Below are 121,896 nucleotides of genomic sequence, written 5' to 3'. Positions count from 1 at the left end.
AAAGGCGCACCTGTTATAGCGCCCCTCGTGGCAAAATAGGGAACTACTTCTTGGGATCGACAATTTCCGTAAAATGTGAAGAATGAGAAACCGATTCATACGCGGTACATGAATAAATAAGTACAATCGACAGTTGAATGAAAAACATTCTGTTTGTTTAATTGAATAAAAGATTGTCTTATTTGACGAAAAACAAACATATATAAGGGAATTCCACAATGACGTCATCTCCGACAAATATTATATGGCGGCGCGAATTCTGCCTGAGTCACGTGACCCCTCTTCTTTCTGTGAGCGCATTTCCAGGTAGAGTTCCTCTGTATTCAAATAAGCTGCAATTGGTAAACAAGACATCTTGATGCATGTTTATGGGTTTTCACGAAACCTCATTACGCAAAGATTACGCCTCGGTTATTTGTTGGGAGATATGTGTTCAATGTTTGAGGTTGTGCGTGATTGAAATTTGTGTAAAAATCCAGCATGGCGTCACATGGTGGCACGCATCACTGTTGTTGTCTGACGACGGACATTTATACATTGAAGGACGTTTGGATGGACTGTAAGTCCATAATTATGGACCTTTCCATTGTAACTTTTTAAATTGTACAATTTACTTGGGGTCCTCCTCATCAATGGCAGTTGTCGCACAGTGTTTTGAAGGAACTATTTTCTGCTGACGGTAGCTCAATCCATGGAGGAAATGTCAAAATCCATGTTCGATTGAATTTCACAGAATATGTTTTTGTGTATCAGACGAAATGATTGATGATCATATTTACTGTACGTAATTACTAGGTATCAAAGTTAGTCGATGTGCTGCAATATGGATGCTGCTTAGATGGGATTTCCCCGAAATATCAATGTGCACGTGGAGTACATCACATTGAATCTCTGCTCGTCAGCTGATACACAAAAATCGAAAAGTGTATGCGAGTTTCTCAACCATTCCCCCACCTGACCTGCCTACGATTGAGGTCGATGGGAGAGTGAAAATGGTTTATGGATCACTCTGATGTTACTAGGATGTTCTGTTGATCTAGTTTGAAGTAATATCGTTTGGAATCTACACTTGTCTAGTCTACAAGGAAGCAGATATGAAAGAAAGTGTTTTGTCATCTTTGTGATTTCCATTTTCTGTTTACAGTGGCCAGTAGTGATGTAAGAAGATATATAATCTGTGAATTGTTTCATTACTCTTGACCTTGTGTCAGTATTCAGCTTGATTGCTCTTTCAAGACATTGTTCTAGTGGCAGCGCCATACTTTAAGCAGAATTATGTCACACAAATTGAAAGCATTTCAAACATGTTTAATTGCATTACTATATCTGATATGTTCATTTTCATTATATTGCCATTATCACGTTATGTGGTAATATTTTAGTACCATTGGGTAAATAATACCTAGTGTGCACAAATCTACGACATGATAGAAGTGTTGCCCAGTAAGCCAGTGTATGTCAGTAAAAAATATAAAGTTTTCAATGCCAATTAGATAGTGAGAAGCCCACAATTTGGAATGTTGCATTGTTTTTTTTAACCTTATGGGGATTCCAGGACTGCATTTCCAACAGCAATCTGTTTGTGAAAGGCCACTGAAATGGATAATATGGTGTTGCTCAGTTATTTGGCTTATTACTTGTGATTCCCTGACAGTGTAGGCGAGTTGCATGGAATATGGCATGTTGGGTCGTGATATAGTTAGAATATTGATGACTTTATCGTCAACCCCCTCGTTCACCATGTTCTATAAAATTTTTTGTTATACTGAATTGATTCTGTAGCTGAACAAAGTTGATCCCAAGCATTTGTCAAAGGTGCATGGACGTACATTGACACAACTACTTCATACCATGTAAACATTTGTTTTCCTAAAAAGTTGGCCGGGTCACAGTTGAATCTGCAAGTTTGTGTTCCTTTGTGGGTGTCTGTCCTGATATGTAATATCAGGTTACTATTCAAATCCATACTCCATATTTATTGATCCCTTTTATGTAGTGTTCATAAGAATAATAAGAGATTGTGCACATTATCTGCACTTGGGTTTTATCTCCAAAGTAGGCTTATGGTGTAAGCAGATTTGTAATTAAATATAGTTTCAGCTTATTTGTTTTAAAAAAAACCCACCAAACTATGCAGTTTCCCAATTTCTGTTAATATGATGATCATTATTACTAACATGGTAGCTTAACAAGGCGACTTATTTACTAATGATAACCAGTCAAGAAGAAAAGACCTTAATCCTTGGTTTCACATGATTACATGGTCTACAATGTTAGCATTCCCGTGATAATGTGGAAGGAAGAACTATAAACAAAATACCCAGTCCAGGGCTCCAGATAATTTTTCATGATCAGGAGTACGTATTCCTTATTTGTTCAGTACTTTAGAGTACTGAATGGAATTTAATGGAGTATCAGTAATCCTGTGTTTCGTTTCATATATGCACCACAACATTGCTACTCTTGTGTAAACAGGGCCCCGTTTCACGAAGCTCTCGTAAGCCTAAGTTCTCGTAACTTTTCTCGTAGCGTCGTACCTCCTATGTTACAGTATAGGAGGTACGAATGCTACGAGGAAAGTTACGAGATCTTAGGCTTGCGAGAGCTTTGTGAAACGGGGTCCAGGTCAATGAACAATAAAACAATATTTTTTCGGATAAATACGTCTGTAAATGATTCTAAGACTGTTCACCATTGCTGTGCTGGGTATTTGCTACGTTTTCTAAATTATTTCCTACAGTATCATACTTATTTTATACCCGTGCATACGCCGATACGGCCCTTATCTGGAGCCCTACCAGTCTGAGTTGAACCCATTTTGCTTCTTTGAGTATTTTGTTAAAACAATGTTTACCTGAAAACTCTTTTTGGCCCCGTTTTCAGCACACTGAAATTAACTTAAGCTTATCCTACCGATTCAGAATTATTTTTTTAGTCTTGGGCTTTAACGCCACAGGAAAATGAACTTTTTTGGCTATTTTGTTCATAGCATAACGTTAGTAGCAGTTATACAGGATTTTTTATAATGGTTTCTTACAATAGTATGTATTATTACAATAAACAGTATAAATCTTCTGTTTGTGCATTAGAAAGGGCAGCCTAAATTACATTGATGTGTACTTATATCCGTTTAAAGGTCAGAGCACTGCTGATTCAGCTTTTAACTTGTGGTTTGGAGTCAAAGCGTACTGTTATCATTTCTAAAAATAGTGATAGGATTATTTAGTAGATGTAGTAACTATATACTGAAATATTTTCCAAATAGAAAGTCTGTGTATGAAAAATTGTTTCCTAGTGGTCTCACTACGGACTTCGAGCAGCAAGTAACTTTGAGAAAACCCATCAGTAGTAACTAGTTGTTCAGGATTATAGCTGAGTTGCATAGTAATCATTCCATGTATTATAGCCTATAACCTGGCTCTTTTTCTTTCAGATTCCTCTTGTACATAAACATTGTACATACTGTATATGATGAGTGCAGCAGTGAGCACCTCGCGTGCCACCAGTAGGACTAGTAAGGACAAATCTAAAGCCACAGCACACCAGACACAGACCAAATCAGATGGACCACCCTCCAAAGTACAGGTAAGATTTGGTCATGACTTGGCTTTGTATATCACAGAAATGTGGGTCCTGTACCCACTAATGTATAGAATGGATGCTGAAAGTACTGTATATGACCTAAATAAGCAGATCTAGATAACCCGGGATCCTAACTTGACCCATAAAATCAGTATCAAAATGGTATGTTGCGTACATAAGCTGAACCACCAACCAGTACATAAGCTGAACCGCCAACCATCGTTCATCTTCTTGTCGTGATCAGGCTACAGAAATAGTGTCAACAAATCCATGTTGAATTTCGGAAGTAAATTTTGTAGTTTACACCATCTTGTAATCACATATTCTTTGCGTATCTCGACTTTTGTTTGTATCTAGTTTATTAATTTCAATCAAAATGTCATTCAATAATGTTTATGTTAATTGTTGTGAAATCTTTGTCCCTTCAGTATATATTATTCAAAGCAAACACATAGTGCATCCACTCACACCTCAGGAAGAAAAGGTATAGTTGACAGAAAATGGCTATGTATATGGAATTTGTTTGATATACTGAGGGAAAAAAATAAGGGATCACATGAAAGCACAAGTGTTTCCTTATTTTTTTGTCCAGGTTTCTTCACTAGCTATGTGATACAAAGCTTGTGAAGACACCTGGAAAAAAAATAAAGGAACACTTGTCCTTTCATGTGATCCCTTATTTGTTTCCCTCAGTATATCACATTTATTCGAAACTTATTGTAGCTGGACAATTTCATGTAAACAAATTAGTGGTGGTCCAATTAATTGAAATAATCGAAGATCGGTCGCAGTGGCTAAACGACCAAGCAATTAATCATCTTTTCTCATTATCGAACACAAACAATTTTGAACACTTGTTTGCATTAACAATATTTCTCACAAGGTTGGTTTTGTCTGTGTCATTAAATTTACATTTCATAAGCTCTACAAGCTTGTTCCAAGTCACGATTGAATTATCTTGAAGACTCCAGGAAATTAATGTTCCTAACGTACTAGTAATCCTTGAAAGATGTGAAATTTGAAAATGCATTTTGTGCAATTTGCAAAAAAAACAGCAAAACATTTTGTCCATTAACAAACATAACAGGAAATTTTGATAAATGATGCTAACCAATTATTTCGATGATTGGTCGGTTGTATTGAACCAATCATATATTATGACATTTTAACCAATTCCCAACACTGAAACAAACTGTTTTGGAGCGATTATAATAAACATTCCCTACCTTATTTTGTAACTATTTTAACATTTTTACCAATAATCCTTTCCTCTAATACTCAAACACATGTATTCTATGCCAATACCTTTAGAAATCGCAGCTGTTAGGGTTAGGTTAGGGTGGCGAACATATCCTATAGCGGCTCCACTGTTTTCACGATGGAAATAGCGAGATCATACGAACCATACATAAACCAGAGCTACAGATAACATGATACATGATTAAGCTGTTGGATGCAATTGTTTATAGTGAATGAAAATAAGGAATGATTTTATCCAATGTCCACTAAAAACGTAAAGAGACTGGTGTTTTGCAATGTTCAGGGTTTACTTGACTTGTTGTACCTACTGTATTTGATGCAGTAATGTTCTGAAATGCAACAAGCAAAAGTGTTTGATAAATATACTGAAAGCCATTAAAAATGCAATTTGACATTCATACTTTCTTTACCCACACTAATTTCAACATATATAAACCTAACTGGCAGATATGTTTTAAGTGAACATCTGTGAATAATTTCATCTGAAAATGTCCAGTCAACAACATCAGTGACGCAACAACGACATCACACAGGAGGTGTCACTTGCAGTCAATATCGTGTGTGTCCACTGTGCGCTGCAAGACATGCTCGCAGTCTTTGGGGTATTGAAAGACACACATTTCTCAGGAACAGCTGTTGGATGGTCTGCAGCCTCTGATGGTCTGTGGTCTGATCATGACACCACCCCCTCCAAAACGATCATGTTCAAGGACACAGTTTGGCGCAAGTCTTTCTCCTTTACGCCGATAAATCTGTTGACGCCCATCTGCAAAGGATAAGTTAAACCTGGATTCATCTGAAAAATGACATCTGGCCATGTCCTGTTGCCAAGATTGGCCCCATTTGCTGCCCATCGCTGTCTGGCAAGTCTGTGGCGATGCAATAAGGTTGGACCACGGTACGGGTGACGCGACACCGGATGTTGAAGGCAGCAAGGCGCCCTTGCACCTTTTGGGCTGAAATGACGTTGACTTGTCCCAATTGTCCTCCTTGCCTAATCATCAGCTGTTTGGAACCGATTTCGCAAGTGTGAAACTCGGATATTGCGGTTTTGTCGAGCTGCTATCACAGGTGGTGCACCAGGTCGCGGACGATCAGCAACACTTCCGGTAGCCCGAAAACGTTGTCTGAGAGTCGACTTACAGTGGATGGATGCACATTAAAGTGCCTGGCAATCATCACATCTGAAGCACCGTGGCTGACCATACCGATACAGTGTTTCCGGTGAGTTTCGAATTTACCAGTCCATGGGACTGGTAAGCCTCAAATATACCAGTCCCTTATTATTTTCACCAGTCCACTTCTTTTCCATGTTAAATAAAGATAACAACAAGAATGTGTGTGTGTGTTTGTGTTTCATTTTTAACTCTTTCAACACCAGTCAACCAGAGGCATTTACTGCCGTGACACCGAGTTCCCAGAGACCCTGAGGTCATAGATGAAGCCTATGTTTATGAAGGAAATTATAAGCTTGTAAAACGTTATTGCTACTACATCCCATACACCATTTAAAAGATCTAATCCTACTGTTGATAAATATGAAGTTTATTTTTATAATATTATTCAAATAATACAACTACAACTTAAATAAATGTATTTTTGAATGAAAATGCAAGCTTACATTTATAACGCCCAGATAAACCACCTAAAAAGCAAAAAACTATGGCGATTTTTTTTCCATTTGTGACATGTGATAACATGTCCGTGCCTTTTTTCTTTTATATTTTCATTTTTACGCCATCAGAAAATGATTATAAAAAGATTTCTTAAATAATATGTATGGTCGCCTCATTTCTCGATATCTGTGGCTTTCCGCCGGTAACATGACATAACAACGGAAAATACCTCCTGGCTTCAGATGCATATAACATGCGGCGTGAATCGCTTGATGTCGGGCATCGCTCGAAAGCTCTCATGGCTCTGAACATCAACAATATCACTGTACCCTTGCCAAGAGTATTTTCACAGTTGTAAGAAGCGCATTTTATTGGATAAAGATAAAGGTTTCTAATGACGCTTTTCGCCACAGTCTGCTATAAGGGTCGTGGTTGGTCAAAATCGGACAAGTGACCTAAGGCAGCCAATCATATTACAGTAATGGATACCGTCCCTCAGAAACGAAAACCTTCTGATTTAGACAAAAGTTTTGGGTAAAATAATGCTATTCTGAACATATTAAGCAAGAAATCGCTACCTGTACGTAAATTATGGAACTTATTGGACGTGTCGTGCTAGGTTATGACCTGTGACAAAAATGCTTCATGTATATATTTTCGCATTAAACATCGTGGTCCGAAATGAAGATTGAGGCGGCGAGAGCCGAGATGTCACTCGTCAGTGACTTGACTTACATTACATGATCGCACAAAAAGATGGAAATAGTAATTTTATATGTACGTTTGACAACTTTTATGAATGTTGTTGTTGATTTTATTCATTAGTTTATTCAATTTATTTAATGAATTCCTCGAAACATCGTTACTTTGCTCTTTGACAATGTTATTGTAGACCCGCTGTCGAAGCATGTGTCCGAGAATCGTTGTTTTCAAGAACATTGCGAAAAATAGTTTATAATTTTAATTCTGATGATAATATATGATAAATTGAAATTTAATAAAAGTGTTTTCAGACATTGTGAAATGTGATAGATTTGATATATGAATCAAAAGTCAGGTAGGTTCCTAAAATTATGTCTCATTTTGACGCTTGTGGCCGATTATTCGCCTGCGGTGTTGAATGGGTTAATATGTCCATTCCCCATCGTAAAGTTGTCTTACTATTGGCCCCGATAGAGTATTGAAATCTGATGCATTATAACCTCATCGCCAAAATGCCTCTCATCTGGATCGAGGCTAAGCGAGACGCCCAGCCAATGACAATAATCGCTTTGGGACTGTTACTAAAAATAGACACGAATTCCTTACACGTATCGCATATGGTGCAGATCGAATTTACATGGAAGTTTCCTTTATCTAACAGTTGCTGGTAATTTGTATTGCCAATTTGGAGGAAATGATTTAACCGGGTGTATTTATTGCCGGTCCCCAGGACTTGTTTGCCATAAATATGCCGGTCCTTTGATTTTTTTACCGGTAAAATACCGGCATATGCCGGTAAACGGAAACACTGCCGATAACCTGATTCCTTTTGTCTTGTGTCAAGTGTGGCATTTTCTCAAAGTGATTGAGTTCCACAATTCCTTGTGCTTTTACAGGACCTGGGTGCAGGTAATGCATGTGCACAACGTGTTTCATGAATGTGGTTGTGTTTCCGAGAAATGTCACAGGTTCAGTTTTAAGTATCAAAGTTCATGTGAGAGGAATGCTCCGGGACTCGGAACTCTAAATGGGCCAGAATAACAGCCTTTTATCCCTACATCCTCTGTATTGCAGGAACAAATCTTCAATAGAACTTTTGTAAGTTGCAGGACAACAAATACCAATTGCGTTTTTAATGGCTTAAGTATATATTTACAGTGGAAATTTTGATTCAGACAAACCATTTACAATGTTTTGTTCATTCAATACTGACTTTTATAGCTCTTTAAAATTGAACAAATCAATAGGCTTCCTTTAGATATAAGCTAAGATTGACATTTTTATAAGGCTATACATAACCCTGATACATTTTCATTCAAATCTGCTAACTCTCTCAGAGCTACAGATAACTTTTTGGGTCATTGAGTTATGTACTCACTTGTGTTCATCTCAGTTGGGTATCCTAATTTTCCTTTGAGTAACCAAGTAAATTGTTTTCCTTTGAGTAACCAAGTAAATTGTACTCATCCCACTCAAACTCAGGTGGGTATTTTGCCATTTTCCATTACTTTTAAAAACACAATAAAGTTTAAATGTTAGTGTTTGTTATATATATTTGATCTGTAATATGAGAAACGATAAGAAAGACTGCAAGTTGCCAAGTTCATGTCCGTAAATAGAATCTCTCAATATACCCGTTATTTATCCACCGGTACGTAAGCTAAGATTTGACATTTTTGTGTGTACGCATGTAAGATCACATTTATTGACAAACATTCAAGCCTACTCGTACGCAATAGCCTTTATAGGAATTGAGTTTTCACATAAATATTTGCGTAATTTACGCAGATACGCAGCTTATCTGTACCTCTGCTCTCTAAACCCAGACCTTAACCTGTCTTTGCTTACAATTTTGATAATCTTTCACTAAATATTTATATGTTTGTGCAGCCATGTATTTTTATCTTATTAGAGAAGGGATGTTGACACTTTTGTCTGTAGGTGTTAATTGTCTATAGGCGTTGGCATGAAATAAATATATATATATTTGTCACTTCATGTTCACAGATAGGATATTGTTTGAAATCTCAAATAGCCAGTGTGAACCATCTTTAAATCATGTCATGGTATTTCTTAACAGAATCAATGTCGGATAATTCAACATGTAATGTACATATGAAGTAGTATTAATAATTAAAACTTTCCTTTTTGCTTCACTCATAATAATTTGCATCCATTCTCAAGTTTCATGCCTGTAGTATGCACATTTTTGTGTGGCATTTACGGCTCTGTTACCATGGTAATATGAATCTGGGCTCTTTCCTTGTCTCCAGGTGAAGTAATTGTAATGACTTTTTACCTTGACCTAAAACTAAGGGTCCAGGGATTCTCAATAAATAATTTCTAGACTCCTGACAACAAACATGAGTCCTTTTAAGTAGTCAAATGATGTGGTTTAGTGTACTGTAAGATTTGATAATAAGTTGTATATGCAATGATTATAACTGCATCTATCAGGATGAAATACCTGGGTTTTTTCTGCATACAATCAATCATTTTTGCAAACTGGTAAAACCCTGAATATTTATTTGATTATATTTATGTAATGAATGATAGAAACACAACATTGAAAATATCAGTGTTATGATCAAATCTTTATTTTAAATACTTGAATTATCAACCTGTGAAATTGTTGCAGCCCACTGAGGAGCAAATGAGAATAGCACAGATCACTTCTGGACAGGATGATGCAGACTTGGCCGCCATAAGCCAGGTATGTTTTCTGTTCTTGACAGTTTGTCATTTGAGAAATACGAACCATGGTAAGTCATTATTCAAATTCTTTTTATAATGGACGAAGTAAAAGCGAATTTTGAAGAATCTTGTTGAAACTTGACTTTTGGTTGTAAGAAAGTGTTGCCAAACAATCAAATTTATAACATATATTATATTTGGGATTACACTTTCTTAGTAAAGTACAGATGCTAGTACTTTTGTTGGGTTGGGTCTAGTACTTTCTAAATGGCATTGTGTATTTCATTACTTTTACATAATTCTGTCATACTTCCCTTCATATTTCCCTACTGAGGTATAACTTATAAATATTGTTGGGTTGAGTCCCATCCGGGATTCGAACCCACACTCTCAGAGTAAGGCACCTAATCAGCCGCCTAACCTGCTCAGCCATGGCGACTTCCACCGACTTAGTTGAAGTTGTGGTGGCTGAGCGGGTTAGGCTGCCGACTTTGTGTGCTGGCGATTAGACTCTGAGGGTGTGGGTTCAAAACCCGGATGGGACTCAACCCGAAAAGTACCAGAATCTGTACTCTACTAAGAAAGTGTAATCCCAAATATAACATGTTACATTTGACCACTTTCTAAATGGCATTGTGTAACTTATGAAGTGTTATTACACTTTTGTGCAATGGTAAAAGCTGTCAGTGTGTAGTTTTTAATCATATGTTCAAAACGTTATGAAATTTAGTAGATGTGTAGTTTAGTAGTGGGTCTCAGCATTTATTTCATTTTGGAATATTTTGTTTTTGACCTTGATTTGACAATTTTTGACTTGACCATTGTGCTACATTGCTGCTTGTTTTTCACCTTTTTCCATTCCAAGAGGTTTGAAGATGAATTTGGATATTGCCCACCTGTACATCCCATTCCCTATGTGTATACATTGTAAATAAGTAATTATCCCCAGCCCAACTGAGGGATGTAGAAACTGAGTCCATCTGTCCATCATTTTCGTTTCCAGACCAAATCTTCTAAATTGAAATACCATATATGACCGTCTATAAGCCGAATTTTGAGGACCAAAAAAAGCAGTCTGTAGAAAGGGGTCGTCTTATCCATGGGTTACGCTTTCGTCAAACTTTTTTCCAGGGGTAAGAAAACATCACTTCGCGTGAACAAACAACAGAAGACGACTTTGTCCGTAGAGACGTCAAATTTGAAATTAAACATCACTAGACAAGATTATTTACCTTATCTTTTTTACCAAACTTGGCATTTGGATAGGTCTAGTGGTGAACTAGTATGCAATACCCTTGATCTCTGTTGATCAAAGCTATGTTGTAGCACATTTTCATGGCTCACAAGAGTTTCACTATCAGGTGGTGAAAGCAGTTAATATTAACAATGTCTCATTTATTTGCATGCCATTCTTTTCAGTAGCAGGCAATAGGTGTGGATATAAATGACTTTGTTCACTTAAAGTTGGTTTGTTGTGGAAATTACTGTTTTTCCTTTTGACAGTTGTTTTTTTAACTTGGTGAAGATGTGATTTAATTATGTTTCACCATAGTATTTATGCAAAAGTGGCTTCCTGTTGACATTTTAAACTGTGGTTACAAATCAGATGAGGTACAGTGCATTTTTCCTCACACTTTGAACTTAAAAGCTTAGATATTTTGGAGCATTGTGTTATTTCAACAGTTTCATTAGTAATATGTAATTTTGAAGCTTAAACATTGTCGAGGCAATCAATTCTGTTTTATTTCTTCAGTTGATGGAGATGACTGGTAAGTCTGAGGACACAGTGGCCGTGGCCCTTCATGACTGCGAGAATGATCTTGAAAGAGCTGCTCTCATGCTGCTGGAAGAACAGGATGATGAGCCTCAGGTAGGAGGGAACCTGTTCTCTTCAGATTTACTATGAAACTAAGACCAGGAAACCTTTTGAATGACAAGGAAAAAATTGTTATGTTATTTTGCCAAGTACTGACGAGGACTCGTCAGTCTGTAACTTGTGCCACTAATTGCCAGAGTATACTATAGTTGTTTGGTAGTGTTCTTATAACTAAGGAACAGTGTAAGAAACCTTTCAAAATTTCCCACTAGATGACAGGACCAGTGAGTGGACAATAATGAGTGGTACTGTCTGTATTTTACTGGTCCAAAATAACATTCATAGATTTACTTAACTATCAATACTATTATATTCATTTGAACGTTTAACATCTTTTAAATTTGTAAAAAATTCACTGGCCACCAGGACCACTGCAAACTTATCATTTAGTGGTCCTGATGAATGTTTACCAGTTAGGGACCACAGGACCAGTGTAAATTTCACAGAAGTAAGTTAGTGCCAATAGATTTCGAACAATTAGACCCCAGAAGATTGACTGATTGTTGACTGATATCTTTGTGTTGTGTCAGGACAGAACTTACTTGACATTGATAATGATAATAGCGATGCAGACCCAGTTCAACTAAATCATAGCAACCTATCTTTGTGCTTGCATTATGGTTCATTTGTGTATAGAATGCATGTTTTAGTGATTGGTATATTGTCATTGGTCTGGCAAGGTCCATGTTTATGATGGTTGTAACTTTACAGGCAGCATGTATGATGCAGCTGGAATATTGCTCAGTATGGCATAAATACAAGTTATACAGAGATTAGTAGTAATTACTAATTATATGACATTTCTTGATTTATAATTGTTATTTTTCTATTAAAATTATGGTCCCTTTTGCGAAGCTGCTGGATGAAAGCGCCATAAACCCATGTTTAACCCGTCAACACTTTTTTGTAGGGAGAATGGAAAGTTGAGCAAAGCAAAAAGAAGAAACGAACAAATAATGCATCAGTTCCCATTCCGAAAACAGAACCAGTAGCAAATCATGTGTCAGACAAATCGGACAGCAAAAGAGATCGTAGTCGTGATGATGACCGACCGGACAACAGACATGATGGCCCTCCTAGACGTGGACGTCGCAATGGAGGACCACCTCCACGTCTGGCTCGTGGTCGTGGGAGAGACAGGAACAATCAGTACGGTGAAAGAAACGCAGAGGGCGATAATGAAGGATTTAGGCACAGAGATGGATTTGGTGACCGTGGTGGAAAGGGCAACTACCAAGATGGTGATGGGTTTAAAGATCATGATGGGTACCGGGATCAGGATGGTTTCCGGGACAAGGAAAATGGTTTTGGTGGATTTGGGCGTGAGCGAAGTGGAGACAGAGGACGAGGCAGGGGTAGAGGTAAAACTTCCTGCTCTTTCTGCAAGAAAAATTGTTCTTAAATTTTGTTAGCAACATCTGTAGATTATTCTCGGAGTGCGATGATGGGCAAGTTTTGAATATATTTTCTGGCTCGAAACCCATGCTCTACAGGTTCAGCCAAGTAGATATTAATTAAGTACATGCAATAAATCCAACTTGTGGTTAATACCTACTTGGGCTGACAGTCCAGATTTGAAGAGGTCATGTTAGAAGATTCTGTATTGGTCATAGCTAAATATGACTAAATATAGGGAGGATCTTCCATATTGTATTCCTTGTGATGAAAGAGTCTGTCAGCCATATCCTGCTTGACTGTTGCTTTTTCCATCACAAGGGATCTATGAAGGATTTAATGGTAGTAGTTTTCATTTGATTGTTGTACCCCCACGTCATGCGGAACGGAAGACTATGTATTCAGCAGCGTACGCACGTCCCGATTCTTATTAACGCGATATCTCATGAACTGTTGTACCCAATGTCTTCAGATTTGGTGACATCGTACATTGGGGGATTATGCAGACACCAGTTGATTTGTGTGACCTTGACCTTATCTTCAAGGTCACCACGACTCTTTGACCATTTTGTCGAAACACGATATCTCATAAAACATTGCACTCAATGTCTTCAATTATGTCGACAGCCTACATTAAGTGATTATGCAGACACCAGTCATTTCTGGCATCTTGTATGTGACCAAAAAGTAAAAAAGTAGTAAATATGTTATAAATATTTCATTCCTCTTTAGCGGCTGGGGAGATAGCCATGTTAGTGGCAAACACCTGTTGGCTTTATAGTGAAGTGACTCAAGTGACTCATTGGCAAGTAGGGTGGCGCAACAGAGATAAAAATTGCCAGTCTTTCTATATGCGAGCGAAAAAAGGTTGGCAACATACTTCCCTTGCTTCGGTTAAAAAAATAATTTGAATAACAAAATAAAATATCGCCACCATCAAAGGCAGACACCCATTTCCTCATAGGGTTGGGCTCTCAGATTTCCAACCTCATATTTATTAATTGCTCACGTACAATATATTTTATTCAACATTTTAAGCGCCACCTGTGGCATGTCAAATCGTTCTTCGCCTCCATTACCTCTGCCAGCTTTCGGTTCAAAGGAGTGAAGGAACAAGAATAAGCAGAAATTAAAAAGAAATATCATATTGCCTTATTTTACCATTAACTGTTGGAGATTGTTTTTCTTATTTGTCATCGTTATTGTTAGGATGTCTGTAACATTTATTCTGCAAAAAAAAATACTTCTGGTGTATTGTGTGAATCAAGGCAAGGGAGGTAACTCTGCAAGTATTCCATATCGGCGGACATGTTATTCAACAAGTATATTTAGATTTAACTACCCTGTTCCTTTATACTCCGTTGAACCGGAAGCTGGCAGGGGTGATGGAGGCGAAGAACGATTTGACATGCCTGGGGTGGTGCTTGAAATGTTGAATTAAGTATATTGTACGCGAGTAATTATTAAATATGAGATTTAAAATCAGAGAGCACAACCCTGTGAGGAAATGGGTGTCTACCATTGGTGGAGGCAATATTTTTATTTAATATTAAAAGTGTTTTTCAAATCAAAGGGAGGGAATTATGTTGCCAACCATTGCTCGCTTCGCTCACCCGCATATAGGAAGACTAGTCATTTTCTCTTTGTTGTGCAACCCTATTTACACTACAGTTTGCCTGTGCTTTACTTGATGGATAAATTTGGATGTACAGGGCATGTTATTTCATATGATTATTAACTAAAATTGTTCATGGCAGTGCCCTCAACTAGGATTGAAGTACAATATGATTATTGTCCCCCCCCCTGAGGGTATATATAAGACCATGTCATTCAAACTATTTTTATATCTACCAGTGTTTAAATCAAAGAATATATGTTATAATTCATGGCTAAATTTGTCGAAAATTGCTATCACCTGAATTCATTGTGGAAATCCAGCTAGATCACATGCAGGTAGCAAAAGTATTGAAAGGCTCCATTGTCCCATGTATGGTGATCTAGCGATCTGTAGGCTGTTTTATATTGTATAATGTAATTTGTGAAATGTTGTTGCAAGATACATCGTAACAATAACCTGTAGCACCAGAAGAACAATTATTTTCTAGCATAGTTTGTTTCAATTCTTGGATCTAAAGGAATTTAATTGACGTTGATGGCTATGTACAGTTAACTATGTTTACAACAAACATACTCATAACAATCCAATTCTTTTGAATTCACGCGACTTGCTGTACATTTTGTCAAATGTGTTTAATGAATTACGGGTTCAAAAGACTAAAATCAATAGTCCCTTTGAGGTTATTATAGCTGTACTTTGCATAATTATTTTCAGTAAATTCAGTAATGTGTTGCATACTTGTCTAGGCACATATTAGATTCACAAGACTGTCCTTTTCACTGTACCTAAGGTGATGCTGGTAACGCACGTTACCAGCATCCCAACATGGCGGCAGGTAAGATCGCTTGGCGATTATTCCCCTCGAATTAGCAGTCTTCCACGTGTTTACAATCAACATTATTTAGCACACTGATTAACTTTGATGGTGGAAATACATTGAATGCATTGAATTTGCTTATTAATGTCTATGTGTTGAAGAATAAGGATTTTTAAAATCGTGCGAGGATGTCGGTAACTCAAAGTCTGGATGTCGGTAGCGTGCAATGAATGATGCTGGTAACGCATACTGTCCTGCTTTAGACGGTAAACAGAAACTGTCGAGTTATGTTTAAACACAAAGGAGATAAAAAATATCAGTTCTTATGTTTTACACAGATGTGTACTGCTGCTACATTTAACAGTATGAGCGACTTTTTCTGTGCGCCAGAGAGTTGTTGCTTGTCTTGAAGCAGGGTGTGTTTAATCACACTATTTATGTGGCGTTTTGTTGAACTTGAACGGATTTAGATGTGTGTGCCCATTGTCCATTACGCTGCTAGCTTTTTCTCTGTCCCTCCTCAATTCGGACATTTGACATGTTGATGTAGATGTTCAAAGTACATTTTACATCGTGCATTTATTGGGTAGGGCTGAATTTCTAAAGCTACATAGTCTGTCAACTTAACTCTTTCAACACCAGTCAACCAGAGGCATTAACTGCCATGACAGAGTTCACAGAGACTCTGACGTCATAGATGAAGCCTATGTTTATGAAGGAAATTATAAGCTTGTAAAACGTTATTGCTACTTCATCCCATACACCATTTAAAAGATCTAATCCTACTGTTGATAAACATGAAGTTTATTTTTATAATATTATTCAAATAATACAACTACAACTTAAATAAAAAAAATTTGAATGAAAATGCAAGCTTACATTTATAACGTCGAGATAAACCACGAAAGAAGAAAAAAACTATGGCGATTTTTTTCCATTTGTGACATGACATAACATGCCCGTGCCTTTTTCTTTTATATTTTCATTTTTACGTAATCAAAAAATTATTATAAAAAGATTTCTTAAATAATATGTATGGTCGCTTATTTCCCGATATCAGTGGCTTTCCGCTCGGTAACATGACACAAAAGCGGAAAATGCCTCAGTTTTCGGAGCTTCGTATGAATAACATGTGAGGCGAATCGTTTGATGTCGGGTATCGTTCGAAAGCTCTGAACATCAACATCACTGAACCCTTGCCGAGAGTATTTTCACAGTTGTAAGAAGCGAATTTATTGGTTTCTAATGACGCTTTTTCGCTACAGTCTGCTATAAGGGTCGTGATTGGTCAAAATGAGACACCTGACCTAAGGCAGCCAATCATATTACGGCAATGGATACCGTCCTCGTAAACAAAAACTTTTAGATTTAGACGAAAGTTTTGGGTAAAATAATGCTATTTTGAACATATTAAGCAAGAAATCGCTACCTATACGTAAATTATGGAACTTATTGGACGTATCGTGCTAGGTTATGACCTGTGACAAAAATGCTTCATGCATATATTTTCTCATTAAACATCGTGTCCGAGCGTGAAAATTGAGGCGGCGAGAGCCGAGATGTCACTTGTCAATGACTTGACTTACATTACATGATCGCACAAAAAGATGGAAATAGTAATTTTATGTGTACGTTTGACAACTTTTATTAATGTTGTTGTTGATTTTATTCATTAGTTTATTCAATTTATTTAATGAATTCCTCGAAACATCGTTATTTTTCCTTATCCTGACTCATGCTCTTTGCTTGTCTTCTTCTTCTTGCTAACATAGTGGAACACTTGTATCTCCTTATTTGAAGCCCCTTCAAAATAAAATCACTAATTGGTACTCACCACGAAGTTGCTCCCCTTTGTTTCCCCTGGCGGAAAGGTGTCGCCACCCTCTGGCCATGTGCTCCACTCTCCTTCTTCTTCCAGTGAGCAGGATGTGAGAGCCTCGTGTCTCCTTACACACCATATCCTTTGATAATCTCTTAGTTTTACCTCTCATAGGTTACTATAGAGGTATAGCTAGTATCCTTTACTATTTGTATTGATTAATTATCGTGATTTCTACTGTTTATTCACGCAGTATTCGCGATTGTTCAGCTAGCTTTACGCTGATGAAAATCTGTACGATTTGTAGATTACGCTTTTCTGCCTCCCATCCACATGTAATATGCCCTAGTTGTTCTACTGCGCGCGCTTAATTCACGCTGCAGTTACTGCATTAATTTATCTCATTCTGCATTTAATAAATATCATCTTTATGCCTTAAGACGCATGCAGATAGATCACGCAAACAAGGGCAAAACATGGCAGAGAGTCCAGATATTCCATCCAGTCAGCTGCTAGCGATCGACCTCTCCCGCCTGGTGTTCTGCTAGAGACCCCTTCGTAGAGGAACGGGACGCAGTCCGCTACTCTCGAAGAAACGACCGCCTCCCCAGACATCCCGCCATTGCAGACCAAGTCTAAGAGGGCTCTCATCGCCGCCTCAACGCAGATTGAGGACACCCCAGGGCAGCGCAGACTTCCAAAGGGAAATCTACGAAGACAGCAAGAACTTTCAGCCGAGATCGCTCCAGCAGCAGAATTGGGCCTCTACGATGATCAGCCGATAATCATCCCCGACTTACGCAGAAGAAGCGACCGTGTCAGCGACTGTGACTTCTGCAGAGATCACCATGCAGCCTGATGCTCTCTACACCGACGCCAGACGCCATTGATGTGAACCCCATCGCAGAAAAGACGCCGACGACTTCGCCACAGATCATCCCAGAAGACATGATGCGCAGATTATGAACATCATGGAGGACCACTACAAACTGCGCAGCAGGGTCCGAAGCCTTCGCTAAGGCTCCAACGTAGACAGCACCCCAGAGGCACCCCCGCCAACGAGCAGCCAAGACGATGTCACCTTCGCTGGGAAGTCCCGCACCACCTTGACGGCGACCTAGATGTACAGCTCTTCGCTAAGGCCTTCGCTAAGGCGGAGAGAGATCATCACCATCTTCGATTTCATCTCTAGATATGGACTCAGACCATCAGACATCACGGAGGCCTTCGCTAAGGTCATATCATCGATCCCCGACCGACGCAAATGAAGCTTCGCTAAGGCATTCGCTGGCGACATATGATTCCAGATCCTCATCATCTAGAAGAACATCGAGGGACTGCCGGAAGAGCTTCGCTGGCTATCAACATTCACCTCACAAGTCTCCGAAGATCATCCCATAGACGACATCTCCACTTCGCTCATCACCAGGTCGACACCCGCCAGATCTCCACATAGAGCGCGCGACAAGTCAACTAGATCGCCACAAACCTCATCAGATATACAGACAGCTACACGCAGTCCCGGCGAGCATCTACAATTTGTTAATGATGATGGTTTTGAGGATGATGGAGGAATCATATTTTCTGATGCAGAGATACGGTATTGATGGTCAATAACCTAGATCTCACATCACCATCTAAAAGTGGCAATACAGCTTAGACGATTTGATGAAGGAAGATGATCCAGATGCAATCACTCTACCCCGATCGAATCTCGATTATGCAGTGCCACAGAATCTAGATGCAGCTTTCCAGAAAGCTACTTAAAGTTCAGATACCACATCTGCCCAACTTTCAAGCCAAGAAGTTCTCCACGATAACATGGACTCCTTCTACAAGGCCCAGGACATCGATGAGAACTATAAGATCATCAGCTTATGTAAAGAACAAGATTTACAAGATGGATGATCGCAAGTTGGCTCATATAGAAACCATGACGAGACGATGTTCTTTGGGTTAAATAGATCTAGGACGATCAATGAGACTCTTATTACTAGATTCCGGATTCCACGACGGAAGATGATAGAATGATTTATTCTGCCTTACTTATGCAAAAGAAAGATCAGCAGTTTTAACGGATCATCTTACATCTGTTTCAGCAGCACTGACCTTAGCTCGTCGCCAAGGCCTCCTCGCCTCTGTAATTGGGGAGAACTTTACAGCCCCACTTTATACAGCCCCGCGGTCGACAACATCCATCTTTGACGGAGAAATCGACAAAGTCGCCAAGGAAGTCTCTAAGGATTCCAGGGAAGTCCTTATGATTAGATCGATGGACACACTAGCCAGCCATTCGGCCAGACTTCACAAAGATACTCAGGCAGATCTAAGTTCACGGGCCTACAAAGAGCAAGAGACAGGAAGATAGCCAGCTCTAGAGGTAAGATTCTTTCACGCCCATATGGCAACTATAGAGGAGGATCAGGAAGAGGCAGGACACCCAGAGGTTCCCGCAATTATAGACGCTGAAACACAGGTTCGAACGACTGGAGTCTTCCACCCCAGCCGCTCCAGTACAGCCAGCTCAAGTGGGTGGACGCCTCCAACTACACTGGGAAAACTGGGGAATATTGCAAGACCCTTACGCCTCCAACATTCTTCAACACGGATTTCAGATCCCTCTACAGGCTAAGCCTCCGCTGACAATCAAACCCCCAAGTTCGATTTACAAGCTTTAAACAACTACCAAAGATAAGAGAGGCTGTTTCATCACTCCTATCCAAACAGGCCATAGAAGTAATAGATCAAGCAAACGCCGAACCAGGTTTCTACTCCCCAGTTTTCCTAGTTCCCAAGAAAACTCCACGGAGAAATACAGACTCATCTACAACATGAGCTTTTTCAACAAGAACTATCTACGCAAACCAATCGGGTTTCTCGCGATGATACATTTACCTCAGTTACGCCAGATGATTCGGCCCTATGGACTACATGGGCAGCATAGATCTACAGGATGCCTACCTGCACATCCCCATTCATCCCGATTCCAGGAAATACCTACGATTTACTCTAGAAGGGCTACATTACCAGTGGAAAGTACTCCCATTCGAATATCATCAGCCCCTGGCTATTCACGAGGATAACGAAACCGATTATCAAATTTCTACATCGCCAAGGGCTACGAGTGCGCTTTTTACCTCGACGACGGGATACAAGTAGATCAAGATCCACTGCGCCTCAAACTACAGTTAAATTACATCATAAAGCTACTAACACAACTAGGTTGGTTAGTAAACTTACGCAAGTCGGACCTAGTACCATCGCAAGACCTGCAGTTCCTAGGTATTCGATTCATCACAAATCGCAAACCGTATTATGGTACCAGAAGACCGCTGGCTCAAGATACAGCAGACCATTCCACCAGCTCTACTCTCTCCGCTACCACTCGCGACAATGGCAGAGCCTACTAGGTCTTCACATCAGCCCAAGACATGACTGTCACAGGCAGATTACAGTTACGCCCCCTACAGGTCTCATCAACGACATCTCAACGATGTACAACCATTCAGTCTACCAAAACATCTCAGACCGCATCTACTATGGTGGACCAAGAAATCGAATGTCTGCGAAGGGATTTGTTTAGCAGAGCAGGAATACAAAACCCATCTGTATGTAGACGCTGTTACCCAAGGTTGGGGAGCTCATCTCACCAACCACACGATATCAGGGTTATGGAATCAGCAAGAATGCAAACTCCATATAAACAGTCTAGAAATGAAAGCTGTAATCAACGCCATTCTACATTGGAGCACATTTCTACAAAATGCTACTAATGATCCATACAGACAATTCGACAGTGGCGCTTTACATAAACAAGCAAGGCTCAACGAGATCGATGAACCTTTTGAACCTAAGCTTTCAACTGTTCGATTTAATACAAGATCTAAATCTACATGTCAGAGCAGTGCACATTCCCGAGCCAGAAATATACTAGCAGACGCCTCTCGCCTCATCTACCATCACCGACAGAGTGGATGATCAACAGGGAAATTTTGCACAGATAATCAAGCAATTAGGAGCCGCTAAATAGACCTATTCGCCACGCCGATTCAACAATCAGCTACCGACATTCGTGGTCACCAGTCCCAGACCCCCAAGCTTGGGCAACGGACGCCTAAGTCTATCATGGAAGGCCTCAATGCGCACGCTGCTTCACCAGCCAGCAATAATACCTCAAGTATTACAGAAAATCAGACAAACACAGAGCCTACAACTCACTTTGGTCGCTACTCTACTGGTCGGCCAGAACGTGGTTTCCCATACTAATTCAAGAAATCGGTCAACCAACACTGGAGCTACCCAAGCGCCAAAAACCTGTTAATTCATCCTCACACCAAACAAGTGCACGGAAACCCAGCAATGTTCCAACTACACGTATGGACTGTATACAAATGTGTTTAAACAAGAGAGGATATTCTGCCAGGGCTGCAAAAGCAGTCACGCTTTGCCTTTACGCTATTCAACTCGTGAACTTGTACGACGACAAGTGGCACAGTTTCAAAAATTATGCAACAAAGAAAGGGTTTACAGCAAGAGAGGCTTCACAACCTCAAGTGGCAGACTATTTGTGTTACCTACGCCAAAACAAACATTTAAAAGGTTCAACGATATCAACATATCTTGCCGCTTTTAGTTCTGTAATCACCATGAGAACGGGTGTCAAATTGACAAGATCTCCAGAGTTACTGGCCTTACTACGAAGCCCGATTGAGGACCAAAAGCGAAGTTCCACTTCCAGCTTGGGATCTGAATGTAGTGTTACAACACCTCACGAAAGTGAGGTCTATGAACCTTTGGAATCGACAAACTTTGAATTTCTCTCACAGAAAACACTGTTTCTGCTATCGCTAGCCACAGCAGCAAGAATGTCTGAAATTCACGCCTGGATTACGAGAGGATACAGTTTGATGACAATCATAACACAGCACTCCTCGGATTAAGATGGGATTTCATCGCGAAAAATCAACTGCCAGGTCAACCAGACAGATTATTCCACATCCCGGCGCTTATCCTCTATTCTCGATCACAAGATACACAAGACCTATCACTGTGTCCGTAAGAGCTTCAAAGTTTATTTACTTACGATGATCCAAAACAAGGAGAAGATTTCTCAAACGCTTATTCATCCCCTTATCGCCACTTAATCAAACAGAAGTGTCACGGACCACAATATCTATTTGATAAGGACTGTCATTCTCCTGCGTGCCTACAAGGCAGCAGGTTTGACCCACCAACAGCATCAAATCCACATGAGATCAGGGCACTGGCCTCTACCCTCGCCTCTACACGTAACTGTTCCTTGAACACGATTATGGAAGGATGCTATTGGAAATCTAACATGGTATTTGCTAATCACTACCTGAGAGACATCACTACAGAAGATGTCTCTGGCATTCACCATTTCGACCACTGGTCCTCGCCAGCAACTGACAGTCCCTCAGAGGGCTTAAAATATTATCCTCACAAGATTAATATGTATTTTATACATACTCATCTAGCTTATAACTCTACGGAGTTTTAGGGCTATGTATATATGTTCAGCTTAAGTATTCAACCTTAAGCATATACTTTGGTATAGTCAATTTCAGTGCCTCTATCAGAGTCACCTATATATATATATATAATTTATATGTATTGTTCAATATATTCATAATGTAATTCCCTTTAATGGCTTTATATAACCTATGGTTTTCTTTATACAGGAAACATCCTAAATCTAAGCCTTCATGAAGTTCCCCGAGGGGATATTACAGTATATCTATACAAAATCACTAATTATAAATCCAAAGTATTCTGTTACCCACCTCCTCTCAGTAGGGATGCTACAAGCAAAGAGCATGAGTCAGGATAAGGAAAAATATGTAATTTTTAGAGTAAAATTGATATTTTATACTTATCCTGACTCATGAGGTTAGCCCTCCCATCCTCCCCACATAACACTTTGGATTTCCTGTAAATTCAAGTGTTGGGCTCGCTAAATCAGGAGAGAGTGGAGCACATGGCCAGAGGGTGGCTTACACCTTTCCCGCCAGGGGAAACAAAGGGGAGCAACTCGTGGTGAGTACCAATTAGTGATTTTATTTTGAAGGAGCTTCAAATAAGGAGATACAAGTGTTCCACTATGTTCGCAAGAAGAAGAAGACAAGCAAAAGAGCATGAGTCAGGATAAGTATAAAATATCAATTTTACTCTAAAAATTACATTTTATCATGTAATGCAAGTCAAGTCACTGACAAGTGATACCTCGGCTCTTGCCACCTCAATCTTCACACTCGGACACGATGTTTAATGCGAAAATATATGCATGAAGCATTTTTGTCACAGGTCATAACCTAGCACGATACGTACAATTAGTCCCATAATTTAGGTATAGGTAGCAATTTCTTGCTTAATATGTTCAAAATAGCATTATTTTACCCAAAACTTTCGTCTAAATCTAAAAGTTTTTGTTTACGAGGACGGTATCCATTGCCGTAATATGATTGGCTGCCTGAGGTCAGGTGTCTCATTTTGACCAATCACGACCCTTATAGCAGACTGTGGCAAAAAAGCGTCATTAGAAACCAATCTTTATCCAATAAAAACGCTTCTTACAACTGTGAAAATACTCTCGGCAAGGGTTCAGTGATGATGTTGATGTTCAGAGCTTTCGAACGATACCCGACATCAAACGATTCGCCTCACATGTTATTCATACGGAGCTTCGAAAACTGAGGCATTTTCCGCTTTTGTGTCATGTTACCGAGCGGAAAGCCACTGATATCGGGAAATAAGCGACCATACATATTATTTAAGAAATCTTTTTATAATAATTTTTTGATTACGTAAAAATGAAAATATAAAAGAAAAAGGTACGGGCATGTTATGTCATGTCACAAATGGAAAAAAATCGCCATAGTTTTTGCTTCTTTCGTGGTTTATCTGGACATTATAAACGTAAACTTGCATTTTTCATTACAAAATAAATTTATTTAAGTTGTAGTTGTATTATTTGAATTATATTATGAAAATAAACTTCATGTTTATCAACAGTAGGATTAGATCTTTTAAATGGTGTATGACATGTAGTAGCAATAACGTTTTACAAGCTTATAATTTCCTTCATAAACATAGGCTTTATCTATGACCTTAGAGTCTCTGTGAACTCGGTGTCATGGCAGTAAGTGCCTCTGGTTGACTGGTGTTGAAAGAGTTAATAAGCAAATTCAGTGCATTCAATGTATTTCCACCATCAAAGTTTATCAGTGTGCTGAATAATGTTGACTGTATACACGTGGAAGACTGCTAATTCGAGGGGAATAATCGCCAAGCGATCTTACCTGCCACCATGTTGGCATGCTGGTAACGTGCGTTACCAGCATCACCTTAGGTACAGTGCTTTTTGTAGTCACTTAGGCATTACTTTGTATATGGGAACAAAGTTTAACAGTGTTGCTGTGGCCTGGTCAGTTAACTTGTCAGGGCTAGCACTCCTGTGGGTTCAAGTTTTCAAAGTACTGTCCAATCTCGATGAGTCGAATCGCTGGAGACCAAGTAATACATTCGACTTATCGATGTATTCGAGACATAGGTATGTCTATGAGGGTAGAACAAAAGATGATCCAGTCCTAATTCCTCCACCTAAGCATTTGTTTACCTAATGATTTCCCTATCACTAATAGGAGCACCTTATCAGTTCCAGTCTGATTAGCACAGACAGTGATTTCCGTAAAATCACTAATCTGCCTTTTGAACTCACCTGGCGGAAAGGTGTGAGCAGTGCTGGTTTGTTAATTGGATTAGTTTGCTACACCAATCAACTTCTCATTGACTGACTTCGGCTTATGTATACAAGATTGCTGTTGTTTAAATCTCGTGGGACCAAATTTCCTTCTCGAGTCATCGTGTGTATTTATGAGACGAATTCGTGTAACCGGTATTCAAATGATGACAACTATAACAGGGAATGGTCGGGACCGACAGGTACTTCGAGTTATGCATAATATTCGAGACACTGGCATTCGACTCATCGGGATTTGACTGTAACTGGTTTCTTGTCTTGTCCAAGTTTATAGATGTTTTTTGCAAGGAGGTTCCTTCTTACTTTTCATTTGATTTGTGTACAAGTATGATTTAGATACTTAAAACGGTCTTTTATTCTTTATACATGAGCAAAGTTAACCTTGTCATTAGTACATGGGGAAAATCTCATAGATATTTGTTCAGTGAAGACAAGCAAAACAATAATACCATTACATACTTCACTAGAAATTGCCGATTCCCCACATGGGTACTATTGTGTGAAGCCCATTTCTGGTGTCCCCTGCTGTGATATTGCCAAAACGTCACTATTTTTTAGGTTTTGTACTCGTATGGTATGAAGAAATTTATAAAAAAGTTATAAATGACATTTTAAGGATTTTGTTGTCATATTTTTATTACATTATCCTCCATAGGTAACAGCAGATTTGCAGGAAGAGGAGGTCGTGGAAGGTGAGCATTTGATTACTTACACTGCATCATCTCAGTTGTTCAGTTATAACTATTTATACACTATTTTCATACATGTTAGCATTGTATTGTCTTAAAGGTCACATGCAACGTAAAACACAACTTTGCAGATTCTGATACCTTTCGGTATGGGCTTACCGAAAAAAAGCGTCAAAAATGCAAATTCAACTTATAAAGTTGAAAAATAACGCGTTGAAAAAAACCGCGCGAAATCGGAGTTCAAACGTTTCACTAATTTTCCCCAGACTTTTCTGGGGAATACGGGTTTCAACAGCTGGCTGCGCTCATAGCACGTGCGCAGTGAAATAGGTTCGCACAACTTGGAAGCGGGCTGTCTGGTGAATACTCGGTAAAGGCTTTGGTGTGAGCTAGTTTCATAATGTTTTGTTGATATCTCACAGGCGCGAGCTTTTTGTATGTTATGACAGTAAATACACTGTTTATATAATTTCATTTATCTATTTCACCACACGTTCTTCTTACCGAGTCACTTTCTCAGTTCGATACTTAAAAGCAATGTCATTGACACGATTTCTAACTGTGATATAGATATGTTGCTGTCACAGACAAAACTCAATGTCTTGTTTTATTGACACCAGTGTGTCTGCCTGCCTGTCTGCTAATGACAATATTCAATACACAACTGCGATCACTGACCACATGCAATTTGAACTTAACACCAATCAGGCTATACACCATAAACAAAACGCATTGATTTATGGCCCGAGTTCGGTCTCTGTCACATTATGTAATTACACAGACAGGCAGGTGTGATACTTGAACACATGACATGTTATGATGTCTGTTGATTGCAAAATGTTATACACAAAAAATGAGCATGTATTTGCAAAACCCAACTTTCTATATATACACACACAATGACCCGTGAAGGCGGCATCTGCTAATGAACCAGCCGTTACACTTGAGTGCACACCCACCCGCTCTGACTGGGTTCGGTATCCCGGCTGCTTCGTTTCGAGGGAGGTAAACCCAAGTACAAAATATTGCACTTTTGATTTGCGATTATACGCTTATAATTTTGTTTATTTGTTTTTTCATAATCAGCAATGCATATTATATGTCATGAAGAAGTGATAATTGTGTTTTAATTATGTTTTATTTTTTGGTTGCATGTGACCTTTAAGATCAGCAGATCTAGTTGTATATAAGATAGTTTATAAGGTTTTTCAAATGACTAATTTGTTCTGTTTATCATTCATAGATATGATATGCCTCATACTATTAGTCAAGGAGTAATGATGAGGAAGACGGTTCAACTTCGCGTGTTCATATATGCTGTTATTTTTTGGTATCTAAGTGATTAGAATTAACATTGCAGGGGAGGAGGTGGTGGTGGAGGATTTAAGTCAGAAGGTCGTCCCCAGAGATTTGATAAAGGGCCCCAGATTGATACATGGACTAACGAAACTGCGGAGAATGCTGACAAGGAACCAGCAGGTTTGTTTAGAATTGTTTATAGCTAGAAAAGTTGGGATGCAAAAATGGATGTTCATATTGAACTTAAATGTGATATTTGATGACAGTAAGCAGATAGAGGTTGCCAGTGTGACACAGTTTTCTATCATATAGTTTCTGAACAGGTGCCAGACTACTCCAGCAGTTTCAATGAAGCAGTAATTGTGTCACTGCAAAACTCTTATGTAGACATTATTCAATTTGGAAATACTCTGGCACCTGAAGTTGCCAGTCTTCTGCCATGATTTTTGGTCTCAATCTGCAGTTCTCTCAAGAGAGAGACAAGGACTCAATGAATCCACTATGAAGTGAATATGATACAATACAGGGTGACAAATATGAATATTGGTTAACAAATTCAACAAAAAGTCAACAGTGGATGTATTATTTAGTATATTCAGTGAAATAATACCAAATTAGTTTGACATGTTTGAACTATGTTGACAGCATTAATTTATCGCGACAGCGACTGCATTACTGTCAAAAGAATTATATAGTGTTGACTGTTATCCTGACAGACTACATATATATTCCATTTAGCATATCTCATTTAAATCAAAAACTCAAATTCAAGTACAAACACTCCTTTTGAAAAACAACCATGAATATTCTATTCTAGTGATTGTGACAGACACATTGAAGTCACGAAGGGATATGGTTCATTTCACCGAATGCGTGAGTGAATAGTAACGTCCCTAGTGAAGTTAAGAGTACTGTTACAATAGCTGTGGGCAAACATCTGAAGGTGGTTCCAAATGTGTTCTTTTACCTAGCACTTCAGAACTATTCACTGTGTAAGCTAACAATATAATTGGTGACTGAGATGTGTCAATTGCCAACAGTTTGCTGGATCAGTTGAATCAGCAAAAGTGTTGCTGGGAAAGCGAAGTGTTATCATTTTCATTGAATGTGTTTTTTTACTGAATTGACAAGCTCTCAAGTAGCCAGCTACTCTGTGCAAATCTGAATTTTTCCCAATATGGTAATCAATAGAGCAGAACGCCCTTCAGTAGTGGAGAAAATCTTTCAAAATGTTTCTCTTTCTATCTGACTCGAACTTGATCCAGTTACATTAGTTTAAAAACATTTTCAAGGCTGACATTTATGTTTTGAACGTTTGTGATGGTTATTTGGCCTGATATTTCTATTGAAATTTATTACAGTAATACTTCATGTATTATGGTAGGTGTCAGCATGTATTGGGATGTTTACTTTCTATGTAATTTATGAATCTGAATAAAGTACAAACACATTTTTCATTGGTATTTTCTACACCTATTGGAACACATAGGTATTGGTATTTCAATTCTTAGAGTATTGGTAATATAACAGACCTTCTGTGTAAGTCATTTTAGAACCTGGCATTTGTTTTCTCTCCTCTACCTGTAAAAGTATAATGCTAATTTGTATTGTTGATTGCATTGATATTTGATTAAATATTCATTACATTTATTTAACCCTTGGTTTGTTTAGGATGGGGAGAAACTTGGGAGTCAGCCCCTGCATCTGAAGATTGGAATGATGATACTTGGCAGGGATCGGTAAGTGGGAAAATCAGATGTCACCAGATTTTGTTTTTATACAATTACTATGTTTACTATTACCATTAGTTTCCTCTCTTCTTGAAGACAGCAAATTATTTGATTGACAAGCCTTTGTTCTGAATTATATCATCTTGTGCACTCGGTACCAAGTTAAAAATTGATGTGCTGTCTTTCTCACAGCTGACAGAGTCAAAGGTGTTCACAGCATCAACAGTGAAGGAGGAACCGATGGCACCTTCTCCACTGAATGATATCACCAGCTCTATGGGTCAGTCGAATTCTCTTGGACAATCTGGTCCAATGCCAAGCTCAATGGGACAGCCAGGCCCACTTCGACAGCCTGGATCAATTGTGACTTCAAACTCACTTGGACAGCCTAGTACACTGGGACAGAGGTAAGGGTATTTGTTTTCAAATTGCCCTCATAATTCAATATATTTTCATAAAAAATGTACATGTAGAACCAAATAAGAAACTATTTTCATTTCAATTCTCGCATATATTCAAAATTGTAATGCAATTACAGCAGTGATTTAAAGATTTGTAGAGCTTGTTTGTGTTTATGTCTGTAAATAAAAATGTTCAACCATGCAGGTTTTCAGGATGGGGTATATCTGGCAGTGTTACTTCATATAATGGGGTATATCTGGCAGTATTGATTCATAATCTCACTACACTTTATAAACGGGAAACATAAACTGAAATGAGCTTACAAATGTTTATGGGAATGCAAGTTCATACATGATAATGATATGTTATTACAGTTAAGAAAATTAAAGTTGTAAAATGCTGAAAAATCACATTTAATATATCTGCAACGAATCCATTTTGAGGCTAATATGATACATGTCTCGAATATTGGGTAACGATTACGAATATTTGATAATGAATACAACAATAAGGCAACTGGTGATTTCTTATCAAATATATAGTGTGATATAATGGCAAACTAGTTGACATGGTTTGGTCATGTGGACTGTTAGTTTATTACAACAATGGCAACTGAAATATGTGGGTGCTGTCACTGGCAATAGTCCTTTGTGCATGTTTTGTTTTGATGAATAGCACCCAAATTCAAGTAAAACACTCAATTTTCAAAAAGTAAAACATGAATATTTGATACCAGTGATCAGACATAATGAATTGAATTCATGAAGGGTACCATTTGATTCACAACACTAATAATTAATAACTGATTTTTTCACAGATTGGACCTTGGGACCTTGTTAAAGACTGCAGAACAGCAACAACAGCAAGCAAATGATAACTTGATAGCCCAATATAACCAGCAGGCCACAGAGTCTATCAAGAACACTATTGGGGTGTGTATATATCTTCTGTTAACCACTGTGTGATTCTGAGTTCATTGTCTGAAAACACTGTCTTTTCTTTTGCGACCTACGCGTTCAAACAATATGCTGGCAGCAATGTTTGTTTAATGACACGTTAATGCTTCATTCAAGTTTGATACAACAGGGTCCAGAGCTTTAGAGAATCCACATATTAATTCTACTGGTCTCAAATACTTTTCGTATTTTGTTTGTATTCACGAGAAATGTTCTTGTAATTTGCAGATTGGGTCCTCTTCAAGGTCGAACCTTTCGAATCTCCAACCACAGGCTGCACCTAGTGGGTTGAGCTCATATTCTCAAAACTTGCAGCAGGGAAGCAGTATATCTGCACAGTCTCTGGCAGCACAACAAATGTCATCGCAGCCTCCTCATGTACAGCAGGCACTGCAGCAGCGGCCTAAACCGCAGAGAAGCAAGCTGCCTCCCCCATCAAAGGTATTGTTTCCATTTACATGTAATTGGCATATTTCGGGAACAGATATTTTCTCATGTCTTATCTGTTATGTCCTTGTGTATGAATCGAGAATAATATTTACAGTTGTAATGTTTCTTGATTCTGTGAAACATGATCATCTAGTACTGAGGTGTCGACATACTTGTCTTCAATTGCAAAAATATAATCAGCTCTATTTGCCTCAAGGACATCTTACAGTTTAGTCAAATTTGATAAGGTATACCTTATGAGTGTGCCCAGTCCAGCTGACAGGAGTGTATAGTTTACTTTCTTCTTGTTCCCCGCCGCAATGCGGAACGGGGGACTATGTATTCAGTGGTGTCTGTACGTCCCGATTCTTGTTAACGCGATATCTCATGAACTGTTGTACCCAATGTCTTCAAATTTGGTGACAGCCTACATTAGGGGATTACGCAGACACCAGTTTATTTGGGTGACCTTGACCTTATCTTCAAGGTCACCATGACACTTTGACCACTTTTAACTCTTGCGTTAAAGGTTACATGCAACCAAAAAATAAAACATAATTAAAACACAATTATCACTTATTCATGACATATAATATACATTGCTGATCATGAAAAAACATATAAACAAAATTATAAGCATACAATCGCAAATGAAAAGTGCAATATTTTGTACTTGGGTTTACTTCCCAAGAACGAAGCAGCCGGGATACCGAACCCAGTCAGAGCGGGTGGGTGTGCACTCAAGTGTAACGGCTGGTTCATTAGCAGATGCAGCCCGCACGGCTCGTTGTGTGTGTATATATATATAGAGAGAGATGTTGGGTTTTGTAAGTACATGCTCATTTTTGTGTATAACATTTAGGAGATAAACATCATGTGTTGGCCAATTTCCGGGTGTTATTGAGTATTTGAAGCACGGGAATTCATTTGGAACCGACGGCGTCAGCCGGAGGTTTCAAATGGAATATTCCTGTGCTTCAAATACTCAATAACACCCGGATATTGGCCAACACATGATGTTTATCGACATTGTAAACACAAAAGTAAACCAAAAAGACCACACACGTTTTTCTGTCTGCACTCATTGACATCGAGTACTGGTACAGCAGTGAAATGTCATCAGCCAGCCGTTTCGTCTGTCTTCCATGGTGGCATTTGGAACTGCTCATTTGTGACGTCATTCAGACTTTACGTCACAATATGATTTTAATGACGTCATCACAACTGACGACGTAACAATACAATGGTGTGAGCGATGTTTGTATGTATTAATACGCAGCAAATTTCCGAGAATCGAATACCAATTGATCACGTTTTTCAACCAATCAGATAAAGAACACAGTGACTTTTGGTTTACAATTTGCAATCAACAGACATCATAACATGTCGTGTACAAGTATCACACCTGCCTGTCTGTGTAATTACATAATGTGACAGAGACCGAACTCGGGCCATAAATCAATGCGTTTTGTTTATGGTGTATAGCCTGATTGGTGTTAAGTTCAAATTGCATGTGGTCAGTGATCGAAGTTGTGTATTGAATATTGTCATTAGTAGACAGGCAGGCAGACACATGGGTGTCAATAAAACAGACATTGAGTTTTGTCTGTGACAACGACATATCTCTATCATAGTTAGAAATTCTGTCAACGCTAAATAATGACATTGCTTTTAAGTATCGAACTGAGAAGTGACTCGATAAGAACGTGTGGTGAAATAGACAAATGAAATTATATAAACAGTTAAATCGGTAATCTACTGTCATAACATATAAAAAGCTCGCGCCTGTCAAATATCAACAAAACATTAGAAAAATAGCTCACACCAAAGCCTTCACCGAGTATTCACCGGACAACCCGCTTTCAAGCTGAGCGAACCAATTTCACTGCGCATGTGCTATGAGCGCAGCCCAGCGCAGCGCAGCCCAGCTGTTGAAATCACTTTTCCCCCAAGCGCTGGGGGAAAATTAGTGAATCGTTTGAACTTGAATAGGTTGTATTTGCATTTTTGATGATTTGTTTTGGTAAGTCCATACCGAAAGGTATCAGAATCTGCAAAGCTGTGTTTTACGTTGCGTAAAAGGTCACATGCAACGTAAAACACAACTTTGCATGTGACCTTTGACGCAAGATCTCATGGACTGTTGTACCCAATGTAAACTGTCACCAAATTTGAAGACATTGGGTACAACAGTCCATGAGATATCGTGTTAACGCAAGAGTATTACACAGACACCAGTTTATTTGGGTGACCTTGACCGCTTTTTTATAGGCGATATCTCATAAAACATTGCACCCAATGTTTTCAAGTATTTTGACAGCCTACATTGGGTGATTATGCAGACACCAGTCATTTCAGGCATCTTGTATGTGACCCCAAAATAAAAAGTAGTAAATATAGATATATTCCATTTTTTAGCGGCTATAAAACTATAAAAAATTACCAGTTCGGATACAAACTTGCCTGTCCGGTTTTCAACAATTAAAACACTGTCATTTCCAACTCGTGCAAGCTCCATTCACTGTTTGTAGGCATCGTAATGAACTACATAGCACTAACAGGCAATGCACCGAGTTTAGGTAAACTGAAAGTACATGATTGGGATTAGTTATCGTAACATGAACTGCCCAATCGTAAGTAGTTTAACATAATTATCATAATACCTTAAACACCTCAAACTGACGACAAGAGAACTTGTCTGATATTATGAAATATTTACTCTTAGGGGTAAAAATATCTACCAGACCACCGGACTGGCTACTTTTGAAATTTGACCGTCCGAGATGAAAAAGACCGTTCCGGACTGTCAGGCAGACGGGAATTTTAAACGCTGCTTTAATACACACCGTCTTGAGTACCAAATAACCAATGGCAGCAATTTCCATAAAGTAAGCTAGCAATAGCAATGAGGTATACTCAGGTATTCTCAGAAGTTCTTAGTTTAATTACAATAGTCGTAACTGAGGAATGATTATGGCCTGCAAGAAAATGCTCTACTGGAGTACGTACGGGAGATGTTATGGACAGATATTTACAAGTCCAATGAGTACTCACTGTACCATATGCAAGACCCTCAAAGCATCATAGCATAATAAACAAAATAGCAATGGTCAGTGTGACACAGCACATACATTAACATATCTCTACTTACAAGATGTTACTGTAACAAGTTCAAAGGAATTCTTTTGGTACTCCCCATGTCCTTGCACAACCAGCCAGGAGTATGTTACAAAACAGGCAAGAGAGAGAACATGTTTTAGTTTGTTTTCAATTTGTTTTTTTCCATACTACAATTGCACAACCATGTATTTTTCATATGTAAACACCTTTTAAACAATATCCAGAACACCATATTGGTGCAATGTCTCTGCCATGGCCAATGGCACAAATTGATATATAATCAGTATAGATTCTTTGACATGCAATTTCTGGATTTACATTCATGATAATGTGCTTGCGCTGATAAAAGGAATCGAAACTTAGGCTGTGTTATCATGCTTATATATATATATTGGGGGATAGAATTGATCACTATGTATAAGATGATATTGTAAGTTTAAAAAATATTACAACCCTCAATTTTAAGAAATGACACCCTACTCTACCACTCTGAGACAAAAGGTTAGAGCGTTAAAATTTGGAGCTTGATTTGTTTCAGATTCCAGCATCAGCAGTAGAAATGCCAGGCCATGTGATGCCACAACTGGATGTTCAGTTTGGAGTAGACTTTGGAGCTGATTCCTCATCTCCATTCAGTTTTGGGTCCTCAGACTCTGCTGTTACTGCAAGCAGTTACACAACAACTACCCAGAATAGGTGAAACCTGCATTTGACTACTTGAGTTTCTGTTTCATGTAACCTTATTAAGCTAGAGAGCTGATATTTAAGTCACCTTTAAAGACTCATGGGTCATTTGTGCTTCACGGGTGCTAATCAAGTCCAAAATTCAATGTCCAAAAAGGTTGGTTTATACCCTCAACAGAACACCATCTGCTATGTGTAAATATAAATATCACATATCTTCATATTTGAAAATAACCTATCAACAATACAAGTCACAATTGTCTTATGAAAATTGTTGTCTTCTTTATATTTTGTTATACCCATATGTCTTTATCATGTTTATGGTTCAAACAAAAATTCCTTGTTTATATTCCAGTGCTGTTTCGATGAATAACCATTTATCTCAATCGAGCAAATCCTCTGAATCTGTGATGTCTGCGACAATGATGTCGTCCCCTGGCAAACAGCCACCTGCAATGAGTGGTCTTGATCACTCCTCGCCCAGAACGAGTGTGTTCCAAAACACAGCTTACAATACAACACCACCAAAGAAAGATGCTCCTTCACCACTCAGTCAGCCTACAAAGGTATGGCGATCTATCATGATTGGAAAATAATCTCAAGAGTGAGACATTTCTGAAACTTATGAAACAGAGCTCCAGATAAGATTTAGCTCATGTTGGTACTGTACCCACTGTATTTTTTTGGAGTGGGTATTATGAATGTCGAGTGGGTATTTCATTTCCCGTTACCCAAAGCTTTCAAATATGTGCGTATTTCAGTCATTTTACTCAGCAGGTATGTTCTGCCTTATGTCATACCTAATCAAAACCAACTTAAATATAATGGAAATGATTTCATAAAAAATCCCTCATCCTATACTGACAGTACAACACTAGTCCTATACTAACAGTACAACTTGATAGCAATCGATGTCTTTTTCATTACGCGACCCGTGAAGCCGGGGTAGATTTTATAAACCCATATTGCCACAAAAGGCTTACTGTGCGCGTGAAGAGGCTTATTTGTTTTAAATGTTTTTCCCACTGCGATTGATCTAACTGGATTTTAAATTTTACAGACCGCCATATAGCTTGAATATGGCTGAGTGCGGCGAAAACTAAACTCAAAAATATTTTTCAATGCGTGGTGGAAATTTTCTATGCACTTACTGCGAATTGGAAATTTTCTATGCGTAATTTACCCGGAGACGCAGCTTATCTGGGCCTCTGTGAAATACAATATTACTAGGTTGGCTCCAATGCAGGGTATCAGAATATTGTCATATAGATGTATTTAATTAAATAATTCAGTGTACACAGCAGTATGTTCATGTGTTAGCCTTATTATCTAATTTTTTGAAATGATCTTTTGTCAGATGACGCCCCCAGAGCCTATACCATTCCCTCCTTCCCAGTCTGATATGAAATCCAGTCCCTTGATGGGAGGACAGAGACAGGGGCAGACAGCAGCTTCACTGGCTCAGGGTAATTACAATTTACATTTACAATTTACGATTTCTCTATAATTAAGCTCAGACTTTTAACTGAAATTTGAAAATATGCTGACAGCATAACTAGTCGATGTATTCTAGATAACTTTATTTATGACTTTCTTTCAGTTAGACAGTTTATCTAAAAAACAGTTTTATCTTTAAATCATGCTGCTCATTTTACTATCTATGTCAGTCTGAGTACTGCATTGATGGCCAAAAAATACACTGATAACTGGTTATTTTGTTTTTTCTAGGTTCACTTTCCACTGTGAAATCGGATTCATCAAGTTTGGGTTCTTTTGTGCAGTCATCAGGAACATACCAGTCGTCAAGCTATCAGGGACATAAGTCTTCTGGACTGTCCAATACACAGGCATATACGACAAGTACACAAGGTAGCTCCTTTCCATCACAGTACCAGCCTAGTCAGAATCAGTATCAGACTGGACAGAACCAGTATTCATCTGGATCCAACCAGTACCAATCTGGGTCAAACCAGTATCCAAGCTACCAGGCGGGTGCGGCATCATTCCAGAGTCAAACGAACTACTCGTCAAGCCAAGCTACCCAGAACTCTCTTTATCCTTCGTCAGCACAAACAAATTCATATCAAGGGCAGCAGACTGGTTCATCGTACCAGTTGAGAGACTCGCAACCGTCCTCTGCACGGCAGTCGAGCACAAACTCATCCAATGCGTATCAGAACCAGGCCTCAAGCCTATCTTCCCCTCCTTCACAGACTCAGTCGGCATCAGTGTCTGGCTACAACTCAAAGTCCTACACCTCATCTGGACACCAGTCCAATCTGCAAACCTCGCCGCTCACTGCAAACAAACTTGGGGACACTCTGTCTAATATGTCAATTAAAGACTCAATGGCTGACACTCACCAGAGCGCCCAGGTAAGTTTAAGGATGTAACAGTGTTGTGCGTGACCTGCTCGGTGAATGTCTTGTGAGTCATTGTGTCCCTCATAATGTGTTGGTGAGAAAGGAGCATCATTCATGTGTCCCAGTGCCCTATATATTCAATGTGCGACACGTATGGTGAATGGTGTTACATGTGTACCCATAAGATAATGGAATTCCTGGAGTTCACCTTGCATTCTGGATACCTGTCTACACAGTCATTTGAAGTGAGCCAGTTGGATATGCATGTGTATGTATAAAACGTCAAACAACTTGTTAAAGAAATGCTGCTTCAGAAGAATTCCCACTAGTCTGCTGACAGAGAGATCTTGCCTGTTTATATAACAATTACCTTTCAGTTTACCAGAAGGTATTCTGGGCAGAATAGGTCTCCAGTATCCCATTGTTAAGGGAAACAAATGATGATTTTAGAATTTGACCTGGCTGATAGTAGTGTCATCACACCATAACAGTGTGTATTTTTGCATATGCTTTTAACCAATGGTTTGCCTGATCCAGAATCAATAATTCATATGGTTCTTTCATGTGGGTTGGAAAACACTATTTCAGACAAAAACATAAACTTGACATTACAGCTTTTTATGTGCCCAGAGAGTAATGCATTTCTGGAGGAAATGAATCAGTGCTTTATGGTTATGACATTGGCTTTAATTTCTATAAATAATGGAGCCCAATTTGAGCATACTATGTGATAGTTAGCACCATGATTGATACTGACATGGGGAAGGGACATTATGATCTTTCACTGAAAATGTCTTTCCTTGATTTGTCTAATGTGAAGGATATCTCTCTAAGTGTATTTTAGAAGAGGGATGTGTAGCCTAAGGCACAGCAATTCACTTTGTGCAGTCAAGTCCCTTAGGAGTACAGAACAACAGATTATGGGTACAAATCCTTGTTGGTCCTGACTGTGTTTCCTGCTTGGTCAGCACCATACCCATCCTTGTGGGTTTCACCCTGACATGAAGCTGACACACCATGATGTACAGTACATGGTGGCCTTTTTCCAATTTTTCTCTCTTGTTTTTGAACCACAGCTTTCTTCATTCCTTTGGTTATGAAGTTTGACCAACAGGTATTTACACGGTTAGTGGGTATGTTGTCATGTTTGTGTAAACTGCAGAAAGTGAGTTTGCAACAGTTTGTTGGAAAAGTGGGACATGAGTGGCATTTATCCTTGTCTTCTACCCAAAGGTAGGTACATGCTTGAAACGTGACTTGACGAAAAATTTGCTCCTTCAGTTTGATCACACAACAACATCAACAACTGCTGCCAGCCATCCGACAACGACTTCCGCCACCTCACTTGCAAACGTTACGTCAACGATAGCTGCAACAACTATCTCCTCAGTTGTGTCAGGCTCAACACGCACATCGTTGCCGTCAAGTAGTAAGTTTTCTTTAGTAAACAGTCTGTATGTAGGGGGAAAAAATTGGATAAACCCAAGTAGTGAATACATGTTTGGTTCCGAGTTAAATGCTGAACCAAGAGGGTTTGAAAAGAGATACCGGCCACCATGTTGATTTAACATATGACCTAATAGTGACCTTTGTTTCATTCGTTTCTTATAAATCCTCCATAAATAGAATTTAGCCAAGCTTGAGTTTTGTCACACAAGAGCAGTATTTTCTTCTGTAACATATATCAAAGTCATCAAATCTTTACTAAATTTTGTGCATGTATCAGTATTGCCATGAATTTTGCTCTTCAGTCAGAATTTGGGAACAAATTCTTGTCAATGAGCTGTTGATGAACAATATGTATTTCCTTAATTGTCAAACAAGTTATCAATTACTTCTGTGACTGTTTTGGACATTTTAGCTCGCTTGACAAAGTTTTTAACTTTTTCATTTTCAACATACCTTAAACAATGCTGAAACATTTTATGATACCATATATGGTGTCAGTAGAATTACAGAGCAATTTCAGAATAACATAATATGCTTTCGGCTAGATTTGTGTTCATTATCAAGGAACGACATTGTGACCATATACCCGTGAATGTCCGGGTTAGAATGAACCTTCAGTAACCCATGCTTGTCGTAAGAGGCGACTAACGGGATTGGCTGGTCAGGCTCGCTGACTTGGTTGACACATGTCATCGGTTCCCAATTGCACAGATCGATGCACATGCAGTTGATCAGTGGATTGTCTGGTCCAGTTTCGATTATTTACAGACCGCCGCCATATAGCTGGGAGATTGCTGAGTGCGGCGTGAAACTAAACTCACTCGTTATGACCATATTGAGGGTTTGGATAGTCCAAGATAGGATAAACATAGCCAGTCAAATTAGTCAATTGTAATGCTGAAGTCATTCATCATTGAAAAACCTCCTGTATCAAACTTGCCTGATCAACTACAGCGAGACCTTACCTTACCTGCTATCATTGTCTTGCAGCGAAAGCCCCTCCCAATCTTCCACCTGGTGTTCCACTCCTAGGTCATCAGTACATAGTTGGACAGAGTGCTATTCCTCCCTTCTATGTCAGCAACCCAAGTGTAAGTATAAAACCTGATCTTGTTTATACTGTGTGTGAGTAACCTATAATGCTAGCCTTAAACTGCATCTTTTTGCCAGTAATCAGTTTGGTACTCAGATATTTGAAAATGATATTTTGGTAATTATGGCATAGGGAATGAGCATCTTTGATGATGAGTTTTTTTCTGTTGACATGGTTAGTATCTTTGACTTTGTGTATTAGTACCAGTACTGGTAAATTGTTTTCCTGAATTGAAATGGATGGGTAGCTTAAAAATGAGTGGTGCACATTCATGGCAGTGCTTGATTGAGCATGTTGAGATTCAGGTAGAAATTCAGTTTCTATCAATCCATTTTGATCATTTCTGGTGTTGGCAACACAGCTGTAACGTGGTTAAGTGAACATGAACAATTGTCAACATATTCAGAATTTTCCTTGTAACCATAGTAATATTCTGCTGGTAGCTTTTTGCCACCAGGTTTCTGATATATATACAGCCAGGGAGTATTAGAAGTATTTGATAAGGTTGTTTATGTGTGTTTACAGCAGAGTATGCAGCAGCCACTGTACCCAGGGTACGAGGATGTCCAGCTCCTGCAGCAGCGACTTCCACTGGTCAGTCACAGTCACACAATGCATACTAATTATCCCTAACAAATGTCCATTGCTTGAAATTAAGATGGATCGTATGGTCTTTGAAGGGATGTTTATTTTTTTACCATAGGTTATGACCAAGCAGTCTTACATGACAACCTTCAATAGGACCTTAACATTTTCACATTTTTAAAAAAATTTAATTTCATTTGTATGATTTATTTTAAGCTATATTCAAAAGAACTGAGGAGAAGAAAGTTTACATTATACAAAACATGAAAGAGTAGATCATATCTTGTTTTGGTAATTTTGCATTTGTCTACTGGGAAAAATGAAAGGGGAGCTTTTTTCATTTGCTGCTCCTATGAAACATATTAAAGCTTCAAATGTAAAATAATTTGAAAAAACTGCTGTATTCAAATGATAAAATCAAGATGCCGTATAATTATATGATATTCACTCATCATTTATGTTTGTCAATGAGTTGAAATAAGGTTTAGAAGTGAAAAGTTATCTTCAGACTAACGTAGGACCTACTGTTGCATATGCAAAGTTGGGAATTTTCCGCGGATTTTATTTCAAATTGATCAATACACACACGCATGCACGCACACACACACACACACACGATATCAGTGAGTAACAGCTATTAATGATCTTTCAGGCTGCGAACAGCTACTATGACATGAGTGGGTTCCCTGTGCCTTCAACAATAGGAGGACAGGAACGTGCAACACTTGGGAGTGTACCATACTCAGGTTAGTAGCAGTGGATGTCATACAGAAAGGTCATATCAGAGTGCCCATGTGAGGTTGTGACATGATGCATTGTCTCTTGTCTCGTGTTAACACCCAATTACCTACCGGAAATGACAGAATATGATCGAACATATTAATTGATGGCCACGTAATTGAATTCAGTCCAAAATATGTTTGAGAATCTTCTCAAACCACAAGACCCAGGGAGATGAAACCATTATGATGCATACAACTTCCAGCATTCTGACCTTCAGAGAATCTCACCTTTGTGTCTTTTGATAAAATAGCAAATAAAGTTCGGGAAAGTCATGGATAAGTATGGATATGTTTGGATTATCAAAAGTTGCGAGAGTAAGATTTGCTACATGTCAGGTTGCAATTTAGAAATTTTATGCATTGAAAAAGTTATAGTATTCAAACAAATGTATTAGTGAAGATCTGAAGACAATTGATATTAATTGGTTGAATGTCGTCTGCTTGTTAAAAAGGAAGGTGTTCAAAGAAATATAAATGGAAAAAGAATGATTTCAGAAATCATTTGCATGACCAGGTACAGTAGGATATGGTATGATTCTGTTTATCGTCCAAAATAAAATGATTCTTCCACTTTGTTAGGCCACATAATAATAATTTCTTGTTTCTCATTACCTCCCCACCATTATTTTTATTTCATTTTTTGCAATTGCGTGGGCAATTTCTGTGTTGTATATCCTTTGACATATCAGTTGGTCTCACCCAATTAATATTCTCCTCTTTAAATCTTCTTTTGGAGGATAAATTTGCATATATGCAACTAGTAAGCAACAATGATATTTAATAAATTGTTATTTTTATTTTGAAAGTAGCAGGAACAACAGACAGCAGCAAGTTGAACCGGGTAGATGCTCAATCCCCAAACCCCACGTCTCAGCAGCAATCCACCCAGTCTGCTCACCATCCATTCATCAACTTGCAGTACGGATACTACTACCCTTCGATGCTCCCTGGAACAGGATTCCAGTACCCTACTGTGTTTCCAGTGAGTAAATTCAAGGCAGAAAACTTCATGAGCATCCCATGCTTGTTGTAAAAAAATAATAGCTTGAGATGGTCACAGTGGGTACTGAGAGTAAATAGAAATTGGATTTTAGGGATTGACCAACTCTCAGCTTTGATTAGACTTGGGTTGATTAGTGGTCAAAGTTTTCATAGTTATTCCCCTTTGCTCTGTTCTAGTCTATTATGTGATGTATTCCTACATGCTCTTCAATACTCAATTGCAGACTGTTTCATGAATGCATATGTTAACATGTCAAGCACTTGAATCTGTGGGACATTTTTTTGCATATCCTCAAAATTTTGTCAAGCTCTGTTCTTACCTATTCCCTATGACAGTATAAGATCATGCCATTCAACATAGCTTTTAATGTTTTTATGGTTTTAATGGCATATCTTACTCTTAGGGTAAAGTTTCTGACAATGGGCAGAAGCTAGATGTATAGTGTAAGCCATGTTGGGGCAGATGTTTTAATTTGAACTACTTTCATGGCCATCTGTGAGGTACACCACTAGGTATTATAATGCTTCACAATGATGTTAATTGTATAATTTGTTCCTGTCAGAGTATTGCAAGTGTGACTTGATGTTTTAACTTGCACGCTCTAGTCTGTTGACATCAGTATATAGATAAGTGAGTAGCAAATGTTCATGTTGTCAAAATGAATGTTGTATTCCAGATGCCTCCTGTGACCAACACCGCTCATGCTGGAACCACGGCAACCAACCAATTCCAAAAGTCGTTTGGTTATAACACAGCTAAAGGTAAGTGTTTTAATTTACAGTCAGTGACTTTAGCTACAAGTTAAAAGACTTAAAGTACTGTCGGAAATAGAAAAAAACTGTTTTTAGGCTGTTACTCTGTATCCTAAAATTTACACAACTGCAAATTGCATATGTCGAAATAACCCACTTTGGCCTAACTTGGCATTCAGTGGGATGCGTAATAGGATATCCAGAAAAGCATGTTTACTCGTAAAATCGGGCAAAACTTAGAAAAAATACGAATAGCTGCTGAAAACAATAGATCAGACTATAGATGGCAATTATGTCGCTCAGCCAGGTATGACGACGGACCGACGACTCACCTGGCATGAAATGCATGTGCTGCCTACAGGTACAAGGGGGCATCTCAAAGATATTTTGTGCTTTTTCATGTGTGCTGACTATATCTCATCTACTGATTTACATCTTACGTGTCTTTCTTTCATAAAGTTTATGTTGAGATATGTAAAAGAGTATGATACCTGATAACCATAGAAACGCATCGTGTTACATGTCTCAAAATATATAGGCGGCATGACCACCCAATCGCGAAGATCGACAGGACTGGATATTATTTGTAAATTGTTATGACATGCCGTGTACTTCCCAGTATAATTGCCCTAAAGGATTATCTTATCTTCGCTGATATCTCTATCACCCAGCCCGACCCCAACGATCGTCTGCGGCACCCCTCCAGGTTTTGCTTTTGAGACGAACCCTCCTATCTGTTTCTTTTTATGGTGACAGTGAGACTCCATGGTAGCTTCATCCTTAATAGTTTCAGCATGAAAGTTATTACTTTTTATGCCAGCTATCGTTTATAATGAAGCTGCGTCTAATTTCAAATTGGGCATTTAAAAAGTGTCCTTTGTAATACAATATCGTCGCACACTAATTTGCATAAAGCCATGGTCTGTTCCAAATAAATCGTTTTGGACTTAGAAAAAAGACGCATTGCTCATTTCTGCACTAATCTCTCCTCAGTAAAGTCCTTTTTCTACGTTTCCTATGCCCCTACCAATGAGACTGTAGTTAGGCCGAACTTAGTTTAACAGATATTTCACACTTGCACATATCAACTACATAAATTGTAGAGATAAATGAGAAAATACAGGGTTTTTTCTATTTCCGACAGTACTTTAGTAAAAGTAAGATCATCTAGTGCTCACATACAATCAGTCAGAAGGTTAGGAAAGACTTCAGTTTTTAGCACTAGTTGGGTCCAGTTACCAGCTTTTGGCTCTTCACTTCACTGATCTTAAGTGTATCTTCAATCCGTCCAGTTAATTGTGTTAGGGTAGATTACATCCAAATCCCCTTTATGATCCTTTTCTAAGGCCCTTCTCGTGAAGAGTTGAGAATTCTGCAAGCAATTTTTGCAATTTCTTCTACCAAGTTTTGATAATTCTGCACAGAGTTCTGCAAACTTTAAAGCTTAATATTCATGAATATCCTAAATTTGCGTCAGTTTAACTTATGGCTGGCTTTTTTCTGACTGTCCACAGTTGGAATAGCTTATGAAGTGAATCTGACAATTACTTCTGTAATCATAGAGATATTAGTAAGCAATAATACAAAAGGCAACTTCAAAATGATATCAGGATATTGATTTCATTTAGCATTTCTCAAAAATTAAAATGTTAAACAAATTGTCAGCAATTTGTTTTAATTCCTTTCCTCGTAATACAAACACCTCAGATATATATTTGGAATGATTTGATGAATATAATGCCCAATTCAAATGACGATTGCCCGTTAAAGTAAAATCTGTGCAACTCTTAACTGTTTAAACTTGCCTGCACCATATGAATTTCTGCAGCTGAAAAATGCATAATTCTGCATGAGTTCAAAAGTGTTTTCTGCAAGTTAGTTACATTTCTGCACTGACTCGGCAGTTTTGGAAAATATACCAACCCTTCGGAATATAGCTGGTCTTATTTGTTGCGATTTTGAGAGTAGGTTAAGTATCCGACCTGTTTTGCAAACCAATTTGATTTCAGGGAAATTTGTACAATTGTTACTAAATTTTAGTTTCATGGAAGTAATGGCAGCTGTGCAGACATGCCATGTGTATCAGGGCATCGTGTTAGTATTCAGAATTCTTGTGCTTGTAGAATTCTAGCAAATGTAATTGATGAATAACAGCTTTGTTTGAATACTTTCAGGTTATGATGATCTGACTCAAGCACAGGACTTCACAAAGACAGGCTATGGAGCTACACAGACGCAGGCAAAGGGAGCAGCAGGCACAAGTGGGCATTTCTTTTGCTTTGGATAAAAAAAAAATTCAATGCATGGTCAAGGTTTAAAATCAAGTTGATGAAGTTAAGGCTGTGCAAGAATGAAAGAATTGAATGAAATGAAATCTTGTGCAATCACATGATCCTTGTACAAAGTTAAATCCTGAGGACATAGTATTATGCATGTATGGAATACAACTTTTTTTTGTTTATAACAGTATTTTTCTTACAAAAACTGTTGTTGTTTTTTAAACTATTGCACTTTTCCTGATAGATAACTTACTTTGATTTTTGTATCTCTACAGGGTCAGCAACAGGGGCAGACCTTGCTTCTTCTGCCTACAACAAAACTCACACACAGGTTAGTTTGTGGAATTTGGATGTGCTACAAAATAGTAAAGGTTACCTCCCCTTAGTGGTCATAGTTTGAGGAAATATTGTCATCTCCGTACCCCTCGAAATGTTTATATCATTGAACAATAACATGTTTCATTAAGGAGCGTGTTAAATTGACTTTGTTGTCCCCCGCCGCAACGCGGAATGGGGGACTATGTAATCAGCGGCGTCTGTCCTTACGTGCATCCCGATTCTTGTTAACGAGATTTCCTTATGAACTGTTGTACTCAATGTCTGCAAATTTGGTGACAGCCTGCATTGGGGGAGTACGCAGACACCAGTCGATTTGGGTGACCTTGACCTTGTTTTGCTTTTCAAACTTATTTAAACGTGATATCTCATAAAACATTGCACCCAATGTTTTCAATTATGTTGACAGCCAACATTGGGTGATTAGGCAGACACCAGTCATTTCAGGCATCTTGTATGTGACCCAAAAATAAAAAGTAGTAATTATAGATATTCCATTCTTCAGCGGCGGGGGACATTGCCATATCAGTGGCAGACACTTGTTTGGTGGTGTTGTCATAATTTTTCCTTCACAAGAACCTAGGGGCGGTGGGGTAGCCTAGTGGTTAAAGCGTTGGCTCGTCACGCCGAAGGCCCGGGTTCCATTCCCCACATGGGCACAATGTGTTAAGCTCATTTCTGGTGTCCCCCGCCGTGATATTGCTGGAATATTGCTAAAAGCGGCGTAAAACTAAACTCAGTCAGTCAGTCAGTCACAAGAACCTAAATCAGTTTTATCTATTTTAGGGTTTTGATAAGCAAGCGTTCCATGCTGGTACTCCGCCACCGTTTAACTTGCCAATGGCAACCCAGGCTGGAGCCATGGGTGCCCCAACAACGCCATATGGAGCGGCTCCATTTGTCCCCATGATGCCGCATCAGCCGCACTCTCAGATGCTGCACCATCCTCTGCAGCAGGTAAGCAGGCTACCTTCTGACTTGTGAAACTACTAAAGAAAAAACTTTTCTTACATTGGCAGCCTTTGTAATGTACATTGAATTGGATACATTGAAATATATTCCCATTCCCATCGAAGCGGTTATTCAGATCTTTTTAGCTAATCACCTTGGACAAATGTAAGAACGTACAGATTAATTGTTTTTGTATGTTAATTCACTAATCAGACTTGAAAATGTAATAGTAAGTGACTTGATGATTTATAGGTTTGTAACAAATCACATCAGGTGGAGGTATAGCAAGTTATTCATGAAACTTACTTCTGCTTTCTGTTGTGACTTTTGACAGCCTAGTGCATGAGTAACTAATGCTGGCATTATGTCTGCTCGCTAGGACTCCACTGGTGGGTCAGCCAGAGCGCAGCAAGCTACATCCCAGGCTAAAGGGGGCACCAAGCCATACACAACATACTGGGGGTCAAACTGAGAGGAACAGTCAACCCTGGATAATGAGGATCTGTCTGGTTCCTGTTTCAATTTATTTCTCTTGAGCTGTGGAAAAGTTTGTACCAAAATACGTCATGTAATATCCTGAGGACTGCTGTGAGTCATATCTGAATAGCGCTGTTGTAGCAATACTTTCTTGTAGGCACAAGCATTCATAAACTACTTCGTATGTACAGTCATTTTTGCTTCTTTTTTTTCCAAGTTTATGCATATTTTTTATGTGGTGATTCTGACTTTATTTGTTTCATGGAAATGTCACTACAGCATGAGGAATTCTGAAGATTGTAGATTTTGTGCGATGGTGCCTTACATTGTCGTCAAGAATCGCATTTAATGGATCTGGACTGAGAACCATGAACTGTGTGTGTAGCCACGTTGAAAGTGGCCTAATCAATGTTGAGTTTGATAACCTATTCATTAATAAATTTTGTAAAAATGATGTAATTATTAATAATATACATGCTTTGCTCCTAATTTCCTCCTGTTTCATGGTGCAGCCCAGTTCCTTAAATCATATACTTAAAAGGGTCACGTCTCGATGAAGAGCTCACTGTGTATAAAAACATTGGCATCTCTGGTGTGCATGTGTCTGTACGTTAGCCAAGTTTTGAACATAGAAATTTTAGCACTAGCCCTGAGTCATCCCACTATGTGTATCTGTCTTATATCATTTGTTGAATGGTTTGCTTTTTAAAAAAGAGAGCTACAGTATAAATATTTCAAAATGTGTCAGTAATAAAATATGAAATGTGTGTACAAATCTGTGTCTTGTGTTGTCTTCTTGGCCTTCATTGGAGGTCCTCTGTGCTCATCATAAATAGTTCCATGGAAACTGAACTGAATATATTTGTTTGATTAGCACTTTGGAAGTTTGTACAAGACAGGCGAGATACTTTTGAATACGTCTTCTTTATTATGTTATGATGCAACGTTTTGGTATAGTCCATTGTCACACAGGAATCAAGTACAGGAATCTGCCAAAGCATCGCTTTGTACTATTTAACAAAGAAGCTGTTATCCATAAAGTATCTTGTCTATCTTGAATGTATTAATATCATTACTACCTGCAGAAAAAAAAAGAATTTTTTTGTAAAAGCAGGAAAGACAATAAATGGGAAAGGTTGTGAACAGAAAACACCCAGTAGCATCTTGATTTGGCTGGCAATAGGTGACTACTGGAACCTAGCCTTTGTATCTGCATGTTTATGTGGGATCTGTTCTAGTCTGATGGTCTTGCCTTCAGTTATTTCACACTTACTCAAACTGTACAAGATGTGTCTGTACATGTATAGAAATTATTTCAGAATTGATATTTGAACATTATTCATGTGACCTGCTTGTATGTTTAAGTGTACATTCTAAAGGGTCAAACTGCTGCCGCAGTTGTCACATGATGAGGAAGTGTACTATCTGTCCATTGAGCTTGACCTTGGAAGCATTTTCAGGTCTAGCTCTTTTTTCAGTTTGAAGTTGGGCAGGGTAGGGCAAGTGTTTGCAGAGTCTTGACAGCAGTGATCTGGAGTATTGTGTCATGAGGAGAGACACTTCTTATTGGTACAATTTCAACCTTGTAATCTTACTATGGATGTAAAATATTTTGATTTGTAAACCTCTGGAAAGTGTCGCAAACAACGTCAGCATATTTCTGATCATTTTGACTGCCCAGTTGCTTATGTTAACAATATGTTAGTGGTCTTCACATGGTTGTGGTTCAAACTTGACCCCAAGCAACCTATGCTGGACGTGAGGGGGCACCTAAACTCTGTCCGTTAAGACTTGGTGAGGGTCATCAACCCTGTTACATTAGCTGGCTGGTTGGTTATACTCCAGATAAGATATGTAACCCTATACGAGTGGTTGCATTGTGTAAACAAGTACCCAAGTAGAAGTTATGCGGTCTAGATACGGGTCCCGTAGTAAGTATCCGCACTTGAGGTGTTATTTCAACAGATAACCTAAATAGCTTCATTCCTTGCAGCCTGTGCTGTTGTAGTTTTGCAGGGAAGTTGTCGAGCTGCAGCACAAAGTGAGCGGTAAGTTGACTGTTATAACATGTGGCAGTGTCACTTTGTCAATTGTTTGCAAAAGATAATCTTTTGTCGACACAAGTGTATGTATGTAAACATGACCAAGTGAATGACAATTAAGATACTGGTTACTGTCGCGTTAGACATCCGCTCTCTTCATAGAAACTACATAAGTGCTATGTCATAGGAGTGGAAATTTAAATATTCTAATAGCTAAGTGGAAAAGTAGAGCCTTCATTAAATGTAGAAATCACCATATAAACTGGCTAGAGCTAGTTTATGAAAGGATTTACAGTGATATCAACCAGCACTTCATGGAAGGAATAGTCTCACCTTTGACATTTTTCACGTTGGGAAAGAAACATGGCAGCAGTGACAGCACAAAAACGCGAAAGTAATAGTGAACGAGGCAGTCCAGATTCGTTTAGTATATGGTGCTTTAGTGAACAGTCTCCTAATGATGCCTCTATAGTATGCTATAACCTTATGCTAGCAGTTCATTGTACCTGAAAGGTCGACACCCATTTCTATAAGAGAAAACAAACATTGTCTCCAATAAAGCGAAGCTCCAGTTCCTGTGGGTTGACTGACACCTCAAGCAAAATACTTTTCTGTGTGCAGAATAAAATAACTGTTCTGTCTCTCTTACTTTCTGTTGTGACGCCATTTTCTGATATGTGAATGAATACACACTTGGTTCAAAATACCCAAAACTGGCGAGGCTGAGGCGTTTCAATTAGTTGTGAAGACCCATAAACGTGCAAGCAATTTTACATGCATTATAATATCCCCTTGCATTCCGGTAGAGGGAGCTATCCCTATGTCAAAATTAACAGGAATGAGGTACAACATTTACATGAGATGATTAGGTTTCTTAGGTCTGTGACGCCAATTGGCAAGGTTCTGTTAATCTCGTCTTTATGACTCTCTCAATTTTTGGCATGTCAACTCCCTCGCCTCCACGTATTTGTTCAGCACACATTGTATTTCGAGGTGAGGTTGTCTTATCCTGTCACTGTGTGACGGATAGGTGTTTTGTCGATGCCCTATTCCAAGGTATATGACTGAAGTATCCTTATCCTGGGTCACGTTACATGGCGGTACATCAGCTACATAGTGTAGGTCTGTGAAAAGTCTTGTTTGTAACTTTAAGCGAAACACTGCACTTGCTTCATGTAACGTTAAGTGAAATTTATGTGTCAATATAAAAATCCGTTACACAGGTCTGAACACATCGTCTAAATACATTTGTTGTTACAATCCGAAGTATTGTCAGTATTCATCATTGTCAGTAAGCACTAGTTTCTGGCACAACTCTGCACATTGGATTTCGGTTACCTAGAGGGGTAGCCAAGTGATGGCGTTCACTCGTCACCCCGACAATCATGGTTCGATTCCCCCACATGGGCACAATGTGTGAAGCCCATTTCTGGTGTACCCCGCAGTGAAATTGTTTTAACATTGCTAAAAAGCGGCGCAAAAGCATACTCACTCACTCACTCACTCGGTTATCTAGATATATTGTTTTCCGCAGAATAAAATGAATGACCCCCCACTTAAAATCATCATCACCCCCCTAGCCATAAATTATTAACGGTCCCTTATTTGTAGAATACACACTGGAAATGGCCACCATGGAGAAGCCTGGAGCCACAAATGACAAGGTGTCACCGCTGAGTGTAAAGATGGATGAACTAATTGGCGAGTTGGGAAAAACAGGAAGATTCCAAATACTTGTCTTCATCCTGCTCTGTTTCAACTACTGCCCGCTGGTGTTTAACCACGTCATCATGGCGTTCTTTGGCGCTCGGATTACACACACCTGTCACGCCGTCGGAAATATCTCTTTCTTTTTTCATAATTCTATCAATAAGACAGTTATTGGTCAAGAATATGGAGAGTGTGACACAAGACTCTTCCTGGAAGATGGTGTCAACCTCACCCTGGACTGTAAGCCAGGCCAATGGACGTATGACACGGATGGAAGGGAGACAACTATTGGGACGGAGGTACAGGATAATAACACCACATGAGGCTCTTAAAGTAACTGTCCTTAACAAAACCAAAAACTTTTTACAATGTACACAATACATGGTGATAATTTAATGCATGGTTGCATACAAAGAGCTGTGTTAGACTTCCTCGTTAAAACGGGGAAGTAAGACATAATTTAACTGAACATAAATATAACAGTTTGTTAAGTGTTGGGCGCATATAGGCCTTTTGAGGCCCAAGGTCGCCCTAAAAACATTACCTACCTACCTACCTACCCACCTGCCTACCTGATAGTAACGCACTCATCGTCCCACTCCTCGTGCGTAAAAACCCTTGCTAATCGTGAAAAAATATAGCTAAATATTTTATTTTTTCACTTCAGATATTTTGTTGCACATGAGAATGATGCACATTACGCATTTCTGAAGATAAAGAATAATAATTCCTCCGACAACATGATGTTTTAGACCCATGGGAATCTTAACTCTGCCTACCATTGATGTGATGCCGGTCAACAGTCGCTAGTTCCCCCTCCACACAATATTTACGTGTATTAGATAGTGTTGGTAACACACTATCCAAAATATTAAATCAATTTTGCAGTTATTGAAAATACAATATGTCAACGCGCACGTTGATATACTTTCAACGCTAGTACAGATGACATTTCGTTTTTCTAATTGGAATGGACCAACTTTTGTTTGTAACTCATTCTAATTAAAATCTGTGGAACTGTCAGTACATCTATCATCCAAAACTGTGTTCCACAGGAGATATTGCTTGTGTGAGATCAAACGATATCTCCTAGGAAATATCGTTTTGACAGTAGATTTTGTACAATGCCCTGACAATGCTATTACGTCATGAACTTGATGACGTCACAATGCTTTGACATCGCTGTACTGCAAGTCTAATGACAGTACCGTGTTCAGATATGTACATTTTTCATTGAAAACTAATGAAGAGTGATTCTGGATGAGAAATAGAATCTCACCCTCGTGTCTTCTGATATCAAATATATCAACACTCGTTGATAAATGTTAAAATATCCTCGGTAAGCCTCGGATATTTGTAACTTGATCAACTCGTGTTGATATAATTGATATCAGAAGATACTTGGGAGAGATTCCCTATTTATCACAATAAGACTTGCTATAAAAGATTAGGCAACTATGGAATTAAAAGTTTTCAATGATTTTTGTTATTGTTAATGTAGAATTAACCCACTATATTGACAGTGGGACTTGGTATGCGATGACGACAGCCTGCGAAGCCTGGCCACGACCATCTATTTCTGTGGAGTGATGGTAGGAGGACTGCTGTTTGGGTATCTGTCCGATAGGTTTGGCCGCAGACCCATAATGCTCGCCACTCTGTATGCTCCCGTGGCCATCGGCCTTGGAATACACTTTGTGCCGTCCTACACCTGGTTTGTTTGTCTCCGATTTGTGGAAGGCATCTTTCTACAGGTACACGAAAATACATTCAAATACATGTTTGGTAAATATTCACTCATATTGTTTTTGCGATATTCATTTGAACGCGACCTCCACACTTGACATTAACATGTTGATAGAGGGGTAACTGAACAGTTTCTGACTGTGATCGTGTACATCGATGGTGTTGCCTGCTAACTATTTGTCGACATAGTCCCATCTAAGTCACATATTTCTGACAAAAGCTTCCTCTTGGTGTCCTCCACTACGGAAGAGGCTTTACTATCATTTCCATATTGCTTGCCAGACAGTTCTTTCTTCGAGTTTAGGAAGAGATGGCCATCTGACCGTGAAAAATTTGGTGAACACTTCAATGACCTTTTCCACGGCGTAAAGCCTTGATATTCTCTCTCCAGTTGCCAAATATTTGGTCTTTAATGGTCTTTCATTGGTGTTTATGTGTCTTAGCAGCTCATTGTGTAAGCTTTAACATGAAACTTTAATAGTCAGCACAAATTGATTACTTCTTCTTGCACATACCTAATTATTTGCAAGTTTCTGATTTGGTTCTAACCAAGAACAGTTTACTATGCTGAGGGTTAAAATACAATGACCGCTCTTACAGATTCCAATCGGAGATAAACACTACATATTTTAAAAATTTACTTATGCACACCGATTCATATACAGAGACAAAGTATAGCAAGCTTTATATTCAATGTAAGCAAAATGTTTCATCTCATTTTAAAGAAATACTTAGACGACAGTTGACTGATTGTTGGATCTACATACATTTAGTTTTATTATCATGTTGAAAGACTATAATATTTCCGCAGTGATGGCATCCACGGTCATAATATCGTATGCTTGTCGTACTTTAATACATCCGATATTCATTGTCATTGGTGAAATCTCTTGCAGGGTCTTCAGATAAGTACTTACGTCCTTGTAGCTGAGATGTTTGTCCCGGGCTATAGGTCTTTGGCTGGTGCCATTCTGGAATGCTTTTGGGGAGGAAGTGTCATTGCAGTTGCGGCCCTAGCATATCTCATCCGGGACTGGCGCTACATACAGCTGGCAATCAGTATACCAAGCGGTCTGGCGCTGTTTTACATATGGTAGGTGACTGAAGACGGTTACCCTCATCCATGACATCACTTGACTGAAAGCTGACGTTTAACCTTGATAGAACCTTTACAATAGAAAGAACTGGAGAAAAGGAGATTGAAAATAGCGCTACCGTATCCGTACACAATCCTGCCAGCACTAATTACTGCATACATTACGAACACTGACAAGAAGATAAGTAGTAGGGAGGAGTAAGACCCTTTCACTCTCAAACCGCTGTTATTTTTAATATGATAATGATGAACTTTTCTGAATATCATCTTAAACGGATTACCACATGTTATTGGCACCCCTCAGCGTCATACCGGAATCCTTACGCTGGATGATCATGCACGGACGACTGGACGACGCGGAGAAGTACGTCACCAAGGTAACCACCTTCAACAGGAAGGTCTTCCCCAAAGAGTCCTGGGCATCGGTGCGTTCTATGACAGAAGACAAAGAAGCGTCTTCTCAACAGCAATACACCTTCACAGATCTGTTCAAGACCCCTCAGATAAGGAAGCGAAGTATTCTCCTCTTCTACATATGGTGATTAAAATTATCTTTCGAACCTGTTTGTCTCCGAACAAGATGAAATATTAGAATGATGTGTCTGAATGAAAAGTTTACCACCTTTCACGATAAGTTGTTTACTCTTCTACATATGATGATCATAATTCTCTATTTAACCATTTTTGTCCCCGAACAAGATGAAATATTACAATGAAGTGTCTGAATAAGCTGTCGCGATAAGCTGAAATCAAAATACCATTCCACAAATACAGGTCTCTAATATGAAACCACGAATCACTCATTCAGAAATAGATTCATATTTAACATCTTCCTGTCGCAAGATTGATGAGGTTCGTTGACATTTCTTATCGCACGGAATATTTAATCATTCATTAATCTAATCGTTAATACCAATGCTGTTTATATGGATCTAGGTTTGCAGTTGCAGTTGGTTACTATGGATTAACTTTCAAGATCACATCACTGGCTGGCAACAAGTACCTCAATTTCTTCATTGGTGCCTGTGTCGAAATGCTTGCCTACCTCATGGACATTTATATCATGGTGAAGTAAGTCAAAACATCATTGTATGCCACATGGGCAATTCATGTATGTCATGATGAGTGAGTGAGTAAGTGCGCGCGTGAGGGAGTGAGGTTTTACGCCGCTTTTAGCATTATTCCAGCAATATCACTGGGACACCAGAAATGGGCTTCACACATACCGGGAATCGAACCCATGTCTTCAGCGGGACGAGCGGACGCTTTAACCATTAGGCTACCCCACCGCTCCTGTCATGATGCAACTACAGTACCGGGCAAAAGATGTATTTCATGATGAAGTAAATCACCAAGTCATGATATGCGACTCCTCTATTTATCACAACAGCTCCACTACAACGCCAAGGTCAACGCAAACATTACGGCGATTCGACTGAAGATTAGCCGCGTCTATTTGTGACCACCGATTGCTAATTTTATTTTAATGGTAACCAGTTGTCGTTTCCAAGCGTTGTGTTGCATTAAAGGTAATAACTCTTAACGTCTATGAGATTCAGTGTTTTCTCTATTCATATTTTAATTGTATTCACACCATTTTCCCTCAAATTTAATCATGGAAACTAAATGAATTAGTTTATCTGATTTAGGAATGGCAGTTATGTCATTATACAGAATATTTATTACGCAGTTGAATGTAATAGACCCGTGAAGATCCGGGTTAGAATATTGGCATTCAGTAACCCACGCTTGTCGTAAGAGGCGACTAACGGGGTCGGGTGGTCAGGCTCACTGGCTTGGTTGACACATGTGATCGGTTCCCAATTGCGCAGATCGATGCTCATGCTGTTGATCACTGGAATGTCTGGTCCAGACTCGATTATTTACAGACCGTCGACATATAGCTGGAAGATTGCTAGTGCGGCGTAAAACTGAACTAACTCACTCACTTGAAGGTTATACATCGTTACATCTTTTCTTTATGCTTACAGAAAGAATAAATATGTGTCTTAGTTTATGTGTTACATATACGACCTTCGAAACGTCATTAACCGGCCAGCGCATTCATTGAACAATAGGAATGAAATGGCCGTCAGCAAAGAAGAATACGTTTTGATATTTATCATAAAAAGCTGACCGCTTATCATTCTTTTCGTAAATTGAATGCAGTGCCAACATGCTGGTACCATAAGCGTCACTGGTGTGTAAAGTTAAGCCGGGTTTCTTGCTATCCATTATATTTTATGAATATTTTTTATGAACAGTATTTATTCGCCAATCCGCACCATCTCCAATCAGTCAAAACTCGGTGGCGTTGTCTGTACCGTCTGTGCACAGGTATCCCGATTGAAAGCAAAACACATTTGTTTAAACGATTACCTAGCCTTTATTTGTGCATAATTAAGTCGCTTAACCTCATTACTGATATATATATCCCGATAGGTCTTCCTTACGTCCTTTACTGGGATATCAGTGAAGTCAGTATACACCCCGATAGGTCTTCCTTACGTCCTTCACTAGGATATCAGTGAAGTCAGTATACACCCCGATAGATCTTCCTTACATCCTTCACTAGGATATAAGTGAAGTCAGTATACACCCCGATAGGTCTTCCTTACGTCCTTCACTAGGATATCAGTGAAGTCAGTATACACCCCGATAGGTCTTCCTTACATCCTTCACTGGGATATCATAGAAGTCAGTATACACCCCGATAGGTCTTCCTTAAATCCTTCACTAGGATATCAGTGAAGTCAGTATACACCCCGATATGTCTTCCTTACGTCCTTCGGGGGCGGTGGGGTAGAGTAGTGGTTAAAACGTTGGCTCGTCACGCCGAAGACCCGGGTTCGAATCCCCACATGGGTACAATGTGTGAAGCCCATTTCTGGTGTCCCCCGCCGTGATGTTGCTGGAATATTGCTAAAAGCATCGTAAAACCAAACGCAGTCAGTCAGTCAGTCCTTACATCCTTCACTGGGATATCAGTGAAGTCAGTATACACCCGATAGGTCTTCCTTACGTCCTTCACTGGGATATCAGTGAAGTCAGTATACACCCGATAGGTCTTCCTTACGTCCTTCACTGGGATATCAATGAAGTCAGTATACACCCGATAGGTCTTCCTTACATCCTTCACTGGGATATCAGTGAAGTCAGTATACACCCCGATAGGTCTTCCTTACGTCCTTCACTGGGATATCAGTGAAGTCAGTATACACCCGATAGGTCTTCCTTACATCCTTCACTGGGATATCAGTGAAGTCAGTATACACCCCGATATGTCTTCCTTACGTCCTTCACTGGGATATCAGTGAAGTCAGTATACACCCGATAGGTCTTCCTTACATCCTTCACTGGGATATCAGTGAAGTCAGTATACACCCCGATAGGTCTTCCTTACGTCCTTCACTAGGATATCAGTGAAGTCAGTATACACCCGATAGGTCTTCCTTACATCCTTCACTGGGATATCAGTGAAGTCAGTATACACCCCGATAGGTCTTCCTTACGTCCTTCACTAGGATATCAGTGAAGTCAGTATACACCCCGATAGGTCTTCCTTACATCCTTCACTGGGATATCATAGAAGTCAGTATACACCCCGATAGGTCTTCCTTAAATCCTTCACTAGGATATCAGTGAAGTCAGTATACACCCCGATATGTCTTCCTTACGTCCTTCGGGGGCGGTGGGGTAGAGTAGTGGTTAAAACGTTGGCTCGTCACGCCGAAGACCCGGGTTCGAATCCCCACATGGGTACAATGTGTGAAGCCCATTTCTGGTGTCCCCCGCCGTGATGTTGCTGGAATATTGCTAAAAGCATCGTAAAACCAAACGCAGTCAGTCAGTCAGTCCTTACATCCTTCACTGGGATATCAGTGAAGTCAGTATACACCCGATAGGTCTTCCTTACGTCCTTCACTGGGATATCAGTGAAGTCAGTATACACCCGATAGGTCTTCCTTACGTCCTTCACTGGGATATCAATGAAGTCAGTATACACCCGATAGGTCTTCCTTACATCCTTCACTGGGATATCAGTGAAGTCAGTATACACCCCGATAGGTCTTCCTTACGTCCTTCACTGGGATATCAGTGAAGTCAGTATACACCCGATAGGTCTTCCTTACATCCTTCACTGGGATATCAGTGAAGTCAGTATACACCCGATAGGTCTTCTTTACATCCTTCACTAGGATATCAGTGAAGTCAGTATACACCCGATAGGTCTTCCTTACGTCCTTCACTGGGATATCAATGAAGTCAGTATACAAAAGATAGGTCTTCCTTACATCCTTCACTGGGATATCAGTGAAGCCAGTATACACCCCGATAGGTCTTCCTTACGTCCTTCACTAGGATATCAGTGAAGTCAGTATACACCCGATAGGTCTTCCTTACATCCTTCACTGGGATATCAGTGATGTCAGTATACACCCCGATAGGTCTTCCTTACGTCCTTCACTAGGATATCAGTGAAGTCAGTATACACCCGATAGGTCTTCCTTACATCCTTCACTGGGATATCAGTGAAGTCAGTATACACCCCGATAGGTCTTCCTTACGTCCTTCACTAGGATATCAGTGAAGTCAGTATACACCCCGATAGGTCTTCCTTACATTCTTCACTAGGATATCCGTGGGGGCGGTGGGGTAGCCTAGTGGTTAAAGCGTTGGCTCGTCACGCCGAAGACCCGGGTTCGATTCCCCACATGGGCACAATGTGTTAAGCCCATTTCTGGTATCCCCCGCCGTGATGTTGCTGGAATATTGCTAAAAGCGGCGTAAAACCATACTCAGGCAGGTCAGGCAGGGATATCCGTGAAGTCAGTATACACCCCTATTTCTTGGCCTTTTTTGTGGATTGAATATGTTGTACATTACAGGGTTAAGCGAAGAGTTGCGATCATTTCCTTTGCCTTGCTGGCTGCTGTGACGTGCATCATAGCAGGGGCGTTGCCACCAGGAGAGACGGGTAATACTGGCACCTTGCGTCCCCGTTCTACACCCAGCAACATCACTTTATATCACCCACATTGTTGTCACATATATTTTCGGCATACAAACTTGATGCAAAACAATTAGTTTTGTGTGCAAAAACATACATTATGTTGAAAAATCAATGATAAAGTGATAGATGACAAAGATCTACGCCTAGAATTATAACATAAAGACAGTTAAAACACAAAACACAAACTTTTTCTCGGTCTCTCTTACCTACCTTTATTTTAGTACTCGTTGTACCCATTCGTTAGAAGGTTAGAGTCGCCAAGCTAGTGCAAAACTGACCATTGGAGAGCAAGAGGAATGATCGAGACTTGAAATAACCAACCCATCTTTCCATATCCCATTATGTAGAAATTAGGTAAAATCTCTAGTTTGTTCATTGTAAAGCAGCGGCAATCCATTTGCCTTCTTTTTCAGTCACGTGTAATCTTTATACCTGAATTAAAATCAATGAAATATACCACGGCTGCACAAAACGTATGTTTGTTTTTTAGATTCCGGTGTTGACATGACTCTCGTATCAACTGGTTTCGCCATAGTTGGACGATTCGCTGTGGGTGGACTGTTCAGTTTGATATTCATGTATACGTCTGAAGTGTACCCAACTGTCATCAGGTGAGACGGTCTCTTTAGTCGTATATAAACTGTGACAAACATAGGGGATTGCGTAAATCATCAAGACATATCTTGGACATGATATGATTATATCCGCTGGGAAGTAGGCGATCAGATTTAAAGGGTTCCATTGGCTGGTGTGATGAGATGGTGGCGCAATGGGTCGTTAAAGAGGGTTGTCATATTCAGAATTTGCATTTTGCAACCAGCGTCACTAACATCGGGTAATATCACTTCCCTTGGCCAGACAATGTCGTCTTGATCCATGTTGTTCCACTCATCGGTAAGAGCAGAGCCGAGTTCTTTCAGTTCGCACTCAGTGGTGGAATAACTTTGAAGTTGTCATGTACGCTGCCAAAGATGTCCCAGACCAATTCACTGAGGGAAAAAGGACAAGGTTGACACGGATAGTTTGCTGTTGGAGAAATTGGGACACAAATCCGATTAACACGAGAAGTAACGTAGTGAAAGTTGAAACGCTGCGCAAATGGCAACATGAATGATGCAATGATACTGTCGCAATAGCGCTGGGCCCCGCCCCCAAACAACCCGTCATGCTGTATGACTTTAATGTCCATGAAGACTCGTAGGCTGGGCCCCGCCCCCCAACAACCCATCATGCTGTATGACTTTAATGTCCATGAAGACTCGTAGGCTGGGCCCCGCCCCCCAACAACCCATCATGCTGTATGACTTTAATGTCCATGAAGACTCGTAGGCTGGGCCCCGCCCCCCAACAACCCATCATGCTGTATGACTTTAATGTCCATGAAGACTCGTAGGCTGGGCCCCGCCCCCCAACAACCCATTATGCTGTATGACTTTAATGTCCATGAAGACTCGTAGGCACCATGTTCGTTTCTTTCCGTCATTGAAGTCGACAATGAACCTCAATTCATCAGAAAACATCATCGATTATATCAGGGTTGACGTTTCCTTCACCACTGACACCTCTGATGCAAGTGACGTACAGGACGTTGTGGGATGACAGGTGGATGTCGTGCACTCAGATGCAATCCGTGCAGACAACTTTGCTGTGTGCACCCTGTCCCGATTTCCTAATTGTTTCTTCATTGTTCCGACATCTGGCTGGAGTGGTTGCCCTTGAGCCTATTGAGCGGCTCATCAGGTGATATGATGTATTTAGTTGTATACATCTGCATCAGGTGATATGATGTATTTAGTTGTATACATCTGCATCAGGTGAAATGATGTATTTAGTTGTATACATCTGCATCAGGTGAAATGATGTATTTAGTTGTATACATCTGCATCAGGTGATATGATGTATTTAGTTGTATACATCTGCATCAGGTGAAATGATGTATTTAGTTGTATACATCTGCATCAGGTGATATGATGTATTTAGTTGTATACATCTGCATCAGGTGATATGATGTATTTAGTTGTATACATCTGCATCAGGTGAAATGATGTATTTAGTTGTATACATCTGCGTACAACTAAATACATCATTTCACCTGATGCAGATATATACAACTAAATACATCATTTCACTTGATGAGCCGCTCAGGACGCTGAAGCGTACAGGACAGACAGTGATCACATTAGTGAGGCTGACAGAAAACAAGATGGCGAGTAGAGAGGAACATCATATAAAATGTAACACTAAAAGAACACCCAATATTATACATTTTATATAAGGTTATAACCTTTTGTCTCACTAGTCGTAAATAAATGATGACTTGTTGCCTATGTTATCTAACACTGCTTCTCACTGAATGTTAATTACGCGTTAATGTATGAAATAATTATTACTGACAAAATGTTTGTGTCGTTGTAGAAATATTGGTATGGGCACGTGCGCATTTTGGACTCGTGTGGGTGGAGTTGTTGCACCACAGATAAACAGATTGGTACGTGCAGAGTTTAAATACAATCATATAGTTCTCTCACTTTACATTTACGTCTTCGTGAGCAAGAATACCACGTTTGGCGTAGGCACAGCAAAACTTAATATGTGTGTTCACATAACCTCCAAGTTGTTATAACCAGTTCGTTGTTAGCGGGGTGGTGGGGTAGCGTAGTGGTTAAAGCGTTCGCTCGTCACGCTGAAGACCATGGTTCGATTCCCCACATGGGTACAATGTGTGAAGCCCATTTCTGGTGTCCCCCATCGTGATATTGCTGGAATATTGCTAAAGGCCGCGTAAAAATAGACTCACTCACTGTAAGCGGTTTTCCTGATTGTCAGGATTTCCTGATTCCACGAGTGAAGTGTGTAAAGAATGACGAAAATTCACTTCAGATATTCCAAATGTTTGCTACATGCACGTCATGAAAAATAGCAAAACCCTTATAGGGAAAGAGTTCCTTCCGTTCCCCCACTTCTTTCTTCCTCAGATTAACGCAGATAGGTAACACAACCTGGTTCGACCCTACATGTTGTTATTAATTTTGGGGCTTTTAGTTATTTTTGTGAGTTCTCTAGTAATTGTTGTGTTAGGTTTTGTTAATAATTTTAGTATATATTAATTTATAAATATTATTTGGGATTGGGGAACGGGAGGAACTCTTACCCCTTATAGTTTGTTGTGAAGGTGTATGAATTAGTCACACCATCTATCTACAGGGTCAGCACACGTCCGAGGCTGCCCCCATCATTGTGTTCGGCGTCATGACCGTCATTGTCGCAGTCGCCACATTCTTCCTACCAGAGACCCACCAGAGGAAACTTCCAAATACCATCCAAGAAGTGGAAGATCCAGCCGAAATCACCCCAACTCCTGTCTTTGTTGAAACAAGGATGTGACAGTATGATTAGTTTATATGTTGACCTCTTTGAAGAGACATTCATAACAGTTTGAGTTGATATTCATTCAAAGGAATCTGTACGGGGTTGTTGCCTTTTCTAACAAAATGACTTCATGATAAAATGGCATTTTCTTAGTCAGTGTTATTTCTTCGTGGAATACTTAATTTGAGTTGCTGTGGTGGCGGTGGTGTTCTGTGTAATCAGTCACAAAGACTAATTTACTCTTCGACTGAAGGCTTGAAACGGGTTAAGCGTGACGTCTACAAGCTTATCAGGGATTTAAAACGTTATATTTAGTCAGTTTAGTGTCAACTACAAAATATACATTAATCGCATCCAGTAATCTATAGAAATTATAGCACAACCGTCTCGGTAATGAAGTTTCCCCCAACCATTCCTGTTTACATTAACTCTTGTTGCCCTCTTGTTGACTGTGTTGTGCTGGATAAAGAATAACTGACCCCACTTGGACGTGTGCGTGCTGTGTATACCGATTGCTGAATACCCGACGTTTGAGACAAAATTTCCGCTTGTGATCTGTTTGTGTATTGTGTTTGCGATTTGTGATAATTAAATGTGGTGAACTTCAAACCTTCTTTGAGTACAGGTTTTAGCTGCTTCATCTTATCACAGCGGCTGTGATGAGGATGGAATTCTGTTACATCCAACACAGCCTCTGGCCCTGGCAACACAAACAATGGTGTCCAGGCATTGTCATGGATTATTGACAACGTCATTGATTGCTGATAATTCCCTCTCCCCTCTATCACTATACGATTGATTGCTGGAGTATAATGCCAATTCTACAAACCTTGCGTAATGGATTCGTCAAGCTCGACTAGCCTCTTCAATATGCAGCCGATGATAAGCTGTCTGTGGAGACAGAACGTAGGTGCCAGGAATGCTCCAGTGGAAGTAATGTCTAAACATTGGCACACTATCTCGCTAATTATTCTTCAGTAGCATAAAACTCAATCCCGGACTAAGAGTAAGGTTATGTTATATTGCGGTGATACCCACATTGTGGTTGCCGTATGTACACGAAACAGGGGTTTCCAGAAATATATGATCCTCTACATGAAAATTAAGGTTGTGTATATGATCCTCTTCATGAAGGTTGTGTATATGATCTTCTACATGAAGGTTGTGTATATGATCTTCAACGTGAAGGTTGTGTATATGATCCTCTTCATGAAGGGTGTGTATATGATCCTTTTCATGAAGGCTGTGTATATGATCCTCTACATGAAGGTGTGTAAATGATCCTCTTCATGAAGGTTGTGTATATGATCCTCTTCATGAAGGGTGTGTATATGATCTTCAACGTGAAGGTTGTGTATATATGATCCTCTTCATGAAGGTTGTGTATATGATCTTCAACGAGAGGGTTGTGTATATGATCCTCTTCATGAAGGTTGTGTATATGATCTTCAACGTGAAGGTTGTGTATATGATCTTCAACGAGAGGGTTGTGTATATGATCCTCTTCATGAAGGTTGTGTATATGATCCTCTTCATGAAGGTTGTGTATATGATCTTCAACGTGAAGGTTGTGTATATGATCCTCTTCATGAAGGTTGTGTATATGATCCTCTACATGAAGGTTGTGTATATGATCCTCTACATGAAGGGTGTGTATATGATGACTCTGTGTATATGAAGGTGTATATATGATCTTCAACGTGAAGGTTGTGTGTATATGATCCTGTATATGATGAAGGGCCGTGGTCAACGTGAAGGTTGTATAAGGTGATACCTCTACATGAAGGGTGTGTAAATGATACTCTACATGAAGGTTGTGTATATGATCCTCTCAACATGAAGGTTGTGATACTCTTGAAGGGTGTGTATGAAGGTTGTGTAAATGATCCTCTTCATGAAGGTTGTGTAAATGATACTCTTCATGAAGGTTGTGTAAATGATACTCTTCATGAAGGTTGTGTAAATGATACTCTTCATGAAGGTTGTGTAAATGATACTCTTCATGAAGGTTGTGTAAATGATACTCTACATGAAGGGTGTGTATATGAACTTCAACGTGAAGGTTGTGTAAATGATACTCTACATGAAGGGTGTGTATATGAACTTCAACGTGAAGGTTGTGTATATGATCCTCTACATGAAGGTTGTGTATATGATCCTCTACACGAGGGTGCCGTATATACAGTACAACCAGAAACTATTGAGAATTTAAAGATTGTAATTTTCTTCTTTTTTTTCACTCATTACTCACGTATTAAATGTGAATATAAGCCGAACATAACTCCAGATTCAAAGACAGGTGAACAGTTAGTAGTTTGTCAAGTCACCATAGGCAGCAATGCAAGCTTCAATGCGGCGGGGCATACTACTGATCAAAGAAGTTAGAAAGTCGTGGTCCATGCTGTCCCAATATCGGACCACCTCTTTTTTCATTTCAGCAATATTTGTCAGATTTTTCTTATTGACACTTTCCTTCATAAGTCCCCAAACATTTTCTATTGGATTTAGTTCAGGGCTATAGCTTGGCCAATCTAATAATGTCATATTTTGGGTCCGAAACCAGGCCTGTCAATGCTTTGAACGATGCTTTGGGTCGTTGTCCTGCTGGAAAATCCAAAAATTTCCATAAAACACGTGAGCAGATGGAAGTAAATGTCCCTCGAGAATATCTGTGTACCGCTCACTGTTCATATTCCCTTCAAGTACACAGAGGGGCGTTGACCCTAACACAGATATGCCACCCCACACGTTAAATTCGGACTGTACTTTGGACGCTGATACAAAGGTATTTCAGTTTGTTTGGTCCAGAATTTCAGTGTATTAGAAAACAGCCACACATAACTTTCATCTGTCCCAGTTAAAATTTCTATGCTGTAAGCACCAGTTCAACCTTCGGTCCTTTTGTTCAGGTTTCGTGATCGGTGATGGAATTCCGCGACTTTTGTGCCAACCCATTGCATGCAGCTCAGTTCTAATTGTCTCCTTACAAACAGCCACAGTTCCTCTATCAATCATATCCAGCCTTAAGTTTTCTAAACTCCTTCGGTTGTTTTTAGAAACAACAATACCAAGCCGCCCCGTCACCGACAGTTAATTTTCTGGGCCTACTTGCGCCTCCCTGGTGCTCAATGCCATATCCATTTGCAATATTTTTCAAAACACGATAAACAGTGGACAAGGGGATGCCTGTTCTACTTGAAATCACTTTAGCTGATCTGATGTACTTGTTACAATACTCTAAAATCAACTTCCTCTTCTCTAAATCATCCATACTGAGGATCACTGAAAATGTCGTCTGCTAGCAAGTAAACAGAGGAGGATAACTCTTCACAAACTAACGAAAAAGGATTAACGGAGTTGTCTCTCTTGAATGAAACCAATCACTTGATAGCTGGTCAAGGTTGTTTATACTAGAAATCCAATTAAACATATTCCTAAAATTCGCAATAATTTCTGGTCATACTATAATCCTCTTCATGAAGATTGTGTATATGATCTTCAACGTGAAGGTTGTGTAGATGATCCTCTACACGAAGGTTGTGTTGATGATCCTCTACATGAAGGTTGTGTAGATGATCCTCTACATGAAGGTCGTATATATGATTCTCTTCATGAAGGTTGTGTATATGATCCCGTACATGAAGGTCGTATTTTTATGATCTTTAACGTGAATGTTGTATATATGATCCTCTACACATGGGTGCCGTATATAATCCCCTTCATGAAGGTGGTGTACACCTGGGTAGTCTATGCAATCGTCTTTACCTGGGCGATGTATTATTTATTCTCCGTATCATGATTGTGTATATGATCCTCTATATCAGGGTGGTGTATATGATCCTCTATATCAGGGTGGTGTATATGATCCTCTATATCAGGATGGTGTATGTGTTCCTCTATATCAGTGTGGTGTATATGGTCCTCTATATCAGGGTGGTGTATGTGATCCTCTATATCAGGGTGGTGTATGTGATCCTCTATATCAGGGTAGTGTATGTGATCCTCTATATCAGGGTGGTGTATATGGTCCTCTATATCAGGGTGGTGTATGTGATACTCTATATCAGGGTGGTGTATGTGATCCTCTATATCAGGGTGGTGTATGTAATCCTTTATATCAGGGTGGTGTATGTAATCCTCTATATCAGGGTGGTGTATGTAATCCTCTATATCAGGGTGGTGTAGGTAATCCTCTATATCAGGGTGGTGTATATGGTCCTCTATATCAGGGTGGTGTATGTAATCCTCTATATCAGGGTGGTGTTTGTGATCCTCTATATCAGGGTGGTGTATGTGATCCTCTATATCAGGGTGGTGTATGTAATCCTCTATATCAGGGTGGTGTATGTAATCCTCTATATCAGGGTGGTGTATATGGTCCTCTATATCAGGGTGGTGTATGGTCCTCTATATCAGGGTGGTGTATGTAATCCTCTATATCAGGGTGGTGTTTGTGATCCTCTATATCAGGGTGGTGTATGTGATCCTCTATATCAGGGTGGTGTATGTAATCCTCTATATCAGGGTGGTGTATGTAATCCTCTATATCAGGGTGGTGTATATGGTCCTCTATATCAGGGTGGTGTATGTAATCCTCTATATCAGGGTGGTGTTTGTGATCCTCTATATCAGGGTGGTGTATGTGATCCTCTATATCAGGGTGGTGTATGTAATCCTCTATATCAGGGTGGTGTATGTAATACTCTATATCAGGGTGGTGTATGTAATCCTCTATATCAGGGTGGTGTATGTAATCCTCTATATCAGGGTGGTGTATATGATCCTCTATATCAGGGTGGTGTATGTAATCCTCCACATGATGGTGGTGTATATGGTCCTCTACATCTGGGTATTGTATATGATCCTCTACACCTGGGCGATGTATTATTCTCTGTATCGGGATGATGTACACGACTCTATGTCGGGGTGGCGCATGTGAAAATATACATCTGGGTATGATGCTCTATATCAGAGTGGAATACATTTGGATGGTACATGTGACCATATTGAGCAGTGGGTTATTTATGGCCCTCTGTGTTATGGTTGTGTAACCTGATGGTCTTCACTAGGGGTACTATATGTGATGCACGATACCAGGGTTGAATAAATGATTCTCCATATCCGGAGGTTTTCAAATATGTTTTTCAGTAATTTTGCATCGGTGATGAACACTTGTTCAAGTATAGAGACACGTTTGGGGATTTTAGGATCTGAGGATAAGTACGAATTGATCGTTCATTTGTATTGAAAATGATAAACTTTGTAACAAATTGTAACTGAGGGAAATGATTGCCATTGCGAGAGAAAAACTAATTGAACCTAAAAGTGACGTCAGATGATAAAGCCTCGTCAAAAACTGTCCAAAATATATACCTCACCGTACATAATCGATTTACGTGATACGTGATTTATTCAGAACCACATGAGCACCAGTCTCGTCCAAATCTCGCTAGTCTTCAAATGTCATTGATATTCATGTCACATCCGGACTCTAACTGTTCATAGATCCGGGTATTCAGCGATGTCCCTTGTTGTATATATTGATTTTCCTTCAGCACATGTTGTCATAGCGACACATAACTGTCTTTGAATTATTCAAGGCTTTTCCAGTTCAAGGCAATTACAAATTACGTACCTAAGGTAAGCGCGTCCTGAAGCATTGCCCGGTCCGCATATACCAGCCTTTCTGTTGGAACTAAACACCAAAAATCAATATGCTTTTGTATGTATATTGAACTTTTGTATTTGTAAAGGACGGTGTGTAGGTGCTCTCATGTTTAATGCATCTCTTTTGAAAAGCCACGTCGAACATGGTTTTTTATTTTACCTGAACCTCATGGAAGACGTTTAGCATTTTATCGATGAGCTATTAATGTAAATATTTATAATAGCGATATTTAAACATGGGTCGACCAAGTCTGACTTATTAGGACGATTTATTGATTCGAAAAACGATTTGGATTAACTTCCTAGTTAATTGCCTTAAATCTGATTTTCGTTTATTGAAATTGTCCAACGTTTAGAAAACTCTCATATAATTTCAATTTTACATATCCGTCAATTCATATGTACATAAAGCGGGGCGATAATGAGTTGCTGATGTAAACACAATCGCAAAATGTTCATGGTCAATATTTTATATACTGCTTTGGTACATTTACCAAACAGAGATGACATTTGTCTCTCTGTACTGAAACTGAAACACCTTAGATTGTGAGCAGCATACAATAAACCGTCCTCCAGATCGTGTGTCACTCACCCTTGTGTTCCACACCAGATCGTGTGTCACTTACCCTTGTATTCCACACCAGATCGTTTGTCACTTACCCTTTCTCCGTCATCCAGATCGTGTGTCACTCACCCTTGTGTTCCACACCAGAACGTTTGTCACTTAACCTTTCTCCGTCCACACCAGATCGTTTGTCACTTACCCTTTCTCCGTCCACACCAGATCTTTTGTCACTTACCCTTGTGTTCCACACCAGATCGTTTGTCACTTAACCTTTCTCCATCCACACCAGATCGTTTGTCACTTACCCTTTCTCCGTCCACACCAGATCGTTTGTCACTTACCCTTTCTCCGTCCACACCAGATCGTTTGTCACTTACCCTTTCTCCGTCCACACCAGATCGTTGGTCACTTAACCTTTCTCCGTCCACACCAGATCCTTTGTCACTTACCCTTTCGCCGTCCACACCAGATCCTTTGTCGCTTAACATTTCGCCGTCAACACCAGATCCTTTGTCTCTTAACATTTCGCCGCCAACACCAGATCCTTTGTCTCTTCACATTTCGCCGTCCACACCAGATCCTTTGTCTCTTAACATATCGCCGTCCATACCAGATCCTTTCTCTCTTAACATTTTGCCGTCAACACCAGATCCTTTGTTTCTTAACATTTTGCCGTTCACACCAGATCCTTTGTCGCTTAACATTTCGCCGTCAACATCAGATCCTTTGTCCCTTAACATTTCGCCGTCAACACCAGATCCTTTCTCTCTTAGCATTTCGCCGTCCACACCAGATCCTTTGTCTCTTAACATTTCGCCATCCATACCAGATCCTTTGTCCCTTAACATTTTGCTGTCCACGCCAGATCCTTTGTCTCTTAACATTTCGCCGTCCATACCAGATCCTTTCTCTCTTAACATTTCGCCGTCAACACCAAATCCTTTGTCTCTTAGCATTTCGCCATCAATACCAGATCCTTTGTCCCTTAACATTTTGCTGTCCACGCCAGATCCTTTGTCTCTTAACATTTCGCCATCCATACCAGATCCTTTGTCCCTTAACATTTTGCTGTCCACGCCAGATCCTTTGTCTCTTACCATTTCGCCGTCCATACCAGATCCTTTCTCTGTTAACATTTCGCCGTCCACACCAGATCCTTTGTCCCTTAACATTTCGCCGTCCAACACAAGATCCTCTGTGTCTTAACATTTCGCCGTCCATACCAGATCCTTTGTCTCTTAACATTTCGCCGTCCACGGCAGATCATTTGTAACTTACCCGTTTGTTCCACGCCAGATCCTTTGTCTCTTAACATTTTGCCGTCCACACCAGATCCTTTGTTTCTTAACATTTCGCCGTCCACACCAGATCCTTTGTCTCTTAACATTTCGCCGTCAACACCAGATCCTTTGTCCCTTAACATTTCGTCGTCAACACCAGATCCTTTGTCGCTTAACATTTCGCCGTCAACACCAGATCCTTTGTCTCTTAACATTTCGCCATCCATACCAGATCCTTTGTCCCTTTACATTTTGCTATCCACGCCAGATCCTTTGTCCCTTAACATTTCGCCGTCAACACCAGATCCTTTCTCTCTTAACATTTTGCTGTCCACACCAGATCCTTTGTCTCTTAACATTTCGCCATCCATACCAGATCCTTTGTCCCTGAACATTTTGCTGTCCACGCCAGATCCTTTGTCTCTTTCCGTTTTGCCGTCCACACAAGATGCTTTGTCTATTAACATTCCGCCGTCCACACCAGATCGCTTGTCTCTTAACATTTCGCCATCAACACCAGATCCTTTGTCTCTTAACGTTTCACCGTCAACACCAGATCCTTTGTCTCTTAACTTTTCGCCGTCCACACCAGATCCTTTGTCTCTTTACGTTTTGCTGTCCACACCAGATGCTTTGTCTATTTACATTTCGCCGTCCACACCAGATCCTTTTCCTCTTAACATTTTGCTGTCCACGCCAGATCCTTTGTCTCTTAACATTTCGCCGTCCATACCAGATCCTTTCTCTCTTAACATTTCGCCGTCCACACCAGATCCTTTGTCTCTTAGCATTTCGCCATCAATACCAGATCCTTTGTCCCTTAACATTTTGCTGTCCATGCCAGATCCTTTGTCTCTTAACATTTCGCCATCCATACCAGATCCTTTGTCCCTTAACATTTTGCTGTCCACGCCAGATCCTTTGTCTCTTAAAATTTCGCCGTCCATACCAGATCCTTTCTCTCTTAACATTTTGCTATCCGCGCCAGATCCTTTGTCCCTTAACATTTCGCCGTCAACACCAGATCCTTTCTCTCTTAACATTTTGCTGTCCACACCAGATCCTTTGTCTCTTAACATTTCGCCATCCATACCAGATCCTTTGTCCCTTAACATTTTGCTGTCCACGCCAGATCCTTTGTCTCTTTCCGTTTTGCCGTCCACACAAGATGCTTTGTCTATTAACATTCCGCCGTCCACACCAGATCGTTTGTCTCTTAACATTTCGCCATCAACACCAGATCCTTTGTCTCTTAACGTTTCGCCGTCAACACCAGATCCTTTGTCTCTTAACTTTTCGCCGTCCACACCAGATCCTTTGTCTCTTTCCGTTTTGCTGTCCACACCAGATGCTTTGTCTATTTACATTTCGCCGTCCACACCAGATCCTTTGCCTCTTAACATTTCGCCATCAACACCAGATCCTTTGTCTCTTAACATTTTGCCGTCCACACCTGATCCTTTGTTTCTTAACATTTTGCCGTCCACACCTGATGCTTTGTTTCTTAACATTTTGCCGTCCACACCAGATCCTTTGTCGCTTAACATTTCGCCGTCAACACCAGATCCTTTGTCCCTTAACATTTCGCCATCAACACCAGATCCTTTGTCGCTTAACATTTCGCCGTCAACACCAGATCCTTTGTCCCTTAACATTTCGCCGTCAACACCAGATCCTTTGTCTCTTAACATTTCACCATCCATACCAGATCCTTTGTCCCTTTACATTTTGCTATCCACGCCAGATCCTTTGTCTCTTAACATTTCGCCGTCAACACCAGATCCTTTGTCCCTTAACATTTCGCCGTCAATACCAGATCCTTTGTCTCTTAACATTTCGCCGTCCACGCCAGATCATTTGTAACTTACCCCTTTGTTCCTCACCAGATCTTTTATCTCTTACCCTTTTGTTCCACACAAGATCCTTTGTCTCTTAACGTTTTGCTGTCCACACCAGATGCTTTGTAACTTACCCCTTTGTTCCACACCAGATCGTTTGTCTCTTAACATTTCGCCGTCCACACCAGATCTTTTTCTCTTAACATTTGCCGTCCACACCAGATCCTTTGCCACTTACCCTTTTGTTCCGCACCAGATCCTTTGTCTCTTAACGTTTCGCCGCCCACACCAGATCCTTTGTCTCTGAACGTTCTGCCGTCCACACCAGATCCTTTGTCTCTTTCCGTTTTGCCGTCCACACCAGATCCTTTGTCTCTTAACATTTCGCCCTCAACACCAGATCCTTTGTCTCTTAACGTTTTGCCGTCCACACCAGATGCTTTGTCTATTAACATTCCGCCGTCCACACCAGATCGTTTGTCTCTTAACATTTCGCCATCAACACCAGATGCATTGTCCCTTAACATTTCGCCGTCAACACCAGATCCTTTGTCGCTTAACACTTCGCCGTCCACACCAGATCCTTTGTCCCTTAACATTTCGCCGTCAACACCAGATCCTTTGTCTCTTAACATTTCTCCTTTGTCTCTTAACATTTCGCCGTCCACATTTCGCCGTCAATGCCAGATCCTTTGTCCCTTAAACATTTCGCCGATCAAACATTTCCAGATCCTTTGTCTCATTTCGCCGTCAACACCAGATCCTTTGTCGCTTACATTTCGCCGTCAACACCAGATCCATTTCGCCATCCATACCAGATCCTTTGTCCCTTTACATTTTGCTATCCACGCCAGATCCTTTGTCTCTTAACATTTCGCCGTCAACACCAGATCCTTTGTCCCTTAACATTTCGCCGTCAACACCAGATCCTCTGTGTCTTAACATTTCGCCGTCAATACCAGATCCTTTGTCTCTTAACATTTCGCCGTCCACGCCAGATCATTTGTAACTTACCCCTTTGTTCCACACCAGATCTTTTATCTCTTACCCTTTTGTTCCACACAAGATCCTTTGTCTCTTAACGTTTTGCTGTCCACACCAGATGCTTTGTAACTTACCCCTTTGTTACACACCAGATCGTTTGTCTCTTAACATTTCGCCGTCCACACCAGATCGTTTTCTCTTAACATTTCGCCGTCCACACCAGATCCTTTGCCACTTACCCTTTTGTTCCGCACCAGATCCTTTGTCTCTTAACGTTTCGCCGTCAACACCAGATCCTTTGTCTCTTAACGTTTCGCCGTCAACACCAGATCCTTTGTCACTTAACGTTCTGCCGTCCACACCAGATCCTTTGTCTCTTTCCGTTTTGCCGTCCACACCAGATGCTTTGTCTCTTAACATTTCGCTGTCAACACCAGATCCTTTGTCTCTTAACATTTCGCCATCAACACCAGATCCTTTGTCTCTTAACGTTTTGCCGTCCACACCAGATCCTTTGTCTCTTTCCGTTTTGCCGTCCACACCAGATGCTTTGTCTCTTAACATTCCGCCGTCAACACCAGATCGTTTGTCTCTTAACATTTTGCCATCAACACCAGATCCTTTGTCTCTTAACGTTTCGCCGTCAACACCAGATCCTTTGTCTCTTAACTTTTTGCCGTCCACACCAGATCCTTTGTCTCTTTCCGTTTTGCCGTCCACACCAGATCCTTTGTCTATTTACATTTCGCCGTCCACACCAGATGCTTTGCCTCTTAACATTTCGCCATCAACACCAGATTCTTTGTCTATTAACATTTCGCCGTCCATACCAGATCCTTTGTCTCTTACCCTTTGGTTCCACATCAGATTCTTTGTCTCTTAACATTTCGCCGTCCACACCAATCCTTTGTCTCTTACCCTTTTGTTCCACATCAGATCGTTTGTCTCTTAACGTTTCGCCGTCAACACCAATCCTTTGTCTCTTACCCTTTTGTTCCACATCAGATCGTTTGTCTCTTAACGTTTCGCCGTCAACACCAATCCTTTGTCTTTTACCCTTTTGTTCCACATCAGATCGTTTGTCTCTTAACGTTTCGCCGTCAACACCAATCCTTTGTCTCTGACCCTTTTGTTCCACATCAGATCGTTTGTCTCTTAACGTTTCGCCGTCAACACCAGGTCCTTTGTCACCTGACCTTGTACCATGTATACCAGATCCCTCGTCACTTAACCTTCGGGCCGTCCACACAGGATTGGCATCTCCGTCAAGTATAAACGATGGAAAGAGTCGCCTTAATGTAGTGATAATTAAGATCTTTTTATAAAGTTAGCACTGAAAAAAGAGCTTGTATTTGTTTGTACGATATTTTACCAATGTTAAGCTGCCAGATATCCAACAGAACGTATGGGACATATCTCGTGTTTTCCCTTCCCCAAAATACCCATGTGCCAGTAGATGATAGTGGAAATGGTTACCACCAACATTCATTCCGCTCACCAGTTACCTGGGACCTAGGATTGTTACCAAGGTTCCTGTTTTCCCGGCATGGTTGAGACAGAAGGCTGTCAGGGAAGACAACTCTTTGCCACAGTAAGCGGACTCAAAGGCGTGGCATCAAAAACAGCTTGACGTGACATGAAATGTTATATGAACTTTATTGTAACATTTGTACACACGTATCACAGACAGAAGAGGTTTGCGGAAAAGGCATAAAACCAGCATGGTTTGAGTCTCACAGATGCAACACCCACGGAGGCAAATACTGATCACACTGAAACAATCTAAACGAGGAATAAGTTATTATTATAAGTACAAAGCTTTTCTAAAACCGACGGTTTATGTAATTTATATCACGCCTTAACGGAATTTACTTTATGAATAATATAACGTCTTACCGACGATCCCGTTTTAAAATTCCATGTTCTCTTGTTAATGAGATCAGTATTACCTTTACACTCTATAAACCTTGTTTGGGTAACTACGTGTGGAAATAACAATGTCAGGGTGAAAAACAACTTATCTTTATGGGTTAGTCATCAACCCACTGTCAAAAACACAATTCTATTGTTAAATAACTAAGTAGAAGATGGACGTCATATACAATACCACACTGTGAGTGTAACGCATTAACGATTAACAGTAAAATCAGCAGTCTGCGACCCGGTATCATTATGATGTGTTGTTCAATAAGCAGTGAAAATATAAAAGAATACAGCCATCGTGGACACATTTACAGGGTACATGATCACTTTGTACAAGACTACTTACAGTACAGTCCAAAACATGTATTGAATAAAAATCAGATAAGTTAAACTGATTACAAACTTGTAACATATAAAACTAAATTCCCACTTTATCAGCATCATTTTGTTACTTGTTTGTCTTTTTCATGTGCCATGGGATATTTTTAACAATAACAATAATACCGTTATCTCCATGGTAACGTGATTATAAAACATTTACGTCAGATGTCATAATGAGCTTTCAGCACGATATACCACAAAATGATAGCAGTTATCTCCCTTTCCAGCAGTTTCAAAACGAGGCAAGCCTTCAAAATTGCATGACACGTGCATAGGAACGTACGAAGCAGTGAAGATAAAAGAAAAACGTTTCAATATGGACGGTTTTCTAAATATATGAAGAATTTGCAATTAAAAAATAGAGATCTCTTCTTTTAAAGTCTGTATTTTAAGGAATTCAAACAATGTATTACTTATGTACAGAGGCAAATATATATTATGCCACAATCTCATACAGTAGTTTGAAGATATACCTCTCTTACGATGTAAATAATATGTACATAAAACAGCCTAAGGAGTGGAATGTTTATCAGATAGCAAGCACGTGTTCTGTTATACCAGTAGAACAATCGGAGTCTTCCACTGACAGAGCATAATCACACCGCATTAATCACTTGTCCTTAAAGTATTGAAACAATACAATAATATATGAACACACGTTTCACCTGTAGTGTAGCTAGCTATTCAACAAGATAACAATTTATCTTAAAATGTAATGGAATATATCTTATGCACGTTTCTCGCAATGTAAAAAATACATAGAGCGTAACGAGCATAGTTAGTTCGAGGCACGGTCGGTTCAGAATACCATGACGTATTGCAAAGTTGTTACCATCATGGATATGTATTATTCGAAATCCAATATTTAATGCATAATTATGCCCGTATCCTCATACAAGACGTAATGTCAAGTACAAAGTTGAAATCTTAATCAAAGTTGATACTCTTATGTACTTAAGGACAAAACACATTTTCGATGTGACGAAACTAAGTTGGTCGTAACAAAACTGTGAACATTTCAAGTGTTTCTCGTAGCTACTTTATGTTCATCTCTTGATGCTGGCTTTTCTCGAGATCCGCTAGTATATATGCCTGAGCATCATTCGCTTGATGTTACTTGTGCATTACGAAACTGAGTATAACCGTTTCCACCACAATAAACAGCTGCCCTGAAGCCAAAGTGATATCAGAAACGGCGTCTTAGGTTATAAGGTTATTGTTTGGTGTTTTTCTCACCATTGCTTACTGTAGTATTCACTTACCTTTCACACAAAATTAAAAAAGTAATCAATATCGCATTAGGCATATCCCGTGAATGGACACACAACTAATAATGAAATGAAATCAATACAACATATTTACGAAAGGATGAACCCATGCCCTGCTCCTTCCCTCACTACACCTTGTAAGGTGTTTAATAAGTTCACACACTTTCCATTACAAATCTAAAATGCCTAAAAGATCTAACAAATATTTAATGAAAGAGGTTTTTTTATCGGTATACAAAACAGAGACGTACCGGGATGATTGTGGGAATAGGCTTACAGATCATAGATGATTATCAGCGGGAAACGTGACGTTCTCGTACTTTCCATTAAGTGCGACGTAATGAGTTGCATAGGAAAGAGCAGGGTATGGGGATTGACCCGAGACAGCTCACGTAAATTATAATTCCTTCCATCTGGTTTTATACACATTATGGACGGATAAGGGGCTTTGGGCGAACTCCAGTACATATCTCTGGATTTCTATTTCACAGATCTTCAATCACAAAAATGCTTTTCTGTCCAATCACTTAGACCACAGTTTCAGGCACATCGGACATTGTGCGGGTACTCGTTATCCTGCGCTTCTTGTCCAGTCAAAGAGATTCCCTTTGAGCCTCACAATGATTGTAAGGACAATAACGACCATCAAGCTGCTGTCCCGAGTACCGCTTTCAATGTAAAAAAGTTCTGAGATTTTGTCGAGAGCTGATGTATACAGCTACAGAAGAGTTTTCAGAGAAGGAAAGAGAGTATTAGTCTTCGTTCTTGTCCAGGATGCCAAGCTTCTCACCCACCCACTTGCATTTAGCAATGATCTCGTCTTGCATGAGCGAGAAACACATGGACAAGATGGCCATCCCGAACAGGACATAGATAGCGCCGAGAATTAGTTGCGCCTGTGCTTGTGGGTTCTCGAAGTCAGTTCCAGGAACGACGTCGCCAAAGCCGATGGTGCTGAGAGTGATGAAGCAGAAATAGGCAGACTGAAGCCAGTCCCAGCTTTCCCACAGGCCGAAGAGCACTGCCCCTCCGAAAATGTAGCCTCCGATGACGATCATTGTGATGGTGAGTGGGACAGTGATCTTCTTCTCATCCAAGTCATCGTCATCGTCGTCGCTGTCGTCGTCCAAGACTACGGGGTCATTCTTCATTGGCGGTGGGCGGTTCATGTGTTTAAGGTCGAGAGGAACAATCTTTACAGCCTTGCCCCCGGGACTTGGAACCCGTGACCCCGGTCGGCTGGTTTTGGACGGAGGCCTGCTCTTGTCATTGCCATTTGTGTCCGTACTGCCTGTCGGAGACTTGGTTGGGAGGCGAGAGAATTCATTAGATTTGTCCGTCTTCCATGCTGGGTCCTGATCTCCTCGCTGCATCGGTTTGATCTGGACGACTTTTGTCCTGGGATTCTTCTTGCGACGGCAGCATCCGCAGCAACAAATCTTTGCGTAGATGAAGCGGAAGATGTCGGCAAGGACGTCTCCGATGTTGGCGAGACACAGCAACATGAGTGGGATTCCAAGAACGGCATAGGCGATGCATACCAATCGGCCCCACACCGTCTTTGGAGCGATGTGACCATACCCTGAGCAGAAGAAAATTATAAATATTGCAGGCTCGCATGATAAATGTATTCCGTCTTAACGCTTTACATTCAAAACGTTATTCCGAGAATGAAAAATACGACATTGAAACTATATTGTAAAATATTTTACCATAAGCAAATATTTATGGGTATCTAGCTATTGACAACCATTCAAAACCACCACTTTAAAGTATATTTTGTTTAAATGACTAGTGTAAGTGATACTTTTAGCGAAATCATTGTATAAAAGTTAGCTAAGGTGCATAATATCGTTGTCTTATTAGTGGGTATATTAGCAGAGCGGTTTAGTGAGGACGGTAGGGATATATTTCTGTCCTTGTGCCTGTAGATCTCTGGAGCTTTCCCCGAATTTAAATATAATGGGCTTGCTCAAAATTCGACCTAAAATATTCCTATTCCATTTTAATCCAGTGTGCCTTTATGCCGGTTTCCTTTATGCCGGAGAAGCTATTCATGGACGGAGTTACTTTTGTACTTTAAACACCAGCATGAAAACCTAGGAGTAAGCTATTTTTTCCGACACAGTAATTAATGTACTCTCTAAAACCAAATTTCAGTTCGACATGGATTACCTGTCTGACTTAATATATTCTAGATTCCAGGGAAACTTAAGGAATAGAACTAATTATGGAATACACTGTTTATTTCCAGTACATGGCATTTACCATCCCAAAACCCACTCGCGTGATTAGCAGTATTTATCATTGATTTTGATTGCTAATTGTTACATAGTAACTTGTGTTATCCGAACGTTTACATCCATACTGGCTGAGAAAATGATGCATCTTTAACGTACATAAATATTTGGCCACTAAAATGAAACTCCGACTCACCAATGGTTGATATGACAGTAACAGAGAACATGAGAGCTCCGGGCCAGGACCATTGGTATGTCGGGCCATCAGGGAGGCCATAGTCTGAGCAGACTCGCCCGTCGTAGCCGATGGCGAGAGTGTTGTCCCGGAACGTCTCCAGCACACTGCGGATCTGGACCTCCATCAGGAGTCGATTGTTGTCGTTGGGAAAGCCGTAGTCGGAGAAGATCTTGAGGACGGAGTCGATAGTTTTATTTTCCATCGGTGTGTACTCGTTTCTTGATTCATAGCAGATTTGCTGCTCGTTGTTCTTCTCCAGATGCTCGAAGATAAAGCCTCCCGCCACACAGTACAATATCACCATGGCACATAACCCCACATGGGAGAACAGGAATTTCATGAACTTCTTGCAACATCCGTCCCTCTTTTTGGTACCCATCTTCACTGAGTTGTGGTGACCTTTATGTGAGACACAGCACGGGACAGCTCCCGGACACAGCCAATTTAACTACGTAATCCAACCGCTGAAAATACTTTACAGATAGTCAGTCCTTCATACTGTAACCCGCTACATCCAGACTTGAAAATTCCGATCAGACCTGAAGAAGAGAATACATTTGGTGACCTGTACAGCTAAACATCTTACGCTAAAGGAAATGTCCTGAATAATTTAAAATGCTGTACGCAGAAACAAGAGAATATCGATTCCGTTCCCTTGGAACCGTTTGTTCAGTTCCAATTTATCAAAGGATAAATATTTATTGTGAACCATCTTTCCATCAAGGCAAGCGAGACTTATATTGTTTAGGCCCGTGGCACGGGATAATGCAATCAATAGATGAGATCGAACGACGATATCTCACCATGGCAATAACAACACTAGAGGCCAAATGGCGACAATCAGAGTGGCAGCACACCACGAATACCGCCGAAGGTGGCCGAAGTTATACTTAGAGCGTTTCCGTTCTCCTTGTGTGTGAACCTGTGTAGGATTCAATAATGTCTTCATTAGGGGTGCGCGTGAATACACACGCTTATATTGTTTGTTGTAAATGTAGGATACGAACTAAGGGTTTAATACAGCTATAGGTCAAACAAAGAATCAAACACGTTCGCCATTCGTGTTGTTCTGGTAACAAATCCTTGACCTTCCGTTCGCTTTGTTCATGTCAGTGATTTTTACTTCTAGGAAGATGCAGAGGTGAGATAACGTGAAGAAAGTGTGTTTAGTATAGTTTGTCTTTTTATTCTTCTTCAGGTCTATTATGCAGTACGGTCGCCCCTGAAGTACATAGTATGTTGAGATAATATTTATGTCTGCCAACACTTGTATCATAACATATGTTTTATAATAAAAATGTACCTATTTATTTTGATTATATCATGATCAAATTAAATGAATGAAATAAATATGAATACACAATTCCATAAATGCATTGTACTAAACACTCTCAGGACTACTGGTAATTAAACGAACCACAATAGACCATGCATGTATTATGTCACAGTGATGATTGTGTCACAGGAGTAGGATTCAACCAAACAACAAACCATAGCAATCTGATCACTTTTTTCACATTGTTTGTGTCAATACATAGCAGAAGTCCAGTCTGATTATATTTGGGTATGACAAAAACTTCGGAAAACCGAAAACAATATAAATACATGGTCTCTTGGTCAACATAAATAAAGGTCTCTTTATTTGTTTAACATAGAAAGACATAGATACAGGATTTCGAATAAAAGATAAAAAATGCAGGATTACTTGGACTATCTATTTCTGTAAGTACACTGTATGTATTTCATACTGGTAGAGACAGGTCAGTATTTAAAATTTCTTGTTCAGATTTGCTGGTAAAAGTACACACATTCTGGTAGTGGATACACATGACATCACGTTTGTGTTTGTAATCTATAGGTAGAAACAGCCGGGCAGACAAGATGAAGTAATGTCGTGTCTAATGTTTCTCTTTACACGTAATGTGTGTGTATGGGAAGCTCATAACTTGGACACAAAGTCGCTGTCTGTTTTAACATTTGAATCAGTAGTTCATAAACGTAATTATAGATAATCTAGATGTAGATTTTGTCAGTATAAAATATTCTATTATATGGGACCGTTCATCAGATATGGCTGGAGTGTGGTAATGATGATTTTATGGGGGTGGGGTGGGTGGGACATCAATCTCTTACACATGTACGAGGGGGGTAATCAATTTTGCACACATGTACTGGTGGTGGAGGAGGTGGTGGTGGTGGTGGTGTGTGTATGTGTGTGTGTGTGTGTGTGTGTGTTGGGGGGTTTCAGCAATCTTGTAATTTAAAATTATGCTTAAAATTATGGGAGGTAGGTGGTAACATAACATGAAGGTGTGGGGGTGGAGGTGTCACTTACTTTGTACATAAATTTTAGGGGGGTCATTCACATTGTACATGCTTCTCCATAAAAAAGCATCACCCCCTAGCCATAAATTATGAACAGTCCCTGAACATGTATCTCACAGAAGGTAACCCCATAGAAAAGCCTGATACTAAAAAGATATGTAATATATTTTCTATATTCGCCAAGAAAATATCGAACTTTGACCGCAACCCGACATTGCAAGTCAAAACCGGACCCGCTTATGTTATATTTTAAAATTTAAAGGCAGGGATACTCTCTGACATGCATTACCCTGTGCTGAAAGATATGGGTGGACCAGTGTATATAAGAAGGGCTCCACATTGCAGCACAGTACAGTACATGTAAAAGGAACAGGCAGACAAGGAGATTGGCAATGTGTACTAGAAAGGGGCGGCAGTGTTTGTGGGGCTCACAGGTTTACTCCCATAATGCTACATCCCATTTGAACTACATCCCAAATGAGTTTTTATGTTAAAATAGTATTGTTGTAGACTGCAACCCAGGACCTCGATGCAGTTGGCTACTTATTGAAGCTGGCCTAAACTAGTTCGACATGGATTAGACTGAACACTGAGGATGAAAGTGACACTAAACTATCACACTAAATATTTAAGCCTATCTATAGATGAACTATCTCTACATCTACATAAAACTCCACACTTTATCTGCACAAGATCTTTCGCCGGGCAACGGTTCTTCAGGTGTACTATGAAAAGTAAGTCATAGGCGACGCATAACGGTAGTATCTATGTCATCATCATGCTATAACGTTAGTGACAATATGTAATATGTAATAGATATATAAGAAATATCTTCTTAGGGAGTTGAAAATGTTGTTCATAAAGCAGTAAAAGTCACAAGAGAGACACTTAAACCAAAAGAAACAAACACAGAGATGGACATTCTTCCATTTGTTCGTACCTACAATCCTAATAACTACACAGTTATGCCCATTATAAAAGCAAATCTGCCAATTTTGTATAAAAGTGATACTATGAAAAAAGGTTTATCAGTCAGTGTAACAAAATGTTAAACATTTCGATGCAGAACTTGTTCAATCATAACTGAAGACTGCAAATTTACATTTTGTGAAGGCAAACTATTTACTGTCAAAACCAACATGAACTGCCGCAGCAAAATATGTTATATATGTTTTATTTGTTTTGTGTTGGGCAAATCCATTAAGCAGACGCAGGTGACAGCATGTAGTGAATCTGTGCACTGGACCATAACATGTGTTGTTTTAAGCTGTAGTTCTTATGGGAGGACACCGGCTCACCAGACGTGAAAGCAAAAATGTGTGATTTTAAAGAAATCTGCTTTAAATCAACGCGAAAGCCTATTATTTCTTTACAAAAAGGAGAACATAGGCTTTTGGATATACTTCCAACTATACCCTAGCCGTTTGATTAATCACATATAAACTGGTAGCAAAATAAGACAATTGACTTCAAGAAACAACATGAAATCGGATCACTGGTTGTCTTGGAAACGTTGACGTCGATATTTCAAAGGAATTTGAGATGGATGAAAAATTTATACAGATTAAAATTTGAAGCGAGAGAAGGGCATGCTGCTTGTTTAACATTAACTGACTGACTGACTGACGCCCAACAACCTCTGTATAAGTAGTAGAAGGAAACATCATTTATCCCACGTCCCCATATTAGATCAGGTGATTTTGTAGTGTCGTGTAACACTTCTACGTGTGTCCAGGTTGAATACTTGCAGCGAGAAATATTTGTCATCGGTTTTGTTGAAAAGAGGATTATTCTGCAGTTTTAGAACAGAGCTCGTAATATGACAAAACATAATATGACGCAAACCAAGTTTAAAAAACGTCATCGCAGTTGTACATTTGTCCTAAGGATGGTATTAATAAAGTGTTGAACCATTTAGATATCGATTGCTACTGAACAAGTGTGAAACTGTAGTGTCTCTGTGACTATTACTGAAACAAAATACAATAGGCTTGATGAGTGCAAGTGCATGTTATTAGGCAACATAAACGAGTAGAAAAAACATAAAACTCCCTCTCCCCAACTCTCTCTGTGTGTAAAAACTCCCTGATCCTACGCGCATTCTCTCTCTATCCCTCTCTCCCCCTGCGCCCCCTCCCTGCGGCCCCTCTCTCCCTCTCCCTCTGTCTCCCTCCTCCCTCCCCTCTCCTCTCTCTCTCTCTCTCTCTCTCTCTCTCTGTGCTATGGGTATTAAACGCTGACGCACTTCTCCCTCTCTCTCCCTCTCTCTCTGAACCGGGGTAATGTATTCTTACTGGCAAAAGAAATGTATCAATTGAAAGTGAAGCTAAACAACTTAAATAACCAACGTCAAACACATCTTAACGATATGATGATGTTTACTTTCTTCTGTCCTTGGAAACATGCCGTCTTGTTTTCCAGGTCTGGTCTACCTGACATTGATAGATGCTATGTAGTGTTCGTTGGCAGGACGTTGCTGCCTTTAAGTCGTCTTTACAAAAATGATTTAAACGTCGATGGTACTCACACATCTTTCTTAGGGCATGTCTCTTGATCGGTGTACATCGTCCATGTTGAAACACAGTAAGCTTACAAGTATAGAAGGACATTTACTACCATCAGCTAGGCAATGGTATGTCACCGTGGGCCTAAACATAGCAACAGAACGCAACATAAAATACAGTCTGTCGCGGACCGGGCTTGTAATCCATAATTAATATTCATATCACATCCTTGCTGTACAGATATGTGGGATTCAGTATTGACGTTTTGGTTTTACTCACAGAAAGAAGATGGAGACCATGGATGATGCTGATGTAGGATTAGCTTCAAATGAATTCTTATTCTGATTTGTTTTCAGGTGGCACGATGGCTATTTTGTTTGTTATTTTCAGATGCCATATTTTATGATACAATGGTATGTAAATTAACTAAACTATACGAATTATAGTCATTGTCGAATACTTGTCATGTCACTTGTCACCTTACTGTAGCTGTAAAGGACGGAGAATATGTCAGAAACACACTTGTTCTTTGTAAAGCTGCTTGTTAAGCGATACCAACACTCAAAACGAGTTCGTTTTGGAACGTTCAATTTTGTCTGGAAAGATACTACTTTTTTAAACTGGAAGTTTTATCTAATCTTAACATGGTTGTATCTCTTGGCAAGCTAACATGTTTTTGTCGATACGTTAATTTACATTACTTCGCACTGGTCATTTTTGTCCTTTTCCCTTTTGACTTCACACAAAACTGAGCGTTGTTTTCAAGTACTACACACGTTACCGTTCAGTCTCGACTGACGTAGCCTTGCTCCAAGGCTGTACTCATTGCTAAGCCCATGGATGTATAGTATTTCTAGCGTTTAAAGGGGCAAGTCTAGATAGGCGGACCAGTCTGTTATTTATATATTTTTAAAATAAATTGTCATTTAAACTATTAATTATTACCTTAGAGACCTGTGCACGTCTAGGACTGACTTTACAGTGGTGTATCTGGCTCCTAATTTAAACATTTTTTAAATGATACTCCTTTAGACTACAGTTCTTTTGTGGTTCTTTGTCAGTAAAGGCACAATGTGTTATGAATGTATCTGGCTTTTAAGTAGAATCGGTATAAGGCGACGGATATAAAGTATTCAACGTCCAATGTCTCTGTGAAACTACCAATGGGTGTACCAGACGGAGTTCGTCACTGATCGGTAACACAAGACGCTTTTGAAGGTCATATCTTAACGTTTAGTAAATACGAGACTTTAAAACCTCCACATTGCTCTTTGACATTTTAACTTTCAATTTGTTACCTTGACGACGTCATTAAATATGAATAACAGCTGAAATGCCGACTGGGACTTTGCTGCTATGGAACAACGGAAATACGAAGACTTGGCCTACTTGTTCAATTAATTGTTTACTGTTGTTTCAACATCTCACTCATAATGACGTCATTTTGACACTCGGTTTAACAGCGCTTTGTACCAATATTCCAGCAACATCACGTCGGGGACACCAGAAATGGGTTTCACACATTGTACCCGTGTAGGGAATCGAAGCCGGACCATGACAATACTGGTAATGATTATGGAAAAGGAAGTTTCGCTTTACACTGCAGAGTCGCCATAGATCCGTGTTTGATGGTGGGAATAGGTATTACTGGCGATATTACATGCATGAACTCACAACAAGTGACGTGCAGTGAACGTGGGGGTCGCAGTCTCACAGCAAATATTAATGACAGGAGTAAAGCGTGTATTTTCAAATTGTCTGACCTGAACTGGTAAACAGACGCCAGACATTTGCAAAAGCGATTTTAACCACCGCGAGCACCAATGCACTTGTCGTTTAATCAATGCCGTCATTCTTTTGATGACGTCATTGAAATTCCGGTGCCACTCGTACCTCAGTTCTGTTTCAAGCTGCTGTCATTTCTGTTGTGGATGTTGACGTCATCTGATCGGACGAGCAACCCTTGCAGTCGCGCTCTAAGAGAATTCAACGTTGCTGTTGGCGGAGGAATGGTACAACCAGGGATTGAATAACGTCAGCCTGTAAACTGGTCTTTCAGTTTGCCACGGATGATGACACATTTTGGTCATTGTATGCCATAAATTCCTCGCCCAACGGGCACCCCACCGCCTATGTATTGATGCACTTTCAGTTTGCCACGGATGATGACACATTTTGGTCATTGGTTGCCATAAATTCCTCGCCCAACGGTTACCCCACCGCCTATGTATTGATGCACTTTCAGTTTGCCACGGATGATGACACATTTTGGTCATTGGTTGCCATAAATTCCTCGCCCAACGGTTACCCCACCGCCTATGTATTGATGCACTTTCAGTTTGCCACGGATGATGACACATTTTGGTCATTGGTTGATATAAATTGCTCGCCAAACGGTTACCCCACCGCCTATGTATTGATGTACTTTCAGTTTGCCACGGATGATGACACATTTTGGTCATGGGTTGCTATAAATTCCTCGCCCAACGGGTACCCCACCGCCTATGTACTGATGCACTTTCAGTTTGCCACGGATGATGACACATTTTGGTCATTGGTTGCCATGAATTCCTCGTCGAACGGTTACCCCCACCGCTTATATATTGATACACTTGCTGACTATAGCTTGGCACCAGCCTTAACCTATCAACACCACCAAAACCACTTTCTAACAGTCACTGATATACCAGACTTGCTTTACCCATGCCTGGTCGGAACCGTACACAGACACCAGACATTTGCAACAGCGATTATGACCTTATGATCGCCTTATGACTCCTTGAACGTTACAGACATTCGCCGTATAGCCTAGGACCGATTGTGGATAAAAGAAATGCAAGAGGCATTTTTTAGTAGTATTCGGCCAGTCTATCTGTAACGTTCAAGGATTCCGTCGACGTTGTCCTGTACAGTTGTCTTACTATCTGTTTGTAGTTGAACGCCCTTTCCCATATTCGTTCGGCCCTTTTCTGTCTCTTTGTTGTGCAGTTAAACGTGGCCACTTTAATATTACATTGAGGAGTGTAGATTGACTCGCACTTTGGAAAGATTGTAGTCACGATGTAACATAATATATGGTAAGAGTTACAAAGAGCTGACTGATTGTCTTTTCTCAATACCATGGATAACTAGATACTACAATCTGATCGGCAATATTTAATGCTGCTCAATATTCATTCAACAGGAAGTTCATATAAATCGTGGGAAGTTGTCAATGCAACTTTGTCACTGTTTGACGGTACCATGTCGTCGTCAGTATTCAGGAGATACCGCGGTGGTACAGGAGATTCAGACCGTCACAGAATACATTATAACCCGATTTCCATCTCATAATCCAATCAAACGGATTTAATATTCAACGGATATTCTTTTATGGCTTATATCCGAACGACCGTTCCATATATCTCAGACATACATTCAGGTAATTACTGCAAAAGTTTCATAAGAAAACACGGACAAACTACACTATATTATAAGGAGCTCCCGTTCAATAAAAACAGTTTCACATTGTCATGATCTTTACAGACTCGAAGAGAAAAGAAAACAATAAAATATTGATGGTTGACTTGACAACCAGTAAACAGTGTCACAGTGGAGAGAGAAGAGACATACTGCATAGCGATTCAGTGGAACTGAAAGAATAGGTTTGGTGTTTTTCTGCGAGGAAATAACGTTTTATTGTTATGCACGTCACTGGAGAATTTGTCTGGTGATACACTCCAAGAAACAACGCTTTAAGTATTAATATTAACGTCATATTGCTTAAATGTAGACACGTGTTTTGCGTGTATCTAAGATGATGAAATCTGAAACCTCGATAATTCCTACCAGCGGACATTCCCCCGTCAGTTAAAGTTAACGGGTTTTATCATCCTCATGGTTATGCAAAGTATGAATCAGACTCCGATATTGGTGTAACATTATAGCATGTCGAACTCGAAGGGATGCTAATATAATAACTGTTGATATAACCGGAAATTCGAATAAAGAGATGTAACCAAGTATCTACTAGTTTATGCGTACAGTTATTTGTCTACTGGATCGACACATGCCTGTCATCATGGCTTGATACACTAACATCAAGCTTCACATTAACAATGCAGGTGAACCGTGAAGATCCGAGTTAGAATTGATCTTCAGTAACCCATGTTTGTCGTAAGAGGCGAATAACGGGATCGGGTGGTCAGGCTCGCTGACTTGGTTGACACATGTCATCGTATCCTAATTGCGTAGATCGATGTTCATGATGTTGATCAGTGGATTGCCTGTTCCAGACTCGATTATTTACAGACCACCGCCATATGGCTGGAAGATTGCTGAGTGCTGCGTAAAACTAAACTCACTCACTCACTACAATGCAGGTGTTCATTCATTCCAGGTGACCCGGACACCATCCCTGCTGGTATTTTCCACTCATCTACCCCTACATCATGCGGTTACATATCTTCGACACATATTGTGTATACGTTGTCGTGTCTGATGCGCTACAACTACACATGAAAGGCTCCACAGGACATAAAGTACCCAAACATTGCCGTATAATTCATGATATGCAACAAATTTGTTAATCAGACGCTTTTGTACCTGTGTATTTCCTGGCTGAATCAGCAGCGTGACGTGGGCCTAGGTTTTGTGACAAGAGGCTTGGATACGCATTTTGTAGGACCTTTTGTCAAACTGATAATAGAATTCCAGTTTTATTTGTTCACCTAGCTAGAAATTAACAGTGTAACAAATGCTAGAGGCTTGCCGTTCACGTTCCCCTGGTAAATTATTTCTATGAAATACACATCACAACACGCATCCACCAATTATCGGCGAGAACTGGACATCAAGAATAAATTGAATCATTAAAAACAGGTGACAATATGACAAAAGGTTCGAAGTATCTAATCAAGGTAAAAGCATCGTTAGGCTGAGTAAAACATTGATTTATTGTTGCAGTATTTCAGGTTAGGAAGGTTTATATAATCACGGTTTTAAACATTTGTGAACTTTTCAAAGATATATTTTCCTTTCCTTTTTGTGTGTCATATTGGTCTTTATTTGCCACTTGTTTTCGAACCATAATTTACCCTAAAGTAGAACCGTTGGTGGTTTATGGGAGCAAATGACTTGCAAGTTTCTTTTGGAAATCACGTGGATATTATTTATGTTTATGACAGGTCTGTCATGTACAAGACAACACCTACTGACCTACTTAACTAAGTGCAATAAAAGATCATGGACATTATAGTTTTTTGCTCTCATGATTACTTCTCAGGCGCGCCAGACATCTTCTTTATTGGTGTGCTAAAACCATTTCCGTCCACTTCATTTGGCACTTACGCGCTATAGCCGAGCTGCAAGGATAGAACTGCCCCATTATAACATTGCTACCTTTACTTTGTAAGAAAACTGTATATTAAATAACTTGTGCAAATAAGGTTTGAATTCCATAATATCAACTGAGTTGTTCATATTCCAAACATATCATTTTACAAGTGTGTGAAATATAACTGTGATCTACAACATCAAACTCCGCCGACGTCAGATTATAACCAGTCGCAATTATCCCAACCCGAAACTGCTTTTTATCGAAAGTCGAAGTAGCAGTGAAAGTCATACGAATGGATCACTGAACCTCAGGTTTTCGCGAAATGGTGATCATGTCCTGCCCTACCGGAATCAGGCGCCACTCACGCAACCCGCTCCCAGCCCCACCTCTTCCTCCGCCTAAGTGTATGTAGCAATAAACATCAATAGCATAAAAGAGTAAAGCAGCAGGTGAGATAGTACAGTAATAAACAACACTCCCAATGTGGTGAAAATTGCTGAATCGAGACGTTACACATTGAACTATGTGTTCGCTAATAAAATGCGGTGTAATGCGATGTGGCTTTCCCCTCTTCTACATCACAAGGTAGGACAGTAACACTGTTCGTGGATACAAGTCAGGGATCCTTATTATCAAGGATCATACGCGAAGGAATCTAGGATTCGAACCCACGATCAGGGGTCTTGATGTGTCTTAGGCTTCTGCAAACCCGTTTCTAAGACCAACTGGGTCAACTACCAAACGCCACACCCAACACTTTGCCACACACCCACCCCACACCCCCAACACAGATCATACACACCCTCCCCACTCCCTAAAAACACAAACACACGCTCCCCACCCCACTCCCCTAACATGACCCACCCGTCCACCTCCTAGGAATAGTTTCACTCGTAATATACGGCAATTTGTTTGATTGACGGCTTTATTTAATCTTTTAATAATTTGATTGAACGTTTGGTGTATTTAAAATAATCTGTTTAAGTCTTTATCATCAATATAATTTCAGTTATGAATGATTTGTCCTCTTACACGGTGGCGAAGGTGAAAGATATCCATCTTATGTATGAGGACATTTCTACAGTCTTATTGTGATATAATTCACAGACAACAAGTTACAGGGCAATTACTGGCAATCAATACCCCACTTTAATATTTTTCGTGCAGGGAGGTCTCGGGCTAGCTACATGCACAATCGATCATTAGAACATCCGGTTGATTGAATGTGGGATTGATTAATGTCAGATCATTAGGTTGTTTGGATTAGTCTTTTGGAATGATGTATATTAACAGTGCTGAGATAGGCTGTGAACTGCGGGGCAGCAACATAAACTGTTATAGAGGAAGTAAGGCCTGCAGCTCAAGTAGGCCTTGCTTCAGGCTGGACGTGGTAAATACACATTTTGTTAGTGAAGTAACACAGGTGATACCCCGGTTGACTACTTCTCAAGGAGCAGAAGCTAGTCTAAGGAGCTGACGGGGCATCGAGCAGTTCGTGCTGGTTGGCTGGCTGTTGGTTAGCGCCGCACTCAGCAGTATTCCAGCTATATGGCGGCGATCTATAAATAATCGAGTCTGGACCAGACAATCTAGTGATCAACAGCATGGGATACCATAGCATGTGTCAACCAGGTCAGCAAGCCTGACCGCCCGATCACGGTATTTGCCTCTTACGACAAGCATGGGTTACTAAAGACCAATTCTCATACCCCCCTTCACACTTGAGCCGGAATGCTGTCGGAATGAAACTTCCTGGAGATTCCTGGAAATTCGAACTGCATTCTAAAACTTCTTACTGCATTCCAAATGCATTCCAGCTATTCGGGTCAATTCTTGTAACATGCCAGAATGTTTTGAACATGTTCAAAACTTTCGAGGCACATTCGAAGTGGAAAGATTTCGAACGGCATTTGAAGTGCATTCTCACTGCATTCTAAGTATTCTTACTGCATTTTAACTGCATTCTACGTATTCTTACTGCATTCTATGTATTCTGAACGTATTCGAGGGAGAATGGAAAAGGCAAGCCACTTCAAATCCTGTCAGAATGTCCTCGAATGCACCTCGAATGTATCTCGATTGCTGCTGGAATTCAGGTGGAATATTCTTCAAATGTATCGGAATATTTCGATTGCAGTTGGAATACAGCTCGAATGTACCTCGAATACACCTCGAATACAGTCAGAACGCCCCGAATGCTCTTCAAATGAGCCATGACGTCATCAGAGCACCGCCGAATCGCATAAAAACGTGGCCACCTGTCACTGAAACGTCAGATAGCATTTAGGAGGTGCAATCTGACAATCTTGCAAAAATTGTTTATTTTGACATTCTGTCCTGAATGCCGTTCGAATTTTGGAAATATGTTTTTTTCTGGCTGATTCTCCTTGAATCCTGTCAATTCGAAATAAGTGTGAAGGAGCCTTTACCCGGATCTTTACGGGTAGTTCGTGCTGATTGTTTGTTGAGCGACCATCCATACTTCAAATCTCTTGTTCGTCTACTGGTCCCAGATAGTATTTACATTCACCGCATCTATATCCTACTCTAACTACTGCAGCTTAACCCCCATACTTTCACCTCTATCACAGCTACACCTATATCCCAGCACCAATGCAATATCTGCATATGCACACTACCTCTCCTCTACAACTACTGCAGCTGCACCTATACACGACATCATCCATGACCACTACAGCTGCACCTACACACTGCATCACCGCAACAGCTACACCTACACACTACATCACCGCAACAGCTACACCTACACACTACATCACCACAACAGCTACACCTAAACACTGTATCACCGCAACAGCTACACCTACACACTACATCACCACAACAGCTATACATACACCACAACAGCTTCACATATACACTACATCACCGCAACAGCTACACCTACATACTACATCACCGCAACAGCTTCACATATACACTACATCATCCGCAACAGCTACACCTACATACTACATCACTGCAACAGCTACACCTACATACTACATCACCGCAACAGCTACACATATACACTGCATCACCACAACAGCTACACCTACACACTACATCACCGCAACAGCTACACCTACATACTACATCACCGCAACAGCTACACATACACACTACATCACCGCAACAGCTACACCTACACACTGCATCACCACAACAGCTACACCTACATACTACATCACCACAACAGCTACACCTACATACTACATCACCACAACAGGAACACCTACACACTTCATCACCGCAACAGCTTCACATATACACTGCATCACCGCAACAGCTACACCTACATTCTACATCACCACAACAGATACACACTACATCACCGCAACAGCTACACCTACACACTACATCACCGCAACAGCTACACCTACATACTACATCACTGCAACAGCTACACCTACATACTACATCACCGCAACAGCTACACATATGGACTACATCACCTCAACAGCTACACATACACACTACATCACTGCAACAGCTTCACATATACACTACATCACCGCAACAGCTACACCTACATACTACATCAATGCAACAGCTACACATACACACTGCAACACCGCAACAGCTACACATATACACTACATCATCACAACAGCTACCCCTACATACTACATCACTGCAACAGCTACACCTACATACTACATCACCGCACGCTACACATATGGACTACATCACCACAACAGCTACACACTGCATCACCGCAACAGCTACACCTACATACTACATCACCGCAACAACTACACATATGGACTACATCACCGCAACAGCTACACATATACACTACATCACCACAACAGCTACACATATACACTACATCACTGCAACAGCTACACCTACATCCTACAGCTACACTACCATCCCCACGTTTAGATACACATACACTCTACCGTTACCGCTCCAGTGGAGCTGCTGTACAGTGATGTCACCTTCCTCGCAAAAGTGGCGCCACCCATAGCGAACTTGAGGCGCCAACATTGTACAACATCACGTCAGTGTAGGCACAGTGTGCACATTTTGAAGTGTATGTTGTACTCATGTGACAAATGTTCCATATGACTGCCCCTAGCACATTGACAAAGAAGCAATGTAGTTCAAAAGTTCTATGTTACGATGAACATATCGAATATTACAACTATAACACTTTATGTCCTCGTATCCAAAACAATTCTTTTGTCACAATTGTTACATCTGGTGGTTTCAGATACCCCGCAATCAGCTGAAAGCACCACTTCTAACGCCAACAATGCATAACATCACCATGTCTTAAAGTCATCTATGCGTTTTCTGAAAATAGTTAATGTTTCCTTGTAATAGGGTTACGAGATACATTTATGTACAGTAGGGATTGAGCCATATACTAGAATTGATTGAAGAAATAAAGATCAATACAAAATTTCTGTCCAAGCAAAAAATAAACAATAGACTTAAGTTTTTATCCACTGAACAATTCTCTATTCAAATCCTATTGGAGTGTTTTCGAAGTAGTAGTGCGAAGTTCACGACAAGGTATAAATATAAATGTAAAGTTTTCACAATATACCAATACATCTGTTCTCTGCGAAGTATGACGTCATATTTTAAACAGGTATGATTGGTGGTCTCCATCCAGGACAAGATGAGAATGAGACATCCTCAAAGGGATACATGGCAAGAACATCTAATGTATTCAAGATGGATTCTAACACAACCAAACCTTTCTGCTGACATTTTACAGAAGCTGCCAATGTATACTATATATTTAGTAAGAAACGTCCACAGGTATGGGTAAAAAGATGCTGGAACTACATATCATATACAGGTGGAATTTAGTTCGTATCATGACTATTGTCACTGACACAAAATTTTCTATGACGTATCATAATTTTCTTAAAAAACAAAAACAATTCAAAAATATTTTGTGGGGAAAAATTCAAGTATTTGATACTTTCAGTACTTTTAGCGAATCACAGAAACGGTTAACCAGAACGAACCTATTGGTTATCGTATGAAAATGCGCCATTACAATGAGTCTACCCGTAATCTAAAAGTACATGACCAATATATATATACATGAATATATTCCTTTGATTATACTTACCAAATGTTCTACAACGAAGTCCTTCCCCAAATTTTATAAAATCACAGGGTTGTTGCTGGTTCCCCTGCGAAAGTCCACCCTCTCTAATACTGTGTTACCGGGGTAGCTGGCATGCGCCTTCCTCGATGTTGCTGCCGCCGACAAGCGAGCTCGACTCGGTCGCCTTGGTGCCGACGACGTCACCAGATGTATCGATTCCAAAGACCGGTTCCCACAATTGACAAACAATCATCAAGGCTCTCATCTACCCAAAACTAATGTCCCAGGGGAAAGTTTGCATTAAAAGCAGGCATTTAAGAGAAAGTGTGTTTCTCAGGGTAGGGTTGAAATAACCTGTAGCTTGGACACCTGAAGATTTGTTGGTTGCATTTTATCATTTAATCGATTTTTTGGAATTGTCAGCCATTTTCATCTTGCATAGACGTGGCAGGTATAGAGAGTGTTTCCAGTGTACCAGCACTGCTGCTATCTACGGCAGAAGCTGAATACTTTGTATCGATGATCATGGGACATTCTGTTACAGGAGTCATGTAATCTGCGTCACTTATAGATGGTGTAGTATTAACAGACACACAATAGTTGTAACACGTAAACCCCAGATATTAGACTACCGAGATCTACGTAACCTACCTATATATTACTTAACATGGACTTACACTGTGAGCTGTTATGAAAAATACTTAAAAAACAGTAAAAACATAATACATGTCAAAAGGTGTTGTCGTTATATGTCTGCTTCAAAAACAAATCGAGTGTTTGGGTGTGGTTATTGTCTCTAGGTACGAGAAGGTTGGATGTAATTCATGGCAAAGGAAGGGGATCGGTGGCATGCCTTTGATGCACCGGGAAGAGAATGATGTGTTTCATGCCTCAGGTTAGAAGGTTTGGATGTGCTTGATTGAGGGTGAAGAAGAAAGTTGGGATGTGTTTGACTGAGCGTAGAGAAAAAGGTTGGGATGTGCTTCATTGAGAGTAAAGAAAAAGGTTGGGATGTTTTTGATGCCTCGGGGGAGGAGAAATTTGGGATGTGCTTGATTCCTCACGGTAGGAGCAGACTGGAATGTGTTTGATGTCTCAGGGTAGGAGAAGAGTGGCATTTGTTTGATTGATACTGGAGGAGAAGGTTGAGATGTATTTGATGTCTCAGTGGACGAGAATGTTGAGATGTGTTTGATGCCTCAGTGGATGATAAGGATTGGCATCTGTTTGATGCCTCAGTGGAGAAGAAGGTTGAGATGTGTTGGATGCCTCAATGGAGGAGAAGGTTGAACTGTGTTGGATGCCTCAGTGGAGGAGAAGGTTGAACTGTGTTGGATGCCTCACTGGAGGAGAAGGTTGAACTGTGTTGGATGCCTCACTGGAGGAGAAGGTTGGGATGTGTTTGATGCCTCAGTGGAGGATAAGGTTGGGATGTGTTGGATGCCTCAGTGGAGGATAAGGGTGGGATGTGTTGGATGCCTCAGTGGAGGATACGGGTGGGATGTGTTGGATGCCTCAGTGGAGGATAAGGGTGGGATGTGTTGGATGCCTCAGTGGAGGATAAGGGTGGGATGTGTTGATGCCTCAGTGGAGGATAAGGGTGGGATGTGTTGGATGCCTCAGTGGAGGATAAGGGTGGGATGTGTTGGATGCCTCAGTGGAGGATAAGGGTGGGATGTGTTGATGCCTCAGTGGAGGATAAGGTTGAAATGTGTTGGATGCCTTAGTGGAGGATAAGGTTGAAATGTGTTGGATGCCTCAGTGGAGGAGGTTGAGATGTGTTGGATGCCCCAGTGGAGGATAAGGTTGGGATGTGTTTGACGCCTCAGTGGAGGATAAGGTTGAGATGTGTTGGATGCCTCAGTGGAGGATAAGGTTGAGATGTGTTTGATGTCTCATGGTAGGATAAGGTTGAGATCTGTTGGATGCCTCAGTGGAGGAGAAGGTTGAGATGTTTTGGATGTGTCAGTGGAGGAAGAGGTTGAGATGTGTTGGATGCCTCAGTGGAGGATTAAGGTGGGGATGTGTTGGATGCCTCAGTGGAGGATAAGGTTGAGATGTGTTGATGCCTCAGTGCTGGAGAAGGTTGAGATGTGTTGGATGCCTCAGTGGATGTTAAGGTTGGGATGTGTTGCATGCCTCATTGAGGATAAGGTTGGGATGTGTTGCATGCCTCACTGGAGGATAAGGTTGAGATGTGTTGGATGCCTCTGTGGAGGAGAAGGTTGAAATGTGTTGGATGCCTCAGTGGAGGAGAAGGTTGAGATGTGTTGGATGCTTACTGGAGGAGAAGGTTGAGATGTGTTGGATGCCTCAGTGGATGATAAGGTTGGGATGTGTTAAATGCCTCAGTGGGGGTAAAGTTTGAGATGTGTTTGATGTCTCAGTATAGGAGAAGTTTGAGATGTGTTGGATGCCTCAGTTGAGGATGTGTCTTGCTTCTTTAGAGAAGAGTGGGATGTGTTTGATGCCTAAGGGTAAGGAGAATGTTGTGTTGTGTTTGATGTCTCAGTGGAGGATAAGGTTGAGATGTGTTTGATGTCTCAGTGGAGGATAAGGTTGAGATGTGTTTGATGTCTCAGTGGAGGATAAGGTTGAGATGTGTTTGATGTCTCAAGGTAGCATAAGGTTGAGATGGGTTGGGTGCCTCAGTGTAGGAGAAGGTTGAGATGTGTTGAATGTGTCAGTGGAGGAGAAGGTTGAGATGCGTTTGATGTCTCGTTCGAGGAAAAAGTTGAGATGTGTTGGATGTCTCAGGGGAGAAGAAGGGTTGGATGTACTTAGTTTAGAGTGGAGGAAAAGGTTGGAATGTGTTTGATGCCTCAGTGGAGGAGACGGTTGGGATACTTTTGATGACTCAGTGGAGAAGGGTGGAATGTGGTGGTTTCCTCAATGGAGAGGACTCTGACAAGACACTTATAAAAACATAGTCCTGAAGAGAAGATGATAATGGGGAACGTCTTTCTGTTTGGGTAAGTTAGTAAGTAATTTTATCATTTGTAGAATGGGCAAACTTGAAGAAACCTGAACCAGACTGCATCCACTGTGTCCCTGCTATCTCTCATCCAAAGTCTGGCTGCTATACACGAACAGTTTTTAGTTTTTCCAACTGACAGGGTCATCAGTTTATATACATATCCACATTATATACTTGAGGGTAAGCGTCATTAAATGATTCCCCGGGGCAAATTCCAATAGACGTGATGATCATATATAGAGTAACGTCTCGATATTTAAGAGCTCTTGACAATTTGTCAATTTATAATGTAATGTTTATAGTAGAACACCCTATAACTATTCTATCGACAAAATATATACCCTTGTTCGATCATTACTCTCTTGCTCAAGTAGTGAGCTACAAGAAACCTTCAACTGTGTGAGGGAGACGACACGAGAGAACAGGCGATATAAACATGTGTTGATTATACTCTGCTTGACAATCTGAAAACCGGACGCAAAATAAAACGAATTTTCCAGGTTACAGTGTAGCATTCTGGTAACAATGTACGACTCTGTATGAATAGAATCCCCCCATTATTGCACGTCCTGGGTCATTGTCTTCGTATAGAACACTATGTGTACACCGGTTGCCTGGTCACTAATACACATCCCACGTGCTGGTCTGCCGTCTTGTGTTCTGTGAAAAAGTCGATCGCTTGACTATAGGTTTGAGATGTTAATTACTGAAGAAATATATTCTATCAGTAGGGTCGATGTGCTTACACATTTATATTTCTGTAGCGAAAACAGGTCGGACTAATAGAGTCCAATAAGTTGATTCTTAATCACGATCAATGTTCACGTCTTCTGTAATAGAACTATACATACTGTACCTAAACTACGTATCGATTTAAATAGTTTAATTGTGATTCCTCCAGTAAACCGTTTAAATATTAACATAGGATTACTGAACGTCATTTTTGTCTAGAATGTTATATTACGTACAGACACGGCGACAGTGTAACTCTGTGTGTTAGTGAATCTTTGCAACGCTTTTCCTCATTTTCAAAGTTAAAAACAAATATATATACCCACATATTTCAGTACAAGTCCCCAAAACATATCCTTAAACACCGTCATTAACAACACTGATATAGCAATGAGACCCATAGTTATGTATATTATACATACAAAATGAGTCAACAGAATGTACAATTGTATATCCGTGAATTGTCAACAAGAAGAACATGGTTCATTATTATGTAGTGGTAAGACAAAGGCATGACGTCAGTGGAGAGCATGTGTTCATGCCCCAGAAGTGTTGTGGTACATGAGGACAAGTTCATTTCATGTTGACATCAAACAACATCACATCTTGCTCAACCTGAAGTCACCAATTACGACAGTGGGACTCATTTTGCATGTATAATGTACAGATATGTGTGACCCATTATGTGTGTTTAATGTACAGAATTGTGTGATCCATTATGTGTGTTTAATGTACAGAATTGTCAGATTCATTATGTGTGTTTAATGTACAGAATTGTCTGATCCATTTTGTTTCTATGATATACAGAACTGTGTGACTCATTATATATGTAAAATATGCAACAAAGTGCAACTCATTTTGCATGTATAATGTACAGAATTGTGTGATCCATTATGTGTTTGATGTACAGAATTGTGTGATCCATTATATGTGTTTAATGTACAGAATTGTGTGATCCATTGTATGTGTTTAATGTACAGAATTGTGTGATCAACTATATGTGTGTTTAATGTACACAGAATTGTGTGATCATTATATGTGTTTAATGTACAGAATTGTGTGATCCATTATGTGTGTTTAATGTACAGAATTGTGTGATCCATTATATGTGTTTAATGTACAGAATTGTGTGATCCATTATATGTGTTTAATGTACAGAATTGTGTGATCCACTATATGTGTGTTTAATGTACACAATTGTGTGATCCATTATATGTGTTTAATGTACAGAATTGTGTTATCCATTATGTGTGTTTCATGTACACAATTGTGTGATCCATTGTATGTGTTTGATGTACAGAATTGTGATCCATTATATGTGTTTGATGTACAGAATTGTGTGATCCATTATGTGTGTTTAATGTACAGAATTGTGTGATCCATTGTATGTGTTTAATGTACAGAATTGTGTTATCCATTATATGTGTTTAATGTACAGAATTGTGTGATCCATTATATGTGTTTAATGTACAGAATTGTGATCCATTATATGTGTTTGATGTACAGAATTGTGTGATCCATTAGATGTGTTTAATGTACAGAATTGTGTGATCCATTGTATGTGTTTAATGTACAGAATTGTGTGATCCATTATATGTGTTTAATGTACAGAATTGTGATCCATTATATGTGTTTGATGTACAGAATTGTGTGATCCATTAGATGTGTTTAATGTACAGAATTGTGTGATCCATTATATGTGTTTAATGTACAGAATTGTGTGATCCATTGTATGTGTTTAATGTTCAGAATTGTGTGATCATTATATGTGTTTAATGTACACAATTGTGTGATCATTATATGTGTTTAATGTACAGAATTGTGTGATCCATTGTGCATGTATAATGTACAGATTTGTCTGATTCATTATGTGTGTTTAATGTACAGAATTGTGTGATCCATTATGTGTGTTTAATGTACAGAATTGTGTGATCCATTATGTATATATAATGTACAGAATTGTGTGGCCCATTTTGTATGTATAATGTACAGAATTGTGGGACCCATTATGTGTGTATATTGTACAGAATTGTACAACTAATTTTGTATGTAGAATGTACAGCATTGTGGGACCCATTTTGTATGCATAATATATACACGTCATAATCATTCCAGCTGCTGCGAAATGCATCTGCTCCTCACGTTGGAATTATTAGATGAACACGAGTAATAGTGTGTCTTCTTGCTTCTTGCTCTTTTGTTGTCTAGTCTGGTATTCACATTTCCGACCACTTGCCTCCCTCCAGAACCTTTTTCTATAGGAAAACAGAGCCGGGATACACTGTTAGATATGAAGAGAGGGGATATGAACTGCCATGTTGCTGAAATGGACGAAAGAGAGCCGATGGGCTCTCGGTTGAATAGATATACAGAAATATTCGTTTAACTGTTGTTGATGTGAATTCAGTTACTACAGGTGGAACTATGTTTAAAGTCTCTGTCTCAATAGCGCCTGTTTTCTCATTCTCAGTATAAACTTTAACCGGTAACACTATTCCACTTGCATGCAATAAAACACTCAAACAACAGTCACAAGACAGCAATGAGTACATTCTTTATTTCAAATCGATAACAGTTGATATTTTCATATTGCAATATACTGATCGATGTGTTGATACAAACATGGACAGGTCCTGCTGGGAGTTGTATACAGTGAATGTTACACCATGACAGTCCGTGTATCGCTGGCTGCATGTAAACAGAGTGATAGTGGTGGATGAGACCATCATCCATACAAGGCATTGATCTGCTGTGTGATAAAACAGGTCGAAGTTACCTGATGATGTAATCAAGGCACCTGACATTCTGCTCGATGACATCACCGGGTCAGAGTTACCTGATGATTTAATGAAGGTATCTGCCATTCTGCCGGATGACATCACCGGGTCAAAGTTACCTGATGATTTAATGAAGGCACCTGACATTCTGCCGAATGACATCACCGGGTCATAGTTACCTGATGATTTAATGAAGGCACCTGACATTCTGCCGGATGACATCACCGGGTCAAAGTTACCTGAATGATTTAATGAAGGCACCTGACATTCTGCCGAATGACATCACCGGGTCATAGTTACCTGATGATTTAATGAAGGCACCTGACATTCTGCCGGATGACATCACCGGGTCAGAGTTACCTGATGATTTAATGAAGGCACCTGACATTCTGCATTCTGGATGACATCACCGGGTCAAAGTTACCTGAATCACCTGACATTCTGCCGAATGACATCACCGGGTCATAGTTACCTGATGATTTAATGAAGGTACCTGACATTCTGCCGGATGACATCACCGGGTCAGAGTTACCTGATGATTTAATGAAGGTACCTGACATTCTGCCGGATGACATCACCGGGTCAGAGTTACCTGATGATTTAATGAAGGTACCTGCCATTCTGTCGGATGACATCACCGGGTCAGAGTTACCTGAATGATTTAATGAAGGTACCTGCCATTCTGCCGGATGACATCACCGGGTCATAGTTACCTGATGATTTAATGAAGGTACCTGCCATTCTGCCGGATGACATCACCGGGTCAAAGTTACCTGAATGATTTAATGAAGGTACCTGACATTCTGCCGGATGACATCACCGGGTCAGAGTTACCTGATGATTTAAAGAAGGTACCTGCTATTCTGCCGGATGACATCACCGGGTCAAAGTTACCTGAATGTTTTAATGAAGGTACCTGACATTCTGCCGGATGACATCACCGGGTCAGAGTTACCTGATGATGTAATGAAGGTACCTGACATTCTGCTGGATGACATCACCGGGTCATGAGTTACCTGATGTTGTAATGAAGGTACCTGACATTCTGCTGGATGACTTCACCGGGTTATGGTTACCTGATGTTGTAATGAAGGTACCTGCCATTCTGCTGGATGGCATCCCCCGGTCTGAGTTACCTGATGATGTAATGAAGGTACCTGCGATTCTGCTGGATGACATCACCGGGTCATAGTTACCTGATGATTTAATGAAGGTACCTGACATTCTGATGGATGAGATGACCAAGATGGGTGACATATACGTAGTGTGATTATTTATCTGCCAACCGTTTGAAGTACGCCAAATGTTGATTTTGATGACATAAAAAAGATGAACCTTCATGAGCATCGAGAATGATACTGCGCACACAGGCCGTTGTAAATAGTCCAATTATCGACTGATCCTGTTGGCTGGTCAATCCTTTTAAATGTGACATATGTTTGACAAGCAATTGATGTTAAACAACACTAGCGATTTATTGTTTTCCTGTGGACCTAAATATGATTAAGAAACACGATATATCTATAGGTGAAAGATCGATAGCAGGTCGCTTCGGTACCGTGTCATTTCGGACTTTCATCATGTTGCTATTGATTCAAAGTACGTCAATGCTACGGCAGCCACGTTCCCGCAGGGGACATGTAGAGACGTTGACAATATCATAAAGCATCTATCACAGCTGGTATGGAATATGTAGACTGATGGATTCGAACATACTGTGCGGAGGATTGCAGAAGAATCATACAATATGCCAAGGTGTTGGACCAACAACATCATTGAAAACTGAACACCTTTCGTGACATAAATTGATTTGTCTAATTTGATCCAACAGCCCATGCGCGTATGGTTGTGTGTGTGCACTGATAAATGTATACGTGTAGATATGTGCACAAACATGTTGGTAGATGTGTATACACGAATGTTGGCAGGTGTGTATACAAGAATGTTGGCAGTGTGTATATAAGAATGTTGGTAGGTGACTGCAGAAGAATGTTGGCAGATGTGTATACAAGAATGTTGGCAGTTGTGTATACAAGAATGTTGGTAGGTGACTGCAGAAGAATGTTGGCAGATGTGTATACAAGAATGTTGGCAGGTGTGTGCAGACCAATGTTGTCAGATATGTGCAGACTAATGTTGGCAGGTGTGTATACAAGAATGCTGGCAGTTGTGTATACAAGAATGTTGGTAGATGTGTATACAAGAATGCTGGCAGATGCGTGCAAAAGAATGTTGGCAGGTGTGTGCAGACCAATGTTGGCAGGTGTGTTTACAAGAATGTTGGCAGGTGTGTATAGAAGAATGCTGGCAGTTGTGTGTATAGAATGTTGGCAGATGTGTATACAAGAATGCTGGTAGATGGCAGAGGTGTGTGTTGGTATGACAAAGAATGTTGGCAGGTGTGTATACAAGAATGTTGGTAGATGACTGCAGAAGAATGTTGGCAGGTGTGTATACAAGAATGTTGGAAGATGACTGCAGAAGAATGTTGGCAGGTGTGTATACAAGAATGTTGGAAGATGACTACAGAAGAATGTTGGCAGGTGTGTATACAAGAATATTGGCAGGTGTGTATACAAGAATGTTGTTAGATGATGAATGCTGCAGAAGAATGTTGGCAGGTGTGTATGACAAGAAGAATGTGTGGCAGATACAACACTGTTGATGAATGTTGGCAGAAGAATGTGTGTATACAAGAATGTTGGTAGATGACTGCAGAAGACTGTTGATGTGTAAGAATGTTGGTAGATGACTGCAGAAGAATGTTGACAGGTGTGTATATACAAGAATGTTGGTAGATGACTGCAGAAGACTGTTGTATGTGTATAAGAATGTTGGTAGATGACTGCAGAAGACTGTTGACAGGTGTGTATACAGGAATGTTGGTAGATGACTGCAGAAGACTGTTGACAGGTGTGTATACAAGAATGTTGGTAGATGACTGCAGAAGACTGTTGACAGGTGTGTATACAAGAATGTTGGTAGATGACTGCAGAAGACTGTTGACAGGTGTGTATACAGGAGTGTTGGTAGATGACTGCAGAAGACTGTTGACAGGTGTGTATACAGGAGTGTTGGTAGATGACTGCAGAAGACTGTTGACAGGTGTTGGTGTTGGTAGATGACTGCAGAAGACTGTTGACAGGTGTGTATACAGGAGTGTTGGTAGATGACTGCAGAAGACTGTTGACAGGTGTGTATACAAGTGTTGGTATGACTGCAGAAGACTGTTGACAGGTGTGTATACAGAATGTTGGTAGATGACTGCAGAAGACTGTTGACAGGTGTGTATACAGGAGTGTTGGTAGATGACTGAATGTTGACAGGTGTGTATACAAGAATGTTGGTATATGACTGCAGAAGACTGTTGACAGGTGTGTATACAAGAATGTGTTGGTAGATGACTGCAGAAGACTGTTGACAGGTGTGTATACAAGAATGTTGGTATATGACTGCAGAAGAATGTTGGCAGGTGTGTATACAAGAATGTTGACAGGTATGTATACAAGAATGTTGGTAGATGACTGCAGAAGAATGTTGGCAGGTGTGTATACAAGAATGTTGACAGGTATGTATACAAGAATGTTGGTATATGACTGCAGAAGAATGTTGGCAGGTGTGTACACAAGAATGTTGACAGGTATGTATACAAGAATGTTGGTAGATGACTGCAGAAGAATGTTGGCAGGTGTGTATACAAGAATGTTGGTATATGACTGCAGAAGAATGTTGGCAGGTGTGTATACAAGAATGTGTATACAAAAATGTTGGTATATGACTGCAGAAGAATGTTGGCAGGTGTGTACACAAGAATGTTGACAGGTATGTATACAAGAAATAATGTTGGTAGATGACTGCAGAAGAATGTTGGCAGGTGTGTACACAAGAATGTTGACAGGTATGTATACAAGAAATAATGTTGGTAGATGACTGCAGAAGACTGTTGACAGGTGTGTATACAAGAATGTTGGTATGACACAAGAATGTTGACAGGTGTGTATACAAGAATGTTGGTAGATGACTGCAGAAGACTGTTGACAGGTGTGTATACAGGAGTGTTGGTAGATGACTGCAGAAGACTGTTGACAGGTGTGTATACAAGAATGTTGGTAGATGACTGCAGAAGACTGTTGACAGGTGTGTATACAAGAATGTTGGCAGATGACTGCAGACAAGAATGTTGACAGGTGTGTATACAAGAATGTTGGTAGATGACTGCAGAAGACTGTTGACAGGTGTGTATACAGGAGTGTTGGTAGATGACTGCAGAAGACTGTTGACAGGTGTGTATACAAGAATGTTGGTATATGACTGCAGAAGCGCAAACAAACAAACAAACAAAACACACAAACGCACACACAAACAAACACACACAAACAAACACACACACAAAAACAACAACAACAACCAACCAACAAACAAACACACACACACACACACAAACAAACACACACACACACACACACACACACATTGTTTCGATGAATGTAGTCTGAATGAATCAATGATAGCGGGTGCAAGGAAGGTATGTCCATGAACGATATATGGAATTTCATAAAGGACTGTTTAGTGTGCATTCTTTATCACGCAATATGAAAACAACTTGATTGATACTCTGTGCTCGCTGGTAAACAAAAACACTCGTGCCGCAAGCCATGAAAGGGGTATCAAGATCGATAAGCAACTTAATGGATTACCGGTGTAAGCGTTTCGCTGCATGCAAGAGTTAATCAGTTCAGGTTTAATGCACTGCGTAGGAAATAAATTTTCTAGTATGAATGCTACTATGTTTCTAATGCTACTTTCTTTCAAAATCTCTCCATGACTTAGTACTAGTTTGTACATCGGTAGTAAAGCATTGAAAACTACACAGTCGTTGGGCCACCTGATGTGTGTAACCACGTGTAACAGCCATGGTGCAGGCAAGCGGAATGAAGAGTTTCGATGCATGTTGTTATAAATCCATCCATCTATCCTCAATCTATCTATTCATCAATCTATCCATCTGTATGAATGCACATATTTTTCATTTTCATTTCTTAACCCGCCTTTGAATACGCCTCTGTATGCATTATTTTATTTTATTTTATCCAGCTATCTATATGTCTGTCTTCCACCCACCTCCTGTATATCTAACATTTCTCCCCTTAACTATATATCTGTCTTTCCACCCTTCTCCTATATATCTAACATTTCTCCCCTTAACTATATATCTGTCTTTTCTCTGTCCTTAACTATATCTGTCTTTCCACCCCTCCCTATATATCTAACATTTCTCCCATTTTAACTATACATCTGTCTTTCACCCTCCTCCTATATATCTAACATTTCTCCCCTTAACTATATATCTGTCTTTCCACCCTACTAACATTTCTCCCTAATCTACATCTCTCACCATATATATATCTAACTTTCCACCCCTTAACTATACATCTGTTTATTTCTCCACCCTCACCTCCTATATATCTTCCACATTTCTCCTGTCTTCTAACATTTCTCCCCTTAACTATCTCTGTCTTTCCACCCTCCTCCTATATATCTAACATTTCTCACCCTTAACTATACATCTGTCTTTCCACCCTCCTATATATCTAACATTTCTCACCCTTAACTATACATCTGTCTTTCCACCCTCCTCCTATATATCTAACATTTCTCCCTTTTAACTATACATCTGTCTTTCCACCCTCTCCTATATATCTAACATTTCTCACCCTTAACTATACATCTGTCTTTCCACCCTCCTCCTATATCTAACATTTCTCCCCTTTAACTATACATCTGTCTTCCACCCTCTCCTATATATCTAACATTTCTCAAATTCTGTCTATACATCTGTCTTTCCACCTGTCTCCTCTATCCACCTCCTATATGCTATCTGTCTTTCTCTCACCCTATATCTATTTCTCACATCATATATCTGTCTTTCCACCCTCCTCCTATATATCTAACATTTCTCCCCTTAACTATACATCTGTCTTTCCACCCTCCTCCTATATATCTAACATTTCTCACCCTTAACTATACATCTGTCTTTCCACCCTCCTCCTATATATCTAACATTTCTCACCCTTAACTATACATCTGTCTTTCCACCTCCTCCTGTATGTCTGTCTTTTCCATTCCTTTAACTATACATCTGTCTTTCCACCTATGTATCCTATCTATCTTTCATTTCTCCCCTTAACTATTCTGTCTGTCTTTCCACCCTTTCTCTGTATATTCTATCATGTCTCACTTTGTGTACATCTGTCTTTTCCTGTCTTTCCATATCTGTCTTCTTTTCTCATATCTGTCTGTCTTTCCCTGTCTTCTCTGTCTTTCTCCTGTGTCTGTGTTCTTCTCTGTGTTTCCTGTCTGTTTATCTGTCTGTCTTTCACCTCCTTATCTGTCTGTCTTGTCTGTGTCTGTCCTGTCTTTGTCTCTCCTGTTGTCTCTGTCTTCCTGTTTCTTTCTGTCTCCTTCCTCTGTCTGTCTGTCTCTTTTTCTTGTCCCCTTCTGTCCTCTGTCTTTTTCACCTCCTCTGTCTTTGTTCTTGTTCTATGTCTGTCTTTCCTCCCTGTCTCTATTCCTAATATGTGTCTGTCTTTTCTCTATATTATCTGTTCTTTCATCCTTGTCTATATGTCTGTCTTTCTCCCTCTCCTGTCTCTGTCTTTCCACCTCCTGTCTGTCTATTCCTGTCTTTCTCCCCTTTTCTGTCTTTTCCTCTGTCTTTCCACCCTTCTCCTATATCTCTAACATCTTTCTCCTTCTCTAATCTATTCTCTGTCTTTCCACCCTCCTGTCTGTACTCTCATCTTTCTGTCTTTCTCCTCATCTGTCTCTTTCCACCCTCTGTCTTTCCACCTCCCTGTCTTCTCCTTCTCTGTCTACTTGTCTTTCCTTCTCTGTTTCCATTCTCCTATATATCTTGTCATTTCTGTCTTTTCCTCCATGTCTGTCTTTTCTCCTCTCCTTCTCCATGTGTTTCATTTCTCATTTCCTCCTTAACTATATGTCTGTCTTTCCTCCCTGTTCTTCTCCTATGTCTTCCTCCATGTGTCTGTTCTCCCCTTAACTATACATCTGTCTTTCCACCTCCTGTATATCTTTCTTCTCCTGTCTCTGTTTCCACCCTGTGTCTGTCTTTAACTCATCTGTCTGTCTGTGTCTATCATTCCCTTCTGTGTCTTCTCCAATGTCTGTCTTTCTCCATGTCTAACTATACATCTTTCTTTCCACCTCCTATCTTCTAACATTCTCATCTGTCTGTCTTTCCACCTCTCCTATATATCTAACATTTCTCACCCTCAACTATACATCTGTCTTTCCCTCTTCTCCTATATATCTAACATTTCTCTCCCTTAACTATATCTGTCTTTCCACCCTCCCTCCCTATATATCTAACATTTCTCCCCTTAACTATATATCTGTCTTTCCACCCTCTTCTCCTATATATCCCCTAACATTTCTCCCTCTTAACTATATATCTGTCTTTCCACCCCTTCTCCTATATATCTAACATTTCTCCCCTTAACTATATATCTGTCTTTCCACCCTTCTCCTATATATCTAACATTTCTCCCCTTAACTATATATCTGTCTTTCCACCCTTCTCCTATATATCTAACATTTCTCCCCTTAACTATATATCTGTCTTTCCACCCTTCTCCTATATATCTAACATTTCTCCCCTTTAACTATATATCTGTCTTTCCACCCTCTCCTATATATCTAACATTTCTCCCCTTAACTATACATCTGTCTTTCCACCCTCCTCCTATATATCTAACATTTCTCCCCTTTAACTATATATCTGTCTTTCCACCTTCTAACATTTCTCCCCTCTGTATATCTTCCCTCCTCATATCTAACATTTCTCCCCTTTTATATATCTAACATTTCTCATTTCTCCCCCTTAACTATATGTCTGTTTCCACCCTCCTCCTATATATCTAACATTTCTCCCTTGAACTATACATCTGTCTTTCCACCCTCCTCCTACATATATCTCACACTACTGACACACCCCCCCGACCCCCGCCCACCCCCGCCTTAGCTGTGTTTCTGTCCTTCCACCCTCCTCCTATAGCATTTTCCCCCTTAGCTATATATCTATCTTTCCACCTGCCTTCCTATATATATCTAACATTTCTGGACCTATTTATTTTCTGTCTTTTCCTCCGCTTGTGTCTCAGCGTTCTCCATGACGTTGTCCCTTGGCATATATACTTATTGATAGCTTCGATCAATGCCCAGCTTTACAATGGGATCTCTCTTCAATTTCAAACTACCACTCAATATCCTAGGTAACGTTGACAGGATACGTCAATAAATCGTTATTTTATATCAACATGCAATGTTTTCAGGGAATCATATTTATTGTGTTTCAATTATTTGTAATAGATGACAAAGAGATAAGCACAGTTGCTTTCGAAAACGACATATATATTTACCCTTAGGAGTTTGCAGAACACACCTGTCAATACACACATCAGGAGCACATGGAACAAAATTCGATAACTGACGCACACACCGGTATGTATCAGTAGCACATGGAACGCCCTAAATAACTGACGCACAGACCTGAATGTATCAGTAGCACATGGAACACCCTAGATAACTGATGCACAGACCGGTATGTATCAGTAGCACATGGAACACCCTAGATAACTGACGCCTAGACCGGTATGCTGATGGAACACCCTAGATAACTGACGCACAGACCGGTATGTATCAGTAGCACATGGAACACCCTAGATAACTGACGCACAGACCGGTATGTATCAGTAGCACATGGAACACCCTAGATAACTGACGCACAGACCGGTATAGCACATATCAGTAGCACATGGTAGATAACTGATCACAGACCGGTATGTATCAGTAGCACATGGAACACCCTAGATAACTGACGCACAGACCGGTATGTATCAGTAGCACATGGAACACCCTAGATAACTGACGCACAGACCGGTATGTATCAGTAGCACATGGAACACCCTAGATAACTGACGCACAGACCGGTATGTATCACAGACTGACGCACAGACCGGTATGTATCAGTAGCACATGGAACACCCTAGATAACTGACGCACAGACCGGTATGTATCAGTAGCACATGGAACACCCTAAATAACTGACGCACAGACCGGTATGTATCAGTAGCACATGGAACACCCTAAATAACTGACGCACAGACCGGTATGTATCAGTAGCACATGGAACACCCTAAATAACTGACGCACAGACCGGTATGTATCAGTAGCACATGGAGCACCCTAAATAACTGACGCACAGACCGGTATGTATCAGTAGCACATGGAACGCCCTAAATAACTGACGCACAGACCGGTATGTATCAGTAGCACATGGACCACCCTAGATAACTGACGCACAGACCGGTATGTATCAGTAGCACATGGAACACCCTAGATAACTGACGCACAGACTGGTATGTATCAGTAGCACATGGAACACCCTAGATAACTGATGCACAGACCGGTATGTATCAGTAGCACATGGAACACCCTAGATAACTGATGCACAGACCGGTATGTATCAGTAGCACATGGAACACCCTAGATAACTGATGCACAGACCGGTATGTATCAGTAGCACATGGAACACCCTAGATAACTGATGCACAGACTGGTATGTATCAGTAGCACATGGAACACCCTAGATAACTGACACACAGACTGGTATGTATCAGTAGCACATGGAACATCCTAGATAACAGATGCACAGACCGGTATGTATCAGTAGCACATAGAACAACCCAGATAACTGATGCACAGAAGATTATGTATCAGTAGAACATGGAACTCCCTAGATAACTTATGCACAGGACGGTATGTATCAGCAGAACACAGAACAATCCAGATAACTGATGCACAGGAATGTATGTACTGTGAGATACTTCACAGGATATTATGTAGCTTTGCCTAAGAGACTAAAACAGTCTTTGTGTTTAGTTACATTATATGACGTCAAAACACAATATGTTATCAATAAATGAACACAGCGTATACGGCATTGTCAGTGAGACTGCATACAACAAATTCATCCGCCTAGTTGTCTCTAAGGGCAGCAACACGTGCATTTAGCAGGACACAACAAAAACTTCATCGAGCAGCACATAAAAAAATCCACTTCTATATCTAATCAGCAACACACCAACATCTATATCAAACCAGGAACTCACCAACATATACATCTACCCAGAAACACTATAACATATACATCTACACTGTCACCCACCAACATATATATCTACCCAGCCACACACCAACATATACATCTACCCATCCACACACCAACATATACATCGACCCAGCCACACACCAACATGTACATCTACCCAGCCACACACCAACATAAACATCTGCCCAGCAACACACCAACATATACATCTACCCAACCACACACCAACATATACATCTACCCAGCAACATGCCAACCTATACATCTACCCAGGCACACACCAACATGTACATCTACCCAGCAACACACCAACCTATACATCTAACAAGCAACTCACCAACATATACATCTACCCAGCAACACATCAACATATACATCTACCCAGCAAAACATCAACATATACATCTACCCAGGAATACACCGACATATACATCTACCCAGCAACACACCAACATATACATATACCCAGCCACACACCAACATATACATCTACCCAGCCACACACCAACATATACATCTACCCAGCCACACCAACATATACATATACCCAGCCACACCAACATATACATATACCCAGCCACACACCAACATGTACATCTACCCAGCCACATGCCAACCTATACATCTACCCAGGCACACACCAACATGTACATCTACCCAGCAACACACCAACCTATACATCTAACAAGCAACTCACCAACATATACATCTACCCAGCAACACATCAACATATACATCTACCCAGTCACACCAACATATACATCTACCCAGCCACACCAACATATACATATACCCAGCCACACACCAACATATACATCTACCCAGCAACATGCCAACCTATACATCTACCCAGGCACACACCAACATGTACATCTACCCAGCAACACACCAACCTATACATCTAACAAGCAACTCACCAACATATACATCTACCCAGCAACACATCAACATATACATCTACCCAGCAAAACATCAACATATACATCTACCCAGGCTCACACCAACATATACATCTACACAGCAACACATCAACATATACATCTACCCAGCCACACACCAACATATACATCTACCAAGTCACACACCAACCTATAAATCTACCCAGTCACACATCAACCTATATATCTACCCAGCCACACACCAACATGTACATCTACCCAGTCACACACCAACCTATAAATCATCCTAATCACACACCAACATATACATCTACCCAGCAACACACCAACACATACATCTACCAAGTCACACACCAACCTATGAATCTACCCAGTCACACACCAACCTATATAACTACCCAGCCACACACAAACCTATATATCTACCCAGCAACACATCAACATATACATCTACCCAGCCAGACACCAACATGTACATCTAACCAGTCACACACCAACCTATAAATCTACCCAGTCACACACCAGCATATATATCTACCCTGCAACAAACCAACATATACATCTACCCAGTCACACACCACCGTATACATCTACCCTGCCACACACCAACGTATACATCTACCCTGCCACACACCAACTTATACATCTACCCAGTCACACACCAACGTATACATCTACCCAGTCACACACCAACGTATACATCTACCCTGCCACACACCAACGTATACATCTACCCTGCCACACACCAACTTATACATCTACCCAGTCACACACCAACGTCTACATCTACCCAGCCACACACCAACATATACATCTACCCAGTCACACACCAACCTATACATCTACCCAGTAACACACCAACCTGTATATCTACCCAGCCACACACCAACCTATATATCTACCCAGCAACACACCAACATATACATCTACCCAGCAAAACATTGCCATAAGATTGAAAACCAAGCGTCGTAAAATCTCCCAACCAAACACCTGTACGTTGCCATATTGTCATGTTAGACGTATTACCACTGACTTGTTTTACCTGCAGTCGACTTTATGAAAAGGCAGTAAATGTTACAAAGTCAATACAAAGTATGACGTTAGAGATAAACTGTTGAAATCATGAGTCGTAAAATTATCCTAGCTAAATGTACACGAACATTATAAAACTTAAACGTCGGTTCAACGCATGACAGACGAGTGAAAAAAACAGACAAAATTCGAAAGGTCAACATTGTATTCTAACTTGGTAACTCTTTGTTATTTAAAAGACGACAAGCTAAAACGTTCTCTCAATTCAGCTTCCAACTCTGATTACTGAAGATGAACTTTTGGAACTCTGTTATGTGATGAAGCTTTCTAGTAGGTCCTGATGATCCAGTTCGGAAACATGAGAACCCTTGCCGGTAACGCCATGGCAAGTCCATCATCGGTACTCTCATGCAACGACATTCAGTGGGGTATGTAAGTAGCACCATATTGTTACTGTAATTTACTTTCATTAAATTAATTCAAACTGAAACTTTAAATCCTCACTCAGACTAGCTTGCAGCCTTCATATCAACCTCTACAGTCGGTTATCCTGTGTACTATGTATGGTCATACTAAGGAAGTGTACACTTGGAACGTGGATTTGACTTTTGACTAAACAATTAAAAACATTATCAAAACGTTACTAGGCTGAAAACAGACGCTGAAAATTTGTAAATTATAGTTCCAAAACACACCTTTCGTATCAAATATATCACCGCTGAATGTTTTGTTTGTTTAGCAACTGTCACACAAGGGTGTATACTTCCTTTTGTCCGGCAGTGTTTCTCCTTACTATAGTGAGAATATTAGCCAGGGCGTTCATCGTCACGCCGAAAACCAGGGTTCGATTCCCCACATGGGTACAATGTGTGAAGCTCATTTCTGGTGTCAACCGCCGTGATATTACTGGAATATTGCTAAAAGCGGCGTAAAACTAAACTCACTCACTCACTCACTATAATATTAGCCAGGATCCAATCTCTTCCATCCTTCGTTTCAATCCCGATTCCACAGGCACGAAGCGAAAGCAGCCACCCAATCTGCCAAGTAAGAAACATGAGTGATGGAGGCCATGCTAACTGTGATGCATGTATAGAAGTAGGACCTATTTCTGTCACTGTATCCTGAGTATGGATGGTGCCACACTCGACCAAAGAATGATCTATCAAATTCAACTCGAAATGTGCTGAATACGGCGTCAAACTCATTTTCTTACTAATATTTTCACCGAAATTGTAGAGGTTTCTTTGCTATCGTAATCACGAAACCTATTTTTTTTTATCGTACAACACGACTACTGAGCTCAGGCTCAGGCTCAGGGATCGTCCTACCCTCGGTGCGTTATATAGTGCTCATTACATCGTTCACTGGTTTATCTGGTCTTGACGAGATTATTTACAGACTGTCGCCATGTAACTGGAATGTTAGGGAGTGTGAAGCCATAGTTTGTGAGCCATACTTTGAATGGACGCCCTAGAGTCGTACGTAAAATTCTTTACTAGGGTCAGCTGATGGTGGAGCATGAGAGCAAGGAGTTATCCCTCGAGCGACGCCAGCGCGGCACTGTGTATTCCGCAATCATGTTTACATCCATGGTCTTCTTTCGTACCGTCTGATAAACACTTTCACGTTAAGATATCTCTTTAACACATGACCCGGCCAGCCCCAAGCTCACCACACTGATCTCGCCTGCAAATACTGTACAACCTTCCCGGCGACTCCCACCCCACCAGGGCCGGCCAGCAACATGTTGACGTGAACCAAGGGAGAGAACAAATCCCAGGTTCTTGAATAAGCACAGGAGTCATGTGATAATACATTTCGTGGGAAATTGGCGCTTGGGCTGGTTGTTAACGGGACCAAATATTTATACTGAGAACTATTTCCAGACGCGGAAGTCATAAGTTGCACTGCGGTTGGCCCTCTGCAAGTAGATCCATCTAAGGTGGATTAATATTGTGTATTATTCACCGTGATTGTGTGTAGGTGGCCAGAAATACTCTCTCTCTTTAGGAAGTTGTTAGGAATGTAAGAGTGATATGGAGCTACCCAAGTGTCTTTGGTTGAAAACGTGCGTGTGCAGGCCTCTAGACGGTAATAGTTTGTGTGAGCGTGTGTGTATGTGCGCGCGCGCGTTACACTGTTGACTACTAAAATGGAAGCTAATTAAAATTCCAACTGTACAAAAATACCTTTACACTTCGTGACCAGGCCTTAAATATCGAGATTAACACTGAAAGTTTAAAACGTTTGGGACACCCATCAAATGTCAATTTGAAGAAGAGCTGTCTTCCTAAATAAACCAAAAGTATCGTGTCTGGTTTGTGATAGCGTCCCGATGAATATTTACTGAGATAATGGATTAAAAGCTGAGATCCATTAGCCAGTTTTACAAGATATCCCACTGAGTCGTGGTATCCTCACTTGTCCAGCTCGAGCCCCAGGCAAGGAAACAACAAGTTCCATCTTCTTGGTAAGATGTGGTCAGGGATCGAACCCGAGACGTTCCACTCTCAGGGTTGACGGTCTATCCGGTAGACTATGGAGGTTGTCCGTTTAGGTTTTTAAGTGGAGAATGGTTTGAATGAATTACATTCATCGGAGATGTGTGTATCGCTTGTATTATATACAATATTTGGAAACTATATAATGGAGAATTTGCACCTCATCCATTATACGAACAGACATGGAGGGTTTGTCCCGAATATCGCATATATCATTAAAAACACTAAATATTGGAGAGATCCGGACACACTAGAGGGGGTGGGGATATAATCATGTGTATTATATGCAAAGATATGGGCTTCATTAATATATTGAACGACAAAGGTGAAGGATAATATATGTGTTACAGACATCTACCGTAATAAAGTTACATGGTTGTTAACTGAGTGTTCCACAATCCCTGATGTAATGCCAGGATTATGTACCCTCCAAATAAGAAACGCATCGGTAGTAAAGTTAAATGTTGAAAGGTTAAAATCCTGGTCTGAAAGCACTGTATTGTACTTCATACCCGTGAAGGTCCGGCTTAGAATTGGCCTTCACAGCCCATGCTTATTGTGAAAGGCGACTAACGGGATCGGGTGGTCAGGCTCGCTGACTTGGTTGACACATGTCATCGCATCACAACTGCGTAGATTTATGCTCATGCTGTTGATCACTGGAGTGTCTGGTCCAGACCCGATTATTTATAGACCGCCGCCATATCAGCCAGCGTAGCCCAGCATCGCTACATCCGAGGTCATCACATTCGAATACGGATACTGACTACAACGTACACTCCAACGTACACTCCAACGTACACTCCAACGTACACTACAACGTACACTCCAACGTACACTCCAACGTACACTCCAACGTACACTCCAACGTACACTCCAACGTACACTACAACGCACACTCCAACGTACACTACAACGTACACTCCAACGTACACTACAACGTACAATCCAACGTACACTACAACGTACACTCCAACGTACGCTCCAACGTACACTCCAACGTACGCTCCAACGTACACTCCAACGTACACTCCAACGTACACTACAACGTACACTCCAACGTACGCTCCAACGTACACTCCAATGTACACTACACCACAGATTCCTGGTTTACGTCTTCAGTCTGAACAGGGTTTCCTACAAGAATCAGAGCAAACTCAAAGTCTTCATGAAGCATGGACTGCCAGTGCTGGTTGTAAGAGTCCACTTAAGGGATCCGGAGGTCAGGCTTGGTTGACTGACTGTCACCGTACCCTAAAATTGATCACTGGTGCCGACTCGATTATTTACGGGCCGCTTTAATATGACTCGAATACTGTTGAGTGCAACATTAAACTACAAACAACCAATACGATATTCTGTAATTCATTGAATGTGTGTTCCAAGAGAAATAAACGGTGAGAACAAAACTATAAATGTTGGGGATTTTGTACCGGAAGTGGTGGGAAACATATCTGTTAGGGGAAAATGTCTTCCGGTATTAACTCTCTGGGGGAGTGTGTACCGTACAAATTCGCAGGGATAAAGTTAGTACACGACCAGATTGATAATACGACGCCGACTGTGGTTGACGTGGTGTAGACGAGGAACTGACAGGGCAATCGTCGGTTGAAGGTCCGAGCGTGTGTCTGATGTGCAACAAAATGGCGGTGTAGAAGTCCCTGTGTTGAGATTCCGAGAGAGCTTCCGGGCACTGTGGCGCGCTAAACGCTGACTGTCTCCGTTTTCTGAAAAACCATCAAAAACTGATTACAAATTATTGATTATTGTAAAACTAATAGCTCCATATTTGAACTCAAACTCCAATTAAAACGTCCGTTATTTAAAGCCTACACTTTCACGCTATAGGCTGCGTGATGTTGCTACAACGGGATTATAATAGGCAGGGCTCCGTACACTGGTGCCAGTTGTCCATCCTTAATTATGTTGTTACAAAAGTGTATTGAATACTGTCTTTTCATTACAGAAATCCTCCAATACCAAAACTTTACTCTGTCAAAAATATAGCTGACTTGGAAAAAGAAAGAAAATGTTTTTGAGGAAGTATTGAAAACGTTTTTCACTTGTGTGTATTTTAATTATTAATTTAGGAAACTAAAATATAACTAAAAAATAGAAGAGTTCCATAATTATTGTTGATGCTGTGATTATAAGAACCGCCTTATCAAGAATATGCTAAGATTGTTAAACAGAAAACGTTCCCTGTCAATGACAACTTGCAATGTTCTGTCCAATGAAAGGGATATCTGATGACTGACCATTGTCCCACTGTGTAGGAGACCGGCGATTATTCTAGTTTGTTCCTGACCATTATTCTAATATGTTGCAGACCATCATACGAGTTTAAAGCCATTATTCTAGTTTGTTCCTGATCAGTATTCTAGATTACATTTCCTGAGCAGTATTCTAGTTATTCCTGACCAGTATTCTGGTATATTCCTGAGCAGTATTCTAGTTAATTCCTGACCATTATTCTAGTATATTCCTGACCAGTATTCTAGTTTATTCCTCACCAGTATTCTAGTTTGTTCCTGACCATTATTCTAGTTTGTTCCTGACCATTATTCTAGTTTGTTCCTGACCATTCTTCAAGTTATTCTAGTTCCTGACCATTATTCTAGTTTGTTCCTGGTGTTTGTTCCTGACAGTATTCTAGTTTGTTCCTGACCATTATTCTAGTTTGTTCCTGACCAGTATTCTAGTTTGTTCCTGACCAGTATTCTAGTTTGTTCCTGACCAGTATTCTAGTTTGTTCCTGACCAGTATTCTAGTTTGTTCCTGACCAGTATTCTAGTTTGTTCCTGACCAGTATTCTAGTTTGTTCCTGACCAGTATTCTAGTTTGTTCCTGACCAGTATTCTAGTTTGTTCCTGACCAGTATTCTAGTTTGTTCCTCACCAGTATTCTAGTTTGTTCCTGACCAGTATTCTAGTTTGTTCCTGATCCATTCTAGCTATTCTAGTTTGTTCCCTGACCAGTATTCTAGTTTGTTCCTGACCAGTATTCTAGTTTGTTCCTCACCAGTATTCTAGTTTGTTCCTCCATTATTCAGTATTCTAGTTTGTTCCTGACCAGTATTCTAGTTTATTCCTCACCAGTATTCTAGTTTGTTCCTGACCATTATTCTAGTTTGTTCCTGACCATTATTCTAGTTTGTTCCTGACCAGTATTCTAGTTTGTTCCTGACCATTATTCTAGTTTGTTCCTGACCATTATTCAGATTTGTTCCTGACCATTATTCTAGTTTGTTCCTGACCATTATTCTTTTGTTCCTGACCATTATTCTAGTTTGTTCCTGACCAGTTTAGTGTTCCTGACCATTATTCTAGTTTGTTCCACCAGTATTCTAGTTTGTTCCTGACCATTATTCTAGTTATGTTCCTGACCAGTATTCTAGTTTATTCCTGGCCATTATTCTAGTTTGTTCCTGACCATTATTCTAGTTTGTTCCTTATTCTAGTTTGTTCCTGACCATTATTATTCTAGTTTTCTGACCATTCCTGACCATTATTCTAGTTTGTTCCTGATTATTCTAGTTTGTTCCTGACCATATTCTAGTTCTACCATTATTGTTTGTTCCTGATGACCAGTATTATTCTAGTTTATTATTCCTCACCATTTGTTCTAGTTTGCTTCCATGACCATTATTCCTGGCCAGTATTCTAGTTTTATTTTATACCTGACCATTATTCCTGACCAGTATTCTAGTTTATTCCTGACCACCATTATTCTAGTTTATTCCTGACCATTATTCTAGTTTGTTCCTGACCATTATTCTAGTTTGTTCCTGACCATTATTCTAGTTTGTTCCTTGCCATTATTCTAGTTTATTCATGACCAGTATTCAATTGTGTTGAAAGTAACGCTTTGGCTGTTTATCTGTTTATTGTGATTTTTACCAGACAGCTATGCACTCATGTAGCCGTATCTAATATGCGATAGTTCATCTTTCAATATGCATTGTCGTTTTTGTCAATAAAGAGGTATAGAATCACTCAAGTAATGAATACTAACATTAATATCAACTAACTTACTTGCCTAAAGTTACTCACAGAAAATACTCGATCAATATCGTGGAATCACCTCCGCCATTATATTATTTCAAGGCTGTATTGACCCAAAATGTCCTGAAGCAATGTTTGAAACAAACAGGGACTGGTTACTGGATGCTGCTGTATTGGATACGGGTATGGTGGTTGTGTTTTAGTGATTGTTTTCGGTATAACAACCTCCGTAATGTTGGTTAAAATTAAATCGAGTACGATGAACGTGTAGCGATGGGGCTAGGTGTGATAGTGCTGTGGGTTAAACAACATTAAACCAAAATGTTACTATAACTTTTTGTAATCAGCATATCCGCTGATCTCACGTTAATCCAATTGAACATTTTTGTAGTGCTATCTTTGTATGCTAAACCTACCTTTTGTCAACACATCACCATATTCATTTAATATTCAGCTAATGAAAGGCCAACAAGTAGCACTGTAATGTCCCTGAAATATATGAAGAGACCGGTATCCACAAAGTAGCGTAATGTATACAGCCTTCCTATTGAAACAACATACCCGCTGCTGAAGAGTAAATGTAAACCAATCATATTTCCATCATATCATCATCATATATGCACCCAGTATATGACTGGAAAATTCTAAAATCGGAGTCAAGCAAACAGAAGTGAACGGGAAACAGAACAATACACCTAATTCCCATTTGTTTTCGGAACAAATCCAACTTTTGCTCTCACCCGCTGTTTGCTAAATGTTAAGAATGCAAATATTAGCTGCCCCCTCCCACACTCCTCCGGAGCATGCCGAGCCAATATTGATCGTGATACCGCGCCCTCTCGTAAATGTCGAGCAAAACGTGCATTTGGGAACTGTAAAATTACGTTGTTATGAAATTCCGAAATAGGATCTACCGATATGATCATTGTATGAAAGGTTAAACAGGTACCTGAAGTCGCCTAATTTTGTTTAAAGGTCTGATTTCGGAGCAGTAACCGTAGAGACAATCTACCTAAGAAGCCAGTGAGAGGAATTACTGGAAGCCACTTGAGCTCCCAAATAACATTATATGAAAATGTCTTTGTGGTTTATGTCTCATCTCACAGTAACAGATGAAATAAACTGATAAATACTGTAGCATACGATACAATAAACAAGTTTAAAGAATGTTTATTAATCCTCTGACAAACATATTTCAGTTATTGAACTTACCATGTATTCTCGCAGATATAAAAGAGACGCATACATATGTATATTTACTTATCTTTTCATAAAGAATACAAATAATATCATCATCTATAAACATCCCTACTAAAAGCATTAAGCGTATATTGTAAATTTATGCCAGTGTTGTTGTAAGCACTAACGAGCGTGGGATGAAGTAGTGCTGTAGACACAGAAACTCGCTGTTCCGATCTCCGCCCCTCCACAGATCAGCAGGTCCTTGGTTGGAATCCCCCTCGAATAGAACGTATACCATGTCAGCATCACCCAAATACTCGTGGGTAACACCCGTAGTAGTACAATCACAAGCCAGGCAGATTCCGCCTACTGTGTACATACTATAACATGTAAGTGTGTGTGTGCGTGTGTGTGTGAGAGAGAGAGAGAGAGAGAGAGAGAGAGAGAGAGAGAGAGTGAGAGTGTGTGTGTGTGTGTGTGTGTGTGTGAGAGTGTGTGTGGTGTGTGTGTGTGTGTGTGTGTGTGTGAATGAGTGAGTGACTGGCTATAGTTTCACGCCGCTCTTAGCAATATTCCAGCAATATCACGAAGATGGACACCAGAAATGGGTTTCACAATGTTTGTACCAATGTGAGCGCGTGCCTGCGTGCCTGCGTGCGTGCGTGTGTGTGTGTGGCCACTGTAAGAGACGCGTCTGTGGTGCAGTCATCTGTGGCTGCCGCAATCCGCTGTGTTTAGCTCTATTTCTGTACGGTGTCAGAAACCTAAGGTTGTCAGCGCCATATCAATGCTGTTTTCTCAGTAAACTTCAGGAGACACTTGCTTTCATGTTCTTGCCACATTGTCCTGAAGACAGCAAGGTAACCATGCCTATGGTCCCCACGCTTAGAGTCATATCGCAATGAATCAAGGGATGGGGTTTGTCATTGTGTCGTATATGATCGTGGTGTACACAATTTCAGCATCAAATGTTTTGAACTTGATTCTTTCCTGAGACTGTGGAAATGTAAGCAAGTCCTTTGAACCGTTGAGGATCAATGTGGCTATAATTCCATTTGTCTTCAATACTATAATGAGTAGCAAGAAACGCTTCGTTGATCACAATAAGGATTGTGGTTGATCTAGGGGACAGGGACTTGGTGGTACATTTTCAAGCAACACATCTGTGATTGTTATGTAACTTGGGTGGGAAATAGTCTTCTTCAGGTTATAAAGTCATACCAAGTCAAGATTTCTTCCTGCTTTGACAAACTGGCTTCATATTAGACATACGTTTATGAAAACATTTAAATATTGATTTACATATAGAGCGGGTTATGCCATTTGAGGCCTTGTTAATTAGAACTACACTCGGCTGATGGAGGGCAGCTAGACTTTGGTCATAATTCTTATTCCATTTCAACTTACTTAGTGCTGTGTGATTAAGCATGTTGATGTAAAGATGTTACCATTCTGGTGGCTACGAAGTGCAGTCTGAGCAGTTAAGGTCGTAAGAAAAAAATCATAATTGAAACAAGAAAGGAAAACGAGCACTGTCATAATAACACCTCAGTGTATTCCTGTTGGGCTCGGAGTCAGACAATGTCATTTAGTCATCTGTACAGTAATTCTCATCTTTGTTACGAGAGACTGCAGCTTCACATCCGCCGTGCTGTTGATGTGCGCTGCATCAGCAGCCAACATGTTGTTCAGCAACGGAATTTATCTTAAAACATTCAATTAATCTTGCATTAATCTTGCACTAAAGTTGCAATCAAACCTTCCCAATTAATTAGTCTTACGCAGGCCACATCGCAGAAAAGAATGGTCTGTGCTCTCTGGTCTGGCAGGTTTCGGCGGGACCTCCACGATGGTGTGAGATACTCCCTGAGCATATCTCTTGTTGGTGTATCTGAAAACATATCAAACTTGACAGCGGTTTTCACCCGATAAAACAACCAGACGAGATGTTAATGGAAGTGATCGCCGCCATTAGAAGCATTACCTAGGTGTATGTTGAATCTCCCTGTCTCGCAGATGGAGGGCAGAGGTCGCACATTGGGGTCCGGGAACAAAAACACGAGTTAAATGCGTAACAAGTTTTGGTAAGATTCTCAAAGTACGATAATCTATTTAGATAAGGATGCACAATTAGTGGAACGATGCTCCTACTGTGGAATTTGTTTATTTCCGGTACAGAAGAACACTGCGCTGTACCTACTCTTAAAGTGGTAAGCTTATCACCCCGTCGCTTATTATTTCATCGCAAGCGATAAATTGAACTGATTTCGTTGTCAGCCGCCCTGGATTGTACAGTTAAATTGAAATAACAAATAAATTTAATTGTAGGAAAGTGTAAGGAATGCAGAATGAGCTATGGGGTATTTGGGTACAGCCACAGTGTGGAATATCTACCAAGCAAGCCCAGTGTAACTACTGTAGAAAGGGGGCAGATAAAAGTTAATAAATGTGCAATTACAAAATACCTACACCAACAAGATT

General features: G+C 40.1%; 6 protein-coding genes across 9 annotated transcripts; 3 read left to right on the top strand and 3 right to left on the bottom strand.

Annotated features, from left to right (window-relative positions):
- Positions 1 to 227: 227 nt before the first annotated feature.
- On the top strand, positions 228 to 47,313 carry LOC124255769 (protein lingerer-like). 4 transcript variants are annotated; one of them, XM_046689679.1, is made up of 25 exons: positions 228 to 306; positions 3,434 to 3,585; positions 9,799 to 9,873; positions 11,608 to 11,724; positions 12,641 to 13,091; positions 25,815 to 25,851; positions 27,209 to 27,327; positions 28,819 to 28,886; positions 29,070 to 29,284; positions 30,097 to 30,211; positions 30,464 to 30,676; positions 34,323 to 34,480; positions 34,824 to 35,034; positions 35,826 to 35,934; positions 36,197 to 36,843; positions 38,113 to 38,260; positions 39,271 to 39,371; positions 39,899 to 39,967; positions 40,611 to 40,704; positions 41,547 to 41,722; positions 42,420 to 42,504; positions 44,670 to 44,756; positions 45,050 to 45,105; positions 45,897 to 46,067; positions 46,441 to 47,313. In XM_046689679.1, the coding sequence occupies exons 2-25, from the start codon at positions 3,469 to 3,471 to the stop codon at positions 46,531 to 46,533; spliced, it is 3,732 nt and encodes a 1,243-aa protein (XP_046545635.1). In that variant the 5' UTR covers positions 228 to 306; positions 3,434 to 3,468; the 3' UTR covers positions 46,534 to 47,313. The 4 variants fall into 4 exon arrangements, with proteins under 4 accessions (XP_046545635.1, XP_046545638.1, XP_046545637.1 ...); XM_046689682.1 differs by lacking the exon at positions 228 to 306 and having other exon boundaries at positions 40,614 to 40,704; positions 41,550 to 41,722; XM_046689681.1 differs by lacking the exon at positions 228 to 306 and having other exon boundaries at positions 40,614 to 40,704.
- A 1,181-nt stretch (positions 47,314 to 48,494) lies between these two features.
- LOC124255867 (solute carrier family 22 member 6-A-like) lies at positions 48,495 to 61,667 on the top strand. The gene is made up of 10 exons (XM_046689810.1): positions 48,495 to 48,586; positions 50,192 to 50,589; positions 51,814 to 52,044; positions 52,933 to 53,129; positions 53,437 to 53,670; positions 54,069 to 54,203; positions 58,022 to 58,110; positions 58,637 to 58,757; positions 60,562 to 60,634; positions 61,351 to 61,667. The coding sequence occupies exons 2-10, from the start codon at positions 50,206 to 50,208 to the stop codon at positions 61,528 to 61,530; spliced, it is 1,644 nt and encodes a 547-aa protein (XP_046545766.1). The 5' UTR covers positions 48,495 to 48,586; positions 50,192 to 50,205; the 3' UTR covers positions 61,531 to 61,667.
- A 6,634-nt stretch (positions 61,668 to 68,301) lies between these two features.
- On the bottom strand, positions 68,302 to 70,682 carry LOC124255848 (uncharacterized PE-PGRS family protein PE_PGRS54-like). Its single transcript, XM_046689793.1, has 3 exons — positions 70,393 to 70,682; positions 69,673 to 70,362; positions 68,302 to 68,911 (listed from the first exon to the last, which is right to left on the bottom strand). The coding sequence occupies exons 1-3, from the start codon at positions 70,680 to 70,682 to the stop codon at positions 68,302 to 68,304; spliced, it is 1,590 nt and encodes a 529-aa protein (XP_046545749.1).
- A 347-nt stretch (positions 70,683 to 71,029) lies between these two features.
- LOC124255847 lies at positions 71,030 to 71,521 on the bottom strand. Its single transcript, XM_046689792.1, has one exon. The coding sequence runs from the start codon at positions 71,519 to 71,521 to the stop codon at positions 71,030 to 71,032; it is 492 nt and encodes a 163-aa protein (XP_046545748.1).
- Positions 71,522 to 73,488: 1,967 nt separating this feature from the next.
- LOC124255771 (TWiK family of potassium channels protein 7-like) lies at positions 73,489 to 93,307 on the bottom strand. The gene is made up of 3 exons (XM_046689684.1): positions 93,141 to 93,307; positions 77,858 to 78,438; positions 73,489 to 77,003 (listed from the first exon to the last, which is right to left on the bottom strand). Exons 2-3 carry the CDS (start codon positions 78,276 to 78,278, stop codon positions 76,174 to 76,176), a joined length of 1,251 nt encoding a protein of 416 aa, XP_046545640.1. The 5' UTR covers positions 78,279 to 78,438; positions 93,141 to 93,307; the 3' UTR covers positions 73,489 to 76,173.
- Positions 90,731 to 91,933, top strand: LOC124255846 (mucin-5B-like). The gene has a single exon (XM_046689791.1). The coding sequence runs from the start codon at positions 90,731 to 90,733 to the stop codon at positions 91,931 to 91,933; it is 1,203 nt and encodes a 400-aa protein (XP_046545747.1).
- Positions 93,308 to 121,896: the final 28,589 nt, after the last annotated feature.

This window comes from Haliotis rubra, unplaced genomic scaffold, assembly GCF_003918875.1.
Source record: "Haliotis rubra isolate DU_JTF1 unplaced genomic scaffold, ASM391887v1 Scf61, whole genome shotgun sequence".
Lineage (NCBI taxonomy): Eukaryota > Metazoa > Mollusca > Gastropoda > Lepetellida > Haliotidae > Haliotis > Haliotis rubra.
This window is presented reverse-complemented; position numbering and strand designations above follow the sequence as displayed.

Bases quoted from the DNA above. Each gene is read 5' to 3' on its own strand.
- LOC124255847 (XM_046689792.1), bottom strand. From the start codon at position 71,521: ATGTTAAGAGACAAAGGAGAAATGTTAAGAGACAAAGGATCTGGTGTT.
- LOC124255867 (XM_046689810.1), top strand. From the start codon at position 50,206: ATGGCCACCATGGAGAAGCCTGGAGCCACAAATGACAAGGTGTCACCG. The intron at 58,111-58,636 runs GTAATACTGGCA...TTTGTTTTTTAG, and splicing joins GTTGCCACCAGGAGAGACGG to ATTCCGGTGTTGACATGACT. The intron at 58,758-60,561 runs GTGAGACGGTCT...GTGTCGTTGTAG, and splicing joins GTGTACCCAACTGTCATCAG to AAATATTGGTATGGGCACGT.
- LOC124255769 (XM_046689679.1), top strand. From the start codon at position 3,469: ATGATGAGTGCAGCAGTGAGCACCTCGCGTGCCACCAGTAGGACTAGT. The intron at 9,874-11,607 runs GTATGTTTTCTG...TTATTTCTTCAG, and splicing joins ACTTGGCCGCCATAAGCCAG to TTGATGGAGATGACTGGTAA. The intron at 30,677-34,322 runs GTATTGTTTCCA...GATTTGTTTCAG, and splicing joins AGCTGCCTCCCCCATCAAAG to ATTCCAGCATCAGCAGTAGA.
- LOC124255846 (XM_046689791.1), top strand. From the start codon at position 90,731: ATGACCACTACAGCTGCACCTACACACTGCATCACCGCAACAGCTACA.
- LOC124255771 (XM_046689684.1), bottom strand. From the start codon at position 78,278: ATGGGTACCAAAAAGAGGGACGGATGTTGCAAGAAGTTCATGAAATTC. The intron at 77,004-77,857 runs GTGAGTCGGAGT...TCTTCTGCTCAG, and splicing joins TACTGTCATATCAACCATTG to GGTATGGTCACATCGCTCCA.
- LOC124255848 (XM_046689793.1), bottom strand. From the start codon at position 70,682: ATGTTAAGGGACAAAGGATCTGGTGTTGACGGCGAAATGTTAAGCGAC. The intron at 70,363-70,392 runs GTAAATAGACAA...TGGTGTGGACAG, and splicing joins TCTGGTGTGGACGGCGAAAT to CAAAACGGAAAGAGACAAAG. The intron at 68,912-69,672 runs GTAAATAGACAA...CGAAATGTTAAG, and splicing joins TCTGGTGTGGACGGCGAAAT to GGACAAAGGATCTGGTGTGG.